Consider the following 121,582-nt stretch of genomic DNA (forward strand, 5'->3'; position numbering starts at 1 on the left):
ATCGGTGGGGCTCCAGCGTGTGGACTGCCCATGTTACTCATTTAGCGCATCCATGCTTGGAGCGTGGATTCGTGATTAGAGAATAGTTGCGTATATAAGGAGACATTTTTCTGTAATAAATGGCTTTTGCGTGATTCACATTGAATTGGAGTGCTGAGTCCTTTATCGTTCCAACACTGATCCCAGCACCTTTTTGCAGTGAGAAGCCCCAACTCCTTTGCAGCCATTCCCAGGCATTTCTGTGTTTTCTAGCACATCTACAACCCTTCTGTTTCTTCTACCGCACTGCTCTCCATCCCCTGCCTCTGTTGAGACAGCAGAGCAAACGTCCTGGGTAGCAGCCCATCCCTGAATTTAAAAAAGCCAAGAAGGCCAATGGTACCTGGGGTGGATTAGAAGGGGGTGGTCAGTAGGTCAGAGAGGTTCTCATACCCCTCTACTCTGCCCTGGGGAGACCACACCTGGAATATTGTGTCCAGTTGTGGCCCCTCAGTTCCAGAAGGACAGGGAACTGCTGGAGAGAGTCCAGCGCAGCCACCAAGATGCTGAAGGGAGTGGAGCATCTCCCGTGTGAGGAAAGGCTGAGGGAGCTGGGGCTCTGGAGCTGGAGGAGACTGAGGGGGGACTCATTCATGGGGATCAATATGGAAAGGGGCAGTGTCAGGAGAATGGAGCCAGGCTCTTCTGGGTGACAACCAGTGACAGGACAAGGGGCAATGGGTGCAAACTGGAACACAGGAGCTTCGACTTAAGTCTGAGAAGAAACTTGTTCCTGGTGAGGGTGTCAGAGCCTGGCTCAGGCTGCCCAGGGAGGTTGTGGAGTCTCCTTCTCTGCAGACATTCAAACCCGCCTGGACCCCTTCCTGTGGAACCTCAGCTGGGTGTTCCTGCTCCATGGGGGGATTGCACTGGGTGAGCTTTCCAGGGCCCTCCATTCCCTGACATCCTGGGATTCTGTGATTCTCAACAAGTACAAGGACAACACCAGGGCTTAGTTCAAGCGGAGGAAGGCCCACGCAGCGGTGTGGAACGTGGCGGAGGCGCAGGCTGACTCTGCCACAGTGCTGTCCCTTGAACCCTCGCCGCGCGCCGTCATCTCTGAGGAGCCCGGAGCCTGCAAACTCACCTGCACCGAGGACAAGATCCGCTTCGAGGGTGTCTTCTCACAGGAGACCCCAACGCTCCCTGAACAGGTTCTTTTAGATACTCCACACGTGGAACGTTTTTTGAAGGTTGTTAGCATTTAATACAAATTTTACTTATTTACATATTTGAGGTGGCCCAGGAGCTTGCCAGGGTGTAAGAGTTGGTCTGAAGGACAGTATTTGCCCGAACATCGCCATCAAGAGCTTGAACGGACAATGACTTGGAAAGAGGCCTGAGGAAGAACTGTGTTGCACAGGTCTCTCTGACCCGGGGGCTACCCTTAGCAACAGCCGCTGTGTGGGCTTCACCTGCTGCCTCAGCCAGGCTAGCCCCCACCTCCTAAAAGGAATTGTGTTCTATGGGTCTCTCTGACCTGGGGACAACAGTTGCTGTCCAGACGATGGATTTTCACCTGCTGCTTCAGCCAAACTCTCCTTCCACCTGCTCCCTGTTAGTAAAGCCAACGAAGAAGAGCATGCGCAGAGGCTCGCCAAGGCTTTTGAGGTCACCCAATGGACCATAAAGAAAGCCCTGAACGTGAGGCCACGCAGGCGCAGATGGGTTCTGGCAAACGAAGCAAGGACTTTTCGAGCCTGCGCAGTTAAGCCTCGGTTGGGAAACAAAGGCGGAGACTGGCCTCAACTCGTGGGAGAAAAGGGGGTGAAGACGCATAAAAGATGGATCCTGACTGGACATCATTGAGATCTCCCCACCAAAGGATCCTGAATCACAACAGAGGACCGGCAGGACTCTATGGGACTGGAGACCAGAGGGACGCCTTTGGGACTCGTTCGGTGGTAACCAAATCCTCTTCCCCCCTTTTCTTTTTTCCTTCCCTTCTTCCTCTACACTCTGTTTCGCGTGCCGCTTTACGGGCAAATAATAAGGTAACACTGTGTGACAGAATTATAACCCCTTGGCATTTTCGTTGCCTTAATTTTGTGCTTCGACATGAAGTTAAATGAAGCATCATGAGTCCATCACAGAATGGACTGTGACACAGGGCCTGGTGACACAGAGGTGCCCTGAAGTCCCAGTACTAAGCAGCGCACAGCAGTGACAGCGCACGGTTGAGGCGCAGTCTAAAGGTGAAGCTCCTTGCTGCGCTCTGGACAACGCTCATCATCACGTCAGGAAGGGACACGTAGGGTGACATGAGCTCAAGACCGCTGCCCTCTGCCACGCTCTGTTTTTCATGTTTCATGTTTTCATATGTTATGTTGGGCTGAGCCCCCGTGAGTGGTTTATGTGCCAAGCCTCAGCCCCATCTCTGACCCCTTTGTGCCTGCACTCAGCGCCGCATCCTGCGTTGTCACATCCCAAGGCTGCTGCTGTCACCCCAAGCTGGTGTTTCCTCTATACTACATCATCATGTCAACATTGTAAATATTTTGTATAGAATAATTGTTACTTCCTACAGTTTGTTACTGCCAGCTGTGTAAAACTCTTGTCCTACTCTGCCAAGATAAACAAAAGCTGGACATGTTGCCTCTGAAAACAGGGCAGCTCTGTGCAGTGGAGGATCCCTTGCTGAGGCACTGACCTGTCTCCTCTCTCTAAGCCTTGGGCTGGAAGGGGTGCTCGCAGGCTGGAGTAGTTGGGGCTCCATGCCTGGAAGTGTCCCCAAATCCTGCTAGGATGGCACGGTTCTTAGGTGATTTTCCATTAATAATCCAGAGAGTTTGCAAAGGTACACATGCTGTTGGCCATGATCATGTTTCTGTGATGGCAACTACATTGTAGCTTTTCTGCTGTACAACGGCTTCCAGCTCCTCTGTTCATTGCCCATTCTGTGTGCGTTGCTGCAGCTGCATTTCAGCTGGGCTGCTGATCTGTGAAGGGGTTTCGTTAGAAGGAGATATGTTGTTGAATTAGTCAGGCCCAAAGGAATCTCAAGGCCACTTCGAGAAGCTGAGAACAGAATCTGCTGTGAGAAAGAGGGGCGTTTCTTCGTTAACAGGGCCTCAGCATGGCGTGAGTCGTCGGACCTATCATCGGTGGGGCTCCAGCGTGTGGACTGCCCATGATACTCATTTAGCGAATCCATGCTTGGAGCGTGGATTCGTGATTAGAGAATAGTTGTGTATATAAGGAGACATGCTTCTGTAATAAACGGCTTTTGCGTGATTCACATTGAATCGGAGTGCTGAGTCCTTTATCGTTCCAACAAATGGTGACCCCGACGTGATACTCCGAACGGCGTCTCACTACGGTCGGGGAAAAGCCTGGAGCGGCCCAGCCGGAGGCGGCTCAGCTGGACTGAGAGCCGGGCGGAGACGTACGGACGTTCCGCGGATAAATTTTGTTGAAGAAGGCCCCGGGAAAGGTGAGCGGCTGGGAGCAGGAGGAGGGAAGAGTGAAGTTATGGGGCAGAATATATCCTCTGAGGAAGAAGCTATAGTTAAAATCCTCCTGCATATTCTCTCTAGGAGAGGACTTAAATATGAAGAAAGTAACATACGTAGACTGTTGGTTTGGTGTAGAACTAACGGCTACCCGACAGAAGCTGAGAAAGCTTTTAAAATTGAACTTTGGGACGATATAGGGCAGAAATTATGGGATAAGGTTAGCGACGGAGATAAAGAAGCTAAATCATTAGCGACTACATGGAAGCTTATAATTTCCACCTTAAAAGAATTTAAGGCTGAGCGGGTTGTGGCTACTGGAATTTTTGCAGCGTTACAGCCTGAAAAGAACTCTAAAAACACCTGTTAAGCTTATCCAGTTCGTGTTTTCGATACCCTCCTTACTCCAGCCCCTGTTGTGCCTTCGGCACCCCCAATGATACAACAGTCCGGGGCGGAGGGAGGAAGATTACCGAGTGGATGGCCTCCTGTACCATCACACGACCCTAGAGAGACCAAGAAGTCCAAAGAACTGGAGTCAGATAATTTGTCAAAAGGACTGGTGAAAGCTGAGAATGCTAAAGTCGTAAATAAGTGTAATATCTATTCTTTTACTGATTCATGTCCGCCTTTACCGCCGTCTGCCCTTCTAACTCCTACAAGAGAACAGAAGGAGTCACCGGATAAGAACTGGGCAAAAGAACTGTGTGAAAGATCAGATCAGCTATTAGCGAGTGAATCCAACAGCCAGCCATATCAAGCTATGAGAGAGGTGCCTGAAACCAACAAAGCAGCCAAATTGTTTGCAACTATTAATCAGGGTCCCAATGAGAATTACATGCAATTTATTGACCACCTTCAAGAGACCATCAATAAGCAGGTTGAAAACTTAGAAGTTAAGGAAGCACTGGTGTTGAAATTAGTAGTAGAGAATGCTAATGTTTGCTATCAGCATGTTATTTGCGAGTTTTACAGTACATATTAGGTGTTCCTGTGTACCGTCTCTCTGAAAATCAAGCAGCTTGTCAGGAATGTGAGTTAATTGTTTTACTAGTTGTTTTTAAGTGCGCCATAAAACCTTCTGCCCGCTCTTCCCACTCAGGCTGCGAGCAGCCCTGTGCTTCCCCCCCCCGCAAGGTTTTTACTTGCAAGATGGGGTCAGGAATGATTGTTTTCAGTTGTGTTCCTAAAAAAATCGGTATTGGGAGGTGTTTTAAAACATAGGAAAGCACTCGGACTAGAAATCATTAAATCTTTTCAGACAGTTTTACAGGCGGGGCGATTTGAACTTCAACAAGCTGAGAGAGACTTAACTGATAACACACGGGTCAGAAAACTTGTTAAAGTCTGCAAGATGCTTTCCTTATCAACCTGTTTTCTCTGTGGGTATCTGTTTAAGCATGTTGCAATTTTGATAGGTCTTTGTTATATGATACGATAAGTTCACAGTCTGTTAAATCATGAGATTCCGTTGACTCAAAATGTGCATTTTGTGATAATATAGAAGAACATGAGTAATTTAGTTCTTTACTGCGTGAATGTGATGTCTATCCCTGTTTCTCTATTAAGATGAGATGTGTTAGGACAACTAGGAGCAACTCTGGTGACAAAACAACAGCATTTCTAGAAGCGGCCATTGATGATGGGCGACCAGTACTGAAATTACAGTGGAAAAATGATGATCCAGTATGGGTAAATCAATGGCCGCTCAGTAAAGAAAAACTCGCCCATGTCAAAGAGCTAGTACAGGAACAGCTTGAAAAAGGGCATTTAGAGCCGTCTACAAGTCCCTGGAATACTCCTGTGTTTACTATTCAGAAAAAATCAAAGAAATGGAGGTTGTTACATGATCTTCGAAAAATTAATGATACCATGGAAGACATGGGAGCATTACAGCCGGGATTACCATCCCCTGTCATGATTCCAGAAAATTGGCAGATCTTAATAATTGACTTGAAAAGTTGTTTTTTCACCATTGCTTTGAATCCTGATGACTGTAAATGTTTTGCATTTTCCATAAATTCTGTAAATAAGGCTGAACCTGCGAAAAGGTATCAATGGGTAGTTTTGCCACAGGGAATGAAAAATTCCCCAACTATGTGTCAAATTTATGTAGCTTGGGCCTTGCAATCAATCAGAAAATCTCATCCTGAGTTAGTGATTTACCACTACATGGATGACATATTGATAGCTGGGGAAACTTTTTCGACTGATTTGTTGATAAATGAAGTACCTGATACGTTGCAGCATAGAGGATTGCAAATTGCTCCAGAAAAGGTACAAATTCAACCAGCATGGAAGTATCTTGGTTGGGAAATTTCTCAGTCCACAGTGAAACCTCAGAAAATAGTATGTCGGCCTGTCATTCAATCCTTAAATGATGTGCAGAAACTAGTGGGTGATCTGAATTGGGTCCGAACCATTTGTGGGATCACTAATGAGGATTTAGCTCCAATTGTAAAACTGCTAAAAGGGGATAGTGACATTAGCTCTCCTAGAACGCTTACTGCTGAGGCGGATGCTGCTCTGAAAAAGATTATGTCCAAACTTGTAAAAGCTTTCAGCCATAGGTGGAACCCAGATTATGTAATCGGACTACTAATTGTAAACAATACTAACTATCCTTTTGCTCTCATAATGCAATGGACAACTGGTAAGGAGCCGTTAAAGATCTTAGAGTGGGTGTTTTTGCGTTTTCGACTCAAACGAACCATTACAACCAGGGTTGAAGTCTTTGCTCAGCTTATAATGAAAGGTAGGCAGAGAATAGTCGAAATTTCAGGGGCTGAGCCTGCATATATCATTGTTCCCCTCGTTTCAGAATATTTGCAGTGGGCTTTGCAGAACTCCTTACCTTTTCAGATTGCGTTATTAGATTCTCGAGCTTTAATTAAGACGTTTTCCCCTCCACACAAGTTAATGTCAGTTTTGAATATGGGATCAATGGAGGAGGGTCCCCCTCTTCTCTCAGAATTTCCTGTTAAAGGACCCACAGTGTTCACTGACGCAGGGGGTAAAATGCAGAAAGCAGCAATTACATGGAAAACAGATGGAAAATGGCACGATGTGATACTAACTGACCTGAAAGGACCAACTCAGCATTTGGAACTCAGGACTGTAATAGAAGTGTTTATCAGATTTGCTCATAGCCCAGTGAATATTGTTTGCGATTCTTTGTATGTGGTAGGTGTGGTAGCTCGCATTGAAAGATCATTGCTCAAAGAGGTTCAGGATGCACAACTGATGTCTTTGTTCAAGCAACTATGGTTGTTGATCGAAGAGAGACAACACTGATACTTCATAACACATATCCGTAGTCATCTGACAATTCAAGGCGATTTAGCTGAAGGAAACCGCCGAGCTGATTTTCTTGTATCTCCTGCCTGGGTTCCACCTCCAGTAGATAGGTTTGGGCAAGCAGTACGCTCTCATAGTTTCCTCCATCAGTCTGCTCAGGTCTTACAGCGGCAATTTTCATTGTCCGAAAGTGAAGCCCGAGGTATTGTTAAAAGTTGTGCAGATTGTCAGCGCATCTCAGTAGGGCTGGGCGCAGGAGTCAATCCAAGAGGATTAGGAGCCTTGGAATTGTGGCAAATGGACGTCACACATGTCCCTGAATTTGGCAGGCTGAAGTATGTGCATATGTCTATTGATACATATTCTTTCGCCATATGGGCCACTGCTCAGACTGGTGAAACTAGTTCACATGTGCAACGACATTTACGTTCTGCTTTTGCAGCTTTGGGAGTTCTTGCACAGGTCAAGACAGGCAACGCACCTGGTTATATCGCCAAAGCTTCTGCCACCTTTTTTCAATTGTGGGGTGTTAAGCACATTACAGGGATACCAAATTCTCCTACTGGTCAGGCCTTGGTAGAAAGGATGAATCGAACTCTCAAGCATCAGCTTGACAAACAAAAAGGGGGAACTGACTGTACTACTCCACATGACAGACTAAGCAAAGCATTATATGTCTTGAACTTTTTACGCCTTCCGCAAGGATTCGACATTCCACCTATGATTCGTCATGGAACAAGCTTAAGAGGACACTTGACAGACCTTAGAGAAAATCAATGTCAGGTCAAAATACGCAGTGGAGTTACTGGTGAATGGGAGGGTCCTTTCCAATTAATAACTTGGGGAAAGGGTTATGCTTGTGTCATTACAGATCAAGGATCAAAATGGATTCCTGCGAAATGGATCAAGCCATGGCTGAATAAAGACAACAAAGATTCGACAGATGCAGAAGGACAGGAGGGAGATAAGTTGTGAGAATTGTCTCAAATGTAAACCATGAATTCTTATTCAGTGTTATAGACGCTCTTAGACCCAGTGGTCTAAAAGCTTATTAGTAAACAGATAAGGTACCTTCCATAGAGAATGCTAATTTGAACAGATGGTAAGAGTTCCAAAAGGGTGATATTACAATTAGATAATCTATGCATAGATAAGGTAAAAGTATAAGATATTTCTACCATGGTAACCTAATTCAGCAACTGGTAAGGTTTTAAAAGAGATATTAAGATTAAGCTATAGATCTTTTAAATAGGTTAATATAAGTTTAAAGATATTAATTCAATAATTAGCATATGAATAGGTTAATATAAGTTTTAAGATATTAAGTCAATAATTAGCGTATGCTGATGGTATTAAGTACGTTACTCTATAAACCGCGCAGTTATAGATCTTCTAGGAATTTAAGAGAATATATTGTATTAAGTTGTCTGACTATTCTAAAATAGTGCGTTGGTAAGGTTGTCATAAGTAGAATTAAGGTTTTATATATGATATGAAGGTTTGAGTATAAGCAGATAGTTGTTTAATCTTATTAAGTAAGGTTTAGCTACATTATATGTGATTGTAATTATGTTGTTAATCACGTATCCAATGTTGCAGTGTATTTCAAAGACGATTCAGCATGCTGTTTAAGGGGCCTGACTAGTTCAAGAACAAAAAGGGGGAATTGTGAAGGGGTTTCGTTAGAAGGAGATATGTTGTTGAATTAGTCAGGCCCAAAGGAATCTCAAGGCCACTTCGAGAAGCTGAGAACAGAATCTGCTGTGAGAAAGAGGGGCGTTTCTTCATTAACAGGGCCTCAGCATGGCGTGAGTTGTCGGACCTATCATCGGTGGGGCTCCAGCGTGTGGACTGCCCATGTTACTCATTTAGCGCATCCATGCTTGGAGCGTGGATTCGTGATTAGAGAATAGTTGCGTATATAAGGAGACATTTTTCTGTAATAAATGGCTTTTGCGTGATTCACATTGAATTGGAGTGCTGAGTCCTTTATCGTTCCAACACTGATCCCAGCACCTTTTTGCAGTGAGAAGCCCCAACTCCTTTGCAGCCATTCCCAGGCATTTCTGTGTTTTCTAGCACATCTACAACCCTTCTGTTTCTTCTACCGCACTGCTCTCCATCCCCTGCCTCTGTTGAGACAGCAGAGCAAACGACCTGGGTAGCAGCCCATCCCTGAATTTAAAAAAGCCAAGAAGGCCAATGGTACCTGGGGTGGATTAGAAGGGGGTGGTCAGTAGGTCAGAGAGGTTCTCCTGCCCCTCTACTCTGCCCTGGAGAGACCACACCTGGAATATTGTGTCCAGTTGTGGCCCCTCAGTTCCAGAAGGACAGGGAACTGCTGGAGAGAGTCCAGCGCAGCCACCAAGATGCTGAAGGGAGTGGAGCATCTCCCGTGTGAGGAAAGGCTGAGGGAGCTGGGGCTCTGGAGCTGGAGGAGACTGAGGGGGGACTCATTCATGGGGATCAATATGGAAAGGGGCAGTGTCAGGAGAATGGAGCCAGGCTCTTCTGGGTGACAACCAGTGACAGGACAAGGGGCAATGGGTGCAAACTGGAACACAGGAGCTTCGACTTAAGTCTGAGAAGAAACTTGTTCCTGGTGAGAGTGTCAGAGCCTGGCTCAGGCTGCCCAGGGAGGTTGTGGAGTCTCCTTCTCTGCAGACATTCAAACCCACCTGGACCCCTTCCTGTGGAACCTCAGCTGGGTGTTCCTGCTCCATGGGGGGATTGCACTGGGTGAGCTTTCCAGGGCCCTCCATTCCCTGACATCCTGGGATTCTGTGATTCTCAACAAGTACAAGGACAACACCAGGGCTTAGTTCAAGCGGAGGAAGGCCCACGCAGCGGTGTGGAACGTGGCGGAGGCGCAGGCTGACTCTGCCACAGTGCTGTCCCTTGAACCCTCGCCGCGCGGCGTCATCTCTGAGGAGCCCGGAGCCTGCAAACTCACCTGCACCGAGGACAAGATCCGCTTCGAGGGTGTCTTCTCACAGGAGACCCCAACGCTCCCTGAACAGGTTCTTTTAGATACTCCACACGTGGAACGTTTTTTGAAGGTTGTTAGCATTTAATACAAATTTCACTTATTTACATATTTGAGGTGGCCCAGGAGCTTGCCAGGGTGTAAGAGTTGGTCTGAAGGACAGTATTTGCCCGAACATCGCCATCAAGAGCTTGAACGGACAATGACTTGGAAAGAGGCCTGAGGAAGAACTGTGTTGCACAGGTCTCTCTGACCCGGGGGCTACCCTTAGCAACAGCCGCTGTGTGGGCTTCACCTGCTGCCTCAGCCAGGCTAGCCCCCACCTCCTAAAAGGAATTGTGTTCTATGGGTCTCTCTGACCTGGGGACAACAGTTGCTGTCCAGACGATGGATTTTCACCTGCTGCTTCAGCCAAACTCTCCTTCCACCTGCTCCCTGTTAGTAAAGCCAACGAAGAAGAGCATGCGCAGAGGCTCGCCAAGGGTTTTGAGGTCACCCAATGGACCATAAAGAAAGCCCTGAACGTGAGGCCACGCAGGCGCAGATGGGTTCTGGCAAACGAAGCAAGGACTTTTCGAGCCTGCGCAGTTAAGCCTCGGTTGGGAAACAAAGGCGGAGACTGGCCTCAACTCGTGGGAGAAAAGGGGGTGAAGACGCATAAAAGATGGATCCTGACTGGACATCATTGAGATCTCCCCACCAAAGGATCCTGAATCACAACAGAGGACCGGCAGGACTCTATGGGACTGGAGACCAGAGGGACGCCTTTGGGACTCGTTTGGTGGTAACCAAATCCTCTTTCCCCCCTTTTCATTTTTCTTTCCCTTTTTCCTCTACATTCTCTTTCACAGGCCGCTTTACGGGCAAAATAATAAAGTAACACTGTGTGATAGAATTATAACCCCTTGGCATTTTGGTTGCCTTAATTTTGCGCTTCAGGATCAAGGTGAACAAACTGTAACGAGTCCATCACTGAATGGAGCGTGACAGCAACTAAGCAGCTGGAGGCTGGGAAGAGAGATGCTGCTGCTGCCCACTGCTGCCCCAGTCATTGCAATCAGCTCTGGTTCTGTGCAGTGCGCGGAGGTGCTGGGGAAGAGGAGGATGCTGCGAAGGCTGCAGCCCAGGCTGTGCAGCAGCCACAGACAGCCGTGGCTGGTTTGCAATGGGCCACACAGGGATCAGCAGCTGCTGCGGCTCTTGGCTAACCGGGTTTATACCTGAGCCTCCCTCCATTTTTAGAGCCCAGAAACCCAGGGCGGAGGAGCACACATCTGAGATGAAGCTCTGAGCGGGCGCATTTCTTCTCAAGACCAGCACTGTTTGCGGCGCTTCTCCCCGGTGTCTCAGGCCTGAACGTGCTCTCGTGACGCTGGAAGCCTTGTGCGTCAGAGCCTTGTGCAGAGATGGATCATGGCTCAGATTTCCAGCAAGGGAGCGAGCAGGCGGCTCTTCCTCACTTGGAAGACCCTCGGTGGAGGCGAGGCACCGCGTGTGGGTTTGGAGGGTCTCGCCTGTGTCAGCTCAGGGAGGTGCTCCGAAACACCCCCGCAATGGGGAGGTTCCTTGTGAGACGAAGGGGATGCAGTACGGTGCATGGATTAGGTCAACCAGGCCAAGTCGGCGATAGATCTCAAATGTTCCAAGTCCTTGACTCGAATTGGAGACAGGCAGGTGGGAAGGGAGCTTGAGGGGGATCCAGCCAGACTGCCGGCTTGCGGCAGCACCAGCCCATGGCTTCCCGAAAGCAATGTCGGGACACCCCGAGGACAGAGATTTCCTGCAGCCTTCTTTGTCCCGAGGGGGAGCAGGAACAGATGAGCACAGGGCGAAAACTGTCATTTTTTTTTTAATTGGCTTTATTGATTTCTGAAAACAATCCAAGGCCGAGCAGAGGCTGGCAGCACCATGTCCTCAGGGCAGGTGAACGCCGCGGTCGCCGTCCATGCTCCCATCCCTGGCGCGCCACCCTCAGACGCTCCCTCTGGGCGCTGCGCAGGCTCAGGACCAGCCGCATGTCCAGGGACCCGCGTGGCGCTGGCAGCCGGGCTCTACTCCTCTTGCTGTCCCGCGGTGCAGCTGCAGCGGAAAGCCCTGCGCAGAGCCCGGAGCGCCCTCCTGAACCGGGAAGGCCGTCGCCGTGGAGCTGGGCCCTGCGCTGGGCAGGCGATGTCCGTGCTGGTCTCTCCTCCATGCTCTCCAGACATTGAAGAAACCGTCTTTTCCTCTTGATCCTTTGCGGCTGGGACGAGAGGGGCTGTGCTGGGCTGTCCCTCATCCTCTCCTGCCAAATGAGCCTCAATGGCTTCAAGTGCTGCAGGTGCTGGTGCTGCCGCTGGAACATCCATGCATTGGGCCAGGTCCCGCTGTTCCTCCGCTTGCTGGCCAGGTCCCTGGATCTCAGCCTCAGCCCTGCGCACGGCCTCACTGACGATGTACTCCACGATGTCCGACAGAGCCACATCGTCCTCTGTGGGGCTGTGCTGGGCAGGTGCCGGGCTCCCTGCTTCTGCTGCCGCCTCCGTGTCTGTGCAGCTGGGCAAGCCAGAGCCCTCCTGGGGACCTGCAGGGGCGTCCTGGAGGAGCTCCTGGACCGAGGGGTTGATCCAGATGCTGTGGATGGAGTTGTCCCTGCCTTGGCACCCCTCTTTGCTGCTCTCATCCTCCACATCCATGCGCTGGGCCAGGTCCTGCTGTTCCTCTGCTTCCTGGCCAGTTCCCAAGATCTCAGCCACAGCCCTGCGCACGGCCTCACTGACGATGCACTGGGCTGTGTCCCACAGAGCCGCGTCGTAGGCTGTGGGGCCCTGTGGGGCAGGTGCCGGGCACTCTGCCTCTGCTGCTGCCGCGGTGTCGGTGCTGCGAGGCCAGCCAGACCCCTCCTGGGGACCTCCTTGGTGGTCCTGGAAGCTCTCCTGGACCGAGGGGGTGACCCAGGTGCCCTGGATGGTGTGCTGGCCGGGGCCGTGGCTGACCTGCGGGCAGGAGGAGGAGCAGGACACGTGGGATGGAGGCGGCAGCCCCGGCACCGCAGCAGCTGCTTGCGGCCCCATCCAACCACCGGCCTCTCCCTCCTGCCCTGTACCATCCCTCCCCTGTGGCTTATGGAGCAAGGGGGGCAGCCCGAAGGGCTGGGAGTGGGCGTTCGCCTCCTTGTCAATTGGCATCTTGGGCCTCGCCTGCTGCAGAGCTGCAACGGGCACCCAGGGGAGCTGCTGCCTCGTGAGGATCTGCTGCCTCCTCCGAAGCTGCTGCCTCCTCCGAAGCTGCTACCTCCTCAGAAGCTGCTGCCTCCTCCGAAGCTGCTGCCTCCTCAGAAGCTGCTGCCTCCTCCGAAGCTGCTGCCTCCTCAGAAGCTGCTGCCTCCTCAGAAGCTGCTGCCTCCTCAGAAGCTGCTCCTTAAATACCCCCACGGTCAGGGCGGGGACCCCCACGTCACAATGGCCTCTGGCTATGACGACCCCGTGTCACAATGGCTTCTGGTTATGACGAGGTGCCCACATCACAGAGCCCGGGCGGTCGCCATGGAGACACCCACCTCCGGGCCGGCTGGGACTGGCTGTGCACGGCGTGGGGCAGCCCCTGCTTGAAGGAGGAGAGAGCAGAGCATGGCGAGGGAAGCTGGCCCCAGCACACAGGAGCCCGTGCCCCAGAGCTTGGCTCAGAGATGCTGCTGCCTGCTCCGCTACACTTGCAACAATCCGCGTTCAGAGCTTGTTGGCAGGACACACCAAGGGCCGCTCTACAGCCTCACCACACGTTTTCTGAAGTAGGCATGAGCCTACTTTGAAGAAAAAGGCTGAAGCCACATTCACAAAACCACACAGTCCGTTTGCAGCAATAGAATCTACCGTTTCCCCCTTTTGTGACAACCAGGACTCTCTCAAGGTGCGCTTTTACAGAACTTCTGAGCTGTTCCATGACTCACTTGCTAAAGGAGGTGGCCTCATCCAACTCCCAGTTTTAGCGTGCCAGCTCTCCAATGCATTGCCTCTGCCACCTTCCTTCTACCGGGCCCGAAGTGCATTCTACTGCCTGGTTAGGGAGATGCACGTGCCACCGGCCCCAAAGCATCACTCTGGGGACCCATCATGGCCGTTACCTCTCAGCTGCTGCACAAGCCAAATCTTTCTAGGATGGCTGCAGGCCCTCAGAATCTGCTACAGGTCCTTGCAAGCTCTCTATCTCCTTTTGCTCCCCTAGCACACTTACTCCCCCCTCCATGCAGTTTGATTTGAGCCTAGGGAGCAGGCAAATCCTTGGAAAATTACGCTTTATTTTCATGTCATATGTCAGAGAATCCCAGAATCCCAGAGGGTCAGGGGTTGAAGGGCCCTGGAAAGCTCATCCAGTGCAATCCCCCCATGGAGCAGGAACACCCAGCTGAGGTTCCACAGGAAGGTGTCCAGGCGGGTTTGAATGTCTACAGAGAAGGAGACTCCACAACCTCCCTGGGCAGCCTGGGCCAGGCTCTGCCACCCTCACCCCGAACAAGTTTCTTCCCATATTTCAGTGGAACCTCCTGTGTTCCAGTTTGCAGCCATTGCCCCTTGTCCTGTCACTGTTTGTCACCGAGAAGAGCCTGGCTCCATCCTCCTGACACTGCCCCTTTCCATATTGATCCCCATGAATGAGTCCCCCCTCAGTCTCCTCTTCTCCAGCTCCAGAGCCCCAGCTCCCTCAGCCTTTCCTCACACGGGAGATGCTCCACTCCCTTCAGCATCTTGGTGGCTGCGCTGGACTCTCTCCAGCAGTTCCCTGTCCTTCTGGAACTGAGGGGCCACAACTGGACACAATATTCCAGGTGTGGTCTCCCCAGGGCAGAGCAGAGGGGCAGGAGAACCTCTCTGACCTACTGACCACCCCCTTCTAACCCACCCCAGGTACCATTGGCCTTCTTGGCTTTTTGAGATTCAGGGATGGGCTGCTACCCAGGTCGTTTGCTCTGCTGTCTCAGCAGAGGCAGGGGATGGAGAGCAGTGCGGTAGAAGAAACAGAAGGGTTGTAGATGTGCTAGAAAACACAGAAATGCCTGGGAATGGCTGCAAAGGAATTGGGGCTTCTCACTGCAAAAAGGTGTTGGGATCAACAGCCCAGCTGAAATGCAGCTGCAGCAACGCACACAGAATGGGCAATGAACAGAGGAGCTGGAAGCCGTTGTACAGCAGAAAAGCTACAATGTAGTTGCCATCACAGAAACATGATCATGGCCAACAGCATGTGTACCTTTGCAAACTCTCTGGATTATTAATGGAAAATCACCTAAGAACTGTCCCATCCTAGCAGGATTTGGGGACACTTCCAGGCATGGAGCCCCAACTACTCCAGCCTGTGAGAACCCCTTCCAGCCCAAGGCTTGGAGAGAGGAGACAGGTCAGTGCCTCAGCAAGGGATCCTCCACTGCACGGAGCTGCCCTGTTTTCAGAGGCAACATGTCCAGCTTTTGTTTATCTTGGCAGAGTAGGACAAGAGTTTTACACAGCTGGCAGTAACAAACTGTAGGAAGTAACAATTATTCTATATAAAATATTTACAATGTTGACATGATGATGTAGTATAGAGGAAACACCAGCTTGGGGTGACAGCAGCAGCCCTGGGATGTGACAACGCAGGATGCGGCGCTGAGTGCAGGCACAAAGGGGTCAGAGATGGGGCTGAGGCTTGGCGCATAAACCATTCACGGGGGCTCAGCCCAACATAACATATGAAAACATGAATAAATGAAAAACAGAGCCTGGCAGAGGACAGCGGGCTTGAGCTCCTGTCACCCTACGCGTCCCTTCCTGACGGGATGATGAGCGTTGTCCAGAGCGCAGCAAGGAGCTTCACCTTTAGACTGCGCCTCAACCGTGCGCTGTCACTGCTGTGCGCTGCTTAGTACTGGGACTTCAGGGCACCTCTGTGTCACCAGGCCCTGTGTCACAGTCCATTCTGTGATGGACTCATGATGCTTCATTTAACTTCATGTCGAAGCACAAAATTAAGGCAACGAAAATGCCAAGGGGTTATAATTCTGTCACACAGTGTTACCTTATTATTTGCCCGTAAAGCGGCACGCGAAACAGAGTGTAGAGGAAGAAGGGAAGGAAAAAAGAAAAGGGGGGAAGAGGATTTGGTTACCACCAAACGAGTCCCAAAGGCCTCCCTCTGGTCTCCAGTCCCGTAGAGCCCTGCTGGTCCTCTGTCATGATTCGGGATCCTTTGGTGGGGAGATCCCAACGATGTCCAGTCAGGAAACATCTTTTATGTGTCTTCACTTCCCCTCACTTTGGGATTTTCTTCATTTCTTGACTTCAGTAAAGCATTTGACACAGCCTCCCACAGTGTCCTTGCTGCTAAACTGAGGGAGTGTGGTCTGGACAATGGGGTAGTGCGGTGACTGTGAACTGGCTGAAGGGAAGAAGACAGGGAGTCGTGGTCAACGGGGCAGAGTCCAGTTGGAGGCCTGGATCCAGTGCAGTGCCTCAGGGGGCAGTGCTGGGGCCGGGATTATTCAATATATTCATCAACAACTTGATTGAGGGAATAGAGTGACTGTCAGCAAGTTTGCTGGTGACACCAAGCTGGGAGGAGTGGCTGACACTGGAAGCTGTGCTGCCATCACAGACCTGGACAGGCTGGAGAGTTGGGCGGGGAAAATTTAATGAAATAGAACAAGGGCAAGTGTGGAGTCTTGAATCTGGGTAGGAACAACCCCAGGTTCTACAGAGATGCTGAAGGGAGTGGAGCATCTCCCGTGTGAGGAAAGGCTGAGGGAGCTGGGGCTCTGGAGCTGAAGAAGAGGAGACTGAGGGGGGAGTCATTCCTGGGGATCAATATGGAAAGGGAGAGTGTCAGGAGGATGGAGCCAGGCTCTTCTCGGTGACAAACAGTGACAGGACAAGGGGCAATGGGTGCAAACTGGAACACAGGAGGTTCCACTGAAATTTGAGAAGAAACTTCTTGGGGGTGAGGGTGTCAGAGCCTGGCCCAGGCTGCCCAGGGAGGTTGTGGAGTCTCCTTCTCTGCAGACATTCAAACCCGCCTGGACACCTTCCTGTGGAACCTCAGCTGGGTGTTCCTGCTCCATGGGGGGATTGCACTGGATGAGCTTTTCAGGTCCCTTCAACCCCTTACATTCTGGGATTCTGTGAAACTCTGGCCATGCCATCCTTGGGTTCTCCTCTGTTGTGCCTGGTTTTCTCCTCTTCCCTTTCAGATCCAGTTTAAAGCTCTTTCAATGAGCCCTGCAAACTCCTGACTCGAGGGGGAGAGAGGGAAAGATGACAAGCCCTCCCTTGCTTGCTGTCCTTCCGCGGCACAAGCTGTACTCCTGCCAGGCTGTTCCCCGGCGCCGCTAACCCGGCTGTGCTGGGGCCTAGGCTGGGAAAGGTGGCCCAGCTCTCCAGGAGCCAGCAGATGCCTGGGAGCGCTGGGGCTGGAGAGGGCGGACGTGGCGCCGGGGGGCGCTGCGGGGAAGAAGGGATCGCGGCGGGTCCAGAGGGACGCGGGGAAAGGGCTGCAGGGCCGGCGCCGCCTCCTCCACCGCGGATGCAGAGGAGAGGCCGGGGCTCGAACCCGTGGCCGAGGGGCGGACCACCCAGACACCCCGACCCCCCCCTTTTCCGGCGCTGATACACAGGTGCTGCACCCCGCGGACACCGCCACCGTCCCGGCGTGCTGTGCGCGCAGCGCAGTGCCCCGCCTCCTAGCGAGCCGGCAGCCAATGGGCGTGCACAGCGGCGCGCTCGGAGGGGCCGGTGGACGGGTCAGTGGAGGGGTCAGTGGGCGGTGCGGATGTTCGCGGAGTGCGGCTGCGGCGCGGCCGGGCCGGGCCGGGCTGTGCCGGGCGGTGAGTGCGGGGCCGGGTTGGGCCGGCCTGGGCCGGGCGGTGAGTGCGGGGCCGGGTAGGGCCGGGCGGTGAGTGCGGGGCCGGGTAGGGCCGGGCGGGGCCGGGCGGTGCGTGCGGGGCCGGGTTGGGCCGGGTGGGGTCGGGCGGTGTGTGCGGGGCCGGGTTGGGCCGGGCGGTGGGTGCGGGGCCGGGCAAGCTTCCGGCCTCGCTGTGTCCGGGCGGCGCGGCTCGGCTCCGGGAGGGCCCCGGCTTGGGGCTGCGCCCGCCCGGGAGGCTGTGGGGAGTGGGGCGGCCGTTCCACTTCGGGCTGGGAGCGCCTCAGCAGGCCGGGGCGGCGGCGGCGTGCGCTCTTTTTCTGTCAGTCTCTCCTGGCGTGTCCCCCACTTCGCAGAATGGGCGGGAGGCCGCGGGGGTGCCGGCCCCGCCCGGGGGTTTTCTGCCGCCTCTCAGGCCGCAGCGGGTCGCGGGGCCCAAACAGCTTCGCTTTGCCTCCCCCTGGTCGGTCCGGTCTCTCCGACTCGGTGCGGCCCTCACCAGCGGGCTGTCTTTGAGTAGCAATTCTGTTTCAAGTGCATCGAGGGACCTGCTGAAGCTGGTGACATCCCCAGCGCTCTGGACCTTGGTTGCCTTTTGGATGGTGGGGAAGCTGTTTTGAAGGTTTTATTCTGGGTGGGAAGTCTCTAGGCTGCCTTCGGGGTTCAGTGGTAATTAAGAAGTAACAAGGTAGTACAAAAGGTAGGGGGAAATGAGTTGCATTTAGAGAAATTTGAGACTGCATCTGGAATATTGTGTCCAGTTGTGGCTCCTCAGGTCCAGAAGGACAGGGAACTGCTGTAGAGAGTCCAGTGCAGCCACCAAGATGCTGAAGGGAGTGGAGCATCTCCCGTGTGAGGAAAGGCTGAGGGAGCTGGGGCTCTGGAGCTGGAGAAGAGGAGACTGAGGGGGGACTCATTCCTGGGGATCAATATGGAAAGGGGCAGTGTCAGGAGGATGGAGCCAGGCTCTTCTTGGTGACAACCAGTGACAGGACAAGGGGCAATGGGTGCAAACTGGAACACAGGAGGTTCCACTTAAATCTGAGAAGAAAGTTGTTTGGGGTGAGGGTGTCAGAGCCTGGCCCAGGCTGCCCAGGGAGGTTGTGGAGTCTCCTTCTCTGCAGCCATTCAAACCCGCCTGGACACCTTCCTGTGGAACCTCAGCTGGGTGTTCCTGCTCCATGGGGGGATTGCGCTGGATGAGCTTTCCAGGGCCCTCCATTCCCTGACATTCTGGGATTCTGTGAAATTGTTGAACTGACTGACTGACACAGGTCGCTTTGGATGCTCCAAGAGTGGGTGGTTTGCGAAGCTGGGGCATAAAGGTGTCAGAAGCTTCTCAACTGCTGGGCGTAACTGGTCGGGTTCTCTCCTGAGTGCTGGGCAGGCTCAGCCGTGCCCGGCCCTGTCGCTGGGCTTGTGTTGGATCCGCTCTGCCGCAGCCAGACTGTACTTAGGAAGCACCGTTTGGTTCAGGCACACTCGCACCAGTAACCACAGCTACCAGTGGGCTGTAACTCTCCCACAGCCCCACTGTATAAACATCCTTTGACTATGATTCATATGTATGTGCATGCATACACTTATTTGGTTCCTGAAGCATTATACTCAAGCTTCTTTGTATTTATGTGTTTCTCACCATCTTAATTATCTTGCTTATATTTTGGTTGTGTGTGTGGAGTCTAACTGTTAACTGCAACGTGTGTTCAGATTGTACTGTGCAGAAATGCTTTTGTTCTTTAGTGCCGCATATTTGTTACACAAATGTGTTAGTTCTTAGATAGATTACTTTGGAGCTCCCCCGTACTTCATTTGCACAGGTACAGTGCTTAGGCACCGTATTTTTCTGGCCTGCAGAAGATTGCAGCAGAGCTGTGAGATGATGGGTGAGATGCCAAGGCAACCCAGGGTACGAAATTGTCCAGCAAACTTGCATTTCTTCCTACTCCAGCCTTTCACCTCTTACCCGCTCTGGGAGCTGACGGGTTGTTTTTTCTGTTTCTTAAGGTTTTGTTTGATGGATTTTGTAACATCTAATTAAAGAGCCCAAGCATTAAGTTGTTGAAAGCTCTGCCCGAGCCACTGTAAGATCAGGTTTCCTTGTTTAAGGTCATGTTTTTGCTGCGGGTGACTTGAGCTCATAGGAGAGGTGGAGTTCAATCTCTGAGTAATTTCGGAGATAACGTGTTGCTGGAGAGGCATTCTGTGCACCTTCCAAAGATGGTGTGACATTTTTCCCCTAATCCCCAACTTTTCCGCTGACATTCTTCCAGTGCCAGCGTGTCCGTTCCGAAGGGACGCTTTCCCAGCTGCTCTGCTCTTGGCTGAGGCGAAGCCGTTCAGGTCCTGGCGCTGGTGCTGCCCCTCTGCGAGGCTCTTAGCTGGGGAGCAGCACTCACCCTTCGCTCCAGATTTTTGCACTAAGGTTTTTCTGGTCATACCATTTGCTGACTTTGTTGGAGGTTTCTTCTAGCCTTTCAAAAATATATTTCTGAAAATGTGAGCTTTTGAGCGTTGGTTATGCAGCAGCAGGTATCGCTCTCCGGGCGTGCTGAGAGGTCGGCAGGATGGGAAGGGTGTGACGGATGAGCCGCCTGGGAGCCTGTTCGCCCTGTGCCTGGAGCCGCCTGCTCTGCACCCCATGCAATGGAGAATGAGCTGCCTGCCCCCTGAAAATCCCAGCGTTGCAACACAACAATTTCTAGACCTTGTGTTGAGAGGGAGGCTGGTTTGACAGAGCCCTGCGAGCGTCCTAAACGCGCTCGGTGGAATGTTTCGTAATTTGGAGTGCAGGTGGGGACTGACTGCCCAGAGGGACACACAGACACTGAGCATCCAGGTCTGCTGGTGTACACACCTGTGTGCATTCACACACTGGGGAAGGGCTTTTTTTTCCTTTGTTTTGGGTTGTAAGAGTAAGTAAACAGCAGAGCTCATACACAGCTTCATCGAGTCTCTGTGTTCTTGCTGCTGTGGATATGTGTCTGTGAAAATTTGCCATTCGCTTGAAAACACTGCGGATAGTAGCCCTTTGGTATTACTGAATGCTGCGTAGTCAAAGAAGAAAGGGATTCTTTGTGTCTCTTTCTCTTTTTTCTCATTTTTATTTTTTACAGTGCCCTACTAGAATAATTAGCTTGTCAGAAGTTAATATTTCCGTTGAGTTGAGTACAAGCTTCCAGAATCAAGCAAAGTGAGCGGTATGCCTCTTACCGTCAGGGATTACCAGGATTTAATCTTTCTATGCAAAGGCAACTAATCTCAGGCATGCAAACAGGGTTTATTTAGCTGCGTGCCAGCGCTGTAGAGCATTGATGTATGAAATCCCTTGCAAATTCAGATGTACTTGCTGCTAATCGCTTCTCCACCTGCTTGTCCACCTCCAGCCCCCCCATCCCAGAATCAGCCTATGGGTGTCAGTCACTGGAGACTGATGGGGACACGTGCAGCTGCCCTTTGCCAGCTCTGGCCCCAGGTCCCAACCTGTGCTCCCCACGCCTGGGCTGTCGCTGCCTGCAGGACAGCATGTGGTGGTTTTACTGTCGGTAGGACCCAGTTTTCCTTTTGCGCTGAAGCTCGGAGGCTTGAGTGGAGCTGCACGGGGTCTGGGAGCTCAGCCCTGGGCTCCGTCCATTGAACACATGAACCAGCTGGGAGCGGCAGGAGGGCTGCCTGAAATACTGAATCAACACCTTGCCATGTTTCTTTTGCAGTACGCAGGTAAAAGTTGGTGTTGTCTTGAAAGTGTGTTTCTCTGATAACGTCTTGTTAGTGTTTTAGCATATAGGACTACAGGGAGTTGACAGAAGTAACTATCAAAAGTCTGCTGGTCTCATCAGCGTGCCGAGGCAGCTCCTGCGTCAAACTGGTGATTATAAGGCTCTAACCATGACAGTTAAGCCAGGAGTGCAGTAGAAAAGAGTGTACAAGCCCAAGAGTTGTTTTTGAACCTGGCAACTAGTCTTGGGAAGGAAAAGGTTGGTATTAAAATGTAACTTCAAAGCCTCAGTATCTTCTCTCCTTTCCCTGCCTTGCTGTTTTATTTTCTCTGTTTTCTCATTGATTACTTTAGCTTCTTCTAAAGTGCATTTCTTTAGAGCTTAAAACACCTGTTGTGTAATCGGAGGGCAGATGGTATCCTGAAATCCAGTTTATTTCTACATGACATTTCTAAACTTGCCGAAAGAAAAAGGGACCCCTGTTGAGGCTGAGCAATACTTGTTTCATATATTTGCCGATGTTGGCAAAAGGTAAATCCATATTTATAGTAAAGCCTGTGTCAGCCCATTTCTGAAGTTCCTTGATGATGGGTCAGGGAGATGTTTGAGTGGGAATAATCTACGTGGGCTTCTTAAGTGTATCATTAAAATGCTTCTAGTTATTTGGAAGTGTCAGAGTACCTGTTACTGTTTTTTTTCTTTTGGAGTTATGGGGCAGAGATTTGTGACCCTGCTTTTTATTGACTAGTTGGACCTCAAGAAACCCATTGGAGTGTCTGACGGGCAGCAGTGTGGAGTTGCTGTTGGAGCGCGCGGTTCCCTCATCTGGCCCCTGTAAAGCAGTGCTGGGCTTGCGGCAGAGCTCCTGTTGGCATTTGATTGACCGTTAGTAAACCCCACAGGGAAGATTTTGCAAAAATCTCGAACTGGAAGCACTGTCGGTTCTGTTTTCCTCCACAATCATAGGAAACCTGCACAGCAAACAGCCCAAAGCTGTGTTTTGGGTAGAAGTGTTGTCAGCAGTGTTAGGAATGATCAGTGAAATGGTTCTGTTCATGTTGTGGAATATTTCTGATCTTTTTTTTGCTGGTTGTTAAGGCAAACAGGCTCTGTTAGGAGGAACTAGTGGTTGGAAAATGAAGTCCTGTCCAGGGTCTGGCCCAGCACCCAGCGATGGTAGATACTTCCCTTGATTTATGCCTGGAACATTGAGATCTTTCCTGTCTCCAGGCTCTTTCTAAACATGTCCTGTGAAAGCCACAGCCGTATATAGCGTCAGCACAGACCCGAATCAATACCCACCCAAGGGGACAGGCAGGGCTGTGCATCGTTAGTGCTATTTAGGACAGCGGGAAGCTGCCACGTGTCTTCCCATTAAGACACAACTCAGCATCCATTTCCAGAGGTGAAGAGGACTTGCCGATAGCAATTTTCTGCCCAACCTAAAGCATCTGTTTTTCCCCAATTCATTTTTCTAGTGAGGAATCTTCTAGTCCATGTCGCTTTTTAAAAAAAATTCGAATCTGTGCATTATGACACGTGCTATCTTGTTCCTAAAAATTCCAGCTTCTGAGAATCCCTGAAGATACATAGTGTGTGTGCTCAGAGGTAAAGGGTGCACTGACACCTGTGTCACATATGGCACTCTAGAAATGCTGGCGCTGGTCTGACACTCACTGAAACCCTTAATTTTTCTCCTCCTTACCACTGCACAGCACTGCACTGCAAATGCAGAGATCTGCTGGTTTCTGCCTTTCCCGGCTGGCTCTCCACAGAGCCCGGGTAGAGCTGAGTGGAGCCCTGGGGTTGCTCGTGTTCTGGTGGTCCCTCCCTTCCCAAGCGGACCAGCTCAGAATAGCCGAGGATGCTTTGTTAAGGTTGGCGCGAAGGGGAAGTGCTTGTGCTGGCGCCGCGCAGTCGTCCTGGCTGATCTCTCAGCTTTTTTCCGGCTCCGTGCCCAGGAGAGCAGCTTTTCTGCAGCCTCAGCTCTCTTCTGTGCGTGGTCTTCGTGTCTGGTGGGACGTGGTTGGAGCTCAAGCTGAACAGTAGCTTGCTGAAATGGCAGAAGAGAAGCAATCTGTTCTGGAGGTGGCTGCTGTCCCTGGCATTTACCAATATGAGGGTGTGAAACCTCACATAATGAGGAGGAGTTTCTTATGCTAAAGTGCATTGTGAATGTTTAATTCTTGGGACAAACTCCATACTGCAAGATACCCAATTTTGTACTACTTCTGTTGCCCACTTTTCAATACTTTTGTGGGTTGGTTACTCTTTCTCCATCTTGGGGAGGGAGTGCAAAGCTTTCTCAAGATGTTTTGCTTCTCTATTCAGTGTTCCATAACGTGCCCATGGATGGGGGCTTGTCCCTTCTAGGGGGGCCCTGGAGACCCTCAGGCAAGGCTGAAGCTACCAGCTCCGAATGGTGTGGGTGCCCCCACCCAGAGCCTTGTTCCTGCCTGTGGGGCAGGCAGCTGGCACAGGGACCTTTACTGCTGTCAAGGTTTGATTGCAGGACGACAATAAACCGTGGCAGATGCATTTTTAACCCCCTCTCCCCCCAGCCCCTTTCAGCCCCTTTTCCCCACTAAGTACAGGTGATAGGAGAGCAAAGAGAGACAAAGAGAGTTGGAAAAAGTTAAAAATGTTTTCCTAATGCTGCTAATAAAATAGAGAAAATAATACAAAATATACAAAACCAATCTTGAAAGTCCCGAACTGCTCCAGACACCTGGAAGTCCTGGACTGGACTCTGCTACCAACCGGAGCTGGATTCAAGGATTCAGGGTCTGTCGCTAGGCCTCAGCTTTGCAGGGATGACTCGCAGGGTTCTCCTCAAATGTTGGCCGTAGTCAAAGAAGGGAAGAAGTGACAAGACCCGTGATCTCCTGCTTTTGTATGAAGTATCATGTGAATGGGATGGAATACTTAGTTGGTCAGTTTTAGTCACCTGTTCATTTCACTCCTTCTTGCTCCTCTCACTTATGGGTCGTGCATCCTTATCAGCAACCATTGCTGTGTCTACCAAAACGTGTATCCAGCTTCAGAAAAGTGCAGTTACTAAGAAGACTTCAGCTGGAAGGAAAACTCACTAAAAGAGAAACTGGTCTGGTTTGTAGCAAAACCAGGACAACTGCTCACCGTCACCACCCTTGCAGAGATCCAGACGTGTGTCATGAAGCGCGTGACGGTTTCTGTGGGTGAAGGTGACTCGGTGACCATCAGCAGTAAGTAGCTCCTGCCTTTCTCTGCTCACAGAGTCTGGAGCAAGAACCAAAGCAAAGTAACTGTGGAAGTGGATCTTGGCATCCTGGGAGTCCTTGTTGGAGGAGCTGCCAGGATCTCGCATGCGAGCGGGACTAAGATAACCGCATCCTCACACTACCCAGAAAATAGACGCATTTTTGTTTGTGGATTGTCAGGAGCTTCTCACTTTCCAACCTCCGCCTGCAAAGGAAAATATGTTGCTGTTCACGATCTCATCAGCTCCCATTTTTTGTAATATCTGATTATTTCCAACTTGTGGAGCTCTAGTCTGAGGCTGTATAAGGACAGTAGCGGGCTTTTCTTCCGCAGCACTTGTACCACGAGCTCTGCATGCCGTAATGAAGTTGTAAATGCAGACGCTTAGCTTTAAACCCAAGAAGGTCCTGTTTCTACCTTTTGGGTTTGGGCACTACGGAGGAGCATATCAAATGAGAAGGGTAGCTCTAAGCTGGGTCTTCTGTTGAGGAATCATTGGCGCAGAAGAAAAAGCTGTAAATTGGAATGAAGTTTCACAGCATGGTACAAACTTTCTTCCTTTCCTTGTGGAGTTCAGTAATTTTTTTGGAGAGGAAGTTTGATTTGAAGCGATTGCTTTTTAGCTCTTTAAATCCGTCATCCTCATGCAGGGATCCCCAGGAAGGAATCCCTGCCTCAGCACCATCTCAAGGTGCGTTCTTGGCCTGTGGGGTATCAGTTAATTGCTAATACTGGAAATCAGAGAGCAATAGAATAATTTCTGGTTTCATTCATACTCGTCCTTTCATTGTACTGGTGTGGCCGGTTTAGGATTGCTCTGTGAGACATGACCTACATGGCTCGAGGTTGAAAACCAAAGCAAATCCTCCAGTGGAAACAAAACAAGGGTTTTAACTCTGACCTCTTTGCTGATCTTGGTGTGGTCAGATAGGCTGACCTAAGGCATGGCTTGATGAGACCCTGACGTCTGGATTCCCGGTACCGGTGCCTAAATCATGCCCTGTGTGGTCACCTTTGAGCATTAATCCGACACCATGAATTTGTACCAGCACAAAAAATGTCGCTGCATTCACGTCTGGGGGTCATGTGTTGCATCTGTCAGAGAGCATATCTGATTACACTTAATGGAAAGCCCATAAATAACAATTCTTTTGGAAGTAGAATGTTCATGAAGAGGCTGAAGCAAGTCTGTGGTCCCTTCTCCCAGGGGTGTCTCTGGTCGTGTTTATGATGCTTTTGCTGGGTGTTGCCCGCCTCTCTCATGGTTGGTAGTTAGAAATGCATTTGGTGAAGCAATGCTGAGCTGGCTGCAGCTTCATCCTTCAGGTAGTCACTGATCTCACACTGGACTTCACCCGTCTTGCCCCAAAAAACACTCCACTGAACTTGAGCTGATGTTACTGTCACCCTTGGGCAGTTCCTATGATGAGTCCCCACCTTGGGGCGGAATGACCCCATGCACTGGTATGTGCTGAGGACAAACTGCTGGGAAGCAGCGTTGTGGAAAAAGTCTTGAGTTGTGATGGACATCAAGTTGAAGATGAACCAACCACGTACACTTGCAGCATCAAGTCATTACAGGTCAGCAGCATCCTGGGCTGCGGTAGGTTGAGTGTTGCTGGGAGATCAAGAGAGGGACCCTTTCCCTCAGCACTGGGGGTCACACCTCGAGCACTGGGCCCAGTTCTGGGCTTCCCAGTACAAGAGAGTGATGGTCGTTCTGGACTGGGCCTGATGAAGGATTTTTAATGTGATGGAGGGATTGTCTGTTAGGGAGGAGAGTCTGAGCGATCTGGGTTGTTTAACTGGGGAAGAGAAGGCTTGGGGTGGGGGCAGAGGGAATGTTATCCCTGTGTGCAAATACACCTTGATGGGAAAGACTAAAGAAGGTGATGTTGGAGTCAGTGGTGCCGAGCGAAAGGTCAGAGGGCACACATCAAAATACAGGAAATTCAACTAAACATGAGAGAACTTGGCTTGCTGTGAAGGTGGTCAGGCGCTGGAACAGGTTAGCCGGAGAGGTGGTGGAGTCTCTGTCCTTGGACAGCTGGATGATTCTGAGTTCTTGAGCAGTGCTTTGCTTTATTCAAGATCGCTTTGGACCTGCTAGTGGTAGTCACAGAAGTTAATTGGAGTGCAAGACATTGCAACGTGATCGAAAATATTCTGTTCACCTTTCCTCTTTATCAGAGAACATGACGCCAGGGGTAAGTATCATTCTTGGCATGTGTATTTCTTGCCCCGTGGATTGTGTGTTATGGTTCTTGGTGGGCTGCTGGGACACTATTAGCAGTGTCGTGTCATTCACACTGAGCAGGTACAAGTTGGTGGCTGATCAGCTGTATGTCGTGTGTTACAGCTGCTCCGTCCTTCAGTGCCTTTGCTGGTCTGAGGTGCTGGACTGTAGCTCTGGGATTCATTTCTCGATGAGGTTGTGTGTTTGAGCTGCCCGGTCATGTCTTGTTCTCAGTGAATGAAGAGTTGTCGCCACCAGCGATGTGGTGCTTGTGACCAAACATCACAGAATTGGATTTGAAATGTTCCTGTGTGAGCAGAATTGTCCTCAGGCTGTGCAGGGAGCTGTTGGCCGTACCAGTAACTGTTGTCCCCCCTGCTAAATGGAGCTTAGGGTGACCCCATTCTGTGCTGCAACATCGTTATTTGGTGGTTGAATCTTCCATAGCTGCTGGGCAAGCATCTTGCTTTTGGTTTTACAGTATTTATATGGTAGCTGCCTCCTTCCCGTGTCTGCATGTGGTTCCCAAGGCTCCAACTATGCAACACGTTCAGGTTGCTGTTCTGTTTCTCCTGGCAATGTCACAGCTGTTGTGTGTCCCCTTTGGATGCTGTAACTTGATTATTGTAGTTCCAGCTTCCAGGGGCTTTCAGCAGGAGTCCTGCCCGTGGCCTGCTCCAGCACCTTGCATTCCTGCGGTGGTGCACCGTGATCATATTATGCCTGTTTAGCGTTCTTTATTAAGTAGCAAATTAAAAGCCAGCTTTATAAACCTGCAGTTGAAGCCTTGGTCCATACTCTAGCAAACCATTCCTTGCTCCTCTCCAGAGGTGCATGGGACAGCAGTGCACTTGGCCAGGGAAGCAGGCAGGTATGCTGCCACATGTCATGGCTTGCAAAACTTTTCAGTGGCTGCCTTAAGGTGCCAATGTTGGGATGACTGAAGATTTGTAGGCCTGCGAAATGCCGTCTAGAAGAGCAGACAGCCCTGTAACTGCAGAGCTCCAGGGCTTTGTTTTCATCCAAAATGAGAAAATGTTGAAGCTTTGACCCAACTTGCAGAGTTGATCTTATGTGACTTCTTGCAGTGGTCAGGAGAGCATGACCCTGGCGGAACACACTTGGTGTCAGGACACCACAGCTCCTCTGTGCTCAGTGTGGCTTCAAAAAATCTAAGAGGAATAGTTTCCTCAATTTACTTTGTTTAAAAACAACACTAAGCCCCCAAACTTAAGCACTTCTCCAGCTTTTCTGAGGAGAGTGAAGGAGAAGAACCAGAGTGAACCCTGGGGCTCTAGCACGGGGAGGAAATGTCAGTGTGTGTACGGTGTAATTTAGCATATGATGGGGATGTGCTCTTTGTCAAGGCCCTTGGAGCTGTGTGCCTGCTGAGAACAATGCTCTTCTCGGAGACCTTGGCATCCCCTTGCTAATGGTGACAAGTCACTGAAGTTGCAGATGGGACTGAGATGTTTTGGTGGGAAGTTTAAAGTGTCGCAAACACAGGTCCCAGTAATTCAGCAGGACATGAGATGTGTCACAGCCTGCTGTCTATTTTTGGATGGCGTTTGTATTTGTGGAGTAAACCACCAGCTTTGGCACAGTTTAGAGTTGGTGTGTCCGTGTGCCCAAGCTGGAGGAGGAACCCCTCTCTCAAAGATGGCATTCTCATCTCAAGGTTTAAGGCTGTGTTTGAGCAACATAGAGGAGTATGTCCAAAATGGCATAAACCTATAAAGTGTTGTTAGAAGATGACACTTCAAGTCGAGCTATTCTAAAGGTGGTTATCAAGCCTTCCTTTATATTGTATGAAGTGAGAGCTGCCTGGAAGGTACAGAGACTCCCTGTTGAGGTCCCTCAATCATCTGGTGTATGTGTCCAAAAGCTGCTTTGGCTTTAGCTCATCTGGATGGGTTTCGTGCCTGAATGCTGGGGCTCTCCTGGGCCAGTCCTGGGCCAGACACTGGGGCCGGGGCTCTCCTGTAATGGACACTTGAGCTGGGCCTCTCCTGGGACAATCGTGCGAGAGGTCCCAACAGGGTGTCCTTTCTGTGGGTATGAAATGTGGCTTCCCGCCCGCCACTGTGCTCCTCTGGCCTTGTGGATACGGGCTTTAATGGACTGATGGCTCTCCAGTGATGGGCCTGGTCGAGTCAGTTATTGTTCAGGTTCCATGCCCATCACCGTCTCTCTCTGCTCCTTTGTGTGTGTGCAGGTGAGCTTTTATCACATAACCTAAAACTCTGCAATAGGCTTTTTCTTGCGGGGCAAGGAAGATTGGCTTTGAATCAGGTGACATCAGATGAAAAATGTATGTGATGGCTTGATACGTTATACACAGCTCCAAATGAAGAACTGGCCCTGACTTCACTGCAGCCTTTTCTGCTGTGACTCTTCCTTTGAAGAAGTCAGCTGTGTGGATGGGCACCCAGCAGTTCCTGGCCTGCTGCTCAGCCCTGATCTTGGCAGGCAGCACGAGGTGGACATGTCTCCATGTGTCTTGTCAGGTTGCAGCTCGCATCCTCTTGCAGGCGAGGAACTTCATCCTTTTAGGCAACCGTTACTGTTTCAAACTTTGCAGTACTCATTTTGGAGGGTGTTTTCAAAGCTCTGTTGCTGGTCCTTGGGCACATACAGCAGCTCCCATGTGAGTTTGTGCTGCTAGAGGTTGGTGCCAACACTGCAAACTCAGCCCTGTGCTGCAGAGCACATTTGACAGGTTCTTAGAGCAGTAACGAAGCTTAAGGTGAGGATCAGCTGAGAAGGAAGAGATTGAGGGGCTGATTTGAAATCTCCCTACTCCATCTCTTCTTAATGATGTAATAATAAGAAACTGCTGCAGGCTTAGCCTGCTGCTGCTCATCACCCCGACTTGAGAACGACTCTGGGGTCTTTGCGACAATATCTGTCCGGTCACCAACTCCGCAGTTGTCTTCAAGAGTGTTTTCCTTGCAGTTGCACCAGCCTCCTCTTCCCTTTGCTCCTCACCAGCCCTTTAAACACGTTGTCCTGAACAGATTGACCTTTTGATGCTGGAGATAACCAGGAGGAGAGTTCCTCAAGAATGCTTTTAATTACGGAGCTCACCTCCAGGAACAAACCTTGCTTTTGTAATTTATAATGGCTCTTCAGGTAGCTGCCTTTGGGCAGTATTTAAAGCCAGTGCTCGAGGTCTGGATGTTTTCAGGTAGAAATGATATAAGACAAGAAGAGAAACAAGTCGTTATTAGTTACTGGTCAGTTTTCTGTAATCATGGTCTCTTGTCCTCCCTTTATAGGTCTTCTCTTGTTAATCTGCATGCTGAAAGCAGGAGAGATGTTACCTGCTGGTTCGCAGCTACATGGTGCTTCATTTCCCGTGGTGGGATGGTGGGTAGCCAGGGTTGTGTCACCTGATGCTGAAGACTTAGGTGCATTTGTAGGTCTGTTTCTGCTCCTTCTTATAGATGCCAGGTTGGGGTTGAAGCCCGTGTGAGCAACTTAGATACACTGATCCCAGCAGAACATTATCCACTTCCCAGGAGCTGCATTAATTTCTGTCTAGGGTGTGAGCTGAACCAGATCACAGGTGTCCAGGGCTGGCAGGGCTGCCCAGGTGCGAGGCAGCTGGGTGGAGCAGGGCTGCCCCGCTTCTCCTCTGGCCCCAGACAGGCACTTCTTACAGCTTGACTCATGATCTAACTGGCGGGGTGCTGGCTGTATGGCTGGGAAACTTCCTTTGCTTCCTGTGTCACAGAATCCCAGAATGTCAGGGGTTGGAAGGGACCTGGAAAGCTCATCCAATACCCATTGCCCCTTGCCCTGTCACTGGTTGTCACCCAGAAGAGCCTGGCTCCATCCTCCTGACACTGCCCCTTTCCATATTGATCCCCATGAATGAGTCCCCCCCCTCAGTCTCCTCTTGTCCAGCTCCAGAGCCCCAGCTCCCTCAGCCTTTCCTCACACGGGAGATGCTCCACTCCCTTCAGCATCTTGGTGGCTGCGCTGGACTCTCTCCAGCAGTTCCCTGTCCTTCTGGAACTGAGGGGCCACAACTGGACACAATATTCCAGGTGTGGTCTCCCCAGGGCAGAGCAGAGGGGCAGGAGAACCTCTCTCGCCCCAGTGTTGGTCCTGTAGCTAAGGTTTTTCTTTTTCCCCAAAAAATATGTTAATAAATGAGGGTTTTTGTGAAGTATACAGGTAGCTTTTCACTCCTCGTTGGCTCATCGCTGCTGGAGATGGCTGCGTCCCTCCCCAGCGTGGTTGTCAGAGCAGATGCAGCATCTGAGTGCTGCTCCTGTACCGCAGAGCATGATTGAGCACCCTGGCTCGAACTGATGGTGGAAACAAGTGGAGTTAGTAGCTGCCTTTCTCTTCAGTTAGAAAGTAATAGACTGAGTGGTGTGCGTTAACATTTGGGTCTTGATTAACGCTGTATCTGTCTGGCATGTCATCTTCACCGGTTGCAGGGTGTCCAGCTGGCGGACCGAGTGTCTGGCTGGATCGCTGCTTGTCCGTGTCCTTCCCTACGTCCGAGGGTGGGAAAACATCCTTCCAAGTTTAGCGTTGCATTTCTATCAGCTGGATAATAACAGAGGTAAATCTCACAGTTGCTCCTTTTCTGTTCTCCCCGTTTCTTCGCTGCGCACGACCTCTCTCTATTTTTAACCTGCCGCCTTCAAGATTTATTTTCCTGAGTCCTCATGACCTCAGTGATATTTTGACTTTGGGGTATTTAAGAAACAGCATTGTAGGCATCTCGCATAGTCGGGCGTGACTATTGTTGTTGCCAGCTGAATAGTACTTAGTTTTTTGGCTGCTTCTTGTGTTCTCACCTTTCAGTAGCTCAGAGAAGAGCCCTCCAGGCTCTCTGTGTCCACTCTCTTGTCTATTTACAGCCATACAGAGCAAACATGTTTATTAACAAGTTCTTGGAAGCGGGATCCGCTAGAACAGAAGCAGCGACACTCTGGTGCATCTAGAGGAAGGTTTGGTACCAACATCTCGGCCTCTCAGCGTGTTGGGACGGCATAATCGTCACGTTTGGTACTCCTGTAGTTCTTCTGAGTTTCCCTCCCAGAAACGCAGGTGTACCTTAGCAGAATGCAGCTATTTTTATCACTTTATATGTATCCACAAACAGTATTTGTTTGCGTGTGTGGTTGTTTTTCTCTTGACTGTTCAGTGTGACTGAGCCAAAGATAAACCAAACTGGATATTTTCACGTCCCCTGAGTGTTGCATCCCTGCAAGTGCCGAAGATGACAGAACGCAGAATAATGATCTCAGAGCTTAATGAAGGGCAGTATACCGCACTAAAAGTTGCTGGGATTAATTCTGTGCTAGAAGCTTTTGGTAATTTGGAATTGTCTGCAAAGTACTTTTTTCTTGTTACCTGTGGTTTTATGAAACAACCTGTTTTAGAGAGCCGGGAATGGTTGGGACCATGTTTTGCTGGCACATAAATGGGTACAAACTGGAACACAGGAGGTTCCACTTAAATATGAGAAGAAACTTGTTCCCGGTGAGGGTGGCAGAGCCTGGCCCAGGCTGCCCAGGGAGGTTGTGGAGTCTCCTTCTCTGCAGACATTCAAACCCGCCTGGACACCTTCCTGTGGAACCTCAGCTGGGTGTTCCTGCTCCATGGGGGGATTGCACTGGATGAGCTTTCCAGGGCCCTTCAACCCCTGACACTCTGGGATAATTGACCATCCCCTGCAATTTGTCCACAACACATCTGTGGAAGGTGGTCGCCTAAAAGACGCTTTAGCATAAAGTTACTCTGAAATAGCTGTAATACCTTGAATTAGGAAATACACTGGAAGCTGCAAAACAGTTTTTCTTCTATCCTCTTTGGTACAAATCTGCATTATCAGCTATTATTACTTTATACAGTGGTTGATGTTTTAAGGATCTGTTTCTTTTTGCTCTGTTTCATGATATTCACTGGAGATCCCGGTTTTGTGAATTATCCAATAACCCTTTTGACCCTCATGTGACCGATTGGGAAGCGACCTGAAATTGAGATGGTTTTGCTTCCCTCCGCTCCCCAGTGCAGACGTAGTGCACAGGTTTTAGTCTTGTTTTTGCTGAGCCGTGCAGCTGGGCTTCTGTAATATCAGTTTTATCTTATTTCTCCTGATTCCTTTCCCCACTTGCACTGTATCAGCTACCACGTCAGCAAGTGCCTTATATTTCTTCCTTAGCTGACTTTTCCTATAAATCTTTTGATTTTCATTGCAGGGTGATTAGGATAATCTAGGGGAGATCCTGTAACCATCTAAACAACTGGTTGGCTGTGGTAGGGTGTTGCTGGAACACATTGTTGGGCTTCAAAACTCTTGTGGACACCTGAAACTGTCCTGGGGTGCTCAAAGGAGGGAACCCAAACCCAGGGGGCTGTTGTGGGTCCCCTCCTGGTGACGAGCTGTGACAGGAGGGGGTTTGGCCCCAGTTAATTTGCCTGGTCTCCTAGGAGGTAGAAGGTGGGGATATAGGCACCTTCTTGGGGGTGTTGAAGGCGCTGCTGAAGAGATGGTGACAACTTTGGTCGCTTGAGTGCGGAACAGCGGGATTTACACTCCAAAGTGCTGTTTCAGCAGAAGAAAGCACCCGAGGACTGTGACCATCGCGGTGTAGGAGTCTGGCAGGACTGCGTGCTACCGGCGTCGCAACTGCGCGTTCTTCCTTGTGCTCGCTCCTTTCTTTATGGCCTTTCTAAAACCTCCTTTTCTTCTGACACGTGTCCCTTAGAACAACTTGTTCCCCCTCTGTGATTCATTTTTGATTGACAGCCTAAGTAGTTATAGAGTCTTTTGTACTAAACCTTTTGTACCGAGGCAGCGAGGTGTTGCAGCTCCCCCATCTGCCTTCTCTTGGTTTGTTTCTGGGGGTCGGGACCTCCCAAAACTCAAGTGTTGGTGATGGGGCTGGTGGGCTGACGCTGCAGCCCGAGCCTGTGCGATGGATGCTCTTCAAACGCCGCCGCTCACACCAACATCCAGGCTCCGGCTCTGTGTCCTTCAGTGCTTGGGCATCCATGGGGCAGTGGTGATGCCATCGCACCCACCAGCATTTACTTCTGGCAGCGTTTGTTCTGCTTCATCCTATTTCTCTTTGCTTGTACTTCACTGTTGCTTTTTGTGTGGTGGACACGCACTTGGGTATTTCTGGTGAAACTTGGGCTCGAGGCTGAAGTAACTTGTCCTGTGTATTGATGGGGATGGTTGTGAATGAGAAACAATTCAAAATGTTCAGGAAACGTGAAAAATCTTCTTTAAGTGATCAGCTAAGTAGTTTTTGAGTAATATGCAGACTGTTGGTTACTGGGTATTGCAGAGTGTGCTTTGTAGCTAGTGAATATTTTGCAAGTTGCGCTGTTTTTGAAAACTAATTCCCATCCTCATGGATCTGTATGGGCCCTGGTGTCGCCTTCACAAGGATCCTTCCAGGAAAAACTGAGGTATGTTGGTGTTCTCCAAGACTGAGGGTGATCTCAGATCATAGTGATTGCTGTTAAAAAGACAGATGGACAGCTGTGCCTAAAGCCAGCATGCAATGTGCTATCGGGAGAAGGTGGTACATACCATCCTAACTCCTCTGGTTTTATGTCTTTGCCTTAGATTCCCTTAATTTCTATATGCCAATCTAAATTTATTCTTGAGTAAACTAACTCATTGGTTGATCTGCTCCATCATCAATAACGTGCTCTGAGCAGCAGGACTCAAGGATTTCTGGTGAGACCACAGCTGGAATATTGTGTCCAGTTGTGGCCCCTCAGTTCCAGAAGGACAGGGAACTGCTGGAGAGAGTCCAGCGCAGCCACCAAGATGCTGAAGGGAGTGGAGCATCTCCCGTGTGAGGAAAGGCTGAGGGAGCTGGGGCTCTGGAGCTGGAGGAGAATGAGGGGGGACTCATTCCTGGGGATCAATATGGAAAGGGGGAGTGTCAGGAGGATGGAGCCAGGCTCTTCTGGGTGACAAACAGTGACAGGACAAGGGGCAATGGGTACAAACTGGAACACAGGAGGTTCCACTTGAATATGAGAAGAAACTTGTTCGGAGTGAGGGTGTCAGAACCTGGCCCAGGCTGCCCAGGGAGGTTGTGGAGTCTCCTTCTCTGCAGACATTCAAACCCGCCTGGACACCTTCCTGTTGAACCTCAGCTGGGTGTTCCTGCTCCATGGGGGGATTGCACTGGATGAGCTTTCCAGGTCCCTTCCAACCCCTGACATTCTGGGATTTGGTGATTCTGTGATGTTTGTGAGTGATGTTTTAAAGTGATATTCAGTGTAACACTGAAGTCAGGCGTAGCTGAGGACAGTAAACAGGTGGCACAGGGGCCTGCTTGTACCTGGGACTGGACATTTCTCATTGCAGTGATCCTGAAGCATCACAAACCAGTTTAAAGACAGTGTCCTTTTTCCCTTTTAGGCTTAAACCATCTGTCCTTGAACCCTGCCAGCAATAACAAATCTCTGCAGCTGGGCAGCGCTGCTGGCCCGCAGGTGGTGGAAAGCCCAACTGAGAATGGAAGCGACCCCGGCAAGAAGAGGAAGAGAGCAAACGTTCCTGCAGGTGAGCCAGGGAGCAGCTCTGTCACTGGTGATACAGGAGGGATCCACATCAGTGCAGACCGAAAACAGTTGCTAGGCTAAGGTGTTAATGCAGAGGGGGACAGATGGAAATGAAGCTGTGGTCTGGTACTGCTCGGTGTTCATGGTCCCATGTTTGTATGGTTTTGGGTGAGTGCTTGTTGCTGTCTCTGTGCAAAAAAAGACAACTTTTCTACTATTGTTTTTTTAAGCATTGTGGAATCTCTATAGCTGTCCCAATAGATATATCCTTCTTTTTTTTTTCCTAATTGGACAATATCTCATTATTAAAATCATGACCCTAATGAAAAGCATAATAAGGCAGATCAGCCTGAATGACTGCAGACATTTATCTCTAAGATAATGTAATAAAATCAAATTGTTAATTGGATCATAGCAGCTTCTGATGTTGTAATATCAGATCTAGGAGTCTTACCAAAGCTGATATCTAAGGAGTTTTCCTTGTGTTTCTCACAGAGTGACTGGAAAAAAAAAAGACTGAAATGTCTTTGCAGATTATATTGTGGTTGAAAACTGCAGCCGCACCAGCGTGACAGGGAAATGTGGCATCTGCCCGTGCCATGAAGAAGGCCTCCAGCTGATGTGTTCTGGAGGCCTTCAGGAGAGCTTTGGGAGTCTGTGCACTGGGTTGTGGTCCCAGGTTATATGAGAGGGAGGAATATCAGCTCAACTGAGCTTCAGGTTAGAGCTGGGAGGATTTCCATGTAGCTCTGTCAGTAACACTGTTATTTACCTCCCCACACACTTTTCAAAGCCAGATTTTTTTCAAACAAGCATTCGTTTTATGGAAGCTTCAACGGGAGGACAGCATGTGAGACATTGCTGAGTGCAGGTGGGCAGGTTTGGTGTCCCTGCTCTGGTTTGGGCAGCTATCGAAAGCTCTGTCTTGTCTCAGCAGAAGAGTGTCCTGTTGGCTTTTTTGAACTGAGTAAGTCCCCGTGTGTTTTCACCACAAGAAAAAAAAGTTTGTGTGAGGATCGTGTGGGTTTTGGTTTGTTCTGTTTTTGTAGCCTGTGCAAACAAAAAGAGCAAGCATATGTTTTGGTGGTACATGGAAGTAACGGCTAAAGGCCTGGTGGACCCAGCTAAATCACTGAACAAGATTTGAATGCTTAATTGAAGCACATGTTTGTATAATGGTGATGGTTCCACCTGGGTTACCAGACAACTCTGCACAACCTGGAGTAAATAACGCTGGTCCCGCTGCTCTCAGCAGCATGACGTTGTTCTTTGCTTCATTTCTCATGGAAGAGAAATGTCTTCAAATGGCAGTGGAAGTGCTCTCTGCTGAAACAGACAGGTCATCTCTGTTAAATTGGGTGCAATTAAGACAATTCATGCCTGTTGAATGTTTGTTCTGTGTTCATAAATCCCTTGGGAGGAATCAAAGCACACCCCTTTAATTGGTGTTCCTGTAAGGCCCCTTGGAGCTGTTGATTGTAGTGGATAAACCATAATGCAGATGCTCTTGGAGGCCAGTGTTTTCATAGACCACGCTTCTATAAAATGTCATCTGCTCCAGAGGGACAGAACCGTGTTTGGTTTTGTTTGCGTTGTTTTCATTTTACTCTTTCCTCTGTGCTGGGTTCAAATCTGACTTTGGGTGCTGATCCCGCAGAGCTTTGCTGGGCAACGCGTGCCCTGCAGGAGGGTTAAGATGTGCACTAAGCTGTTAATCACTTATTTCCCCTCTCGGCAGATGGTGGCAGGAATCTGAACCTCGACTCCGTTCTGATGGGCTTGCCAATGTCAGACCCGACCGCCTGGGCCACCGCCATGAACAACCTGGGGATGGCTCCCATGGGGATGACAGGACAGCCGCTCCTGCCCGGTACGTCAGCTGCTCGCTTGCCGCCCGCTTGGCTTTCAAACACGGCGCTGGGAAGAACCTGTTTCAGTTTAATTAGATAAACACCTATCACATACAGAAAACGTTAATAAGCTGTGTTTGAAATGCATTAATGTCTGCAAGTGATTTATTTAGAGACCAGTTATAAAACTGGTTTTGGAGGAAATGACAATGTGTTTTTTGATGCAAACAATGGTTATTGTGGGGTAGCTCTAGATACTCTGCAGTGGACAAGCAAAAGTGTTGTTGCTAATTGTGAGTTCGTTACCTGGAGTGCAAAACTATCGAGGGTTTAGATTGCGGGGTGACAATAAAACCCTGGCAGATGTATTGTTAACTCCCTCTCCCCCCTTTTCCCCCTTCAGTCCCTCCCTCTCCCCCTTCCCACTCAGCACAGGCGATCGGGAGGGAAAGAAGGACAGAGAGAAGAGAGTTGGAAAAGTTAAAAATGTTGTCCTAATGCTACTGATAAAATAGAGAAAATAATACAAAATATACAAAACCAATCTTGGAAGTCCCAGCAACTGCAGAGCCGGCACCTGAAGTCCTGGACTGGACTCTGCAGCCAACCGGAGCTGGATTCAGTCTCTCACTGGCCTCAGTTCGCAGGGACGACTCGCAAGGTCCTCTCCTAATGGAGCCATAAGGAAAAGGGACGAGATCCTCGTGATCTCCCACTTTTATATGAAGTATTCACGTGAATGGGATGTTATACACAGTTGGTCAGTTTGTTGGTCACCTGTTTCTCGTTGCCCCTCTCACGGGATGTCCATCTATCCTTATCAATAACCTCGCATTCCATTGCTGTGTTTACCAAAACATGTGTCTGGTTCTCCAGGAAAATGCAGCTGATATGAAGCTTTAGCTGACAGGCAAATTCACTAAAAGAGAAACTTGTTCTTAACAAAACTAGGACAATAGCCACACTCAGGGATGAGTTATTGTTCATTACAGGGCTGTGCAAGTCTGGATGCTGGAATAAAGCCAGCGCGCCAGGAGGAAAGGGAACAGCCATTATAGACAAAATCTTATCACTACATTCACACTCTCAGGACAGTCCTAAAGAGCCAATTGGTTACACATTTGCATATTGGTTACATAATCAATTTGGCGTATACTGAGCAATGTTCAGCAGAAGGACACTTCATCCAACAGTCTCGATATGTTTAAACACGACTCAACTAATTGTGCAGGCTCCAGGGTGTCTACAGCTGCAAGGTCAGTAGTGTCTGTGGTTTCTGATTAGGTGTTGTGCAAGTCACTCTTTGTTAGGGGAGCAGACTGACCTGAAACCGAGAGGATTTACTTGCCAACAGGATTAATTTTTTTAAGTGGTAATGACTACAGGAGGAGCAGACTCAGGAAACCAGTACTGTCAAGTAACACATTGTTCTGAGCTGAACTAGAATTGCTTAAAAGGAAGGGTGGGAGGGAGATGAAGAGGAAAGCAGTAGGGCAGTAAAATGGATGTGGTGCATTGAACTCCTGATAGGAAATGGCTGTTTCAGTGCCTGGCTGCACGAAGCACTTGAAGGATGCTGTCTGCTGCCTGAACCATCGCCTGCTCACCATCGGAGGGAGCATCTCTGGCAGCAACCCTATTTCTGCTGCTGTGGCATAGAGCAGGTAGTTTGCTGTATATTTAACAAACAGCATCACTTGCCATAAGTTTTGCATACAATCTGTACTCTTCTGTCCCCTAGGCCTTGTCCCACATTAGTTTTTGCTGTAGGGATGGTGTTTCTGTGTCATTCCCCTGCTTGCGTGCTTCTGTCAAGTAAAAATCAAGAGAAGTCTGTCCTAGGAGAGCGCACAAGTTTGAAGCCCTCCCGCTCCCTGCTGTAAGAACAGAGGAAGCTTGTGAGTCACGTTCGTTTTGATCTTCTTGAGGTTGGGAGGTCTGCACCCCACACAAACACCTCGGAATGCTTTAGGAGCAAAATATTGTTTTCTGATCTGGCTGCTCTGGCGAATGTGGAGCAGCTCCCAAGCACAGCGATGGATTGAAGTTTAGACCAGTTGTGTCTATAGCGTCTATCCAAGATGAGAAGTAATGGAAGCTCGATGTGCCTCGGCCCATCTTTGCTGAAGCTTAGGTAGGAGTGAAGTTTCAGGTCACAGTAAAAAAAAATGTCTAAAAATGCTTAAAAACGTACAATCCAATTTCTCTTTCTACTGATGAAGTCAAGTGTATGGTTGCGAGATGCTTTGAGAGGACCTTGGTGTCTAAAATGATCGTACCCACCCAGCTACTGCCAGTGTTGTATAGGAAGGGTTATCATAGGTTTCACCAAAAGCGTCTGCCAGGCCTGGTGTTTTGAACTCCTTAGAGTCCTCAAGGACATTTTGGTTCTAATTTTTAATTGTTTTTAATTCTGTTCTTAAAAATGGAGACTGGCTCTTCTGAGAGCCATGGGCTCAGCTTCGTAACAGGAGCAGCAGATCTCTGTGCAAGCTGGCAAGTCGGCCTGCACCTTGCTGAGCAGTGTTGGGCAATGAGCAGTGGGGCTCACCGCAAATCCAGGAACCACAGGTTCTGTTTGCCCTTGCATATACACTTTCTGCTTCTCATTATAATGTGATGGTTCATTGCCATGCTAGTTCTTTTGCTTCTGATAGTTGGATCCATTCATGCTTTTAGAAAGCGTTTTGCTTAATCACAGAAACACCCATCTTGGCTTTCTCCTCCTTTGGACTCCCCAAGCTCCCCTGTTCCTGCATTAAGGATTTTCTCCGATTGGCATCCGTACCCGTTGTTCTCAGCCAACCTTGGAGCAGGAACGAATCACCAGGACAAGACGACACTGCTCCTGTTGGCGTGGAGAATTATAAAATGTGATGGGACTGAATTGTGAAGCTTGCAAAAGCTGTAGTGGTGGGTTCAGCGGCTTGTCCTTGCCACGTGGCAGATAGCCCAGCCTGTCCCCAGCGCCTTTTTCTGCCCCCTGTGCTGCCAGCACTGAGGTCGTGTTCTTGATCTCTTGGGTGTATCTATATCACAGATGGGATCTTGGACTAACACGTGGACACTTTGAACAGTCTCTGCATTTTCTAGCAGATCGTGGTGTGTCTCCCATCCTCCCTGTCTCAGCAGTGACATCTTTGCCTGTTCTTCTGCCTTCTAGTTGCTCTTGACAGAGCCACCAAGATGCTGAAGGGAGTGGAGCATCTCCCGTGTGAGGAAAGGCTGAGGGAGCTGGGGCTCTGGAGCTGGAGAAGAGGAAACTGAGGGGGAACTCATTCCTGGGGATCAATATGGAAAGGGGCAGTGTCAGGAGGATGGAGCCAGGCTCTTCTGGGTGACAACCAGTGACAGGACAAGGGGCAATGGGTACAAACTGGAACACAGGAGGTTCCACTGAAATATGAGAAGAAACTTGTTCCTGGTGAGGGTGTCAGAGCCTGGCCCAGGCTGCCCAGGGAGGTTGTGGAGTCTCCTTCTGTGCAGACATTCAAACCCGCCTGGACACCTTCCTGTGGAACCTCAGCTGGGTGTTCCTGCTCCATGGGGGGATTGCACTGGATGAGCTTTACAGGTCCCTTCAACCCCTGACACTCTGGGATTCTGTGGCAGGCAGCAGAGATCACTCCGCGCTGATGTTTTGAAGGACAGCTTCAGGAAAACAGAGAGTTTCTTTACCATCTCAGGAGGATACCAGGGCTGCGTGTAGCCAGGCCTGTGCTGTGGAGAGATGGTGTCCTGGGACTGCTGTCCTGGGCCATGGCTGCCTTGGGGTGGCTTGGAGGTGCACATCAGGGCTGCCCTGGTACCCGCTGTGTGCCCAGGGGCTGGCAGGCCCAGACCAGCAGCACTGGTGAGACTGGTCTAACTCTTCACCGCTGGGATTTGGTTTGCTAGAACAGATGTTGCCAGAAGGGCGGACAGTAATGAACATCCCAGCCTGCACCCAGGAGGCTGGGATGCTGCTTTTCGCAAGCGTTCTCCAGGAAGCGCTGTCCTGTGCTTGTCACACTCTGTTGCAGATTGGATCAGGATGTTACTTGCTCAGGTCCTGCAGTTTTTCTCCAGCTGCTTCACATCTTCGGTGAGTTTTGTCACTGAAGGTCTTGAGGCTTCATCTTGGACCTCAGCTTAGCAATACGTGGCTGGAGACCGCAGGGTCTGTGCTGGGGCAGCTCTTCCCTGGTCTGAGTGTTTCAACCAGGCCCCAGCTCAGGGGCCTCCGTGCAGTCGTAGCTGTGCAGGTACAGCCTCAGTCACTCAGCCCAGCGCTCGTCATTCCTCACAGCCCGTTCTTCTGGAAAGGTGTATGTAGCACCATCGCAGGGAGCGGTAAGGCTGCCCGTGCTGTGGAATGAGGCTCTGTCCGAAGACAGACTTGTGTGATTTTTAATTGTTTTTGAGACAGCTCTTTTGATGATGTAATTGCTGAAATCCACTCATGACAGTTTAAATATTAAAATACTTCCACTTCAATGTCACTCTTTCCAAGCCAGGTGTCATAGACCAGGCTGTCCCAGCATCAGCTGGCCTTGGATAAATGAATGTATCTCATCAGGATACAATTCACATGTATCCCTACATCTGTATTTCACAGTTGGCTACAGGAAGGTTTGTTGTGCCTTCCTCTGGAAACACCTGTTTCATGGCAGAGGATTTGCCTCAGTTTTTGCTATGACTGTTCGTAAGTGACATAAAATGAACAACACGTGCACCCAGTGCAAGGAAATCCAAATCAGGCGAGTAAACCAACGTACGTAAACTGGGTAGAAATGTAGCCACAGGTAAAATATTTCAAGATACAATGGAAAACAAAATTAAGCTACCGAACTCAAACACCCGATCTGGGCACCAAGAGTTGTCTTTATCCAGATTGCTGTAAGTAGTAGGTTGCGAAAACAGGAATATGGACACATTTGCCTGCCTTAGGGATATGAACAGCAGGTGAACTGATGCCAGCTCAAGATCAAGAGAAAATGCTACCCCTGCACCCCTCAGTTCTGCGCATTTGTAACTTTTGTCCATCTCCACCTGAAACAAGCAGCCGGATTCGAAGACTCCGTAGTGCTCAGGATTGCACATTCCCTGGGAGTGTCCTGTGGTATTTTGGGCTTGCCAAGGTCTTCAGGGCTTCTTAGAGCTTGGCAGAGGGTAGAGAAGATGTTGTGCCCCTGCAGGAGGGAGTTGTTGCTGAGCTCTCACCCCAGTAACACCAGCTGGCCCTGTGGGTACCAGTACTGGGTGTCCCTGCAGCCCAGCGCTCATCAGCCTTCTCTAAAAGGCATCTGAGTGCACCCTTTCCGTTCTGGTTACTGCAGGTGTTGCTCTCTCAGGGTTCACAACTTCTGAACAGATACAATACTCCTCCCTTGATGGATCTGTGTAGTTTTATTTGGCATCAGAGGCAAATCTAAGAGCAAAATCAAAGAAAATTGCTACTTAGGGTCAGAGTGCTAACTAAAACCTAGAAAGAAGGTAAGCAGGTAAGCTTGCAGCAAGATGTTTCGTTAAATGCTTCTGTGCCTTTCACCCAGAATTATTCTGACACCTTCTTAGCTGCTGAAATTGCTATAATTCTCTGGTTTCCAAGGTGATGCCCTTAACCCTCTGTCACAAGCTGTCTGCACTAAGAAACTACATCATGGAACTGGACTGGGTTGGGTTTTACGCTGTTCCCATACGCCACGGATTTCTTTATATGGATCATATAATACTCACTGGGGAAGGTTTGGACACTAGGGGAGAGGTGGTGTCTATGGAGTAGAAAAAGAAGAGAAAATCTACTTGGCTGAGGCGATCAACAATGAAACAGTTTTAAATGGTGTTCTAGGGGCACGAATCTCAAAGTTGTCCCTTGTTCTCTCCCCCGTATAGATTTTGACCCAGCTCTCGGGATGATGACCGGAATCCCTCCCATCAACCCCATGATGCCGGGTTTGGGGATCGTCCCGCCGCCCATCCCCCCGGACATGCCAGCTGCCAAGGAGATCATTCACTGCAAAAGCTGCACTCTCTTCCCTCCTAACCCACGTAACTATTTATGTTTTGTTCTGTTTCTGTCTGGTGTCGAGGTTTTGATTGTGGGGTGACAATCAAACCCTGGCAGATGTATTGTTAACCCCCTCTCCCCACCCCTTCCCCCTCCAGTCCCTCCCTCTCCCCCCTTCCCACTCAGCACGGGCGATCGGGAGGGGAAGAAGGACAGAGAGGAGAGAGTTGGAAAAGTTAAAAATGTTTTCCTAATGCTACTGATAAAATAGAGAAAATAATACAAAATATACAAAACCAATCTGGGAAGTCCCAGCAACTGCAGAGCCGGCACCCAAAGTCCTGGACTGGACTCTGCAGCCAACCGGAGCTGGATTCAGTCTGTCACTGGCCTGGGTTCGCAGGGACGACTCGCAAGGTCCTCTCCTAATGTCAGCCATAAGGAAAAGGGAAAAACGGACAAGATCCTCGTGATCTCCCACTTTTATATGAAGTATTCATGTGAATGGGATGTTATACACAGTTGGTCAGTTTGTTGGTCACCTGTTCCTTGTTGCCCCTCTTGCGAGTTGTCCATCCATCCTTATCAATAACCTCACATTCCATTGCTGTGTTTACCAGAACATGTGTCTGGTTCTCCAGGAAGATGCAGCTGATATGAAGCTTTAGCTGACAGGCAAATTCACTAAAAGAGAAACTTGTTTTTAACAAAACCAGGACAGTCTGGCTATGTAGTAATGTGTGTGTGTGTGTGTATATATATATATATATATATATATATATATATATATATATATATGTGTATATATATATATATATATATATATATATATTTTATTTTAACGTATATGAGAGAAGAGCCATTACATTGCCTGGATGTAGCAGCTCTGGGGCGAGTCACCACGGACCAGGTGACAGAACAATAGGAAAAGCCTCTTCTTGTCACTGAGGGTTTGGACCCCTCAGTTCCAGAAGGACAGGGAACTGCTGGAGAGAGTCCAGGAGGTTCCACTTAAATATGAGAAGAAACCTCTTCCTGGTGAGGGTGGCAGAGCCTGGCCCAGGCTGCCCAGGGAGGTTGTGGAGTCTCCTTCTCTGCAGACATTCAAACCCGCCTGGACACCTTCCTGTGGAACCTCTGCTGGGTGTTCCTGCTCTGGCAGGCTCTGCTGCCCAACTCTCCCAGGATTTTGAGAGGAGCACAGAGTGACCAGCTTGTGGGGAATCACAGAATCCCAGAATGTCAGGGGTTGGAAGGGACTTGGAAAGCTCATCCAGTGCAATCCCCCCATGGAGCAGGAACACCTACACCAGCTCCCTCAGCACCCTTTGGTGTATCCCATCCAGCCCCACAGACTTGTGGGTGTCTAAGTGGTGTAGCAGGTCGCCAAACATTTCCCCTTGGATTATTTGGGCTTCATACTGCTCCCCATCCCTGTCTTCTGCTGTGATCTCCAGACTAGCTGTGGCCTTGCTCGCACCATGTTACACAACCATCTGCCGTATGGTAAGTACCGTGTTTGACTTGTAAAACCAAAGGGCCTGTGACCCAAGATGTATTACTGTATTAGTACTGTGAGCGGGCCAGTGGCGGTAGGAGGTGGTTCAAGGTTAAGCAAGGACGGAATTCGTGGCAAAATGGAAATTTAGTAATGTGCAGGCTTGCAGGATCCTCCATGTGCTGTCAGCAAAGCTCCTGTCTGCAAAGTCGATGTTCTCAAGCTGGTTTTATAGCCAACTGAGTGGGAACAGAGGCTGTTGCTCTGGTACAGCGTCATCAGTGTGATACGCGCTCGTCTCGCTTCCTTCATCGCTCGCCTGGGCCTGCTGATCTGAGCAGGGGGAGGTGCTGGTCTTGGGGGTGAGGACAAGTCTCTCCATTTGCTGTGTGAAGAAAATAGGGGAGATGCTCAGCACACGCTGACACATCTGCCTCACCGTGCTTGTCACCGGACTGGATTTCTCACCACAAGATATTTACTTGCCAAACAGTCTTGTGAAGTGAGTTAAGAGCTTTTAATGGCCTATTCCCCCCCTGGTGAGTGAATCAGGGCACCCTGACGTGGTTCATGCTGAGTGTGATCAGCAGGAACTGTGCAGGGTCACGGTCCCCTCATCCGCTCTCTGCAGAGCCTGGCAGCAGGGCTGGGATTAATGCACATAACCTGGCAACAATCGCTCTCCTGGCCTTGGTGTTCTGACACCTGTGTGTGCTACCGGCTGGAGCTCAGCCTGCAAACAGGGTTTGCTTGGCTTGTTATCTGCGGAGAGGGTGAATAAGTCAGATCCTGTGAACTGCGCTTACCACCCAACAGGTGAGAAACATTGTACCCTGTAAAGTGTTAACCATAAATTCTTGAGTATAAAATTGACAGAAGTTATGAACGGGAAGGCAGGAGCGTGTGGTCTTGAACGTGCTTCTCCCCGCAGCCCCTGTGTCGGGGTCCCACAGAAATCTGTGGGGCTGTGTCAGCACAGGGGAATCACAGAATGTCCAGAGTTGCAAGGGGCCCACGGGATCACCGAGTCTTGAAATCACCAGTGGAAGGACAGGGACTTAACTCATCTTTTCAGGATCAGTGCTGTTCACTGGAACCAGGATGCTTGCATCTTGCAGGGAGGTTGCAGGAGATGTTTGTCACTGCTTGTCTGTATAGAATCCATAAGGAGGTGCCAGCAGATGGCACCCAAGTTTGATGGGAGCCTGTGGTCCCCCCCATGCCCAGCATTTTAATGAAACTCCTGCAATGCCCAGTCTGATGAGTTATGTCTTCACCATCCCCAGAAGAAAACTTGTCTTGCTGTCCTGGAAACAGGTTTTTTAAGTACTTGCTGATGAGCCAGTTGAAGAATTTTGAGCACTGTATTAGAAGGAACATGCACTGAGGAGTGGCTGACACTGGAAGCTGTGCTGCCATCCAGAGACCTGGACAGGCTGGAGAGTTGGGCAGGAAAAATTTAATGAAATAGAACAAGGGCAAGTGTGGAGTCTTGAATCTGGGTAGGAACAACCCCAGGTTCCAGTATAAATTGGGAAATGACCTATTAGAGAGCAGTGTAGGGGAAAGGGACCTGGGGGTCCTGGGGACAGCAGGGTGAGCATGAGCCAGCACTGGGCCCTTGTGGCCAGGAAGGCCAATGGTACCTGGGGTGGGTTAGAAGGGGGTGGTCAGTAGGTCAGAGAGGTTCTCCTGCCCCTCTGCTCTGCCCTGGGGAGACCACACCTGGAATATTGTGTCCAGTTGTGGCCCCTCAGTTCCAGAAGGACAGGGAACTGCTGGAGAGAGTCCAGCGCAGCCACCAAGATGCTGAAGGGAGTGGAGCATCTCCCGTGTGAGGAAAGGCTGAGGGAGCTGGGGCTCTGGAGCTGGAGAAGAGGAGACTGAGGGGGGACTCATTCCTGGGGATCAATATGGAAAGGGGCAGTGTCAGGAGGATGGAGCCAGGCTCTTCTGGGTGACAACCAGTGACAGGACAAGGGGCAATGGGTGCAAACTGGAACACAGGAGGTTCCCCTTAAATCTGAGAAGAAACTTGTTCGGGGTGAGGGTGTCAGAGCCTGGCCCAGGCTGCCCAGGGAGGTTGTGGAGTCTCCTTCTCTGCAGACATTCAAACCCGCCTGGACACCTTCCTGTGGAACCTCAGCTGGGTGTTCCTGCTCCATGGGGGATTGCACTGGATGAGCTTTACAGGGCCCTTCAACCCCTGACACTCTGGGATTCTGTGATCTGTGATTCGCTGTTGGTCCCCTCCTGGCCTCCAAACATATAACAAAATAGTGCATCTCTTCATACTGGCAAACAAGTAACCATCACAGAAACACTCAGACCCTGCTTTCGAGGTATGTGTTCCTTCCAGATTCCTTCTGGCCACACTCACAGTGGTTTTTCAGCCGAAGCTGGTGTAGACTGTGCTTGAAGCGGGTGCTCCGACATGCCGGTTTCCTCCTGCTCCCGTGTTTGTGCTCTCCCTGCTCTCCTTTTCTCATCCATCAGGGCTCCTGGCGTTACTTGGTGCTGCTGATCGCTTCCACTGATGGTTTACCTGCTTTTCCTCCCCTTTTTGTAACAAACAGGCTCTTGACTTCATCTGGACTCATGTGTTTCTGTTCTCAGCTGGGTGAGACCTTCTGGGTCCTGTTTTCCTGGGGCTTTTGTCCTTCTAGTTCTCCTGCTGCTTTAATCCCTCCCTTAGCGCAACCTTGCTAATGGATACAGTCTGAAACGTGAGCTTCAGGCAACTATCAGGCATATTTGCCAGAGGGGAAATTTATCTTCCTCTGGGCCAGTGTGGCAGAGATATTACTCAGTCCTCTTAAGAATTCCTCCTAATTTGATACCGTGCTCTGCTGCACGAAAAATATCATGGAGGCACCCCCAAGTTAGTTTAAGGGACAACAGGGTCCAAAACAAACTTTTATTGGGAAAAAAAAGTACAGCAGAGTGACCGTTGGAAGCTGGGGTTTTAGCTCTCCAAAGTGACTTGAACACAAGTTCAAATATCAGCTGAGGTAATTACTGAAGGTGCAGCAACTAATACCACTAGAGATCCACACTGTGTATGCACGTGGCTTCACCAAAACAACGCCAGAGCTGTCCCTGAGTCCAGGAAGAGTCCACACTTGCCTGATACGGCGTGGGGTTATTGTAAAGGGACACACGTACTCGTATTGAGTACGGAAAGTGTACACTCGCAATCCTGTGAGGGTAAATTTATAATACACTCGCAATCCTGCGAGGAGAAATACACGTGCAAATATGCATGGAATATTACACGTGCTTATGTGGAAACATGGGAGGAAAATACACTCGCGATTATGCGAGGAAATAATTTATACATGTGCTCGTATTGAGCATGGAGACTACGTGTGCAAATGTGCACGGAAAGTATAAATACACGTGCAAATGTGCATGGAAAGTGGATACACTGGCAGTCCTGCGAGGGTTAATTTACTCACACCCATGGTGGCGGCAAGCGGAGTCTCCATGGCGGGGGGCAGTGGCTCCTGGCGCAGTGGCTAAGGTTGTAACTCCAAGAGATCGGGCGCAAGGGGCGGAGTCTCGATGAGAACCCAGTTTTTATAGCCTGATCAGACCTGACTGTGGGCATTCCAGAAGCTTCTCTGCACCCCCACACTGGCTGTGGGTGCCCCTGAAGCTTCCAAGCATCCCCCAAACTGGCCGTGGGTGCCCAGCGGCTCCTGGTGCCTCAGCACTGCCTTCTCCTCTCTCCTAACAGCCCTGGCCAGGGGCTCTGGGGTCAAACAAAAGAAGCTGTTGGCCTCAAGCAGCAGAGAGAGGGAGATGGGTCTGCACCTTCCATATCGAAGGAGGGAGGGAGAGAGAGGGGGGTTTGCATCCTGCCACAGCCAGTCTAGCAGAGACTATTCCCATTATTTTTCTGAAGACTTAAAACCGTATTTTTTTGCAAAATGCAGATAGTGTGGGTTCAGTACCCTCCTTTACAGTTATCTTGTGTTTAATGTACTTATGGGAGACCTAGCATACATCTTTTGGTCTGAGATGCAGTCTGTGCAAAACTGTCTTCAATACAAATGTTAGGCTGTGGACATTGCTGTTGAGAATTGATCAGGGCTGGTAATTCAGGAAATTTCCAAGACAAATTGCTATCGATAGCAAAGCAGGCAGAGGGAATGTGTGATAAGGTGTACTGGAAGGGAGATTAAATCTGGTTTTCAAGGAGAACCTTGCGGTTGTGGTCAGTGTTATCCCGAGAGGGGAACCTGTCCCGTCCCAACAGATGGGATGAGGGATGGGTTCACTCTGAACGCCACACGCGCCCTGATCAACAGGTGAGACCAGGTGTGAGTTAACTCTGCACGGCAATGAGAAGTGAATGACAGACAATCACTACAGGGGTCCGATTATGAATTCACTAAAAGCACACGGTGGTACACAAATTACAGCAATCAGTGACTCGGTGTAAGTGTGTTATAGTACCACAGAACTTGTCAATACATTGACAGCAAAAACCCTTCTGAAAACAGTGGATTGGCAACAATTAGTAACTGTAACGCAAAACTTAACAAGACTTTAGCAGCAGAACTTGCAATAATATTACTTTATATGTTTAAGAAAAAGGAAGAGAGAGAGAGAAGAGGAAAATTAAGATATCAGAAAGAGACAGAGAGCGAGAGTAAGATGTCCCCACTCCTCAGGCCCATCGGTCCTGCGACGGCCTCTGGAGGGGGGGACGCGTTGAAGATTTACACACCACCAACCTCTATCATACATGAGGTTGTTTCATAACCCAGTTCATTCACATGCGAGATAGGAGAGGGCGGTTCGTCTCCTCCCTCTGCTCGCTCTTCATGCTCATTAGGAAGACTCTTCTGGAAATGGGTCTGGGGTCTTCAAACTAGGGGAAAGTTCCCGGTATTGACCAGGAGTGAGTTGTCTTGCCCGTCAGGGGTGGCTGTTGGTTCGTGGTTTCTTCTGGTAGTTGGTTCATCTCTGTCATCCCAATTAGGCCATGAGGCCTTTCACAGCAACACTGTTATTGTCCTTATCTTCCAAGGTGTCTGCCTTCATGGCCATAAAACTTCAGGAAAGATGAGGTGTCATCTATCTCTTCCTCCCGAAGTAACAAAACCCAGACGTTTAAGGCATAACGAGGTCTTTGTTCTGCTGAGGATTGGGGGTGCCCTTCAAGGTTGTCACAGAACCTCAGCATCTTGTAGAGTTTATGAGCCCTTCCTGGAGGCCCTTGGGTGAGCTCCTGCCCTGGGTGCTGTCCTGCAGCATCCGCTCTTGTGAGGTGAGAGCAGGGTGTTAAAAGGAGAGAAGAACCGCGGTTTACAGGGAACCTTAAGGATAATGTTTCATAAGGCTGTGGCGAGGCAGCACTCAGGCTCCAGCTGGGAACCCAAAGGAGCTATTTCCAAACAAAAAGAAAATAACGCTAATAATTCCTTCGGAAGAACTTCACTGGAAGCATGCCACAGAATTGAAAGAATGTAGTACCGCTATTTTGTTAAATCAGTATGTAAACAGTGTAATTCCGTGAGCTGAACTGGGGGCGATGGATCTCGACGCTGAAATTCACTTGAGATTTTGCACGTGTTAAGAAACGCAAGGTGACAAGCGCATAATCCTTCTCAGCCTTCGCACCCTGGGTTGGGAGGGGCTCGCTGCACTTGCCAGGTGGGCACCTGGGCATGGGCATGAGTGTGGTGCTGGAGAAGCACCTCTCCGAGCCACAGCGGTGTCCCGGAGCCTCCTGAGCGTGCCGTGGTGTTACACGTGGGTGAGGAACCTGCTCCGGACAAACTAGGCTTAACTTTCTGCTGATTTTTGTGTTCTGTGATTTATTCTAGTTGTACAGGTAAAAAAAAAACCCAAAAGACAAAAACCCCAAACATTAATCCCTTCTACACCTCTTGGCTACACCCATTTCCTTCATCTCTCTCTTTCGTAGTATCTTTGTAGTCTAAATTAAGTTCATGACCTTCCCTTAATGTAAATACTTTTGTACCCTTTACAGACTGCTGTTTAGCTTTTTGCTCTTTAGGATTCTCTGTTATCTACGCATTCTTTATGTTAGGACAGTCCTTTTAGCTGTGCTTTTATAGCACCTCCCTTGAAGAAGCATTGAGGTCCTGGTGCTGCTCGTGTTCTGTGCCAGGATGATTGTCCCTCAGGAGAAGGGGCAGATAAGAGGAACTTGTGCCGACAACCCAAAACCAAACATGCTCTGCTTTCTCTCTCTCGCTCTCCTCAGATCTTCCCCCTCCAGCCACAAGAGAGAGGCCCCCAGGGTGCAAGACGGTGTTTGTTGGAGGCCTGCCGGAAAACGCCACCGAGCAGATCATTATGGAAGTGTTTGAACAGTGCGGGGAAGTCATAGCCATTCGGAAGAGCAAGAAGAACTTCTGTCATATCCGCTTTGCTGAGGAGTTCATGGTGGACAAGGCGCTTTATCTTTCTGGTGAGTGTATTTCTGTCTGGGATAGAGCTGTAATGACCCCTTCATAGGCTTTGTTCTCATTGGAAGGTTTGTCTAATGTTGTGTCAATTTGCCTCTTTTTCTACATTTGCCCTTAAGTATGTGAAAACAGCTCATAATAGGAAACAGAGCAATGGTGCTTACCTTGGGTACTGCAAACCTCTGCAAAATATTGGGATGAGGTACTGAATCCATCCCTGTCTTACCTGGATAAATGTCCCGCAGATTCTGTAGGTGATGCTTAAGGGTACCATAAAAATTTGCCGTTGCTCTCAACTGCTTGTTAATTGGATGGTATGTTTGACTTATCAGTATTTCTTTCCCAAAGCCCTGGGCTCCTTTTGCTTAGGGAGCCCCTGTTCTGCATCTGTAGGGTTTTAAGAGGTTTGATCTGTGGAGGCCGCAGACCTCACGGTTGGTGTTTGCAGACCCTGCGGATGGCAGATCACGCGTTTCCCGCCAGGCTCGCGTTTGCTGTGCTGGTCACGTCTGCCCTGGGCAGGCTGGGCTCTCCAGCCGCCTCTTCACCATTCTAGAAAAATACAGTAATACTGTCTATTTCCGTGCTAAAATCTCTTCCAAATTCATCGTTTCAGTATATTAACAAACGAGGGAACTGCCTTCAAATCCATACTCTCTCCAGAGAGGTGAAATTGTCAAGATAATGCTCTTTGCTGTTGAAAATAATGGAAACTTTTCTGTAGTCTGTATTGACTGATTATAAGCATTGCGTCTCATTCCAGAGACTGTTGAATTGAGTTAGGCTTGCAATGCCCTGTTAGTAAGAGCTGTGGCTCTTTGTGGTTACCCCTTCTACACAACCAAAGCACCTTGAGCTGCAGGTGTTTTGTGCTTGTAGTTTGTCCTGCCCGCAGCCGTGGTCGTGTGCACAGTCGTCCACACGCAGGCATTGCTTCTGGGTTTGTTCTTTGTACAAAGTCTCTCTGTAATGCAGATTTTCGTACATACACACCACCTGTGCTGTTCTGAATCCCAGAGGAGAGCCTTCTAGCACGTTTGATGTGAAACTCCAGAAAAGGAGTCCTGCAAACCACGCTGGTGGTCGGAAGAGTTCCCATGCAGTGGGTGTGCGCGTTTGCTGACCCTGTTCCCGCTCCCACTGGATGATGGGGCTGTTCCGAAGATTCTTGCCATCCACCTGCTGCCCTGTTTACTGTGTCTCACCTCCCATTCCTCCCTTCCCATCCTCAGCTTCTGGAGTTTGTGGAAGACAGTTCTGCCTTCTCCATGTGAACAGCTGGGCTTAGTCGCCCAGCTCGAGAGCCTTGTACAGTTACAGTTGCTGTTCGAGACCCAGTACCTGCTGGTGTTTCCTGGAGTAGAGGCCCGTGTAGGATCTTACCCAGCATGTGCAGAACACAGCCAGATAACAGCAAAGCCCCTAACAATGCTTTCTCCTCCAGCATTGCTTTCTGTGCGCTAAACTCTTCAGTAAACTCTTCCGTTTGGAGGTTTTCTGGCTCTGTGGGAAAGCGGGACTTGCACTGACGGGTGGTTGAAGCATAAGGTGAGTCACCTGTCGTCACTGCCAGGCTATCGCATCAGGCTGGGCTCCAGCACTGACAAGAAGGACACCGGGCGCCTGCACGTGGATTTTGCTCAGGCTCGGGATGACCTGTACGAGTGGGAATGTAAGCAGCGCATGCTGGCGAGGGAGGAGCGCCATCGCCGGCGCCTGCAAGAGGAGCGATTCCGCCCGCCCTCCCCGCCTCCCGTCGTGCACTACTCCGACCATGAGTGTAGCATTGTTGCTGAGAAACTGAAAGGTAAGTGGATCTGCAGCCCATGGCCGCCCTTCAGAGGTTTGTGTTGTCCAGTGGTTGTCTTGCTGAACTGAAATGATGGTCCCATCTAGTCCTTGCAGAGCCCGTTCAGACTGAGCTCTCAGCCTGCACACTGCAGCTCTCATAGCCGTCTCTTCTTCAGAATTGTCTTTTTGTAAAAACAAACCCATAGTTGAGTACAACAGTTTCTTCCAAACCATTTTTGTTCACGCTAAAAGGACTAGTCTAAGTCCTAAGACCTTCTCTGAAGCCCAAGACCCATGTGTGGCCTGGTGCTTGTGGAGCCGGATGATGTTTTCTTTCACGAAAGAGTACATCTGAATAGGCATATGAAGTTTTCCGGTAGGTTTGTAGCAGTTGGTCCTCTTGTTGCACCTCAATAGATGGTTTGCTCCATCACAGAGTGTCAGGGGTTGAAGGGCCCTGGAAAGCTCATCCAGTGCAATCCCCCCATGGAGCAGGAACACCCAGCTGAGGTTCCACAGGAAGGTGTCCAGGTGGGTTTGAATGTCTGCAGAGAAGGAGACTCCACAACCTCCCTGGGCAGCCTGGGCCAGGCTCTGACACCCTCACTGGGAAGAAGTTTCTTCTCATATTTAAGTGGAACCTCCTGTGTTCCAGTTTGAACCCATTACCCCTTGTCTTACCATTGTTTGTCACCGAGAAGAGCCTGGCTCCATCCTCATGTCATCAACTTCATGTTAGGCTTGCCTTCCTTTGTATAGCCCTGTGTTCAGATAATACTGTGCTTTCAAGAATTGTGATCAGCTGCCCAAAGTAAGTTGATCTCTGCAAGAGAGCAGCTCAGCAGCGCCAGGGAAAGGATGTGAAAGCTGCGCAGGTGACCCCGGACTTGTGTGATGTAAAGGTGTCCTTTCTTGCTGCAGATGACACCAAGTTCTTGGAAGCCATACAGACCTTGCTGACCTGGATAGAGCGTGGAGAAGTGAACAGGAGGACTGCCAACAACTTCTACTCCATGATCCAGTCGGCCAACAGCCACGTCCGCAGGCTTGTGAATGAGAAAGCAACTCACGAGAAGGAGATGGAAGAGGCTAAAGAGAAATTCAAACTTGCTCTCTCAGGGATTCTGGTTCAGTGTGAGTAGTGTTTCCATGCTGAATGTTGCTTTGTTGTTGTTACAGGGAAGATGCTTAATTTCTAGAGTCTGGAGAGGCAACATTAAAAGGGCTTCAGGAAAAGAAGGAGCAATCATTTTGATTCAGCTACAATTAATTTATAAGCATAGATCATTAACATGGCAAAAGTTTCTGTGGTACTTTTCATTGGAGTAAGAGTCCACATCTGGGGGGAGGAGAGAATGAATTCTTAATTTTTTCCCTCTTTTAATTATAGTACATTAGTAGTTCTGTCATCTTTTCAACTCCACATCTGTGCACAGACAAGGTAAGTTCCTGGTAATCTGGTGCCTCGGCGAAGTATACAGGATGTATTCGCCAAAGGTAGGATGCAGCAGAGCACTCCCGACACCCTGTCCTCAGTCACAACTGAAAACCTGCTGCAGAACAGCATTTTGAACCTGGCTCTTTCAAATCCCTGTACTTTATTAAACAAGGAAATCAAGGAAGAGGCATGGGCTGTGTTAGTCTGAGATGTGATTTAGAACATTTCCTCAAACCACTCATTGCCTCGTACACATCCTTACTTTAGTGAGTCTGAATTGTTTTTTTCTATCCTTTTTTGTTTTTTAACAGTATCTTCTCCACAATTGTGCTGAGTCTCCTTAAGCCCCTTGGCTAAGTTGTGGACATTTTTACCTTTTGGTTTTGCATTCAATAATTTCAGCTGCTACTTGTTTAGTACCTCATTTTTTAAAAAAGTCTATTTGTGGTGAAAAATCTGGTCACACAGTGCAGAGAGGGATGTAGTAAGCACTGCAGAGTGGGTCGTAATAGATGCAACCGCGCTCTATAACACCACTGATATCTCAGCCACTCTGAAGTTCATCTAAGTAGCAGAGAGCTTATTTTATTTTGTAAGAATTACACCTACTACAACATCACAAGCATAAAACAAATCAGGTAGATGTGCTTTCTGCTGTTGGCTGAGTTCCCATCCAGGAGAGGCACTTTATTTCTCCAAAAACCTGGAAAAATAGAAGCAATAAGTCTCAGGGACCAAAAAGGTTGCTGGCTGATGCCAGAATCCATTCCCCGCTGTACACACGAGTGGGCTGTGGCACTGTTCGTTGGGACTGCATCCAAAGTGCCAGCTTTGTACTTAATCATCCCGTTTTTGACAGCAAGTGCTGTGTTGGTGAGTACCTGTTCCCCTCGCTGGCAGCGTTGCACAGCGTATTTGACTATTTTTCGGCGCAACGTGTGCCTTTTTTTCTAGCTGAGAGCAGGTGCCGCTTTCCCAGTCGATGGTTACACTCTGAGCCTTTGCCCCTGGCCTGGTGAAGTCCACGCTTTCCTCTCCAGGCGCAGCCCCCTTCCCTGAGCAAAGCTTGGTCACAGTACAGTGTTATAAGAAAAGGTCAGCCAAACCACCTGCCTGATTCCACTTTTTTACTCCTTTACTCCTCTTGTTCGTGCTCTCTGGATGATATTCTGGCCTGATTTGACTGCTGATTTGATACTACAGTCGAGCAGATAGTGGCCGTGTACCATTCTGCCTCCAAACAAAAGGCTTGGGACCATTTCACGAAAGCTCAGCGTAAGAACATCAGCGTGTGGTGCAAACAAGCAGAGGTTGGTAATTTTTTATTGTGTTAGATCCTCCAGCACAGTCTCTTTCTTCTCAGGATATTGATGTTAAGTTTGCACAATGCTTGTGTGGATAACACCACCTTAACTCACAGTGTAAGGTGGGAATTACTCAGTCGTCTGTTGTGCTACAGGTAATACGTTTTCTTTTGGTATTTGCGTTACTAGTAGCAATACGTTGGGATCTGTATGCTGATCGAAGTTGTGCACAATAGTAATAATGATTTATCTGCTTTCTGCTGGTTTTAATGTTAAAGCAAGAGGGATTTCTAGAGAGATGTTAAACAAAACCAGCACAAACCCTCAGCTTCGTCAGAGATCTGTTTTATCACATTTTTATTGACCGACTTGATCGGTGGGAATAATTGCGGCTGAAGAGTCTGAGGGAGAATGTTCTGATATTAGTGTATGTATCCCATGCAGTGACATTACTAGTGAAATACAGGACATAAAGGTGCTGACAAGCAGGGGGGGTGATAGAAGAGGACATTTTACTCCAATTGTGCTTCCTGCAAGGGGAAGAACAGTTCTCAGTCCCTTATCTGAACTTATCAAATCCTTCTGGAGTCAGGCACAATGTCAGAAAGAATCCAGCTGAAGTAAAGGCAGGCCGTCTCTTGGGAAAGCAATGGGTTTGGGAGACGTTTGTCCTGGAGTCAGTGGTGAAATACATGCCACCTGCTGTCACCTGCCTGGCAGGGATGTCACGTCGCTTGTCTGCATCTGGCGGTGGAGCTTGTCTTGCTGTGTGTCTGGCTGAGGAAGAGGGGAGGAGATATCTGTGCTCCAGGGGACGTGCAGGGCTACCAAGAGCGGCAAAGAGCCCCGTGGCGGGTCTGCTGCTCACAGCTTGTCTCTCCTTGAGTCTCATTTCCATGTCCGTTCCCTAGAAAGGTTAATGCTCAAAGTGGTGACGGAGGTATTGTCACCCTGGAGTGTGAAAAATGTTGAAGGGAAAAGTGAGAAATTGTATTTTTCTCGCTCATTAAGCTTTTAAAGTAGGGTGGAGCTTGAATCATGGGCAGAGTTGACAGTGATCGCCACTAAGTCGAGTATATTCTAAAACTGTGTATGCAGGCCACCTTCCCACATAGCTGTGACCTGCGAGAAGTCTGCGGAGTTGGGTAATACCCAGCCAAAAGCAGATGATCGATCCTTATCAACACAGGAAAACAGCCATTCAGAGCTTGCCAAGGAAGTTCCCAGCTGTGATCTCCCCATGAGACTGCACTTCTGGGACTTGCCAAATCCCACCGAGTCAAACCTTTTGTAGTAGCTACAGGAGCTGATGTTTCGTTTTATACCTGATAGGCCAGGTGGAGAGTCTGATTCAGATTAATGTCTCTGCTTTGAGCCTGGTGCTCCTGTTCTCTCCTGCTTACTGAGGTTGCTTACTGTGCCTGGGGTGGGAGCGCTCTCTCCATTTGGAGCTGTCTTTTGTTCCAAGGTAAGTTCTCCCAGTGGGAAGAGGCTGCGAGACCACTGCTGGGGCCTCTTCCAGGAGCACTTGCTGCTGGGCTCAGCCTGATGGTCTCCCAGAGCTTAGGGTCTTCTCTTTAAGGAAGGTGGACCCGCAAGGTGAGACAGCTTTTGGCAGACTTTAATCCTGTGGGTCACCGCGTTGGAGAAGAGCCTGGTGGGCAGCTCAGGGAATGGGTGTGTGTTGGGGAGTTACGCTAGGCCAGGGTTTTAGTCTTCACGTGGCTTTCCCAGCAGTGTCATTAAGCCAGCAGGCAGCTCATTAAGAAGCCGTGGAAACTTGAGAGCTGGAGAACCACCATGCTACGGTAGCTACCAGCCAGCATATTCCCTTGGTTAGGGAAGTATTTGCCTTCTCTGATGCTTTTTCCTCTCCCATCCAGGGCTCCCTTGGGCACAGTGAGGGTGCTGGTGATCCGTGGTGTAGGATGTGTTGCGTGCTGTGCTCCATACAGCCTTCTCGGGCTTCAAGGCTGCTTTAGGGTTTCAGCTGTTGAGCAGAGTCAGCTAAAGATGGTGGGAAAATGATCCTCTAGTCTTCAACCCAGCTGCTGGTTTATGGGTGGTCTCTGGGGCAGCAGTTGCTTTGGAAGTGTAACCAGCACTGCCCGTCATGCCCAGATCTGCCCTGTTCTCACCCTTTCCCTGTTGCTGTCCCCAAGGTGTCCGTGGTTGTTTTCCACGTTGAGGAAGAAATTGTTGGCCCTGAGGGCGGTGAGAGCCTGGCCCAGGTACCCAGAGAGGTGGTGGATGAACCATCCCTGGAGACATCCCAGGCCAGGCTGGACGGGACTTTGAGCAACCTGAACTGGTGAGGATGTCCCTGTCCATGGCAGGGGTGGCACTGGATGGCATTTGAAGGTCCCTTCCAACCCAAGCTGTGCTATGATGCTACAATTCCCTCTTGGCTGCTCTTGGTGGCCATGTGCTTGGTGCTGGCAAGAAGAGTTTTTGAAAGTTTCAGACTATTCGAGTAAAATCTACGAAGAGCTGGATGTTAGTTTTATTTCGTAAGCAAATTTTCTCTGTCTTTTCTCCTATGGCAGTTTCTGGGGTGTATAATCCAAGTGAAGTTGTGGTAAATTGGCATTGAGTAGGGACAGTTGGCTGCCTGTGTGAGCCTCTGGTCTTGACATCTGCATCTCCTTGAGTAACCAGTTTTCTGAATGTTGCTTGTCCTGCTTGGCAGGGGGTGTGGAGAGGCTGAGTTTGCAAACGGGCTGATGGGTGTCTGTGCAGAACTCCATTTCTGCCCAGTGTGAGCTGGATGGAGCAGAGGATGGAGCAGGGCTCTTGTCCATAGTAGCAGGTGGAGTTGGCCAGTTTTGCCTGGACATGATGGATGGAGTAGAAAGGACACACACAGGCAGGAGCTGGGGAAGCGCAGAGACCGGCACAGGAGGGAGCATCTCTGCTCCTTTCTGATCCCTAGTGTGGACCAAGGCTGTGCCCTGTAGGCCAGTGCTTGGAAGGTGCAGGATGTGTTGTGTGACAGGAGGAGGAAACGCTGGGCAGATGTGTCAGGAGGGGACAGCACCAGGGGAGCTGCTCTCACAGGTGAATCATTAAGAGAAGTCATCATTGTGGGGCTAACTACAGGGGTTTTATTGGTGAATAAATGATGATCAAGGGATAATTAATCAATGACTGAATGGTAATTACATGGTAATCAGGTAGTGATTAAGCAATAATTGAATAATAATTAAACAGTGATTTGGCAGTGGTGCTTTAACAATGATTAGACAGTAGTCACACACTCTGCTACTTATTATAGTTCTAATAATTAAACTATAGCTGAAGATATATCACACAGAATCCCAGAGTGTCAGGGGTTGAAGGGCCCTGGAAAGCTCATCCAGTGCAATCCCCCATGGAGCAGGAACACCCAGCTGAGGTTCCACAGGAAGGTGTCCAGGCGGGTTTGAATGTCTGCAGAGAAGGAGACTCCACAACCTCCCTGGGCAGCCTGGGCCAGGCTCTGACACCCTCACCATGAAGAAGTTTCTTCTCATATTTAAGTGGAACCTCCTGTGTTCCAGTTTGCTCCCATTGCCCCTTGTCCTGTCACTGGTTGTCACCGAGAAGAGCCTGGCTCCATCCTCCTGACACTGCCCCTTTCCATATTGATCCCCAGGAATGAGTCCCCCCTCAGTCTCCTCCAAGCTGCAGAGCCCCAGCTCCCTCAGCCTTTCCTTGTGTATACATGTAAATGTTGCTAGCATATAATATGCTTTTAAGCATAATGTAAAATGTCACTTAGCTCATTATAGATATCAGATGCTGGATTAAGGCTCTCTCATTCTGGTGGGGAAACCTCGAGAGGTGTCCCTGCTCAGAGGAGATCCCTGCCGTGCGCCTGGTGCTGCACAGGAGAGCTCCATGGGCTTGGGGGGCCTACAGGTATTTATAGCATCAAGTGGGTTTTGTGCTGGTGTTCAGCTGTAGCAGGTTTAGTTAGATCTAGGGCCATGAAGCTGATGAAGGTTTGGAGGGGAAGCCGTGTGAGGAGCGGCTGAAGTCCCTGGGTTTGTTCAGCTGGAGCAGAGCAGACTGAGGGCAGAGCCCATGGGCTGCAGGTTCCTCAGCAGGAGCAGGAGGGGCAGGGCTGAGTTCTTCTCTGTGACAGTGACAGAGCCCAGGGAACGGCAGAAGATGTGCCAGGGAGGGTCAGTGGGACATGAGGAAAAGGTTCTTCACCCAAAGGTGCTGGACACTGAACAGGCTCCCAGGGAGGTGTCACGGCCCAACCTGACAGTGTTCAAGAAGAGACTGGACAACGTCCTCAGACACATGGGGTGACCTGTGGGGTGTCCTGTGCAGGGACAGGAGTTGGACTCCATGATGCTGTGGGTCTCTTCCAACATTCTCTGAAGGTTCTATGATGATTTTTCTAGTCCCAGTTTGGGCTGGGACCATTAGCTCGTGAGAAGACACAGCCTGGCACAATGTCTCACGGTTTGCACAGCAGGGCTGACTTCACTCAGACGTACGTGTCAGGGAGGGCTGAACCAAAGTACTGCTCGATCAGAGTGGGGCGTCCTTCCCAGGTGATGCTCAGGAGAGCGGGGGGCTGGAGCCCAGCGGGGCAGGGTGGGCCGGGGAAGGGTGGTGCGGAGCAGGGGAGGCGCTGGCAGCAGATCAGTCGGGTCTAGAAGTGCTGCCAGTGAGGAGACGTGAGCTAGCGACCCAGTGGAGGTTCCGAGGTTGGGCAGCACTGAAGGTAGGAGAGGCGTGTGGACGTCAAGCAGGGCAGATGCAGGGAGAGAGGTCACCGAGAAACTACTGTGGGCAAGGCCACAGGGACAGGGAGGAGAAGGGAGACGGAAGAATCAGTAATTCCGGTAGCATTGACAGATTGACTCACACCAGATATTGTCCTTGATCTTGTAGTCTGTACCAAATATTATTTTATTGTTTCCCCTTTTTTGTATCATGGAGTTGCATTTTGCAGACTTAGATTTGGGCATCTCTTTATCCAACCAATCTGTTCCTTGTAACCTGTATTTTAAAAAAGCCTCTACTTTCTGAACCTTAGGAAATTCGTAACATTCATAATGATGAACTAATGGGTATTCGAAGAGAGGAGGAAATGGAAATGTCTGATGAAGAAATAGAAGATCCATCGGAGATGAAAGAAACAGAAGAATCAGGTAAAATGACTTTTTACAGTTCATAAACTAAGTACTTGTCTCATCAGTGATTTCTTTCAGGAGTCTTGTTCTGACTGTTCTGTACGTCAAAATTGTCACAGGTGGAGCAAAATCAGCTGCAGTTATCTGGAGTTTGTTTTCCTCTCAGTGCCTGGTTCTGTAGCTGGTGTTTGTCGATCCTCCCCGCCACGGCCAGGGGAACCTACCGCTCGCTGTGTCTGGACCGCTGTCCCTAGTGTGACGTGGGGGTTCATGTCGAAGTGTGCGGGGGGGCTGAGCCACCTGCACAGCTGCTCTGTGCTTTTGCAGCTACATCACCCTGTGCTGTCCTGTTTGTGTGTGCTGCTGGTGTCTGCCCGGCGCTGGAGACACACGGACACAGCAGCAGGTCCGCGTGCTGGGGCGCTGGGCTTCACTGGCGCTCTGAGCAGCAGCAGCGCTTGTGGAGGGGACAGAAAGGGGTGCAGTGACAAATGTGGCCATAGCAAGGCTGTGCGGTCAGCTGAGTGCTCCTGTGTCGTACAGCTGGAAATGCCCTTGGCTGCGACTGACAGGAGAACTTGACTGTCCAAATACCCATTCTCCCTTTGTCTGCAGGAAACCAAGGATGAGTAGTCCAAAAATGCATTGAAGGGCTTTCCTGGATGTTGAGGTTACAAAGTCCAACATTCAGCTTAGGAAATGCCACCATGAAGGTTGTGGGGGAAATCCCAGAATGTGAGGGGTTGGAAGGGACCTGGAAAGCTCATCCAGTGCAATCCCCCCATGGGGGACAGGAATACCCAGCTGAGGTTCCACAGGAAGGTGTCCAGGCGGGTGTGAATGGGAAGAAGTTTTTTCTCATATTTAAGTGGAACCTTCTGTGTTCAGTTTGTACCCATTGCCCCTTGTCCTACCATTCATTGAATATCGCCTACTGTCTTTCCTTTTAAAATGTGTAGCTGTCTGGAGTGGGGCCCAACATATTCACTGGCTGGGTGAATGAGAGGGGGCAGTTAAATAAACCCACACAAACCCACACTCATCCCATGCAGCGTGTCTTGTCTCTCTTCCAATACAGCGTGCGAGTGCTGGGCAAACCGGCCTGCATGTGTTCTGGCCACGGCCTGAGTACCGAGCAGGACTACAGCATGCCAGGCTGTGCCCTCTGCACCAGGGCTGTGTTTTGGAGCCTGCTGGGCCTGTCTTTGCTGCCATCACATTGTATAATCCCACTCCTGAATTTACCAAGCCCTGTGTGGACACCAGGCTGAGGCAGGTGTTTCATCCCACGATTGATGTAGACGTTCTTCTGGCTGAAGTGGCCAGGGAAACCTCTCCCAGAGTCTTTCAGCTTTGCTGGTTAGGAAACCTGCTTCTTACAGCATGGTCATTTCACCCCAATATGTTCTTTTGCTTCTTTTTTTTGTTTGTTTTGTTTTCTTCCAAGCTTAAATACTGCATTCACTACTGAGAGTTGCTCTTCATCCAGAGGAGCTTGTTTTCTAAACAGAGGACGCAAACAATGGTTGGGAGAAATTCATTTTGATACTCTGGATTTGTAACTGGGCGCTGGGGGCTCCCGAGCCCTGGGTGCTGGGGGAGAGCACCCAGGGACTTCTTGCTCGCAGTTCTTTGACTTTTGCTCTCTCTCTGCCTTGTTCTCCAGCGCTGGTGTCACAGGTGGAAGCCCTGAAGGAGGAGAACGACAGTCTGCGCTGGCAGCTGGATGCCTACCGGAACGAGGTGGAGCTGCTGAAGCAGGAGCAGGGCAAAGCCAGCAGGGATGACGACACAACCAAGGAGCAGCAGATGAAGCTTCTCCAGCAGGCTCTGCAGGGGATGCAGAAGGTGGGCCCGGACTTTTCTAGAGCTGGGGCCTCGCTACAAAGGCAAAGGAGCTGTGCTGTGGAGCAGAAACACAAACAAAGCCATTATGTTTTTATGTGGGGTCAAAACTGGCAAATGGAAGCAACCTTTTTTCATTTCCGGTGATGCCACAGAAACCCTGAACAACCAAGCATTCAGAACAGTGTCTGTGTGTGAACCGATAAGTCAATTGGAAACAATCTGTAGTTCATGAATTCCTTGTATACTCTTTTCTTGACCACACTGTGACTTCTGAAGTGCTGAGTCTCCATAACTGGGGTTGATCCCAGTTACCAGCATAAGCAAGTGGGAAATCTCAAGCTTGCTTTGAGCTTTTGTTCTCACAGAAATGTGTAGGGCATGTATTGTTCTTTGGGATTTCCCTGGGCTGAATCTAGAGCGGTTTGAGTCCTCATAAACCTTAACAGTAGCCCTTGGGATGTTAAGCCAGACTGATAACCAAGCATATAGAGCATGTAATAGTTCAGGTAAGAACTTGTTAAAATAAGAACCTGCAGCAATGCTGTGAAGGCTGTGGTTGTTATCTGGATGAACCTGACATCCGAATTGACAGATCTGGTGTTTGTGATGCTGGAGCTGGCAGGAAAAACCTTCTGTTGTCAGCGTCAGCTTCCAGTGTGGGAGGACATGGCAGGAATTGTAGGATGTACCAGGATTCCCTTCTCGCAGGTACCAGGCAGGTCAGGTTTCTTTTTACATCACTACGGGGATGAACAGTGTTGGGAGAAGACTCTGGAGCAACTGCCTTGTTGAAAAAAGATGTTTGTAACTATTAATGAGTAGGATTATGAATTTTTTTTTTCTTCTAGTTAGGGGAGAAAAGTATTAAAGTAAACATCTCGTTAGGGGTATTTTAAGCTGGAAGAAAGCATTCACTGGGCTGTATATTTATGTATCCTGGTTTGACCTAGGCAAGCTGCTAGGCTGGTGCCTTTGCCATATTAGCGGGTGAGCTCGTCTCCTCCTGGTGGCTCGATCTTGCCCGTTTCTGGGAGGCACGGTTCTGTTGGCAGTTTGCTGGTTTTGCTGGCTCCGATGGGGGATCAATCATACTTTTCCTCTGTTGGTTTGTTGGTTGTTTTTTTTTGCTCATCATGGCCGCATCCAAGGGTACCAATTTGCTCTGAAAGCACACTGTCATATCCACAACCACAACTTGGTTCTCCGTGACAGACACCAGGTCGGGCTGGAGAGTTTCCTTCTGCTCGCCTCTGAGGTGTGGGCTGGGATTCACCCCCCAGCCCTTCTCCTGAGCTTTGCTGGGCAGGGGTGCACAGCTCGCCGGGGCGTTGTTTGCCCTGCTGGGCTGGTGTCGGGGTGGGAGCAGCCACCGTGCTTTACTCCAGTGTGAAATTGTGCAGGTCACAGTGCGAATCTCCTTATTTAGTAGCAGTTTCAGAGTCTTTTCTTAAATTGCAAGACACCTCTGTTTTGATGTGGAACTAGAGATACAGAAAGACTTTAGGGTGAGCTCCCCAGCTTGTTTCTGTGCTACTCTTTCTCATGTGCTGTTTGTACGACCACAGCGTGACCCAGACATGGGGAGAGGAGGAATTAACATTACTGTGGGTCAGGCCCACAATCAAATGCATAACACGTGCTTTATTTCAGGGACAGAGGGGTTTGTTGATGATGGAATTACTGCTTCATGCTTACAAAGTCATGCAAATAGGCAAAGATGTTTCTAAGGTACATTGTAGAAAAGATTCCTTATTGTTGTATACTTAACCTTTTAATTGTTCTGAATATGGTCTGTCTGGTCTTCATGGAAAAGCCCTTAATAATTTTATATTCTTGAAAATAGTGAGAGGTGATAGGCAAGTTAAGAATTGCGTTTATCTTTTCTCTTGCAGCATCTTTTGAAAGTACAAGATGAATACAAGAAGAGAGAAGCTGAGCTAGAAAAAGTGAGAGAAGAAAAACTGAAAATGGAGACATTGTTAGAAAACCTGAAGGAGCAGGTATGTACCGCCCCAGTGCTTCCTTACTCTGAATAGTAAATGCAGTCCTCAGATTTTGTGGTCCATCATGAGTGCAGTAAAGTGCACAAGATACCTTGCCCTAGCTTAGGAGCAGCTTTGGAAAGGCAGAAAAAATCACCTGCCAAATTGGAGGGCATACACCACTAATGAACTTGCTGCTGGCTTCGTGTACCCATGAGACAATCCATGTAAGAAACTGTATTGTTTTATGGTGTACAGTGGTATGGCAGCCGAAATGTGTTTTTCTACAACCTGAGCTTTAAAGGTTAAGAGAAAACAGTCTCAATTATCAAACATTGATTTTTAGATTTGTATTTTAGGGACACGTTTTCGTCTGGCTTCCAGAAAGCACTATTGAATTGAACATTTTTGTCAGTGTTGTAATATTCTCATGCTTGCTGGATTTATTCTAAACATGAATACCATTTTTTCTCAAGTGTGATCCACTCTGTCTTGTGATTGTGGACCCATGCGGGAATCTAAACTCGCTTGGTCCTCTTCTCTATAGCGCAGGCACAATCATACAGGAGAGACAAGAGACATTGGGCAGCACTTCTCTCCAAGGACCATAGAGCTAAATACTTGATCTAGTTTCAGATTTTCAATCTTTAGCCCTACCTTCTTGTGCCATGAGCTGGGGAAGATAAGAAATGGCTTTCTGATAACTAAAACTGGCTTTGTATCCCAGTAATCTTCACGGAACAGAATTAACAGGCTGTCACCAGTAACCTTTCCTTTTCTTTACCTCTACATAGCAGAGCATAGCAGATGAAGAGGAGAAGGAGAGAGATGCAGTTGATTGTCAAGGGAATGTAAGTCCGTGTTTCTGCTGCTTTAGTCAGAATATCTTACCAAGGGAAGCAGTGGCACCTCATTGTAAAATGAGCAATTTTTCAAAGTTGGTGTAGACCTTCACTCTCTCCCGTGGAAGCAGATTACGGCCTGCTTGGGCCAGGCCTGCACAGTTTCAGTCCCATCTAGTTGAGAATTGCACTGGCATAAGAAGTTAAGCAAACCCAAGGGGCTGTTTAATTCTGTCTTGGTTATTGGCCCAAATCCAGTCCTTTTCGCTGGTGGCTGGAGGCTGTTTCCAATTACAGCTGTCTGTGGTGCTCAGACCACTGGAATTCCGCAGAAAACTTAGGAGGAAAAAAAAGTCCCGCTTTTAGTGCATTCACCAAGTCTTCGCATCGCTAGCACTCTTGTGATTACTTTGGGGATAATAAATTATGCAAAATATTGTTTTGATTCAGTACCAAAAATTCAAGTCAAGGACAGTCTGATCCTTTGCAGCCATTGGGCACTTTGTTAGTCATATTGCCTCGGTTTAGGCATCTGGAAAATAAACATCTGTATCTGAATTAGTCACTACAAGGCTTCCTTTTTAGTCTAGGAAAGCAAACATACAGACTGTCGAGTCTGACTGAGCTTCTGCTTGCTGTGTGTTTGCTGTGCTGCTGGTGTGTGGAACGGGCCCTGTGGTGGTTTTGCAGGAGAGCGGTACATCCAGAGTTTGTGCGTGCAGCCAGGAGAAGGAATGTCCGGTTGAGAAGACATTGAGCAACAGCCCAGTGAAATCTGAACGAGAAGTTCTGTTAGTTGGTAAGTTCTGTTGACGGGCTTGGTGACAATGCTGGAGACTCAAACTGAGTTGGGCTTCTTCAAGGTGGCCTCACAGCTCCCACTGACCACCTCTTGTTCCTTTGGTTACGCCAATGGAGGTGGGAGTCCTGGAACCAAGGAAGGCCTCGAGCTTTGGTGGGGTCAGCAATACACCTGGTGCATTGCTGACGTGCAAGTTGTGTGCTGTACTCCTCTCAGTCCAAACCACACATGTGCAAAGGGGGCTGGTGTGTGCTGACAGTCCCGGTCAGCACGTACTGGAGTGCAGGTTGCTCTTCTGAGAGTGATCGCTGAAGGTGTTATAGTAAGTTACAGTCTGTCTTCGTTCAGTTAGAGCCTGATCAACCTTACAGCGTCCTAAGTGGTGTCACAGGCTCGAAGACTTTAGTGACAAACACAATCCCAGAGTGTCAGGGGTTGAAGGGCCCTGGAAAGCTCATCCAGTGCAATCCCCCCATGGAGCAGGAACACCCAGCTGAGGTTCCACAGGAAGGTGCCCAGGCGGGTTTGAATGTCTGCAGAGAAGGAGACTCCACAACCTCCCTGGGCAGCCTGGGCCAGGCTCTGACACCCTCACCGGGAACAAGTTTCTTCTCATCTTTCAGTGGAACCTCCTGTGTTCCAGTTTGCACCCATTGCCCCTTGTCCTGTCACTGGTTGTCACCCAGAAGAGCCTGGCTCCATCCTCCTGACACTGCCCCTTTCCATATTGATCCCCATGAATGAGTCCCCCCTCAGTCTCCTCTTCTCCAGCTCCAGAGCCCCAGCTCCCTCAGCCTTTCCTCACACGGGAGGTGCTCCACTCCCTTCAGCATCTTGGTGGCTCTGGGATGTCCCGGGGTGGATGATGTTTGTGGCCCCCACAGCAGCATGGCACACACGGTTACGTTGAGCATGGTGTGCTGTGGACCCCACGGAGAGAAATTCTTTTGGCTTTAAAACCTGTAGCCAGAGAGGAAGGAAGGAGGAGAAGGGCGGCAGGGAGAGAAAGCTGGGCTCAATGGGATGGGAAATACCACCAGCATTTTTAAGTGCTGCTCACAAAGAGATTGCTGACCTCTGATTTACAATGCAGGCATATCTGCTAACCTTTTTGTTTCCTTTCCCCTTGCCTATTTCTGGTAATATTGAAAAATAACCTAACATGACATGCTATGACTTTTCAACCCAAAACACTCAGGAGCTGGGGGTTTTCTTCAGCATTGGAAAAGGAGGAACAGAAGTCCTTGTCTTTATGGGACAAGGCATTTTCTTCAGTTCATTGTCACTCAGCCAAGTTCTCCTCAGCCATCCCTCTACATCTGATTTGAGAATAACAAGAAATTATTTATTGTTATCCAGATGGATTTGTTTGTGCCAGATCATGAGCTGGGGAAGAGACTTTGGGGAAACCCGAAGGCACAGCCTTTTCCTGCACATGGTGGTCAGAAATGCAAGTCAGGCTTTGATGTACAGTCCTGGCCATGAGTTGCAAAGATACCTCTTTGTGACAGGGTGTGAACTTGGGTTACTCTGTTTAGCTGAGTGCTGCAAAGCTGTTGGGATGAGACATACATGCTCTCCCCATTTGCCTTTTGTCCTGTGCTCACACGCAGCCTTGGTGACTTGTTGTTTCCTTTGCAGTCTACGAGCCAAACCTTGCTGTCCTTAAAACCAAAACCGCCCTATTAGATCCCTGCTGTGCCACCAGTGCCGGGGAGCTGGTGTTCTCAGCTGGCTCTTGTCTCATGAGAATGATGTTTGTGCTCTTCCTTTCCCCAGGAATCATTTCAACATTTCTTCACGTTCACCCATTTGGAGCAAGCATAGAATACATCTGTTCCTACCTGCAGCGTCTGGACAGCAAAGTAGGTGTATCGGCCCTCCCAGGTCCCTGAGGTTGGTGTGTTTGTGCCCCGAGTGTGTTCGGTGTGCGTAAAAGAGCTTCACTCCCTCCCTGGGAATGGGGTGGGGGTTGGACAGTAAGAATTGGTGTGTATTAGCTGGAGTAATTTCCCAGAAGTGGATTGGATGAGGGAAAGGTGAACTCTCTCAAAATCACAGAAGCGTTTGGGTTAGGAGGGACCTTTAAAGGTCATCTAGTCCACCCCCTTGCCATGAGCAGGGGCACCTTTCACTAGGTCAGGTTGCTCAAAGCAACCCAAGTTCTACCATAGCCCTCATCCAGCGTAACGTTAACATAAGTACAGCGTTGGATGTCTTCTCACTATGGATGTTCCTGTGTAATCCTGCTCGTAAGTCAAGCAAACCCTTTGACATTGGCTGTGTTTGGCAGTGGTGAATTCCATCTTGAAAATCTCCATCTGAAATGTATTTTTGTTTATTCTGTTTAAGTTGGCTGATGTTGTTTCCCTTATCCTTATGACCTCAAAGGAAAAGAGCAAACAACTGGCCTCTTGCATACAGTTTATTATCTTGTAACATCTGCCATGCCACTCTTTGTATATATTCTCTATAAACTGAACAGTCACGTTGTTTTTGTGTTTCCGAGCCAAGTTTTTCCATATTTCTGATCTTGAAACCCTTCACTGAGCCTTTTCTGTCTCCGTTTTGGTACCGTCAGTGAGGTCATTTTTATGAGGATGCTGCGCATGGGCCTCATAATGCAAAAAAGCGTAAGCCCTGGATGGCAGTCCCTGCTTGCAGGGGTTGAGCCCTGGGTGCGGGGGTCAAGAAGGGCTGGAACAAGAGCAGGGCTACCGCGTTTTCCTTAGTACAACAAGAAGCTGCTGTTTCCTGCAGTATTTCTGTGTATTGCTGCTTCAGGCTCCTTTTGGGAGTAAATGGGGAGCAGCTGTGCAAAGGTGGCTGAAGGTTCAAGGGAATTCCATCTCACTCCTCTAATAAAGTGCCCCAGGAACAGGAGGCTTCCCAGCATTGAAATCATCTCTTGTGACTGGAACTTTTTCAGCTGCTTTTGCTTAGAACTTACTGTTTAATTTTTCCCATCCTAAGGAAGCACAGCTCGCTGGCCTGTGTTTTCCAGGCTCACTCCAGCCCTTTGAAGACTTATCTAATGATTTATCTTATGATTCTAGTTCTGAGTTTGTGTGTGAGGCGAACAGTTCTTTGGAACTCCTAAAGAAATGCCATCATATCCGTCGGACTTCTGGCACTTCTTTGGAACCTACAATGCAGGAAAGGGCTACTGAAGTTTCTTCAATAAGCTTAGGAGAAAAGCCCTGGGAAAAGCACATCCTTTAACCTCACCGATGGCATCGATCTTTTTTATTGTTTGCTGACGTTCAGGCAAACACATCACGGGTTTTGTGCCTGGTCTCTAGAAAGGAGGCTGCCCATTTGTTCTTCAGGTACTGTCTTAGCTCTTCTGTTGTTGCAGGAGCTCGGTGTTAGCTGGGGTGTTGCTCTGAAGGTTCGGCAGGTCTTTGGGTGTGAGGTGGGGTAGGGGTACAGGGGAGCACTTGAGAACAGATCCTTGTTTCTTGGAGCTGCCAGCAGGAAAGGAAGAGGAACATCTTTCCCCCTCCCTGCCCATCAGTCTCACCAAGAAGGCCAGCAGGTCAGCAGAAATTAAGGCCAAGCGTGGTTTGAAACTGTGAAACAGCCCTTACAGAAACTGTCCGTAGCACTGTGTGCATCACAGGTGCTGGGCAGTGTAGATGATGCTCCTCCCCAGGTGTCTGCTCTCTGTTCCGTGTGTTACCAAACCCATCGCCAGCCTGACCTTGTTCTGGTTCTCCATCTCTCTCACAACTCGGACTGGTGTTTCTGCCCCATTGCAGAACAGCCTGATGACAAAAGCGCCTCCACCAAATGTAAATCCACATTGCAAAGCGAGTACTCTTAATCTTTATCTCGTGCTGGACACATTTTGAAAACTGTGGACATGTGATTGCCGCCAAAGGGCTTTGAGAGGAACGCACCTGAGCACTAATGCAGGCTTAAAAGTGAACACACTTTGCATGTATGTTGTCTACTCCTGGAGGTTCAAACCTCTTCTCCCTAGCTAAGTGCGAGCATGGTGATTCATGCTTGCACACGCAGAAGGTGAATCCAAAGAACAATGTAATGCCTCCTTGGGAAGGCCAGAGTCCAACATGAGTTGGGGAAGTGACTCAAGATTATCCCCTGGAAAATCCAGTTGTGGATTGTATTGGAGACCATGAAGTGGGATCAGGCTTGATGTGACAGAGTGGTCAAACTGAAATGGAACCTCAGCAGGAGGAAACACCGCTGAGCTGCGTGGTCAGTAAGCACCTGGGGACTCTACAGAACTGCAAACTGTAAAGGGAGTTAACAATAGAGACAGTGAGTGTGGTAGATCAACACAACGTGTACAAAGGACGTCACATTGTTCTGCACTCTCAGCAAATATCTGTGGTTTTGTCCAAAAATACATCCTAATGCTCTGCCTAACCGGCAAGCGGATGAGGTTGTTGTGCAGAGCGAGTTCTGAATGTGTCAGAGCAGCCCCAGATACACAGCAGAAACTGTCTTGAATTCTTGAGAATATAACAAATGAGGTGTTCATTTTTCTGTTGCAATAAGAAAACCATTGCAGGCAATTGAATAGACGATGCTGGCAGGTACGTGCCCTGCTTCAACCCTGGGGAAACACTCCAGAAGCTTTAGTTTCAGCTCTTACGGTGCACAGCATTGGGAAAACGCGTAACTTTGCCAGCGGTTTTAGCAGTGAGGTTCAGCTGCGTAAGAAAACCGTGTATCACATTATGGTTCTGACCGCTTGCCATCTTAGGAAAGCTAAACAGCTGTGACAGGGAGGGCTTTCTGGAAGGTGTCAGGGGGACAGTGCCCTGGTCTGGTGAGGGGCAGGAACTGTTCAGAATGTGGATATAAATTCCCCCTCTTTCTGATTTCTATACCCAGTACCTTAGAGCTCCATTTGTGCAGCACTGGTAAAAGTACTTGCTGTTCAGTGACTTAAATGCTTGGGAGTTTTTAATCCATTATCTTCCATTTCACAATGCAAAATTAGGATGATCCTTTTACCCTAATTTCTAGTGTCTGATGTATCTGCACCCTGAAGCGTGGCAGCTGTGCAACTTGTGCTGTGCCAGGATTATCGCTACGAGTATTTGGACAGGACACGTAGGGAAAGTCCAGGTGTATGTCAGCAATTAAAGGACCTTGAATATCACCAGTCATTACAGGGCTTCTGTAACCAAAAGCATCCTTATTTTTAGTGACGTTTTCCTTCTGTTCTCACAGATTTGCACTGCGGAAGTGGAAGTTCTCATGACTCGACTGCAGAACACGTTCAGGCAGGAGCTGAGTGGGGTCGGGGCCAGCCTAGAGAAAAGGTGGAAGTTTTGTGGCTTCGATGGGTTGAAAATGACTTGAGCTTCGACTTAACGATGAAAACGACAGCGGGATACCTACACCAAGAAATCCTCTTACCTCTGTTCATTATGATAGTGTTGCACGCATCATGGACTCGGGTGGGATAATATGTAAGTGAAACTGTAAGTCCAGAGCAGCAATGGAAGAAACTTCAAGTTCTGTAGCTTCTTTGTTCAGTTATTTGGTCAATATATTTTGTGAAAAAAGTAACTGTCTGATATTTTTAAACAGAACGTGTTTACTGCCTGTTTTGCCAATGTTGTACGTGTTTTGTGCGCCCAAATCTCTCACTCTGAACCTTCTTTTTGCTGGTAGGAACAGCCATAGACTGTCCTCGTAAGCAAGAACAAAGACGCATTTCCTGGTTTGTAGAACCACCAAAAGGAAAGAAAAATACCTTTTTTTAGACATTTCTATGATTAAAAACTGAGATATGTTTACACAGAAGAAGATTTAGATGTCTCGGTTCTCTGAGCCAAACAATTGTTTCTTTTTCTGCTGTTTTCTCTACTAATGGTTTAACAATTAAGCTGAGAGCTTAAGGAGCCCAGTATCATTCTGGCAGTGTTCTGGTGGTCTGTGAATTGCAGTGTCGCTCTGTAAATAGTATTTTACATAATTGTATTTAATTTTCTATTGATCTGGGTGGAGCAGAGCGCCTACATCAGACCTCTGGTTTAGTAACAACCTACTGCCACCCTTCACCCGCTTTGCTTTGCAGACTGAGCTTCTGGAAATGCTACAAGCAGCACAGACTTTTCTCCTCCCAAATCTTCCCCAAGGCTGTTCCTCACGTTCTCAGTGAATGTCAGGCTCCTCCCCACCTGTCTGCGGAAGGTTAGCAAGATGTAGGGTGAAATGCCTCAGCCCGTGGATCCACACAGTCCAGATCCCTCTGTAGAGCCTTCCTACCCTCAGGCAGATCAACACTTCCCCAGCTCATTGTCTGCAAACTGGTTGAGGGTGCACTCGATCCCCTCGTCCAGATCATCGATAAAGAGATGTCGAGGGTTTTGATTGCGGGGTGACAATAAAACCCTGGCACATGTATTGTTAACCCCCTCTCCCCCTTCCCACTCAGCACAGGCGATTGGGAGGGAAAGGACAGCGAGAAGAGAGTTGGAAAAATTAAAAATGTTTTCCTAATGCTACTGATCTCCCACTTTTATAGGGAGTATCATGTGAATGGGATGTTATACACAGTTGGTCAGTTTCTTGGTCACCTGTTTCTCGTTGCCCCTCTCACGGGATGTCCATCCATCCTTATCAATAACCTCGCATTCCATTGCTGTGTTTACCAAAACATGGATCTGGTTCTCCAGGAGAATGCAGCTGATATGAAGCTGTAGCTGACAGGCAAATTCACTAAAAGAGAAACTTGTTCTTAACAGAACCAGGACAAGAGATTAAATAGAACTGGCCCCAGCACCGAGCCTGGGGGACACCGCTCGTGACTGCCTGCCATTTGGATTGTCAGGCTCTAGACAGTCAAACCCACCTCCTCTCCATGCCGAGGAGACTCCAGCCATGCAATGCCGCCCTCCAGTTGTGCAAGCCAGCCCAGCAGGTTTCCACAATGGCAAGTAGATGATAGTTTCCCCACTGCATGCTGGCTTCCAGCTGCTCCTGCTTGTTGCCCACACTGTGTGTGTTGGGGTAGATGCACCTCAGTTGGGCTGCTGATCTTGCCACCTTTTTGAGGGGAGAAGCCTCCATTCCTACGTGACCGTTCTCAGGTGTCTCCCTGGTTTGTAACACATCAATAACTTTTGTGTCTTTGCCGCGTGGGTCTCCATCCCCTGCCCCACTGAGGTGGTGCTGTGTGCATTAGTACACGGACATTTGCAGTGTGATCCAATGTACTCAGCATGTTGTGGAGCAGACGGAAGGACCTTGCTAGCACCCTGTCCTTCAGACGTTGGTGTCCTGCCCTCACGCTCATCTCTGCTGAGCCTGGCTTTATCCCTTCCCCCTTCAAATCTAGTTTAATGCTCTTTCAATGACCCCTGAAAACTCCTGTGCAAGGATCCTCTTCCCCTTTTGAAACGGGCATACCCTGTCTGTCACCAGCAGCCCTGGTGTCGTTTAAACCAACCCATGATCAAAAAAAACCCAAGTTGTGCCTGTGACACCAGGTATTGATCTGCTGGGTCCTTCTGTTTTTCCCCTCACCATTGCCTGCAACTGGAAGGACAGAGGACACTTCATGCTCCTGAGCCCTTGACCAGTCCCAAGACTCTGAAGCCTCTCTTGATCACCCTTGGACTTCTTGTTGCAAATCCATTGCTACCTACCTGAAAAATTGATAACAGAGAATAATCTGAGGGCTGTAGCAGGGCAGGGAGGTTTCACATCTTTAATCCTGGCCCCAGGGAGGCAGCAGACTCCTCTAAGAAGTGAGTCTGGTCTGGCTTTCTGTTCCCCTCAGAAGGGAGTCTTCTAGCTCCTATGACAATGACCCGTATTTTTTTCTTTATGGAAAAGACTGTCTTAACCATGGTGACTTCTCCAAGCTGGATCAACAATTGTCCTTGTCATTGTTTGGTTCTGCTTGCAGAGCCTTGTACCCATTACACGTGTCTGCCTGGGCAGGTGGATGGTCACGGAGGAGATGGGCCTGTTGTGCCAGGCAGGGACTTGTCACCGTTGTCCTGTCCCTTCAGTGGCTGTGTTCAGCAGGTGGTCTGTGTTCAGCAGAGACCTCTCCTTAGGAAAATCAGGAAAGAAACTGCTGCAGACTGGACTGTTGTGGAGCGCAGAGGGCAGCCATGGAGTCAGGAAGGAATGTCCTTGACTCTGCATCCACAGCAGGCTGGCTGGATGAATGGGGTGCGCTGGCTGCATTGAACATAAAATCATGGAGTTGTAGAACAGTTTAGGTTGGAAAAAACTCTTAAGATCGTCGAGTCCAACCATAACCCATCCCTGGCACTACTCCTTGTCCTGACAACCTCATCTCTGTGTCTGCCCAACCCTCCAGAGATGGTGACTCCAGCACTGCCCTGGGCAGCCTGTTCCAATGCCCCACAGCCCTTTGGGGAAGAAATTATTCCCAAGATCCAACCTCAACCTCCCCTGGCGCAACTTGAGGCTGTTTCCTCTGCTCCTGGCGCTTGTTCCTGGGGAGCGGAGCCCGACCCCCCTGGCTCCAAGCTCCTTTCAGGCAGTTCAGAGCTCAGAAGGTCTCCCCTCAGCTCCTGTTCTCCAGCTGAACCCCCCAGGTCCCTCAGCCGCTCCCATCACACTTGTGCTCCAGCCCCTCACCAGCTCCGTTCCCTTCTCTCCACTCGCTCCAGCACCTCAGGGCCTTTCTTGGTGTGGGGGCCCAAACTGAGCCCAGGATTCGAGGTTTGGCCTCCCCAGTGCATGGGGACGGTTGCTGCTCTGGTCCTGCTGGCCACACCAGAGCTGGTACAAAACGTGGAAGCCAATGCGGCAGAAAGGCTCGTGAGGCCCCAGCGCTCCCGAGCGTCAACCGCAGGGTGTGAGCTGGGAGTTGTGGCTTGGACAGCCCATCCTGGCCAGCGAGAGACCCCTCCTGTGGAGCTGCTGTGGCTGTGGAGCTCCTCTGGGCAGTGGCTCAGACTGTTGGCTGCAGTTTCATGGTGGAGCAGGCAGGTTGTTCTGTGGGGCAGCGGGAGGGAGTGGAGCTGGGACCTGTGGAGCAGATGAGGGCCAGATGAGTCCTGGGTCCTTTTTTTCCTGTCCAGGCTTTCTTTACCAAGACCCTTCCAGAGGGACTGGGATTTCCTTGAAGCCTCATCCATTCTGCAGGTGGGCTCCCTGGACAGTGAGGGTGCGAGTGAGGTGCTGCTGCAGGTACCAAACCATCTGTGTCCAGGGAGGGCCCTGGGAGCCGGGGATTCCCAGGGCCGGAGCACAGCTGGTTGGGTGCAGGCAGCGGGGAGGGCGAAGGGACCCTTCTGTCAGGGTGGGGATGCTCACAGGTGGGGCTGCATTCCTTGTTCCTGACACTGGAGGCAAGTTAAAACCCTTCTGAAGAAACGTTCTGAATAGCGTCACTGCAGATGAACATTGTATTTTTAAGGAATAAACATTTTTTATGGGCAAATCTTGGCCCTGCTGCTTTCTTTTTCTCACCTAGCTTATGGTGACTGCCACAGGAAGGGAGGTGCTCCATCTGAATCCTCTGCCAACATGGGGCTTTACTGTCCTTGTGAATGCTCTGGACATTTACTGATATCAGACCAGCAAGTGATCAGCAGCCAACAGCTATGAAACGCTCCCTGCTTCCTCTCCAACCTCTTCTGATGTTTTACCCAACGGACAATGAACTCAAGGTCCGTGACCTCCTTCAAACCAGATGGAGTTTGCTGGTGATGGCAACACTTGGGGTGGATGTCTGGTGCAGCACAGCAACACCAGTTTATACTCGGTGACAAGGACAGGCGATGAGACCATGCACAGAGAGAACGGGAAGTCAGCAGCCTCCACAGAGCCGGCAAAGGGGGTTCCTGTGCAACGGCTGCACGTGTTGGAGGAACCTGCAAGCCTGGCTGTGGCCTCTGGGAATGCAGCTGCTGTGGGGCAGGAAGCAAGTGAGCTGGTGGGAGCTGGTACCTGCTGGATCAGGAGGTGCAGAGGTCCCCAGGCAGGGGCAGGTCCCAAATGAACAGGAGGAAAAGGGAACCTAGAGAAAGATGCTCTGGAGTTAGGAAAGCTGGGCCTGGGATGGGATGTGTCATCCAAGTGCTGGTAGAACGTGGTGAGCGACTGCAATGTCCTGGAGGGACACTCAGCACCTCTGAGCATCCTGGGGTTTGAATTGCTATGTGGAAGCTGGTGTTGGCAGTCCCCCGGGGGACAGGAGGGCCATCAGTGAGTGGACGTCCCAGTCAGGACCCTGCCTGGCTTGTCCCCAGCTGTGGCTGAGGCTGCAGCGGGACCGGGCAGAGCTGGGGCAGCGCAGGGGTTGCACTGCTGCCCCCCAGTCATCGCCGTGTCATGGACCAGCAGCCTGGCTGCGCTCCCGGAGTCGCTTGTGAATGTGTTGACGTGCAAGGTGCCAATTTGGGGTGTTAACTTGTGTGTCTTGTGGATTGCTGTAGATTTGTAAGGCTCTCTGGTGTCTGTAACCCCCGACGTACAACATGTTGTACAAGATGCCAGCTGCGCATCAATCCTGTCAGATCTCAATGCCAGAGCTCTGCAGGGCCCCTGTGGTCCCTCAGAGCCGTGGTGGACGTGTGGGGCAGCACCGTGCCCGGCCCAGCCCCACCACACTGGGGGTTTGGTCACGGTGCAGATGCTGTGATGGAGCAAGCGAGAGGCCAGCATGGAGTGCCAAGGTGCAAACCATCCCCTGGCCCTCACCAACCGGCACCCAGGCAACAAATTGGCTTCTTGGGTTTCATCTACCAGACCAGCTGGTGCTTCTGTTGGTGTCCTAGTTACTGATAGATAGGAGTGGGGAAAGCATGGGGACAGAGATTGCGCAAGCACCGATCCCCTGCCAAGGCACAAACGCTGTCAGGCGTGGGAAGTGCTGTTCCTTCCCATCTAACCCTGCCCTCCGTCTCCACACCATGATGTTTCTGGCTCTCGTTTCTTTTGGCAGAGAATTCACGTTCTCATCACCCCTCTCGTCCCCTCGGCCGTGTTCAGCCGCAGCACCTCCTCTCCGTCACTTCTCCGCTTCTCCTCCCGCCAGCAGGCAGGGAAGGTTCCCCACCCGCGCTGCTGGGCCACACGAGGTGGCGGGGACATTGCTTTGCAAACCGTCGTCGTGAAAGAAGAGGAGAGAGCCCAGGCTGCCGCTGGTTGTGCTGTGGGAAGAAGACGAGGAAGGTAAATGCTCACCCTTCATTCCACCTGGGAAGAGAGTAACTTTGCTGCTGAAAACGAGGGAGCAACTGCAACTCTTTGGGAATAGAAGGGGAGGCTGAACTGAGCTTTTCCCATGAGATTTCCTTAAATAAACCTTAGTCCTAAAAATAAGCAGGGAAAGTCATTGCGGAGAGGAAGTACCGTGTTAACACTCCCAGTGAAAGGCGTTTGATTTCTGGTTTTGAGTTAGAGCGATTCCTTCTATGGCATCCTCCTCCAAAGGGGGATTTGCAGTACTCTGGCTTTTGCCCCTGCTGCGTGTTGGCGTTTTCCTCCTTTCGGGGGGCGCCCGAGCCTGGGGCAGGGTCACCCCGAGTGCTGTGCTGCCGCTGGGCACTCGGGCCACTGGGGAGTTGGACGTTGTCGATGCCGGTCCCCATTTTGCTTGCTCCTGTGAGCACGGATACACGCTTACTGCAGGAAGCGAGGCCGGGATTTTCAGGGTTAATAGCTGAAGCAGGAGTTTATCAGAAAGCCAGCAATGTGGTGTTTTATAGGGCTATTTTTGTGGCTTTACCAAGAGGCCAGATAAGCAGCCACTTGCTCTTTTGCTTCCTGCTTTCTCTCCCTTCTACTCCCTGTCCCAATCGCGTTTCCTCCTCCTTGCCCCAATGCAGCCGCATCCCCTGTGACTCCTCTCCAACCATCGCTCCCCATCAGGCAGTGTGGGCTGTGCCTGCGGAAAGGTGATGTCTTTCAGTGTGTCTGTCTCAGCGGTTTGTCTGTCCATCCGTAGCATCTCCCGCTGCTCCCGCGAGCTCCTGCTCTGCTCATCCCGCATTTCTGGTGCAGCAGAAGCACAAGAGCTGTTGCTGGTGAGTGGAGATGTTTGGTGTTCTTGCCCAGCGAAGGCATCGTTTCATCTGTGCCCCCTTCTCCCAGCCAGGTTATCCCAGGGAGCTCGGTGCGAGGATCTGTTTGCAAAGCTTGGTAGGACCAGTTTGTTATTTAAGACTGACCCCTTACATGCAGCCCCATTGAGACAGTATGTCAAATATGTTCTTAAGGGGCTCCTTCTTCCTTCCATGTATATTTTTTCCTGCAGGATGAGTGTTATAAAAAGCCATGCATTGTGTTCAAGGCTGATTGCAAAGCTTGTGTTGTGAAGGGGCACGTGGAGCGACAGGAAGCTGAGGGGTGGCCAAAAGAAGCTGCAGATCCTAAAGAACAGCTCCTGATGTTTAATCATTTAATAATGAAAAAGCCGCTTTTCCAGCAAGACGCGAATGGGCTGTACTTCACCTAAGATTTAACTGTGTATCATGACTCTCTGGCCCATTTGGTGGGGTCGGTGCTACGTCTGGCTGCTGTGTCCGTGGGGTTGCACCAGCCCTTCCTGGTGATTTACCCCTGGTCCAGTGTACAGACAGTCACGGGCACACGGGTACCCCAGTTTTCATCGTCCTGAGGTGCTGAGCCGTGCCAGGCGGTTTGGCTGTGCCGCATCTCATGTTTGTCACTGTATCCATGCTGAGGCGTGTTGTTTCTGTAATAAACACCAAATGTTTCAAGAATATCTTTGGTTGTAGCTGAATTCCCTTTTTGGCGTGGCTGGCTGGGGAGTTCATAACTCATACATATATATTTATATATATATATATGTAATTTTTTTTTAGATTTATGTAACTTCCTAAATATCTTTAGAAATTGCAAACCTGGCCAAATGAAACACTGCCCCGGAGAACAGCCCTCCCTGGGCACAGGGGCTGATACAAGAGCCTGCTCAGACTGCCCCATCACACTGTCCTGTCCTCACCCTCGGCACCGGCCCTAGGAGATTTCCAGGCATTTATTGTCCATGGTTGCCTCTCTTCGGGAAGGCTCCTTTCGGAGCTTGTACTCTGACCACGTCTTCCCTGCGCCCACGCTGATAACCTTGTCCTGTCTCCTGCTGACTGCTGCTTTGTGCTCTTTGGACTGTGGCTGGTTCGCTGGGCGCAGGAGGAGCAACCGCAGCCCCTCGGCAAGGCCCATGTCAGTGTGGGGTGAGGAGCTGGCAGCATGTCCCAGCACAACCTCGTGAGGAGGCTGCAAACAGCGGGGAGAGCTCCCCAGAGACGGGGGAGACGGGATGAGCATTTGGATGTGACCTGTGTGGTGCTGTGGGCTGCAGTGCAGCCTGTGCCGGGGATCCAGGCATTGGTGAGGCTTCAACAGCACTGGTTGTGCTGGAAGTGTCTGATTTACAAGAGATGAAGCTCAGTGTGAAGTATTAAATTAAGAAATAAACCAATTTAAAATGGGCGGAAAAGGCAGAAAAGGAGAGCTTGTGAATAAGAGGCGTCTGTAAGTCTTATGTAGTGGAATGTGAGCTGCTTTTTAGGTTCTTAATGACTGAAAAGAAATCCCAAACCCCCAAGGTCTCTTCACCTGCCCCGCAGGGAAACTGCTACACCCACCGTTCTGCAGTGTGTGTATGGGAATGTACCGGAAGATTGGCGAGGAGGTTGGTTGAATGTAAATACACTCAAGTGACTTGCAGCTGTCTATAGAAAAAGCACATACATCACACTAAGTGTCTCACTGACCTTGTGTGCTTGATGAGTAGAACCCGTGTTAGATAACACAGGCCTGTGAGGAGCTCTAGACCCTTATCACTATGGCTGAGACTCCTGCTTTGTTGTGAGAAAGAGCGGGGGGCTGCGCCTGCCTGAAGCCGTGAAATACAGGCGAGCTCAGCAGGGCCAGCGATCTCCTACCAGGGCTGAACTGACCAGCGCCTGCGTCCCCGCCGGTGTCACCTCTGCATGGGAGCTCAGGTGTGGCTTCGGAGACCCCCCAGTAGAGAGGTAACTAAAAACTTGCTCTTTGCGATGCATTCGTGGCCTCTGGCTCTTGCGATGTGCCTGCGTATGTGCATGCAGCGTGGGAAGCATCTCTGCAGCCTCTCCCCACTGCAGGGGAACAGAGGGACCCGCAGCGTGTGCCCAGCCCTGGCGTCCCCCCCGCTGTACACCAGCTCCCGCCAGAGCCGCTCCAGGCTCCTCAGTTACTCCTTGTACCTCGGCATTCAGCACAGGGGGATGTGGGTGGAGGAGGGGAGGGATGTGCAGCTGCACTGCATCCTCCAAAGACCTGTTTGAGGCTGGTGTCTCATCCCAAGCCCTTTTGACCCAGAGCCTGTGGTTTGGGTTGTGCTGAGCTGCAGTGAGGGGCTGGCTGGGAGCAGCATTCAGCCGATCTCTGTGAAGATGGGCTGCTGGGACCTGTTAACGGCATCAAACCAAAGGTTTGGGCTCCTTGACTGGGTGGAGATTGTTGGAGGGCAGGTGGATGTCTGGAGGGAGCTGGGGGGTGCTCAGGCTGCCACAGCAGCCAGGAGGAGCTTGTAGTTTGGTCCCACTTCTTATGGAGGAGGAAGACGAAGAAAAGTTCAAGTCTGAATGTATCCAGGGTTAATCCCAATGCAGCTGCTGGTACCTGCAGCTGAGGCTTGGGTCTGTGGACACAATGTGAGGACACGCTGGGATGGGGCTCCTGGCTCTGTGTGCTGCTTGCTGAGCAGCTCCCAGCTGGCTGGCGAAGCGTGTTAGACAAGGTGTCAGACAAAGCAGGGCCAAGTGCTGCCTGCTGCGGTTTCCCTCACCTTTTCGTTGTGCTTTGGAAGATGTGTCTTCTATGTTTGGTGAGGACATGGTTGGACTTACCTCCATCCTGCCATTGCTCACATGGAAAATGGGCTCAAGGCTGATGGCAGCCAGGAACTGTGTTCCAGTGGTGAAGAATGGCCAAGTCCCAGCAGCAGGACCAGAGTCCCTGCTCCTCTAGCCAGGATGTGCCCCGTCTTGTGTTGTGAGCCTGATGGTGTTGGGCTTCATGTGAAAACAGATGGCAGCTGGAATTGCCCAGGGAGCTTTCTGCCAAGCACTGAGGTGCCTCAGGGAGCCTGTGGGGTCTTAGGAGCCAGGCTTGAGGTCCCACATGTACTCCCTGATGCCTCCAAGGCATTCGCTTGGAAGGTCAAAGCGAGATACTGTGACCAGCGCACCTGCACGTCAGCTGGCTCTTCAGCAAGGTGAAAGAGGGACAAGTGTCCCCTGCGCCTGCGAAGACACCTGTGGCATTTTCACCAACTTCTCTGCTAAAGCGGGGGTCTCCGGAATGTGCTCCTGACTCTTTATTGATATATATATGCATGTTTTTCACAGGACCTTTGTCTCAGCTCTTCTACCAGAACCAAGCACCAAGATGCAGCCCGTGCCCCTGCAGAGCCTTTCGGAGTTGGAAAGAGCCAGTCTGCAGGAGATCGCTCTCTGCCAGCTGCAGGAGAAGCTGCTGCTTGGGGATCTCAGCCTGGCTAAAGGTAGAGGATGGGGGAGGACGGGTCCTGCTGAGCCATTGCTCATCGCCACGCCGGCACTTCGTAACACGGGATCATGATTGTGGGAAGACGTATGTGACACATTTTGGTCTGTTTCATTTCTTGTTCCCTGCTTTGGTCTGAGCCTCAAAGGCCTAATCAGCCTTTTGAGGGGGGTTTGTGTGTCCATAGGAGTGTGAGAATATGACCTTGCCTGTTGTCCACCTCTGATCCCCTAATCCAAACCAGATGCAATGGTCTTCCACTGGGACTATCTTAATGCCGTTGGGATGGGACAGACTTTGCTTTTTTGGATTAGCATCCAGCAAAAAGTCATGATGCTGGGAAGGGGCTTATGCAAGGCCAGAAGACACGCCACTGAAATTAACGGGTAGATAAATATAGAAGCTCCGCAGGGACTGTGCTCCTCTGTGCTGGCCTACGGGCATCGTCTGGGTTCCCATAGCTGCCCGTGTGCCCCGACATCCGCACATCTAACCCAGCAAGCACAGTGAGCGTGGACTCCTTCCAAATGTGCTTGTCACTCAGGAGTGGACAGACCAGCCTGAAGTGCCTCCTCTGCCCTGGGGTGCTATTGTGGCATCCCAGTGTCACCAGCACAGCCCAGGGCAGCGGGGCTGGGAAGCCCCAAGGATGGAGCCCCCACATCTCTGGGGACCTGTCTCAGGGAAGGAGTATTTCCTAATGCCCAACCTCAACCTTACACTGCTCAGCAAGTACTTAATGGGGGTGACATCCAAGTTCAGTTTCCTGTCTTAGTATTTGGAAGATTCCATGCAATGAAATGGCTTCAAGAGGAGTAAGAGAGAGAAAACTCCTGTCTCATTCCCAGAACACACAGTTGCCTGGGGCTGCAGCACAAACTGCCTTTAAATCCCTGGGAGACTCTGACCATAAACATCCTGGTTCCTTATCTTTTTAATTTTTATTTTAATTTTGAGCTGTTGTGATCCCATTTGCAGCAATACCCTGCAGCAGTGCTTGCTCTCGGGAGCAGTGCAGTGTTTTAAGTGCAGTCTGTTAAGTGTGCTGCATTTTGTCTGACGGGCTCCTGTGGGATAAGTGCAGGGGACTGCAAAGTCCCGATCTCATCTTTGTGTGTGTTCTGGACACCAGTCTCGTGCTCACCTGCTTTTGGAAGGGAGCAGCTGCTGTCAGGGACCCCCTCCTTCCTTTTGTCCATCTTTGTATCCTTTAGATTTGTACCTACCAATTGCTCTTCTTGCATTTTGTTGGCCGGGAGTCAATGTTGAGGATCAGCTATGAAACTGTTGCACCTCCAACATCATTTTCCTACCCCAGCGGTTTAAAGGGAAGCTCGTAATGTTTGGAAATGCCTGAATTTGGGCTTCACGGTCTCCATTTGGTCCACCCACCTCTCTGTACCAACGTGAAATCCCTGCCTTCTTTAATAAACAACCTTTGCACAGTTATTGTTTTCCTCAAGGGAAAGGTGTTCAGCACCCCTTTCAATCCTCGTATCTGCAGATACCTTGACGATGAGGAGCACAGGTGTGCACCCCGTTGCGAGCGGCCCTTTGGGGCAGCCTTCAGCTCCGATACCCTCTGGGCAGCTCATTCAACGCCAACAAACCTCTGCAGCATCTCAGACCTTACACCAAACACCAGGGTGACCCTCGTGAGCTACAGAGGGAATATCTGATGGGGAACCACATCTTGTTTTGGCCAAGTCTGCAGGAACAAGTCTGTGGTGCGACCAGGACATGGCCAAGAAGAAGAAATCTTCAAAGGATGCCCGGCATCGAGCTCGCTGTAATGCACCCCCATGAAAAGAAGTTGTCCTCATCTCCTGGTTTCGTGGTGTATCACACGTGTTCCTCTCTCATGGAGATACCAGCTCAGGCTTTCTGAGCTGGGAGATCCTGATGGTTTCTTTACTATCTGCCTGCTCATGGCTTTAGGAGTGGGGCGTCACGCTGATGCTCAGCCCCAGCACTTTGTGTCACCCTCCTAAAACTATGCTGAAACACTGGAGTTTTGCTGGCCTTTGGTTTCCTTAGCTGGGTGCTTTTTGCTTCCAAGTTGTTCTTCATCTTCCGCCTATCTGGTCATTTGAATGAAACAAGACATACAGTGCTGCAGCGTAATTAATGTACGTGTTGCTCATACCAGCTTTCATAGCTCCCTTCTAAATCTTACAAAATAACCCAAACAATTATATAAGCTGTGTCTAGGAAGAGAATTCCTTCGGAATAAGGAGCACAAGCCAGAATAGGATGATCTGTCCTGGACTTAGGGTGGGTGGTGAATGAGTTTTCAGTTCACTGCTGCAATGAAACATGGTGACCCTGGATGTACAATGTGGGGAATACTAAGGAGCAGGGCTTGACTCTCCTGGAGCAATATGGGATTTCTGGTGATATGTATTTTGTCTAACTTCGTCCAACTTTGTCTGTGTTCTGTAAAACATTCCACAACAGCTTTTCTGGGGCTGTATTCCTTATTCCAGTGTTGAGACCAGACCTCTGAGGATGAATTAAGGTAGCTTTCTGAGTCATTAAGTAATTGCTAGGACATCACCATTAATACAGAGTCACACCTCACACAGGCACAGAGTTTAAAGGTGTCCAGAACATAGAATCATCACAGAATCACAGAACAGTTTGGGTTAAGGGCCCTTCCCAGCTCCCCCAGTGCCCCCCCTGCCATAAGCAGGGACATCTTCACCAGCTCAGGTTGCTCAGAGCCCCGTCCAGCCTGGCCTGGGATGTCTCCAGGGATGGTTCATCCACCACCTCTCTGGCCAGCCTGGGCCACCCTCAGTGTACAAAATTCCTCCCTCATGTCCAACCTGAATCTCCCCTTTTTTAGTTTAAAAGCATCACCCCTTGTCTTATCGCAACAGACCCTGCTAAAAAGTCTGTCCCAATGTCTCTCACAGGCCTCTTTTAAGTACGGAGAGGCCTCAATAAGATCTTCTGCAGCCTTCTCTTCTCCAGCTGAACACCTCAGCTCTCTCAGCCTGTCCTCCCAGCAGAGCTGTTCCAGCCTCGGATCATTCCTGTGGCTCCTCTGGCTCCTCTCCAGCAGGTCCATGTGTGTCCTGTGCAGTTTTAAGCTACAGCCTTTGGGCAGCTGAGGTTTTTCCACTGCTCTTTCACGTGTGAGAGCCCCTGTGCCGGGAGCTGCTCTTGGCCACCGGTCTGTCCCACACACAGGCCACATTTGGAGCTGTTGCAGCACCAGACGTTTCCTCTGGCAGGGCATGGCAAGCCTGGGTGCCACCGGAGAGCTCGGCTCGGTTCATTTGGACTGTGTTTTGTGACACCGGTTCATTTGCTGGCTGCCTGACGGTTCATCCTCCCTGACCTCTCGGTCGGTGCATTGCACATCTGGGCAGCGGCCATCAGTAAGCCCTGATGGAGAGAGGTTTACGGGGCTGTGGTCTGAGCCAGGTGGGGTGCCTCCCACAGCTGGGGTGTCTTTAACCCACAGTGGTGGTTTCGTGCTGTGGGACCCCCCTGGTCCAAGTGCCTGGGTGTGGAGGGGTCCCCTCTTCCACTTTGGGAGGGGTTTGTCCCTTCCTCCACTTTGGGAGGATGGTTGCCCATCTCTGGGGCTGTGCCCACCGTGCCATCCCACGTCAAATCCAGGGCGTCCCTCTGCCCGTGGGTGTGCAAAAAGACCGGTGTTTTTAAGGGGAGACCATACTCAAACAGTCTAATGATGCAGAACTTTGCTTTCTTTTCTCCTCATAGTTGGACCTAAAGGCAGTAAATCTATCCGTCAGAAACTGGAGAGCTTTTCAAAGGAGAAGAAAGGTGAGCAGCCTCCCTTTTATCCAGGTTTCGGTCCCTGCTCTTAAGTGAAATTGGTGGGTTTGAATGGGGCTGAGCTGGGAGGTGCCCAAATTCAGCAAGGTGCTTAGTCCCGTGTTGTTTTGCTGTTCTCCAGGGTGGCGTGTAACGATACGTGCACAAGCATACATGTGTGTGCGAACATGCATTTGTAAAGATGTAACACATATGAGCATTCCTGTCTGCCCATTTTACCCTTGGTCTCGCTGCTTTGCGTTCTGTTTTGTTGCCCCTTGAAGGACGTTGGCTGCAAACCTGGGCAACCACAAGCGTAGAGCCCAGCCAGTGGGAATGAACACTTGATAGTTTTCTTCACACCAGTACAAAGTCCATTCAAGGAAATTATTGAGCAGCAGCCTGGTATTTTACTAAATGGATTTGTGGCTTGTACTCCAATTGCAAACCTCCCTGGCCCAGGATGGCGTGGAGTCTGGAAGTAAGGAGAGCTCTGCTTGCATCCGCAAGGAGGTGTGGAGGGGAAAGTCGTTTGGGAAAAATGCCATTAATACCAAGGCTGTTACTCTCAAACAGACATAGCTTACACAAAGCCTGTAGAAAACTGGAGGTTATGATTTGGTAATAATCTTTTGTATCAGATATCCTCAGGTCAGGAAAGAGATTGAAGTGCTGGAGTGGGTCCAGAGAAGAGCAACAAGACTGGGGAAGGGGCTTGAACACAAGCCCTATGGGGAGAGGCTGAGGGAGCTGGGCTTGTTCAGTCTGGAGCAGAGGAGGCTTAGAGCTGAGCTCAGCACTCTCTAGAACGACCTGAAGGGCAGTTCTAGCCAGGGGGGATTGGGCTCTTCTCCCAGGCAGTCAGCACTAGGACAAGGGGGCATGGGCTTCAACTCTGCCAGGGGAAATTGAGGCTGGAGATGAGAAAGCAATTCTGTGCAGAGAGAGTGGTCAGCATTGGAATGGCTGCCCAGGGAGGTGCTGGACTCACCGGCCTGGAGGTTTGTAAACTGAGATTGGACATGGCACTTAGTGCCATGATCTGGTCAATGGACTGGAGTTGGACCAAGGGTCGGACTTGACGATCTCTGAGGTCTTTTCCAACACAGTCCATTCTGTGATTCTGTGATATTTCTGGTGATTTATGAAGTCTTCGTTCTGTAGACACTATGACATCTCCATGAGGCTTTAACCAACAAAAGGAAGGAAAGTTCAGGAAAAACTGAGACAGGCTGCAACAAGCCCGTGGATGGAGATCGGCTTTCCTGCCATCTTCCCAGCCTCCCTGCATCTCCCTGCTCTCCCTCCCTCTTCGCTTTCCTGCTGGTGGTCACCTTTACACTGTCCCAGCGTTCCCCTCTGCTGATGAATTATTTTATCCAGCTGTGCACACGTGCCCCGGCAGCTGGGCTGTGCTGCTGCAGCTCCCTCTCCTTCTTCTTGCTAGGAATGCTTTTCCATTTCTTTCCATGTCTTTCCCTAGACTGCTCTCCTCAGACGTTTGGGATCCCGCTCTTCCAAGTCATCGCCAATGACTGTGCCTACAAGCAGCTGCAGGATGCGGTGAAGAAGAGCCGCCGGCTCTGCCTGGAGGTGGAAGCGACAGTGACGAGATTTCGGGCTCAGAGGCAGAAGAAGTCCCCGATGGGCAGGAGCTGTGTCCTGATACCCTGCGAGGTCTTCCCGGAGGAGCCGCTTTCCCCAGCTCTTCTCAACAACAGCTCCTGGAGCCAGCGGAGGGTATGATGGCAAAACCAGGCTGCACTGTGATGGTGCTGCAGGCTGGGGGAGGCTCTGACTTCAGTCATAAATATGGTTTCTCAGGGTCTTTTCTTAAGGAATGTGAGTTATTGGAGCTGCACGCTGGGTGGGTCCTGGTCTGCCCTCAGGGAAACAGGATGCCTGTGTTTCACTGGAAGGGTGGGCTGGGGAGGTGGGACACTTGGGACACTCTTACAGAGCCAAGGTTGCCAGAAGGACACAGCCAGGCAGCTGAAGGCAGATAGGGACAGGAGGATGAGGGAACAGAGTGCACTATCAGCAAGTTTGCTGGTGACACCAAACTGGGAGGAGTGGCTGACACTGGAAGCTGTGCTGCCATCCAGAGACCTGGACAGGCTGGGGAGTTGGGTGGGGAGAAATGTAATGAAATATAACAAGGGAAAGTGTAGAGTCTTATACTGGAACCTGGGGTTGTTCCTGCCCAGATGTAAGTTGGGGAACGACTGTTGGAGGGCAGTATAGGGGAAACGGACCTGGGGGTCCTGGGGACAGCAGGGTGACCATGAGCCAGCACTGGGCCCTTGTGGCCAGGAAGGCCAATGGTACCTGGGCTGGGTTAGAAGGGGGTGGTCAGTAGGGCAGAGAGGTTCTCCTGCCCCTCTGCTCTGCCCTGGGGAGACCACACCTGGAATATTGTGTCCAGTTGTGGCCCCTCAGTTCCAGAAGGACAGGGAACTGCTGGAGAGAGTCCAGCGCAGCCACCAAGATGCTGAAGGGAGTGGAGCATCCCCCGTGTGAGGAAAGGCTGAGGGAGCTGGGGCTCTGGAGCTGGAGAAGAGGAGACTGAGGGGGGACTCATTCATGGGGATCAATATGGAAAGGGGGAGTGTCAGGAGGATGGAGCCAGGCTCTTCTGGGTGACAACCAGTGACAGGACAAGGGGCAATGGGTGCAAACTGGAACACAGGAGGTTCCACTTAAACATGAGAAGAAACTTGTTCCTTGTGAGGGTGTCAGAGCCTGGCCCAGGCTGCCCAGGGAGGTTGTGGAGTCTCCTTCTCTGCAGACATTCAAACCCGCCTGGACACCTTCCTGTGGAACCTCAGCTGGGTGTTCCTGCTCCATGGGGGGATTGCACTGGATGAACTTTTCAGGGCCCTTCAACCCCTGACACTCTGGGATTCTGTGATTCAACATCAGTGGTGTGGATTCTTCTGCTCCTCCGTTGCATCACATCCTGGTGAGCAGCGCAGGGAGCAGACACGGCTTCTCTGTGAAACAGCATCGCCTTTTTGGCCACGTCGCACTTGGAGATTGGTCCTTGCACTTGTGAAATTCCCACCTGAGGTTGTACCTGTCGATGGTGGGTCGTGTTGGCTCCCTGGCCACACTGCAGGGAGAGACCCCCCGCTACTATAGGGACATAGCTGTGCTGCTGAACTGCTTTCAGTGTTGACCACCCTTGCATCAAAGAGCAAGGAGAATGGTGTGAATGGTCAACCTTGGCCACCTTCTTGGCTTTAGCCCTGTTTCCTGCAGGGGAAGGTGGGTATTAGGCTGAGTTTGGTTTGCCTCATCTCTTGCTAAGTGCCTGTAACTCCTGGTATAAAGCAGCTCCAGTGCAGGTAACTAAATCCAGTATATTGCACAGGCAAAGATGAAGGATTTGGGGATGTTTCCTCTTTCTCTTTCTCTGTGTCTGTGTGCTGTGTAGGGTCTGGCCCAGTAGGAAAGCTGTGCTTAGGAACACCTCACACTGGGGGCAGTGCACACAAACAGACGGGAGATGAAAGGTCTCTCTGTGGTTCTCTTGCAACCCCAGACAGGCTCTGTAGACCTCTGTGTTTGTCTGGAGGTGATGTCTCCCTTTCCCACAAACTTCTGAGGTCACAGCAATGACTGCGTTCTGGGATTGTGTGGGGTAGTTCCTCTCACCCTCTGAATCACCTCTGGTCCATCTCAGGGGGCAATGTCCGTGGACTCCATCACTGACCTGAGTGACAACACATCCAAGCTGCTGGAGGCACTGCAGCTGTCACACCCCCACGAGCTGGATCTGCAGAGAAGCCTGAGCAAGAAAAAGATGTTGAGCCTCAACCCCATCACCCGGCAGGTCCCACGGATTGTGGACAGGTGTTGCAAACACATCGAAATGCATGGTAAATATGCCCGTCTCTCCAGCCAGACGACGTGCCCTGCAGTGGGTTGGTAAAACCCATCATACGTGGTGGGCTGGGGCATTCTGGCCTGGCCGTTCCCCGAGATGGGAGGAGGCAGCTGGTTCCTGAGGCAGGGCATGCTCCCAAAAACCACCTGGGGAGGGTCCTCTGGGCTCTGTGTAGCATCTGGGCTGAGGAGTGTCACTGTGCATGTCAGTGACCCATCTCCTGGTGCACATCCAGCATCTGGCTCAGCGTGGCTGTACAGTTGCATTCTCCTCCCTGATCCACAGGCAATCAATCCCAGAAATGTTGTGTCTCCAAAACCTTTCTTTTTGCCCCCTCTGCCAGGGGTGGGGAGGGTGTGCAGAGCGAGAGAACCACTTATGTGATGTTGAGGTGCTCCGAGGACTGTTCGGGTGGCGGGGGGCTGTAAGTGGAGAGCACTGACCAGTCTGTCTCCCAGGTCTCCAGACGGTGGGCATCTTCCGGGTGGGGAGCTCCAGGAAAAGAGTTCAGCAGGTAAAGTGAGACAGTTCCTGCATCCTCTGTAGCAGTACCGCACCCAAAGGACAGATGCTCGTGTCGGTGGGGAATGAATAAAGCAGACACTGATGCGGAGAGGTCTAAAATATCGCAGGTCCATGCTGGATCACAGACAACCTGCTGCTGGGTCCGTCTCCCAGCCACGGAGGCTTCACCTCTCCAAGCTGCCTGTAGCAGATGGGCCTCCATCCCCTGGTTGGCACTCTGGAGCTTGCTCTGGGCTCCCTTCACCAGCCAGGATCTCCTCTGGTGCCGTGGTCCATCCTCTGGGCAGCAGCAGGCTCTTGGGCTCTGGGATGCCTCTTCTGGGGGTTCCCTGCATCCGGGGACATTGGGACATCCTGTCCTGCCACCGCAGTAGCTCTGTGCAGGGGCAGATCCCAACAACTTGACTCGTGTAAAGAGGAAGAACTGACTGTTGCTTTTATTCTTATTTTCTTCCATCTTTAAGCTGAGGGAAGAGTTTGACCGAGGACTGGATGTTTTCTTGGATGAGCATCAGAGCGTTCATGATGTGGCTGCTCTGCTCAAAGAGTTTCTTCGGGACATGCCGGACTCGCTGATTCCCAGGGAACTCTACGCAGCCTTCCTCAGCACAGCCTGTGAGTACCCGGGGTGCAGGGGCTCGTTCTGCACAGTTGACTCACCACGTTTGGTTTTGTAAGGAAGAAAAGAGGGTATTTTCTTCTCATGCAGTTACCTGGCTCTGCACCAGTCCCAGCACAGCTCAGCGCGCTGCGCAGGAGTCGGCTCTGGTTTGCACTGAGTGTCAGGGCATCTTTGCAGGTGCTCTGCCCAGCTCTCCCTACCCTCCGTATTTTGGGTGTCTGAGATTTTTGTCGGTCTCCACAGTTTTCATCATTACTCTTTCTTGGTGTCCTTCACCATCTTGTTGCTTCCTTTTTGCCATCCTTCTCTCCTCAGATTTGATCCTCCACATCCAAATCCTTGAATCCCTGCTTCTGTATCCAAAATCAGCAGCTACACACCCATGGGCTCTGCCATGTCAGGGACCAAGACAGAGCACGTGGTGGGGGAACAGAGGTGTACAGGGATTTAGGGGAACATATGAAGCAATCTTCCACCCTCAAGCTTGGGTATTTGAGCATACAGCACACCTGCACTGCAAAGCAGGAGTGTAAACCAACCTGTCATTGCTGATATCACCCCAGAGAAAGGCACGAGGCTGCAGGTGTGTCCTCTAGTTGTGGGCACATGGCACCGGGTTTCTTCAGGATGACTGTATCCTGAGGCTGGGACATGTCTCAGCATGCTGTCTCCTTACGAGATCAGGAGTACCGGGGTGGTGGAGCTGGAAGGCTGACCGCAGTGCCAGCTCTTCTGCATCTCTGCAGGGGCAGGAGACACCTGGATCATAGAGGAGAAACAGAAGATATAACAGCATCCCAAGTGAGAACAGCCAGCGCTGCATCCCAGCCGGATGTAGCTGTGCTGTCTTTACTGTGGTGTCTTTTATTTAGAGTCCTAGGTGTGGAATTTGCGTTGTGTTTGATATGAGCTTCCAAATAATCTATTTTGCAAATCGACAATAGTTTGAGCCGCCAGCTTCTTGAGTGTTTTGTAAGGCCCATCTACAGAAAGGCTGATCTGGGAGGCAGGTGATGTCCACACCTGACAAGATGGGAGAGTCTGTGATGAAGAAGAAGGAGGTCCTGGAGCACAGGAATAAAAGAATCGGCAAAAGCTGAGTTTCATCTCAAGTTGGATCACCCCTGCTCTTCCTTTTAGGAGATACAGATGTTTCTGGAGGACATAGGGCTTGTGTCCCACTCTCCAGAAGCCCACAGGGTGATGAACCTGCAGGGTCTGGGCACAGAGCTTTTGGGGTGAGATTGCTGACCTCAGAAGGTGATCTCACTGCTTGTGAAAAGTGTGGAGAAGGAAGATGCAGGGAAGGAACCACATCTAAAGCTGGAGACAAGGCCAGGCCAGACCACTGCTTCCAGAGCTTTCTTCTGCCACTGCTGTCTTCTTTCTCAAGCACATTAAGGAACACGTTGAACAACACAAGCTGTGAGCAACAAACACTGTGCAAGTTGCTCCTACTCTGTGTTTGCCATTTTTTAGTGAGTTAGTTGTTCCCTGAAGGGTTTTCTTCTTATGTTGCAGCTGTTTCATCTACCTCAACACTTCAAATGAGTGCCTTTGCCCAAAACCTTTTAGAAGTCCAGGGAGACCGATGCTACCACCCTCACCCATGTTTATTGACCCCTAGAGAGCTCCAGGTCTGAATAGCAGGACATCATCCCGCAGAAGCCACATTAACCTGTTGACTTTGCATCTTCCCATTTCAGCAATGGTCACCCCTGCTGGGTGTTTCTGTGTCTGGGGACAGGTGTTTGCGTGTGACATGGCCAGGGTGGTGGTGGCCACCGTGGGTGGCAGTGATGGATGCAATGGCTGCTGCCCTGTGGCACCTTCTCTGTGCCCGGAGCTGGAGAAGAGGAGACTGAGGGGGGACTCATTCATGGGGATCAATATGGAAAGGGGGAGTGTCAGGAGGATGGAGCCAGGCTCTTCTGGGTGACAACCAGTGACAGGACAAGGGGCAATGGGTGCAAACTGGAACACAGGAGGTTCCACTTAAATCTGAGAAGAAACTTGTTCCTGGTGAGGGTGTCAGAGCCGGGCCCAGGCTGCCCAGGGAGGTTGTGGAGTCTCCTTCTCTGTAGACATTCAAACCCGCCTGGACACCTTCCTGTGGAACCTCAGCTGGGTGTTCCTGCTCCATGGGGGGATTGCACTGGATGAGCTTTCCAGGTCCCTTCCAACCCCTGACACTCCGGGATTCTGTGATTCACGGGTTGCTCTCTGCCTAGCGATGGAGGGTCCAGCTCAGCTGGCCGCCCTCCAGCTGCTGCTGTTCCTGCTGCCCCCCTGCCACAGCGACACGTTGCAGCGGCTCCTGCGGTTCCTCAGCGAGGTGGCCCGGCACGCCGAGAGCTCCTGGGGCCCCGATGGCCAGGAGGTAAGGCTGACCCAAACACCTTGACTGCACAAAGAGGGGTTGCTGCAACTTGGCTGGTTAAACTAAGCAGAGCTTCTTGCGAGCCTGGGTGAATCCTTTGGCTAAACCAAGTTGTTAATAAACCCCCATGTCCATGGCAGTTGCTCTCAGTCCAGCTGTGTGATTTTCTAGGCTGCTGTAATCCCAGAGAGACCTGCCTGTGTGTCTGTAGGCAGTGCAAGGGGAATTTTTTGTGGACTGGTTCTAGTTTTCCACCACCAGCTTTCATGAAGGATTCGAGATTTTGGTTTCTCTGGACGATTTGAGCTCTAAGTCTCTCTGTGATTCAAAGAGACTGGTTTTGTTCCGTATTATAAGATGATAAAGAAATATTGCTTGCTACCTTCTGGTATGGGTTGTGAAAGTGAGGCAGATGGGAGTGAAGGCTCTGATGCAAGGAGGGGATGTGCGTGTGCTCCAGCACTGAGCATCCTTCATGCTGGCCCTGCTGTCAGCTTGGAGAGGACCAAACTTGACCCAGATCAACATCCTGGCCTCACTCAGCAGCTCATGTTCCTGTCCTGGAGTGGGTGAGGTTCCTGGGACACCTCATGCTGGTCCATCTATAATCTACAATTTCCTTTTGTGCTTGCTTGCAAGATTCCTGGGAATAAAATGACAGTTTCCAACTTGGCCACAGTCTTTGGTCCCAACATCCTGCAGAAAGAGAAGCCTGGAGAGAAAGATGTTGGTGCAATGAACTTTGAAGACAGTGCTGCCATCATACAGGTGCTCCAGAGGCTGATTGAGCACTACCAGACCTTGTTCGTGGTAGGTGAGGCTTTCTCAGAGCAACTTCTCTAGACCTTTCCTTCCCCTCTGAACTCTTCTACCAGAGCGGAAGGACGGATATATTCACAGCCCCACTTAGTAGAAGATGAGTCGAGTTGACTTGTGAAAACGTGATTCATTCCTTATGGCAGGTGTAAATATCAATTTGAGGTGGCTTGTTACTGGCATTGTAAAGGCAGAGCTGAAGGTGATGCCATGAGCAGGTGCCCTCTTCCCTGTTGCTTTCCATCACGGTGATGTCTGACCAAGCTCATTTGGGACAGGTAACAACTGGCCAACAGCAACTGCATGAGTGGCACCTCAGTTTCTCCCCCAAAGTCCCAGTGAAGGGGGGAAAAGAAGAGGAAAACATGGGAGACCCTAGAGGAGGGAAGGAGCTGGAAGGAGATGATGTGGGGTGGAGAGGTCACAGCCTCAAGCAGCTGTGGGGAGGACGTAGCAGTGGGGAGAGCTGGCAAGGACAGTGAAAGATGGGATCACTTCAGACCTGCTCTTCAGTGGATGATTCCGTCCGTGTGAGGCAGGGAGTGGTCATCCTGCCCTAGAGGATGCATTGACCTGAGGTTCCCAAAAGCATCTTTTAGAGTCACATAAAGGTTCGCATGGAAGAGACCTCTGGGGCCTCCTGACCAACCAGATCAGGGCTCACTTCAAAGCTAGGTCAGGGCTGCGTCCAGCTGGGGTTGTTTCCAAGGATGGAGACCTGTGATCTCCTTGGGTCCTGTCCCAGGGATGTGCCACCCTCAGGGGAAGAATTTTCTCCCTGTCAGAAGTTTCCCTGATGCAGCTCATCCCTGCCGTGCCTCGGCCTGTGCCCAGGCACCTCTGGGAAGGGGCTGGCTCCATCCTCTCTCCACTCTCCCATGCGGCACTTGCAGACAGCAGTGAGAGCCTCTGGCACCTTCTGGCTGAATCCTGCTCTGCATGGTGGTTCAGGTGGACTTCAAACCACCGCTGTTGCACTCTCCGCTCTGCGCTGCTGCAGGGCGGGTGCCCGGGAGGCAGGGCAGACTGGGGACACATCTCCAGGCTCCATGCTTCCCTTTGCTGCTCTGGGAGATGCTGGTGGAGAAGGACGAGAGTGGTGCAATGCGGTTCATGAGCACGGGCAGGGTCACTCGCAGGCAGGTGTGGTGATGGAGTAGGAGAGCCCCTGAAGATGTGCAGCAAGGTACAGGCTTGAGCACCATGGGTGCTTCATGTGGCCTTGGGCACTCTGAAGCAGTCACCAAGGGATGTGATGCAGGTGGGTGCCAGCCGGTCACACTGCTGAAGTGGCTGCTCTCCCTGGGGACAACTCAGTGGAGGCTGTGAAGCTGTTTTGAAACCCCAACAGAAACTCCCTGGATCACCAAGAGCATACACAGAACAGTCCCCCTGGCCCTGGATTTAGGGGAGGACCTAAAAAATCCCTGAGAAATACCAGAAACATCTATTTCCTACAGGTCTGTGGGAACGTGACATTTCAGGTCCCCAAAAAGCCTTGTAGCAGTTGTGTGGTCTACGGGGAGCCGAAGGACCGGGCTTAGTGTGGGAAAAGCAGGGGCTGAGATCCAGCTCAGACCCCAGGAGGTGCGATGTGACACCATCACAGTGGGTCTGTGAGCATGTATTGGCCTGGAGTCCTTTTGCTATCCTCGACTGCCTCTGCTCGTCTTCCTCCAGAGAGGAGGAGATGCCATGAGCACGTCTGTGTGACCCTCCCAGGTCTCTCCAGAACTGCAGCGTGACATCCTGAGGAGGCTATTTCAGACAGACCCCGATGTCATTGACTACCTTTTGCGCAGGAAGCTCAACACCGTGCTGTAAGTCCCCGCGAGGTGTGTGCTGCTGGAGGACACCTCACTGCATGAGCAGCAACACGCACCCCACTGCTGGCAAGTGATGGACAAATCCTGCTGATCCTCCTGCCCACCTTTCATGTTCCTTCCACCACTTTTGGTCATGAACTCCCCAGCAAAATCCCCTCACTTTCTGCACTCACACCTAACAGCTGGAACAGCCCAGGTTTTCCATTCCCTGGAGATCTCTATTCTCCTTTTTTCCTCCCCAGCCTGTGCCACACTCTCTATTTTACCCAAGTTTGTGCTGCATCAGATCTCTTAATCAGAACTTGATTCCTGGGGGCAGTTTTGGGCCACTCATGACAAGAAAGGCCTTGAGGTGCTGGAGCGAGTGGAGAGAAGGGAACGGAGCTGGTGAGGGGCTGGAGCACAAGCGTGATGGGAGCGACTGAGGGACCTGGGGGGTTCAGCTGGAGAACAGGAGCTGAGGGGAGACCTTCTGATCTCTGAACTGCCTGAAAGGAGCTTGGAGCCAGGGGGGTCGGGCTCTGCTCCCCAGGAACAAGCGCCAGGAGCAGAGGAAACGGCCTCAAGTTGCGCCAGGGGAGGTTGAGGTTGGATCTGGGAACAATTTCTTCCCCAAAGGGCTGTGGGGCATTGGAACAGGCTGCCCAGGGCAGTGCTGGAGTCACCATCCCTGGAGGGCTGGACAGACGGACATGAGGTTCTTAGGGACATGGGTTAGAGGTGGACTTGGCATTGTTGGGTTAACAGATGGACTTGATGATCTTAAAGGTCTTTTCCAACATAAAGCATTCTAAGATTCCACAATTCTCCCGTTGCATACATGTTTCTGTGTGCATACCAACACAGCTCATCCTGCTACACCCCCAGATCCCTCCGCTGCTCCAGCCTCTCAGGATCACACACTGATGCTTGCTCCATTTTCATCTCCACCATCAGCCTCCTCCAAATTTTCTTAGCCCTTGGTGTTGCCTGCATTTCTGTGCCATTTCTGCCTGTGCTGTGCGTTCACATGTGTGTGTGTGTGACTGCCAGCTGTGTCTGTACATCTTGCTTTTCAGCTGCAGGATAGGTTGGTCTCATACAGGCTCACAATTTGAGGTCATCCCCTTCCCTGTTATTAAAGAAGGTGGGGTAAAAGGGCTTTGTATCCCATCATCTGGGCCCACAATCCTGGCACCTAACACAGGAGGTGGTCTGGAGCAGGGTGTGCTCAGCACCTTTCAGCCTTTTTGTAGGGCTGGTGGCTCCTTCAGCAAACACGGACTGTCCTGTGCAAAATGGTTTCCTGGAGCACAGGTCTTACAAGTCTTCTCTGCCACTTGTCTGTCTTCACATTCCTTTGGGTGCTGTCCAAAGAGATGGCAAGTCTTTGGGGTCACTTGTAGAGGCCATTTGGGTGTGGAGTGGGCAATAGAAGCAGTTGGTGTAAATAGCATCTCTTTTTTTTTTAACTTTCTTAGGAGCATGGAGAGTGAGGATTCAACAGAGGACCGTGCTCCATCCCCTCTGCCTGGCCGGACCCGCACCCTGGAGAGCAGCTCGGTCTCATCGGAGTTGTACAGCAGCGTCTCGTTCCTGAACCTGGACGTTGGCATCTAGCGAGCCTGGTCCATGCCCTCTGCTCTGCCTTCTGTGGACAAAACTGGGCGACGTTTCCAAAGCAAAAATGAGTCCTCTATCCCACTTCGGAGGATCGAAGAAGTGAAGGGAGCGTGAATGTCTGTGGGAGCACCTTTGCTATCTGCCAAATCGTTCTGGTGCAGGCAGACCTACAGCAGGAGAGGCGTTTGCAGGTTGCCAGCAGAAGGACTTTCCACTCGTGGGCTTGTTGATGGAGGGCAACCAAGAAACCTGTGTGCTTGTGCAGTGGCTGTGCGTGAATGTTGTGCAGGCAGCGGTGTGGAAGGGCAAGGTGCTCTGGGAGCGACCCAGAAAGCCGTTGTGGTGTGGTGCAGCTTGCCTGCAGGTCTGCAGCGCTGCCGTGCCCTCGCTGGCACTGCCTCTGCAATCTGCTGCTTCACGGGAGCCTGGGGCATGGGGTTGCTGTCCCCAGGGCTGTGCACAAGCTCACAGCGCAGGGTTAGCAGTGCAGAGGGTGGCAGCGCAGGCAGGAACTGCAGGGTGACTTCGTGGCATCCCTACAACAACCTTTTCCCTCCAAAGGACCACCAGCCCCATGCACTGGGACAGCGGACCGGTGCAGACTGGGGAGCAGCAGGCGGGTGCCTGGCAGCTCACGCCGTGCTTGGTGGACAGGACTGGGGTGTCCAAAGCAGCACTGTCTGGTGTATAACACCTCCAGGACCTGCTGGGGGAGCAGAGGCCTGGGGCTCAGAGCCCCTGCGCAGACTGGGAGGACACTGGCCCGAGACAGATGTGGATGGGACCGTGAGCAGGGCAGCGAGGATGGAAAATGCGGTTCAGCCTCATGCAGTTGGTGCTTTGGGATCCCGTTTACCACGTGTTGCATCACAGGCTTGTGTGGAGACAAAGCGCTCTTGGAGCTAAAGGAATGTCAGTGGAGCTAAAGCAACAGCACCAGCATTGCGCAGACCTGCCGTGTTCGGAATGAAACACAGCTTTCCTCTTTGTTTGAACCCAGGTTTCAAGCTGCTCATTTTATAGACAGAAAACACTGTATCAACCCCAACATGTATGGTTGGTGTAGTAAGAGGGAACAGTAACTCAAGGAAAATAGAAGTTTATAATCCTCAGAGTATAATATTCAGTATATAGACCTTCTAATGTACTTTACAGATTGTGGTGTCTTTTCACCATCTTTGGCTGAGAAATATCTGGTTTGGTTTGTTCCTGCTGCTCAGGCATTGGAAGTCACTGCCAGCTATGTGCAAATGTACGTTTCTGGCTGGTATAGCAGAACGGATGTTATCAGCAAATATTTTGTTTTCTTTCCATTTACTGTCCCAGACGTGGCCTGGAGTCGGTGCCTTGCTCTGGCTGGGGTTAGGTCAGGGTTTTGGGGGAGACTCTGTGGCCTCCACAGTGGGATTCCCAGGAGTCCTGCTCCACCTGGACAGCTGGGAAGAGGCTGAGCACCATCTGGGATCCATCACCTCTAAAAACGGGTGCACCACCAGTGTTCTACCTGAGGGGCACAGGGGACCGATGTCACCCATGTGCACCCTAAAACTAGTCACCCACTGACTGCAGGAGCCACTTCCCATGAGCCGGATCCTGGTGGCTCTTCTCCAACTAAAACCCTTCAAGACTGATGAGGATTGGCTTTATTGTGCGATAAATGGGACGCCCTGTTGTCCCCTGGACACATCTTGAAGAGACAGGGACAATATTCCAGGCAGGAAGGACCTGATGAGGGGACCCAGGAGAGAACGGGGGCCTGAGAGTGGCTGTGGAGGTCACACCCCAGGGCATGGGTTGCCACACGGGGCCACAGTCCCTGGATGTGAGGCGTGGGTGTTCCAGTCTAGCTCTGAACGTTGCTGAGGTGACAGCAAGTTTTATGGAGCATCAGCCTCCTCCCTTTGGAGCTGCTGCCTCCGGAGCTCCTGCGCAGCATGTGTGGGCAGGGTGACGTGTGCCTCGTGCGTTCCTGTGCTGTCCTCCTGCTCGGGACGAGGTGAAGTGCAGGCTGTACTTGCTCTTCAGTTATCACTCCTTGTCTCCTCTGGAGGAAGAGCCATGGGCTAGGTTGCTTCATCCCATGGACCCTGGTCTGACTCTGGCTACAAGACAAAACCCTGCAAGGTCTCCTTTCATGGGTGTTTATTTGTCAAGCATATTTAACTGGGTCCTGGTTCTGCAAATGTCTGGGCGATGATTTAGCATGACGTAGATGAGCTGGACCAAGCTCAGGTCCCTGACTTAGGTGTGAGAGGATTTACAAGACTGACTTCTAGACTATGCCTAAACTTTCGTGAACTGCCAGGTCTCATCCTGTTGCCTTTGTAAATGGTCAGGACCCAGGTGAAGAAAAAGGATTTGGCCTGCTCCTCAGGACCTCCTCCCTGGGCTGGTTCACCAGGTGCCATGCTGAGGTGTGGGCAAACGCTCGGCACCTCAGTGCAGATCCATGCTCCATCAACGCTGGCGTCTCGCTCCGTGTCCCTCACCGCCAGAACAGTGCCGTGGCTTTGGCTACGTCTTGTAGCATCAAGAGGATGATTAACAAACGCACGATCCTTCCTGCGCCCCAGCCTCCGTGGGAGGGGGTGTTCTCCACAGCCTCGGCTGCGTCTGCCCCGCGGGTCGTTCCCATCTCACGGTGCTGCGCCTTCTCAGCTGCACTGCTCAGCGCTGAGCTCTTATTTTGTAAAGGTCCTTCCCGGCGGATGGGTGCTGCTGGGAGGGGTGGAGAAGTAGTTCCCGGAGAACGGCAGGCTGAAGAGAAAAGTGTGCGCTGAGAGATAGCTGTGAAAGCCTTCCAAGAACTGATAAGCTCCAGAGAGGAACAGTGCTGTTGGGTCTGCGGGAGCGGATAAACTCAGGACACCGTGAGGCTGCTGGAGGTTTCTGAGGGTCACCAGCACACTGGAGCATCAACTGTGTAACCAACGCCATATCCAAGGAGGCCGCAGCTGCTCCGTGCGGATGGACTACAGGATTACACCTGCTGCAAGAACAGACCCTCTAGGCCACCTTCCAAATTTCTTCCTAGAAGCCTCTGGCATCTCAGTGTGACCCTCTGCTCCTCAGTCAGCACTGGTCTCACTGTCCCGTGCGGTTCAAGTGGCCATTTATCTCCTGTTAGTAGTAACAGCTTGAGTTCACTAACAGTGACACAATAATGAGGACAAGAAGTTCCAGTAACTATTGTCCATGACTTGATGGTTGATCTCTCTGTGTCCCCACTGAGGAGGAGAATTGGGAAAGGGGCAGATCCTCAGGCTGGGAGGAGTTGTTACAAATGTTCACCAAGAATTTTGAACCCAGGAAAAAGCAGGTGGACAAGTGGGCACTCAATTAATTGTGCCGAGCTGAAACCTGGGCTGCAAATCAGCTTTTTTTTTGTCATCATGGGGGAATATGAAGTGTCGGAGCCCTAGGTGTACAGAGGGTGGACAGATACGGCTCACTAGGTGATGGGCCATCCTGGGGAGAAGCTTCTTGTGTGTTGGATTCCTTGGGGACCAGAGGAACATAGTCTAATGGAAGAGGAGAGGGAAAGGCACAGTTGTGCAGTAGTGGTGATACAAAGGCTGGAAACGTGTAACGTGTAACACAGACCAGCAGGACGTCCCACCGCTGCCAGCAGCGCTGGGCACAGCTCTGAGCCCACTGCCAGGCTGAGGCCTTGGCAAGACAACAGCCATGGCAGTGCATGGAGATGCCACAAACCTTCTGCATTCCTCGCCTTCAGTTCATCGGGGGAACATCACAAGCACTTTGCTGCCCAAACATTTTGGTGGCTGCAGCCGTTAGTCTGCTCACAAAGAAGGAAACCAGAAGCATCCAATCTGACATTAAGATCTTGAGTAGAGCACACAATCAGCTCCATGCCTTGTCATGGCCATAGCTCAACCTGATACCACTGCTTCTAGGTATAGCTTTGACTTGGCGTTGTTGCCAAGAGCGATCAATCTGGCACTGACGTCAATGTTGAGAAGTCCACACAGCCTCTATTGTATATTTTTGGTCAAATTTTTCAGTATCAGAAGAGAAAAAACAAAGTAGAATGAACATTTCCTCATTCCCTGTCACCTCAGAGAGTCACTCGGAGAGCAGCTGTAGCGTAGATTGATGCCACCAACATCAGTTTGGCTTCTCTCCCTTTGATTCCTCTGAGCTTTAAGTTGTTCTTCCTCTACTTTTGCCATGTACCCTTCTCTAAGAACTAAGTGTGCAGAAATTATAGTGTACAATATATGGACCCTATCAAATTCATGGCACTTGGAAAATAGGCACTGCAGAACTATGCCAGGTCTGAGGATGTGAGAGATAAGGGGGTTGCAGATGCTTGGCCAACAGGTCTACACAAGACTGTTGAGCTGTCTTTATATGTTGCTCCCCCACCTTGGAAGCCAAACAAGGGTAGAAAGGGTGACTGAAAGGTTGGTGGTCACCACTGGGTGTTACAGCAGGCATGTACAAGAGCATCAAGCCCACAAAGGCTTCCTGACAGACGCTACTCCCACCGAGCGATGGGAAGAGGTGCAAGGTGCTGCAGAGCTGGTTTCAGAAACACCATTACATGGGACATAGAATCATAGACTCATTTAGGTTGGAAAAAACCCTCAAAATCATCGAGTCCAACCATTACCTAACCCTGTCACTAAACCATGTCCCTGAGAACCTCGTCTCCATGTCTGTTAGATCCCTCCAGGGATGGTGACTCCAGCACTGCCCTGGGCAGCCTGTTCCAATGCCCCACAGCCCTTTGGGGAAGAAACCTCCCCTGGTGCAACTTGAGGCTGTTTCCTCTTGTCCTGTCGCTTGTTACTTGGGAGGAGAGACCAACACTCTCCATGTTACAACCTCCTTTCAGATAGTTGTAGAGTGCTAAGAGAATCACCATCCAGCTTATAATAATAATTCAAACCACTATTAATTAATAATAAAAATAAAAATCACCATCATCATCTGAATGGGACAGGGATGCTGAAATACTAGGGAGACATTTGCTTTGCTTTCCAAGGAGAGTCCTTTTGAAGCTGACTTTCCCAATGCTGCGATGGTGGCAGAAGAGGGCACTGGGGCTCAGTGGGAAGCATGCCACCTTTCTCCATTTCTGCAGAAAATATAAACATCATGTAGGGCCTTCAACCACCACATCGCAAGACTTGCAAGCTGCGCAGTTCCGGTTGTCGCTGCCGATGGGGATGTTGCTAAAAACTCCAGCTGAGGGCAGCCCAGCTCCAGCCGCTGCTGCTTTCTGCCCAGGAGTTGCCTCCTTAGAGCAGCCCGCAGACTTCCTCTCCCTCAGAAGCACACTGGCTGTCACTGCCTGGCATACACGAGTATTTGCTTACGTGTTTTATTGTAGCCTCACAAAATAAAAACCCCCTTTACAAATCACTTGCAAAGCACCATCATTCATGAAGCATCAGCATCGCTCTGGACCAACTCTGAGAAGCTGGTTAACCTCTGTTATTCTTCAGATGCAGTTATTGTCAGGCTCTTTTCCCCTCCTTCCCAAGCTGAACGTACTGTGATTTCACCTTTTGAAACAATCTGGAAGTTTCTGTCTTGGTGTTTCTAGACCCCTGGAGCCAGCAGAGGGGGTGGGTTGTTGTTGGGGGTGGTTGCTGGCTGGTTGTTTGCACCAACACCAACAAAACCATCTCGGGCCACTTGGCACCTGAGGGGTTTTTACAGACTGAGTCAAGCTTAGAGGCCTTAAGAAGGGTACAACAGGCAGTAACTTGCAGCAGCAGGATCAGTTACTCAAATTCTTGAGTGAGTGAGTGATTTTAGTCAACAGCAAAGAAACAAAGAAAGCAGGATCTTTATCTTATTTGTATATATTTTTTTTAACATATGTGTCTCCATTATACTGCTGGTCAAAGATACACACACACACACAAACATGGCATCACGTAACACTTTATCAGCTTAAGTTGCCATGGTAAACATGAAAGAACATATGTGACTCACAATAAATTCCTCCAATCTTAAACAAAGCATCGGTTTATCTATGTTTTTGAGACCAAAGGAACTGCCTGAGGAATCAAATCCACAGAAGAAAGGCATCGGTATAATTTGGCACAGATAATGTTTCCCCAGTCTCCTGAAGCAGTGCTGGCTAACACTGGATCAATACTTGGTTTTGTTTGACCTAGAAAGTCAGTGAGGGTTTGCCCCAGCTGGACGGAGCTGTCAGATGAAGGGTGGTGATGGGCAGCACAAGTCGACTGGGTGAATGTTTCTTGCCTTTGGAGGGAGAGCGAGAGATGTGGAGCAGAACCAGCCCAAAGCTGGTTCTCAGGAGACTGCGAGGTGACCCCAGTCTGCAGAAAGCATGAAGGAGGGGTGAGCTCCGAGGAAGGGAGGCACAGCCTGGTTGAAGGCAAGTGGAAAACTCATCCTATGGGACTTCAGATTCTGGTGGATGGACAACGATGCAGGGAAGGAAACAGGACACCTGGGAGAAAATAGAAGATCTCAGGAGCATCTCCAGCCTGGCCTGGCTCATCCTCCTGCTGTGTGGAAAGGATCAGCGCCAGGGGTGAGGCAGGGGTGGGCTGGAGGGAGATGCTACTGGCATCTATCTGCCCTGGGAGAACCCCCGTGGCTGCTACTGTGTGGAAGAGCTTTGGCCACTGAGCCGCATGGGACAAAGGTCTCCTGTCCTCTGGCCTCAGGCATCACCCAGGACCACCAGAGCACGGGGACAGGAACAACCCCAGGTTCCGGTATAAGTTGGGGAACGACCTGTTGGAGAGCAGTGTAGGGGAAAGGGACCTGGGGGTCCTGGGGACAGCAGGGTGACCATGAGCCAGCACTGGGCCCTTGTGGCCAGGAAGGCCAATGGTACCTGGGGTGGGTTAGAAGGGGGTGGTCAGTAGGTCAGAGAGGTTCTCCTGCCCCTCTACTCTGCCCTGGGGAGACCACACCTGGAATATTGTGTCCAGTTGTGGCCCCTCAGCTCCAGAAGGACAGGGAACTGCTGGAGAGAGTCCAGCGCAGCCACCAAGATGCTGAAGGGAGTGGAGCATCTGCCGTGTGAGGAAAGGCTGAGGGAGCTGGGGCTCTGGAGCTGGAGAAGAGGAGACTGAGGGGGGACTCATTCCTGGGGATCAATATGGAAAGGGGCAGTGTCAGGAGGATGGAGCCAGGCTCTTCTCGGTGACAACCAGTGACAGGACAAGGGGCAATGGGTGCAAACTGGAACACAGGAGGTTCCATTTAACTATGAGAAGAAACTTGTTCGGGGCGAGGGTGTCAGAGCCTGGCCCAGGCTGCCCAGGGAGGTTGTGGAGTCTCCTTCTGTGCAGACATTCAAACCCGCCTGGACACCTTCCTGTGGAACCTCAGCTGGGTGTTCCTGCTCCATGGGGGGATTGCACTGGATGAGCTTTCCAGGGCCCTTCAACCCCTGACACTCTGGGATTCTGTGTGGCAGAGTGAGCCCCATGTGGGAGAGTGGAGACCCCCACACCCATCCCCTGTGTCTCCGGGCACGGACGGGGACGCCCGGGGATGCGGCCCGGAGGGCGGGGACCCCACGGGAGCGTCACGGTCCCGAGTGCGGGGAGCGGAGCCTCCAGGACGCGGCGGCCACGCCCCAGCCCCGCCCCGCCCTCGGGGCGGCCGCCGCGGTTAAAACTGCCGCGCGCGGCGGGACCTGCTGCAGCTGCTGCTTGGACCGGGGACCGTGTGCCGGTGAGTGTGTGCCGGTGAGTGTGTGCCGGTGAGTGTGTGCCGGTGAGTGTGTGCCGGTGAGTGTCGCGCCTGCGAGTGTCGCGCCTGCCCTTCCGGAGCCCGCCTCGGTCTCCCCTCTCCGCCCGGGTGCAGCTCCCGCAGGGGTTCTGCACCTCTATCCCACCCCTGCTCTTGCCAAGCCTCCCGTCGGGGAACCCCCGGGGAGCATCTTGCAGCGTGCGGGACGGAGGCTCCTGGCCTTGCCCTGCCCGGGGCTCCATCGGGTCTTGTTCTTACTTTCCCTCAGCGCGGCTGGGGCTGTGAACCTGCCGGTGGCCCATTCGTGTCTGTGCTGGCCCATGAGCAGCCCCGAGCCCGGCACTGGCCCTCACCTGGCTCCTCTCCACTGGCTGTGCTGATGTTTTCTGCTCTCTGAAGCTGCTCTCTGGGACGGCTTGGGCCCTGGTGCCCCAGGGATGGGCTGGCTCTGTAGGGCAGGGCTCGAGGGTGTCAGTGACACATCCCTGGCGAGTAGCTGCCAGGCTCACTGCTGGTCACCTGGGTTTGACATGGCTCAGGGCCCCCATTCAGCCCTGCTGTAACCTCACCTGAAGGCAGAGTGAGAAGCTGGGTCTGGGATTAAGACCTGCTTAGGACCAGCTCTTACTCATTGGGCCCCTGCTGAGCTGTGGGATGAGCTGGAGGGGTGGCTGAGCTGTCTGAGGAGCTGGATGTGCTCAAAGCTCTGGGGTGTGGGACAGTGTGAGCTCTGAGCTTGCTGCATGGAGCAAGAGCTGGCAGCCTTGGTTTCCCGTGTCCCCAGCCTGGTACTGCTCACAAGAGGCTTTTGCTGGGGCTGCCTGCCCGGTGCGTGCCTCAAACCACCCCCTGCGCTGTCTTCTTCCCCCAGCCATGGCTGAGGAGCTCAGTGACCTGCTGCGGGAGTTCGATGAGGTGATGGAGGACTTCGAGAGAGGCCCTGCCTGTCAATACGAGCAGCACCTGGAAGAGCTGAAGAGAAAAGCGGGACACAGTGTGTACGACAGCGGCATTGATGAGCTGGAGAGTGAGTCCGGCGCTGGGGAATGAGGGGTCCTGGGGAGGATGGTGTCTGATGGGAGCTCTGGGGTTTCTCCATGGTAAACCACAGAGCTTCCTGCTGGTTCCACCTCTGAGTTGCCCGCCTGACTCATCTATCGAGGCTGGATGAGTAGCATGGGGTGATCGCCACTGGATCCTGGCCCAGGGCGGGCCAACATCTGCTGGGGCTCCTTCTGATGGGTTTGCTGCTGCAGGACTGCACAAGGCTTGAGATAACCAGGAGCTCAGAGGGAATCTGTTTGCTGTAATAACCACGAGGAGTCTCTGCGGCCATGCCCAGGCAATGTCTGGTGCTGTTTGGCCTGGCAGAGAAGCTCAGTTCCCTTTTTCCAAGTATTCCTTGCAGCAGTGGAAGAGCAGATGGGCTGGCCAAGAGTGAAGGTGGACCAGGGACCCTATGCCATGCATGGGATTGGTCCCTGGTCCTGCAACTTTTTTATAAGGTGCGTGTGGCCATGGACTGTGACTTTGTACCTGCAGGTACCAGCACGTCCCCAGGAAGCAGTCTCAACTCCAGCAAGGAGGACCTCAACACCCCTGCTGGTGCTTACCCCTCCACAGGTGAGGCTGAAAAATGTGTCCAAAGGACTGATGCCAGGGCTTCCTTCTGCGTGCTTGGCTCTGCTCAGCAGCGATGGGCTGCCCTGGGGGGCTTGTGCCAGTGGGCCCCTGCAGGGTTCGTAGGTGGGAATGGGCCCTGGGATCCTGGCTGGATCCTGGAAGAGGTATGAAGTTGGTTTGGCATGTTGAGGCTGGACTGAGTCAGAGGTCTGTTTGGGAGGATTGTAGAGAGGGGCTCTGTTCCTTAGCTGGAAAGTGCGGGATTGTGCAGGGATGAGACAGCACAGGGGAGCTGAGCACCCTTCTCACTGATCCAGCTCTGGCCCCAGCTGAGCCCTTGCTGACCGACCTCGTGTACACAGGAGGATGTGCCTTGCTTCTCTGCTTCCCCCATGCTGAGCCTGAAGCCCCGCTGGCTGGGTTATGGGATGCTGATCTGTGTGATACCTGCGGGCACTGTCCTGCCCTCTGAGCTGGGGTCTGAGATGAGGGGCTGGGCGAGTGCAGGAGGTTGAATTGCTGTGTGTCCATAGGTCAGAGTCAGCCCTGGGGTTTTGCTTCCTCAAGCAGCATCCTTGGTGAAACCTCGGTTCTGTAGCTGCCAGCCCTGACCTGTGTGTGTGCACGGGGGACCACCCTGCCCTGGGGGTGGGTGATGCTAGAGCTGCCTGTGCAAGCATGGGACTCCAGAGCCAGGCAGTGCTGGGCGGCTGCTTGGAAAGGTTCAAGGCTGCTGTTCTGATGCCTTCAGCAGCTGGGTCCAAGGGTGGGCTGTAATCCCATGGAGACGCATCGCCCCACAGGGATGCTGTGCTCGGGGCATTTGCCTGGGTTATTCTGGAGCTGGGCAGCCATGGGTTGCACACACAGCCCCCTGGAATCTTACTACTGCCAGCCTGGCCCAGAAGCAGCAATCATGGTTAGAAGCAAGGGGTAGGGATCTTTCTTCTCCCAAACTAGAGCTTGGGGTGGAAGGGGGAATGGGAGAGATCTGACAGTGTGTTTCTCTCCTCCAGCTAAGCTTGGAGACACCCAGGAGCTGGAGGAGTTCATTGCCGATCTGGATAAAGTGTTGGAGGGTACGTACACGCCTCTGATCCCTGTGCTTCCCAAGCTGCATCCAGCCTGGCAGGACGCCTGGGCTGGGGCTGCTCTGCTGCCTCTGCCTCAGCAGAGCCTGGCCTAGGGGGCTTAGGACCTGGTTTTGGCTTCAGGGATAGAATCCTTCTGTCTTTTCTTCAGGGTGGGGAGGGAAGGGATGTGGAGTTCATCTGGATGTCACCCCCCCAGCCATCTTCAAGTTCTTTCAGCTGGGGCAGAAATTCCACTGCTTTAGTGTCTTCCCTACCTGGTGCCTCAGTTTCCCCCAGCTGGTGAAGCGGGGGTGGCAGCACCGTGCTGGTGGAGGGACTGGGAATGCAAAGGCCAGATTGGTCCTTACAATGAAGGCTGGCAAAAAGAGTTGCCAAACAGTGCAACCTGCAGAACTATTGGCATTCTAAGGAAGATGTACAGGGGCTTGTGGCTCTCTACCTAAGCATCCCTCCCACTGCTGCTCAAGGGCTTTTCTTTGCTATGGGGGAGAAGGTGAGCAGGAGGAAAAATGTTTTCCCTTGTGGCATATGCCAGCCTGCAGAAAATCAGCTCTGTGGAAATATCCCATCTGGAGAGAGGAAAGTGAAGATTTGGACTTGATAAGTACCACCCAACACGTGCCTGTGGAAATGCCCGTGGGTCATATTTGCACTGAATTAAACCATGGGCAGGTGCATCTGCAGAGTGGGAACCGCTTCAGAGGGTCTGTGCAGTGACAGAGAGGGGGATCCCAGCCCCTTGGGAGCACAACGGGTCATGGTCTCCTCCTACAGATGCTTTACCCAGGCAGCACAACAGTCCTGTGGGGCTCACTGGTCCCCAGTAGCTTCAATGCTGGGGAAACTGAGGCAGAGGCCACACTTCTTCTCCAAAGGGGTCCCTATGTGACAGGCTGGAGGCAGAGAGAACTTAATTAAAAACCTGACAGTATTTCCCCCTCGGCAGGCTGTGGAAGTCGCAGTTCTCAGTATTTGTTCCCTTCCGAGTGTCCAAAATGAGGTGGCTGGTGGGAAGTGCTGCTGCTGCTGGCCCTGAGCCACGCTGGGAGGCAGAGAAGCAGGAGAGGGACAGAGCCCCTGCAGCAGATTTCTGCTCCAGCCCTGCTACTGGTGATGCCTGGGGGGTCCAGGGCATCGTACAGCCCTCCTCCCCCCAAATGTTGTCTCACCAATCTTTCCCTCCCCACCCCTTGCTTGTTTTGCAGAGATGTGAGAAGTGGTTTTGCTGGCAAGTTTGGAGGGGAAGACCCACAGCAGACGAGTTCTGTGCCTCCCTCACGCATCCTCTGCTTATGTGCCCATGCCACGCGCTGCCCGTGTGGGCGACAGCCGTCCCGTGCCGTGGGCGACAGCCGTCCCGTGCCGCTCTGTGCCAGGGAAGGGCAGGGACTGGTCCAGCAGCAGTGGGCCGGCAGCTGGGCCGCACTGGTGGCCGGGCCCTGCTCTGCTCCGTGTGCCAGCACGAGATGGGACGAGCTCTCGCTTTGGGCACCGGGCTCTGCACTGCGAGGGGGCCTGGCAGCTCTTGTGACTGCGTGGGGTGGGGGTGTCCTGTGCCGCTGCTGCAGCGGGGGGAGAAACCCTGGGCGATTGTTAGGTGAGATCGGTTTGCAGCACAGCAGTGAGACCTTGGTGTCCCCTCTTGGGTCAGGACAGCCTGTGCCCACAGTAGCATCTGTCGCAGGCAGTGGCAACCACTGCTGGCCCTTTGCTTTGCACAAGTAGCCTCAAATAAGGCCCCTGCCTGCACCCCAAGTGCCTCCCCACCGACTGCTGCTGTAAATACTGTAAAAAGGGTGTTTCGCACTGTACAGATGGGATGTATTTTTATGAACAGGATTTTTAAGTCTCTCTGCTTGTCTGTGTGTGTTCAGCCTTTCCCCATGGGCTCCTCTCTTCTCCGCAGCTGCCTGTGCTATGTGTGAGCTCTGGGGGCTGCCACCGGGGGGGCGTCAGAGAGATGGGGAGAGGGGCATCGGGGAAGAACGTCAAGCAGCATTTGTCTGTCTGAAGGGGGGTAGGAGACCCTCTGGTCCTCCCTGCCTGCGGCAGAACATGGAGTAGGCTGGCTGCCCTCTGAGCTCTCCCCTGGCAGCAGGGATAGATGGGCAGAGTTGAATGGATGGACAGACAGAGGAAGCCAGCTCTGCTGCAACATGTCCCCAGGACTCAAGCTCTACTGTTGCCTTCTGACCCCTGGGGGCAATGTCCTGCCTGGCTGGGGTCTCCCTGGAGTAACCCCATGAGCCGGCAGGCAGCCCAGCTGCTCCAATGGGGCTGGATCCAGCTGAGCCACACAGCTGGGACCTTGCCGGGAGCTGCAGGGTGGGTAAATGGCCACGGCAGCTGCTCAGCCATCCCATCACACGGGCTCTGGCTCTTGGGCAGTGTGGGGATGGGAGAGGAGGGCAGAGTCAATCCCATTCCACCTCCATCTTCCCTAAGGGCTGAGCCACTGCCCACTCCTCTCGCGGGTGGGAGAAGGCCCTGGGGACCTGTTCCCAGCGTGCTGTGGGACCAGCTCTGCTCCTGTTGATACTCTTCTGAAAAGCCACCTTCTTCAACCTACAGATACGTTACAGGGAGTATTTCTTGCTTGACCTAAAGATCCAAGAGGTGAACAAGGCTCCTGGGTTTACAGCTGTGGGTTTGTTCCCGGTGTGCTCAGAAAGGCTGGGGTGGGTGTTGGTGGGTGGCGCTGCTCCAGAGGTCCCACTGTGTCACGGACGTGCCCTGGTGATGCCGCCTCTGGTTATTGCCATTCACAGTGACCCCAGGAATGAGTCTCCAGGGAATGGATTTGCAGCCCTCTGCCTCGAGTGGTGTGGGGGGACTCCCTGCCTTGCTGGGTTCCTGTCCCTGCGGGTGTGTGGTTCAGTGGGGCAGACAGAAAGGGAATGGTTCAGGTGTGAGATCAACCTGGGGGCAACTGAGCTTGAAGTGGGGTCTGGCAGTTGTGAGGGATGCTCGGTCCACCCCTGGGAATCTGCTCGCCAGAAGCTGCCCTGCGAGCAGTGGGGTGACCAGAAGGGGCTCAGGGAGAGGAGGAACGTGGGGCTCTGCTGTCCCAGGGCTGGCAGGACTGCCCTTCATTCCCTGTGACGTCTGCTTGGAGCAGGGCCACGTGTGCTCTGTTGCAACTGTCTGAGCAGGAAACAAGACAGTTTCAGCTTCCCTCACTCCTTGGTTCATGAGGTGCTGATCAGGAGGATATTGGTCATCTAATCTGCCAGCCTGGGGCTTAGTGCTGCTGCAGAATCTGCTGAATGTGCATTAGTCCTGCAAACACAAGCACTCAGGCAGGAGGGCAGGAGTGTAATGAGGCTTCTGAGCAGCCTCAGCAGAACCCTGTGCAGAGTGGGGGACACTTTCCATTGTCACTCTCTCCATGCTGTGTGATGTGGCCACTGATCTGCCTCCCAAGCGGAGCCCACAGCCCTGTCAAGGTGCAGCCAGATGGGGGTGAGAGCAACGCGGTGGGCTGGGGGTGGCGGTGATGCTCGGGAGGTCTACCTGTGACGCTCGGAGATGTCCCCATGGTGCTCGCTGTGCTGCGGGGGCCAGAGCAGCCTGCTCTGTGGGCACACTCAGCCCACACCAAAGGGCTGGGGCAGCAGGAGCTGCGGGGACTGTCCCTGCCCTGCTCACTGATGATGGCAGCGACCGCAGTGTCAGCTGGGACGTTTTTTCCCCTCTGAGTCATTGCACGCAGGCATTTCACCCCTGCAATCTAGCTCTGACTCCTCTATTTCTTCCACCCATGGTTCCTTTCTGTGTCTGGGTATCACAAGCATCATTCCAGCCTGTGTGGGAAGAGGGTTTTTAACAGACCACCCCCGGCCCGCCCAGCAGCGTGGTCTCTGGCTGGGTTGCAGTGATGCTTGGTGCTGGGCTGGGGAATCCCACACTGCTGCCTTCCCTGGGAGCTGCTCACCAGCTCGCATGAGCACCATGTCTGCAAATGTCGCTAACCAGCTGCAGATATAGGTATTTTCAAGCCCCAAATCTGCTGTGGCTGATACACCCCAGCAGCAAAATATCAGAGTCAGTGAAGCACCAGACGGGTTGTTTATTGTGGGAGTTGCCAGGTGAGGGGTTTGGGTTTCACCCCAGGTTTTCTTCAGCCCCTTGAATCAGGCTACGTGGATGCTGCAGGCACTCGAGCTGTCCCATGTTGTGCAGGATCCTCTCCAGGGCTTGTGGTACCTCCAGCACCAGCGACACAGCTGTCAGCATCTGCCTGGTTGGTGCTGGAGGGCAGTGGGGCTGGCACTGGGCACAGTGTCGGTGCTGTATGTGGGTGACATGAGACCTAATGCCAGCGCCATCCTGTGCTGATAACAGCAGTGATGGTGATGCTCAGCCTGACCCCCTGGGGCAGGTTTGGACACATCACTGCAAACAGATCCATTTGGCCATGGGGCTCTGGCAGATCGTCTGCTGGGGTGAGGTAGGGTTTTTTTTCTCTGGGGACCCCAGGCAGGGTTTGGGGACATGCCTGGGTGACAGGGTGGCACTGAGATGGCCCATGGTGGCTGAGGCTGACCGAGGCAGTGGGTGGGGAGAGTTGGATGGTCCCTGTGTGCATGTGCGGTGGAGGTGCTGCAAAAATAATCAGCACAAACAAGCACGTCCTGCAGCTCATCAGTTCCTCCCCTGGGCCCCTCTTGCCACAGCAGCTTGGAGGAGGCTGGACCAGGGTGAAGGAGCCCTGGGAGCAGCAGGGCCGGGCTGGACTTTGGTGTGGGCCTCTGCAAAGAGTCTTGAGAGAGCTTGGGACCTGCCACCCACCCGCTGGAGGCGGCGGGAGCTGAGGGTGCTGGCGGAGCTGGGGATGGCCAGCCCCTGAGCAGTGCTGGAGCTGCTGGTCCAGGCTGGCTGGGGTGGAAGTCAGTGGAGAGGAAGCCAGCCCCATCCAGGCTGGAACAGGCACGCGGTGCCTGCACGGATACCTGCACGGCTGGCATTGCTGCCAGCCACATGTTCACTGCCTGCGGTCTGCTGCCCCACAACCGCCCGCTTGTTTTCTTAGAAGCGAGAGCAGTGTGCACAGGGACGGGAAGTGGCAAACCAGAGTGGAGCCAACTGCACGGGCCTCCCGCCTGCAGCTTTTCCTTCAAGCCCAGCTGCAAACCCAGCCTTTCTGGAGGCCACAGTGGTTATTTACCAGCAGAGCAGGCACTGCTCCAGCAGTAGGTCCCACACGCTCTTTTTGGAGGATCCCAAAAGACCCCCTCCTCTGGTTGGGGGTGCTCAGCTCCAGCTGCCACACCAGCCTGCAAAGCAGATCTCCTGGTGTCCTGGGGACCCACACGGCCAGACTGGGGCATGGAGGAAACAGCTTTTGCAGAGGTGGCCCATAGCCACACAGGGGCTGGCTGGCAACCAGCCACCTCCCTCCCTTGCGGCACAGACACAGCCAGGAATCTTGCTGGTGGCCACCACCATAGGGGGCACCTCTGGGCAGACGTTGCCTGTGTTTGCACACCCTGCTGTTTTTCCCCTCTCTAACATCCACAGGAAGAAGGGACGGGGTACCTTTTGCTAGGTGGAGATGTTCCTCAAGACAGGACAAGGGCTCCTGTTCATGCACAGGGGCTGATGGAGTGGGACACCATCCCTCAGCCTGCCCAGGCTGATGAAGTTGCTCCCACCTGGAGGGATCTCCCCAACCTCTGTGAGGGTAAAAAGAGTCACCAGAGTTTCCCTAAATAAATTATAGGTTAAATTGCCTTTATCACGCCCTGCTGACCGTGTCAGCCCTGAGAAAGTCACATAAGGTGAGTTATTTCTCCACCAAAACACCATGGCAAAGAGCTGTTGCTCTTGCTGAGTTTAAAACCCAGCGACAAGGGGGGCTTTATGTCTGACTGCGGAAAGATTTGGATCAGGACCTCAGTAGTCCCACCAAAAGTTCTCCATCCCCATGTAACCCTGGTTCTCTGATCTGCTCCGGACTGCTGAGCTCCACCAGCTCCAGCTGATTCTTTCTCCTCCAGCATCCAGGAGGACACTGGCGTGGTGCTGCCCGGGGCCGCGTGTGCTCGGGGACCTCTGTGCCGTGCTGCGTGTCAGAGAGGAACCGCATCCTTCTCGGGGAGGGAAGTCCCTGCCTGCCCAGACAGTCTGGCCACCGTGATGCAAGCGACTGTAACTATTTTAGGAGATAACCCAGCCCTGGGGAAGCCATCTGCTGCTGCCTTTCTCTCCTGACAAGCCCTCTCACGTGTTTTGGGGGATCTTTCCACGTTTATGGGAAAGGAGAAGTGGGACCCTTTCAGGTCCTGACTTAAAAATGTGTTTTCCAGCGTGCTTTTTAGCTGGAGCTAGAGAGCTGTGTGGGGGTGGGCACAGCTCTTGTAGGTCATGTTTCCCCTCCGAAACCACAGTGCATCACTCTTTGCCCACCCAGACCCCAGCTCATCCCATGCTGGTCCCCAGCTCACCCCATGCCCTCAAGGGTGCGAGGTCACCCCTGGGACCCAGGGGAGCACCCACGGGTGTCCTGTCCCAGGGGAGTGGGAAGGAGCACCAGCTCTGTGGGACCTGATGGTGACAGCTGGTCCTCCTCCCGAGCGGTGTGTGGGAAGCAGCCCCAGGCAGGCTGGAGCTTGGCTCTTCAGCCCCTCCCTGCTGCCCTGCCAGCCTGGGGGTCTGTCCTCGGCCCCCTCCTCTGCCCAGTGAGCCGCCAGCCCTGGCTGTGCCCAACCCACGTCCTGCTTGCAGGAGCTGGTGAAGCTGGTATCAGTGCAGGACCTGGGAAGGCCAAAGTCTCCATCACCTGAATCCCTGCCCAAGGACAACCGTGGTGATGCTGAAGGACATGAGATCAGCACGGCTGCAGAATCCGAGGTGTTTTCCTGGGGGGCGCAGGTCCTCGATGTCCCAAACATGGACTTGCTCCCCTCTGCTGCCTTTCACCACCTTGTCAGTGCAACCAGACACAGCTCTGGGGTGCGTCTCCATTTTGGGAACCGAGGGAGGATGGGTTTGGTGACCCTGCCCGCTCTCAGACATAACAAACCCAACTTTCTCTTGAAACATCGGTCCTTGCCTTTGGCTACCACAGACGGGAGACACCCCACTGCGTTACTTGGGCTGGCTTTGCCTCCTTCAAGGGAGATCCATGCTTAGGCAAGAGGGGGTGAATGTAGGCTTTGACTGCTCCTCTCTGTTGAAACTGCTTCCGAAAAGCAAACTTCCTTCCCAGAACCAAAAGGGGTGACGTTAGCCCAGCGTCACCATTCCCATCAGCTCTCCACTGTCCCTGCTCACAGCTTCCACCACAGAGACAGGGGGCTTTAGCTGCGATGTCATGGAGGGATGGGAAACCATGGAGTGATCCAGTGGGGACATGGGAGACTTGGAGCACCCCAGGTGATGGTTGTGCTGGGGGAGTCCCCAGGGTAACCAGCCCACCTGTGGGACATAAAGGCAGGATGGAGAGAGGCTGTTGGCACAGGGCTGCGAGGAGAGTTGTGGTTCAGGCTGAACAGCCTCAGATCCTGATTGAGAGTGACAGAAACATTGCAATGTGACCCTTACAGGCAAGGCCAGAGCTCGGGGTGGGCTTGTGGAAGCTTCTAAAAGCGCCTGTTTCTCTCCATTGACTACAAAGGGCACCCAAGGTAACTAGATGAGTTGTACACTTAGGTGAGCTAAATTCCACCCATAGCAACCAGAAATCCCCTAAGCCATGAAGTATTTCTTTAAGGAGCAAGCCTCCTTGCCAAATACTTCTTGGCATATTGAACTTCGTCTTCAGCACGAAAAGATCCTGAACTTTAGAGGAAGGAGACTCAAATATTTGATATCGCCGTATCAGGGGAAAAAATGTATACACATTTACCAAAGAACCTCAAAACTTGAAAATAATGAGATGAAGCGTTATAAATAGGAGGAAATAGAAGACCGTTTCAGGAATTTTTCTCTCAGGAGATTAGTTATCCTTCACGTTTAAGTGTCTTGTTGAGGTAAATAAACCCTGTGATCCTAACACAGAGACTGGAAAACTATGTCCTTTTACAGTGCTGTAACAAAATGTCGTGATAAATCAGGAACATTCTAGCCTTGATACATTCAGCAACATCGTGATAAAGAAATAATTCCAATTTCCTGCCTTAACTTTCAAAGGGTCATTGTGGGCTTGTGGCCATGGTGGATTGTGCTACCTGTGCAGAATGGTACGAGGATGAAGCCAGCCAAGCTGCAATGGGCAGAGGGGTGTTCAGAGAGCCAGGCTGAGCATGCGTCTCCATCCTACACAACCCCAGGGAGTGCCCAGCTCCACCAGCCCCCAGCAGCGTCTTCCCCAAGGAGCAGTGCGTGTCTCCTCCACCAGCTTTCAGCCTGTGTTCAGGCCTGCGAGCTGCATCCCTGCTCCAACCAGTGCCTGAAGAACCACCCCAGCGAGAACCCCTTCGGTGCTCCAATTCCTCCGTGCAGCGAGCAGTGCGGTGCTGGCTCCCAGCCCTGTCCCTTGGGCTGCAGAGAGTGCTGGTGCCAACCAGAGCTGGGGTCTTGCTCCTGCTTTACACCCGCTGCCCTGATTCCCACCACCAGTGCCCCAAGGATGCTCCCCACCTCTGGGTGCCTTGGTGGAGTCCCTGGGAAGGCTGGCAATGACCTGGCAGTCCATGGAGACAGCATGCTGTCTTTAAGAGCTACCAGGGCAGGTAATGGGCCAGGATTGTCCTGGCGGGCCTGGAAGCTTGTGCTGCAGAGCAGGACTGGGAGGTTTCCTCAGCAGTGGTGCAACTCCCAAAAATTTCTCAAGAAGTCTCTGTGTGACCCCATCATTGCCCAGAGGACAGGAGAGCTCCACAGTGTCAGTGGAGTGCGTGCTTTCCCCCCAGGGGATGCCACTGTCCTTGGATGGGAGCAGGCAAGCTCCTCCAGGTCCTCGCTGAGGTTTCACCCAGGTAGAGACCAAGGCAGGTGCCTGGGATCAGAGGGATTTGTTTTCCTCTCTCCTGGCTGCTATTCTCTGCTCAACCCCCACCCCTGCTCCTCCATCGGGCTGGGCTCTGACTTCATCCTCCAGGTATCCAAACAGACAATGGTGTCTGTGGCGGCCAGCACAGCATCCTGTCCCCTCACTCCCTCGGGTCACTTCCTGGGATTGTTCTGCTCTGCAAGGCCAGGGTTTGGCCCTGGGGACTGGGAACGGACGAGCCTCACGTGCATCTCAGCCGCTGGTATTTCATTCAGCAGCAGAGCATGGCTGGGGTGAGGGGTGACAGCAGGGGAAGGTTGTCCCCTCTCTCTGAACTTTCTCCTGCCACCTTTCCCCCCGCCTCATCAGGAGCTGCCCCTGCAGTCCCCACCAGCAGCGTCAGGCAGCCCTGACCGTGGGGCCGGAGCCCGATTTCCATCCCAGCCAAAACCCTTTGGCTCATGTCACCAAGACCAGCCCAGGTTGGGGTGAGCTTGGAGGGGAACAGAGGAACCGAGCTGATCCGACCGGGGCATCCTGCTGCCTTAGCCGGCATTAACCTCATAATTAAACTACTTTAACTAATACCAGGAGGGTCCAGCCCTGGGTCACCATTCCTCGGCACCAAGCCTGCATTCAAGTAGGGGGCTAAGCCAGCAAAGAACCCTCCTTAGCATAATCACCCCTGTTTTTCTGTACCCGGAGGCTGTGACTCTATTCATGCAGCAATCTTTGGACTTGAAATATCTTTCAGTTTTTCCTGTGTAATTCTTTATGGTTTGGTGAGCATGATGCCCAGCTGCACATTCCTTTCCTCACTGTCTCCCATGAGTTTTTGTGTCCTGCCCGTCCTACATCTGTTGGACATGTTTAGATTTTAAAGTTGAACCTTTTTCCCTTTTTCCTGTGATATTTGCTCTTTTTGGGGGTGTGTTCCTTGCTGTCTGTTGGCTCCCAGCTGTGTGCTGGCTGTCCATACTTGGAACACCAATGCTGGGTAGGTATCGCTGGTAGCCACTGTGTGCAAATATCAGGTGCATGAAGCAGCAGCATCCTCCATGCAGCCTTGTGTGGTCCAGAGCATCCCCTCCTTCCCACCCACCCCCTGCGTGCTTAGCTCTAGGTCCTTCTGCTCCCCTGGTCAGCACACAGGGTCAGCAGCTCCACCCCTGCACAGTCGTGGAGTTGGACAAGAAGCTGGTTGCTTCCATTCTGAAGACCACTTCTGATTTGATCCCCACCCCTGGAGGGCACGGGGCTGAGCAATCTTATGGAATCAGGACAAGGCAGCAGCGCCAGCCCGCACCCATCATCGGGACATCTCTCTGGGTGCGCTCTCCAAGTGGGGTGCAGATCCAGGGTGGCCCAGAGCACAGCAGGGATGGGTCCCGGAGCACCCAGTGCTTTAGAAGTGGGATCTGCTGGGACGGGGCGAGTGAGGAGACAGGGAAAGCGCGGTGGCAGGACCGACAAAGGGCTCATAATAAAATAATGCCAAAGGGCAAACCAGGGGCTGTGCAGACGAGTGGTGGGACACCGGGTGCTCCCCCCACCACGTGTCTCCAGCTTCTGCTATTTCAGGGCTTCCTGTTTCCCTGAATTAAACGGCTTCCCGGTGCACTGGGAACAAGGCGGGTGGCCCCGGGACTGTCCCTGCCTCCATGCCATGGCTCTGCCTTTCACATTCAGCCAGGGGGATTTTGTTATTTCTTTTGGTGAAGCTCCTGGGCAAGCGGTATAGAAAACAATGGGCAGGAAATCGGGAATGGGGTCTGCCTTCCCGGCTCTGGCAGCTCTGCCTCTGGAGTGTCTGCAATTACCTTTGGGTCCGGGTTTCTCTTCCTGAAGCTGCATCAGGGAGCAGCCCAGTCACTGCAGCAGCACTCGTGGCTGTCGGGATGAGCAGGACAGCGGGGAGAGGAGCAGAGCCATCTCCTTCCCTCTGTTCCCCAGCCCCACAGCCCCGCTCCTCCTTCCCAAAGACTGTTGCTTTGCAGAAAGTCCATTTTGTGCTGGGGTTTCCAAGTTGCACCTCCCTGTCCTGTTTGTTTCTGGTTCTTCCAGGCCTTTTGCGTGCTATGCAAATGAGAAAATAAATGCTGATTTTCCAGGAAGAAACAAAATGAGAAGTTAGTTCATTTAATGGGAAAATGGTGGTGCTGTTGGTGAGGCAGGAGCTGGACATGGGGCTGCTCTGGGGAATGCTGAGGGCAAGGACCTCCCCTGCGGGAGGAATTCCCAGGCCTGGGGACAGTAACGGAGTGAAGCGGACCGGAACTGGACCAAACCAGAGAGCAGGGCAGGAGACACCTGCTCACTGTTGCATGTGCTGGGCGTCTGGACAGCGGACAGGTACTTGACGTCCCTAGGGAGGAACCTGCTGCCCACCTGCCCCCTGCCCAGAGCACAGGGCGGGTGAGGAAGGTGTAAGGCCAAATCCAGCAGCCCCTGCTTCCCGGGAAGTGGGGCGAGGGGGCTGACAGCACACCCTAGTTCGGGGCACATCTAACGGGTGGGAACATCACATTGTGCACAAGGTTGCGGTGGCTGCATCCAGGGACCACCCAGGGCTGAGGCCAGAGGAGCTGGTCCTCCTTTCTTGGTGCTAATTCTTGGGGGATCCCAGCTGAGCCATGAGATCACAGAGATCAGATGAAGTCAGCGTTCACCTCATCAGGACCTGTGACATGGTCTTCCTCTTCTAAAGGATCTTCACTTACATGGCATGAGGCTGGTGCTGTTTCCTTAAGGTTATTGTTATGGGAAAATTAAGGTCTCTTAACGTCCCAAAAGTGGGAGTGTTGCCAGCGCTCTGTGACATTCACCTTTGCTACCTGTCCTGGTGGGACACGGGTGGTCTGAGGGTACCAGGGTGCTGGGCATTGGATGAAGCCTTTCAATGAAGAGATGTAGGGCCATCTTCCCGCACACCATCTGAGGAGATGTTCCTCGGGGAAGACAACACATCTGTGCAGGATCTGTGCATCTCCATCCCGAGCAGGAGCTGGGAGCGTGCAGAGCCCCCCAGCCTCATGAACCACTGCTCCTGGGACAACCGAGAGCTGGAGCCTTGGGTCCTGCTCTGCTCTGGTCCTCTCGCACCGCAGAGCCCTCTGCTGCCAGACTCGGCATCTCGGCAGTAGCAGGAGGTGTTCTTGCTCAACTTCCAGCGGCGTCACCCCACCGTGTCCTCAGCACGGCTCTGTGCTCCTCTGGGTTGTCTCCCAGCAGGGACAGGCCACGCTTCCAGGCCTAGAGAAGAAACCAGTCAGGTTTTCAGCCAGTCTCCATGAGGGGAGGAGAAGATGCCTCCCAGGACACCAAGGGATAACTGGGGAGCTCAGGCCAGGTGCTCCTGGATGATGGTGGCTCTGCCTGGCCCGGCAGCTCCTGCCTGCACCTCTGCTGCCCTCTGGTGCTGCCTGCACCCCCGTTGCTGCCTGTCCCAGCCGGACTGGGGATGGACTGGGAGGTGGGCTCTGGTATCACAGAATCCCAGAATGTCAGGGGTTGGAAGGGCCCTGGAAAGCTCATCCAGTGCAATCCCCCCATGGAGCAGGAACACCCAGCTGAGGTTCCACAGGAAGGTGTCCAGGCGGGTTTGAATGTCTGCACAGAAGGAGACTCCACAACCTCCCTGGGCAGCCTGGGCCAGGCTCTGACACCCTCACCCCGAACAAGTTTCTTCTCCTCTTTCAGTGGAACCTCCTGTGTTCCAGTTTGCACCCATTGCCCCTTGTCCTGTCACTGGTTGTCACCCAGAAGAGCCTGGCTCCATCCTCCTGACACTGCCCCTTTCCATGTTGATCCCCAGGAATGAGTCCCCCCTCAGTCTCCTCTTCTCCAGCTCCAGAGCCCCAGCTCCCTCAGCCTTTCCTCACACGGGAGATGCTCCACTCCCCTCGGCAGCAGGGCTGCACCGTTTGGGGGGACTGGCTCCTACTGGGGGCATGAACCGTAGCTGCCCCAGCTGCTTCCCCAAGGAGCTCAGTGCTGCTGAGGATGCTCGTGCACTGGGGGGGATCCCCATAAAAACTGCTGCCACAGTGCTTGGCCCATGGAGACAGATGGGGAGAAGGGAAACTGAGGCACCATAGCTCCCCCTCCTCCCTGGCACACACAGTAGCTCTGTGCTCCACTCTGACAGTGCCCCTGATTTGGCACAAGAGTGCAGGGGTTTACAGAGAGCATCTGCACAGAGACCAGCGGGTGGTCAAGCCTTGAGGGCTTTGGACTGGGGGGGAGTTGGATTTAACCCCCAGAGCCCTGAGGTACCATCTGATGCGGCTTGGTTGGGCAGAAGTGGAAGGATGCTGCGTTTAGGATGGATTTAGGGCTGCCTTTTGTCTTCCAGACTTGTCTGCTTTGGGGATCAGGAGGGGTGGTGCCTTCCTGGGGGGACAGGTTGAGCCGCCAGCCCCCTGCTCTGCCCTGGCCTGTGGGTTCCAGGGCTGGCCCTGGGCAGGGTGCTGTCATTGGGGTTGTCCTCTGCACACCACAAACCAGAAGCAGACCTGAGGTTAAAAAGTTGTCTTCCCAATGTTAATCCTTTGCTTTAAACCCACATTTCTTCCACCTTATGTATTTTGTGCCCCAAGGGACTGTCCCCAAGCTCTGGCCCGCTCCCCTTCAGTGTGGCAGGGAAAGTGGGGCTGGACAGCGAGGTGACTGCGCTGGTGCCGAGGGACAGGTTGTCTGCGGGTTGTGGAAAGCGCTAGCACCTTTTGCATGTATTTGGTAGATTGAGGGGGAAAAGTGTTCCCGGAGCTGGAAATTTTCCTGTTCCTGTTAACATTTTCCCTTCACACTTGGATTTTGTGGGGCTGGAAAGTGCCCCATCTTGTATAAGGATGTGTTCTCCAGCTGGAGGGATTCAGGGGGAGAAACTCCTCTGTGTCCTTCGACTTCTCCACAGTGGCTGGGAGAAGGGTGGGCAAGGGAAGGAGGGACAATTATTGTT

The 121,582-nt window shown here is 51.5% G+C and overlaps 3 protein-coding genes across 7 annotated transcripts; all 3 read left to right on the top strand.

The window, feature by feature from the left end:
* The first annotated feature begins 17,499 nt into the window (after positions 1-17,499).
* Positions 17,500-72,103, top strand: ENOX2 (ecto-NOX disulfide-thiol exchanger 2). Of its 4 annotated transcripts, none has more exons than XM_065846569.2 (15): positions 17,500-17,605; positions 35,249-35,392; positions 37,130-37,261; positions 43,116-43,271; positions 50,970-51,176; positions 52,748-52,981; positions 53,887-54,099; positions 55,607-55,713; positions 60,743-60,857; positions 62,506-62,687; positions 64,580-64,687; positions 65,464-65,520; positions 66,202-66,310; positions 68,093-68,178; positions 71,522-72,103. In XM_065846569.2, the coding sequence occupies exons 1-15, from the start codon at positions 17,551-17,553 to the stop codon at positions 71,651-71,653; spliced, it is 2,037 nt and encodes a 678-aa protein (XP_065702641.1). In that variant the 5' UTR covers positions 17,500-17,550; the 3' UTR covers positions 71,654-72,103. The 4 variants fall into 4 exon arrangements, with proteins under 4 accessions (XP_065702641.1, XP_065702640.1, XP_065702639.1 ...); XM_065846568.2 differs by having other exon boundaries at positions 17,564-17,644; positions 65,467-65,520; XM_065846567.2 differs by having other exon boundaries at positions 17,565-17,644.
* A 353-nt stretch (positions 72,104-72,456) lies between these two features.
* Positions 72,457-97,515, top strand: ARHGAP36 (Rho GTPase activating protein 36). 2 transcript variants are annotated; one of them, XM_071813376.1, is made up of 11 exons: positions 72,457-77,461; positions 81,649-81,803; positions 85,541-85,603; positions 87,078-87,334; positions 89,280-89,475; positions 89,942-89,997; positions 90,473-90,623; positions 92,862-93,010; positions 93,650-93,820; positions 95,549-95,646; positions 97,113-97,515. In XM_071813376.1, the coding sequence occupies exons 2-11, from the start codon at positions 81,689-81,691 to the stop codon at positions 97,249-97,251; spliced, it is 1,395 nt and encodes a 464-aa protein (XP_071669477.1). In that variant the 5' UTR covers positions 72,457-77,461; positions 81,649-81,688; the 3' UTR covers positions 97,252-97,515. The 2 variants fall into 2 exon arrangements, with proteins under 2 accessions (XP_071669477.1, XP_071669478.1); XM_071813377.1 differs by lacking the exon at positions 72,457-77,461 and adding an exon at positions 80,071-80,289.
* Positions 97,516-105,055: 7,540 nt separating this feature from the next.
* LOC136106285 (regulator of cell cycle RGCC-like) lies at positions 105,056-109,538 on the top strand. Its single transcript, XM_065846555.2, has 4 exons — positions 105,056-105,997; positions 106,513-106,593; positions 107,610-107,672; positions 108,893-109,538. The coding sequence occupies exons 1-4, from the start codon at positions 105,844-105,846 to the stop codon at positions 108,898-108,900; spliced, it is 306 nt and encodes a 101-aa protein (XP_065702627.1). The 5' UTR covers positions 105,056-105,843; the 3' UTR covers positions 108,901-109,538.
* Positions 109,539-121,582: the final 12,044 nt, after the last annotated feature.

Source organism: Patagioenas fasciata, chromosome 11 (assembly GCF_037038585.1).
Source record: "Patagioenas fasciata isolate bPatFas1 chromosome 11, bPatFas1.hap1, whole genome shotgun sequence".
Taxonomy (NCBI): Eukaryota; Metazoa; Chordata; class Aves; order Columbiformes; family Columbidae; genus Patagioenas; species Patagioenas fasciata.

What these genes read in the sequence shown, in the direction of transcription:
- ARHGAP36 (XM_071813376.1), top strand. Translation starts at nt 81,689, where the DNA reads ATGCAGCCCGTGCCCCTGCAGAGCCTTTCGGAGTTGGAAAGAGCCAGT. An exon ending in CCAGGAAAAGAGTTCAGCAG is followed by an intron (nt 89,998 to 90,472) that starts GTAAAGTGAGAC and finishes TCCATCTTTAAG; the next exon opens with CTGAGGGAAGAGTTTGACCG. An exon ending in AGCCTTCCTCAGCACAGCCT is followed by an intron (nt 90,624 to 92,861) that starts GTGAGTACCCGG and finishes CTCTCTGCCTAG; the next exon opens with CGATGGAGGGTCCAGCTCAG.
- LOC136106285 (XM_065846555.2), top strand. Translation starts at nt 105,844, where the DNA reads ATGGCTGAGGAGCTCAGTGACCTGCTGCGGGAGTTCGATGAGGTGATG. An exon ending in CGGCATTGATGAGCTGGAGA is followed by an intron (nt 105,998 to 106,512) that starts GTGAGTCCGGCG and finishes TTGTACCTGCAG; the next exon opens with GTACCAGCACGTCCCCAGGA. An exon ending in TGGTGCTTACCCCTCCACAG is followed by an intron (nt 106,594 to 107,609) that starts GTGAGGCTGAAA and finishes TCTCTCCTCCAG; the next exon opens with CTAAGCTTGGAGACACCCAG.
- ENOX2 (XM_065846569.2), top strand. Translation starts at nt 17,551, where the DNA reads ATGTTCGCGGAGTGCGGCTGCGGCGCGGCCGGGCCGGGCCGGGCTGTG. An exon ending in AGGACAGCCGCTCCTGCCCG is followed by an intron (nt 37,262 to 43,115) that starts GTACGTCAGCTG and finishes TCCCCCGTATAG; the next exon opens with ATTTTGACCCAGCTCTCGGG. An exon ending in CTCAGGGATTCTGGTTCAGT is followed by an intron (nt 54,100 to 55,606) that starts GTGAGTAGTGTT and finishes TTGATACTACAG; the next exon opens with TCGAGCAGATAGTGGCCGTG.